This window comes from Lepidochelys kempii, chromosome 2 (genome assembly GCF_965140285.1).
Source record: "Lepidochelys kempii isolate rLepKem1 chromosome 2, rLepKem1.hap1, whole genome shotgun sequence".
In the NCBI taxonomy this organism is placed as follows: Eukaryota; Metazoa; Chordata; order Testudines; family Cheloniidae; genus Lepidochelys; species Lepidochelys kempii.
The window spans coordinates 251,197,909-251,314,164 of NC_136381.1; the positions used below are offsets into that span (position 1 = coordinate 251,197,909).

Genomic DNA, 116,256 nt, shown 5'->3' on the forward strand with positions numbered 1-116,256 from the left:
ACTCCTCTCAAAGCGACCCTTTCTATACTCCGTTATGTGGCCCCTTTAGTATTCAGTGGAACAATGTCTGACACTGGAAACAGTCTGTCAATATGTAGGGCAACGGATGTCTTGATATTTCCCCCAATCGACAACGTTTCACGTTAAAAGTGATTGCTAATGACGTGAAGAGAAAGAAACCATGCAGTTTTTATTGCCTCCGTGGAATCTAGTACCCCACTCTGAACGTTACCATTCGGGTACCCCTGGTCCACTCCCGTCCTCGTGTTGTTCTCTTCTGAGCTCGTACATCTTCCCGAGACAGAGAAACCGTTCGCTTGCTATGCCATCCGCGCCTCGCATGGACACTGGGTAGGGAATATGTCAGTGAAAGCCCAACTGTCATTTATTCGGATTTGAACCCTTCCACCAACTAGACCAGGCTGACAGTTAACAGTTTACAAACCCCGTGCAGAAGTGAACCGGCAAAGGCAGCCACCGCGAGGTTGTGCAGTCCTTAGTGAAGGAAAGCTCTAGTAGAAGTCAAGGGTAGATTGGCCTGAGTCAGGGCTGCAAGGGGCGTTGGAAGAGTCTGTTCTGCCGAGCTCGTGTGCTGGTGATAGTTGGCGGATTTCCGTGCCTTGTGTCAGGTTTGTGTCCCTGGGTGTGCATGGGGCACACCCAGATTCTAGGGGGGGGGGGTCCGGAACATTTGGGGCATGGCTCGGCTCTGGCAATCCTGCCCCTTCTTGGGATGAAGAATTTGCCCCTCAGACGTTCAGGGTCCGGCCCGATCCCGTGGTAGTGATTAGGCTGGCCCGGCAGAACCACCCGGACTAGGTGAGACCTGTCGTAAAGAGGGAGCGATAAGGTTCCTTAAAATGACAGTTGACAAGCCTGCCTCTGCAGCCCACTGAGCCACAAGACTCCTGCATGCAGAGGCTTGAACGAGGCGTCCCCCGTGCTTCGGGCAAAGCCTTACCAGGGCTTTCCCAATTCCCTGTCCTTAATGCCCTAGCTCCTAGCTGAGTGGCAAAAGAGGCTTCATGGGAGGGGGGAAGGGGCCCTGGGTGCTGTTTGGCAAACGGTGGCTTTTAGCTATTCGCCCACCCCCATTTGTCTCAGATTTAGGCAACAATCTCTGTTTATGTTTCTAAGCAACCGCTACAAGCCTCCCTATGTCAGGCACAGATGGGCCAAAGTAACAGCCATGGAGGACCCAGCTCAGATAGCCCACCAGGCAGGGGACTGATCCCAGCTCTGTCAGGAGGAGGAAGGGCAACTGGGGGGTTCAGGCTGCTGGTGGTGCGTTTGCTGCAGGGGAGGCCCGGATCCCAAGCCCTTTGAAGCTAAGGGAGAGACCCCCACTGGCTTCAATGGGCTTTGCTTCAAAAATAAAGCACCAGAAAGTAGCAGGTCGGAAGCAGGCAGTAAAGACGCAGAGCAAAACTCCCAAACAAACTGCTCCGTCTTGGAAAAAGGGAAATGGACTCTCAGGGATGCCCGGCCTCTGAGTTTGGGAACGGAGAGGAGATTCTGGTGTTTAGCTTGGAAACATTCCCCTCCCCGCCCCCCAACACGTGTATCCTCCACACTAATGCAAATACAACAACCTGATAAATCTGAGGGGCGAGATGCAGCTTTTATGCAAGAGAGGAGGCCCATTACAGGATCGGGACCTCCTGTCCCCTCCCGGTAATTCCTCCCCTGCCCCATCCCTCCCCTTGGAGGGCTATCTGGCCTGTGGGCTTCCCTTAAATGTATTTACCCTGCCTGGGCATCACAGTGGCCTTTAATACTTGACTGATCCCCATATGGGCAGTAATAGTTGGTGATTTGTAGTAGTTTGCATGTGTCTCTGGCTTCATCCAATCCATGTTATTTCCATATTCAAAATGCTCTGAAGCGCACATACACAAGCAACATAACCCCCAAATAAAATATGGCCCGTAAGAAAGGGAGTACATTATACAAATGAACCAGTATGTTTTACAGACCAATAATTTACATGCCTGTGTCAAAGATACCCATAATCCAATCCTTCACATGCAGCCCGGCCTGGGAGGCATGAGAAGAATTCTGATGCCGTTGGACTCCTGAGCATTAAGGTGTTATTCACAAACCTTGCAATCCAGACACCGAGCCAACACGCTTCCGATACCCAGCTAGCCATTTCACACAGGGCATTGCCAGGTAATAGGTACATGGACCACAACAGGCTGGATTTTCTCGTTTAAGAGGTCTTTGGCTCACACAGGATCACATGAATGCAGGAATGATTTAAAGGGTTTTAATTTTCTGAGCTCCCTGGTACAGTGTGTGCGAGGAGGGCGTGCGGGGGGCAAGTGGAAATCACAAAACGGCAGAGTGAAACCTGCCTCAAAATACCACTCCCAGAAGCCACAACGCTCAGTTGCTTAAGTGGTGTGCAGCATAGTCCGCCATAGTTACTAGGGGGTGTGAAGGGAAGGGATAGCCCAATAGGGCCTTGCCTTGTACTGTACAGGTGTAACTGTAACTTGAGTTATCGACGTGCCATTTCTTAAATCGACTTGCAGGGTTTCCACCCACAGCTCCGCAGAAATAAACCCAGTGCATGGGGAATCTCCACGGACATCAACAAATCCTTGAACACAGGAGATCTACCCAAACTGGATCTCAGTGGCTGGCAATTTCCAATAGCTATGTACACCACCACTATTAATGGGATGGATACAATTAATTAGCTTGGCGGGGTGGGGGGAGTTTGGAATTGGGGTGGTTATACTGACATTTTCCGTCAGTCGCTGTTCCCAGTACTCTGCACACACACATTGATCTGCACGTCTGGTTACTAGATCGTGTTCAGACTGCATCACACCCAGGGAAAAGAGAGAGAGAAGTCAGCTCTATAACAATTGCTTATACAATTTTATTTTACTTTTAAAGTAGCTACTTCATTTGCCCAGTACCCTGCTCCCTGGGAAGTGCATGGGGATGGGAAAAACATCTCTCTCAGGACAAAAATCTGAATTTCCTGGTAAAGGACGTTGCCCTTGTTAGGAGTATTAAACCGAGGAGGAGCGAAAGCTAGAGACACTGGCAGGATCTGTTCGGTCATGTAGACCATCTCCCTGCCAGTGCAAAACTGTTCCCTGTGGACACTTGTTAGTGTTTTGATTTAAATAAGCGATGATGACACTTCCCTGGAGAGGTCATTCTGAAGCAGCCTGCGGGGGAGAGTTCGATGTATGATAATGTGAATACAACCTGATGTATTTTTAAAATGCTTCATACCTGCATGGGTTGACATTAAGTGGCTTTGGGGCTATCCTGGCCTTCCTACGATCTCTGGTATCAGGTGCTTTCGGATCTGAAAAAAAAAAAACCTAACAGGTGAAGCAAATATTTAATAAATACCTGTCCCTTGGAAACAGAGTAATTTCACAATCCCGAGCTGCAATTATATGGAAATTAAGTCCTGTGTAGGTACAAAGTCAGACATATTATCACCAGCTCTTGCAAAAGCTTTTGAAGGGAGAATGTGTTTACTTTGTGACTCTTTCTTGTAACGGCCTGACCTTCTGTTCACATTCCCATTTGCGTTCTGCCTCTTTTCTCTCCTAACCCCCTTCTAGAGCGTCAGGAAATTCTTACTTTGCAAAAGACTGGAAACCTGCCTCCCTCTTGCTTTTCCTTTTATATTTCGGTGTATTTGTGTAAGATAAGTAGGTCTAATAACACTATTGACAAAACCGAATTTTGGTGGCAGGCTTGACTTCCTGACTTACAGATGTTTATTCTTTCCAACTCGTTAAAAGTCTGTTGGCAGCGCATATACTGTAAATATTTGAAGTGTCCAGGAATGATAGAAAACTGGAGTTTAATACACTGCATACCACAGCTTGGACTTTCGATAGAGGCAACCATATGTGTAGGGCGTTAAGGTGAAGAACTGAGTCCCCATTGCTGGGTATTAGCCAAGCTGCAATAATTAACACTGTGGTTTTTTTGGTCTATGTGAAACAATATTTTTCATTCTGATTAAAAAAAACAGTGCTGACGTGTCCCACCCAGGCACAAAGAATTGGAGAGTTCCCCCTTCCCCCCTTTTGTATTTTTATTTTACATGGTCTTTTATTGTAAGGCAAGTTGCCAAATGAATAGTGTGGAAGGCAAAAGCTGTGGTCTGTGTAGGCATACGGGGTGTATAAAACATTGTTGCCTTCTCATTGGCACATTGTGTGACCGCTGATTTGTCACTTAATAATAGAAAATCACTATAAAATATCGTGCTTTTATTTAAGCGGCAGCTGGAGCCTTCTTCTCTGAAAGTACGTAGCAATTGCTCTTAATTTTGCAAATGTGATCGCCAAAGCGATGCCATTTAACAAGGCTTAGAAAAAGCCTTGCCTGTTATATTATCACTGGCTAGTCGTGTTGTAATTATATGTATTTAATTATGTATTAATACATATAAGTAATACATATGTATTAATGTATATATTATAATATACATTATACATATATGTATATGTATAATTATATGTAATTATACACATACACAGTGTTGTAAGCATACCGGGAATAGAGTAAGGCTCTTGGCGGAGCTGAATTTTTGTGGCATAACTGAAAATAAAAATGCACTGTTCACCGGTGGGCTGATGATACAGGTCAGACATCTGCGTGAAAAGCCTGGGGTCAGGAGCAAACGCAGGTTTATTATGTTTGTTGTTATTTAAAGAGTTGAAATAAATTTCATCCAGGTCCTGTTTTGTGGGCACCAAATTGATACATTAGGTTAGAAACTGAGTATAGATGTGGATCACATCTGGAAAGACCTATCAGATCAATCCATACTCAGCTAGAGATGGATATTATCCAACCTGTCATTCCAGATGTGTTCTGTAGACTATGGATACACCGTATGTAAGTGTCTGAGAACATATTTCATCTTATTTTTCCGTGCCCGGGCCTTTCATCACAACAAAAAGACTACAGGCCGCTTGGTGGGGGATAGATTCCTTAAACCACCCAAACGAACCGTGCGAACATCTCACTTAAATCTTACACATTTTACACTTTAATCTTACACCGATTAAGGTAACATCACGTTCACTGCAGAACGGGCTAGACAGACACAAGTGGAAAGAATCCTTCCAACTGTACATTGTGCCGCTGTCCAGATGCTCGCTCGCACACACAAACACACACACGCACAGACATATTTGCTGTGGCCCAAGACTCTTCGTACCAGGGTATGAATGTGGGACGACTAACGCATCGTTGCTGATGATGTTCAAGCAGAATATGTTTGCCTTGCGATTACTGCACATTCTTCCTGGCTGAATTTTATCTTCAGTCTTTCAAAACCTGGCACAACCGAGGCATTTATTTTTGGTTTTGTTTTTTTGTGGGTCGGGGGAGGTAAATACAGAAGCTTCTCAAGTCACTTTCCTTCCTCTGTGTTGGTCATCACACACCCACACCCACCCAGCCCTTTCCCTTCAACCTGCTCCAGAGGGCAAAGAAATGAAGTGGGCAGGCCCCATTCCCGACGCGTTGACAGGTGTGCTGCAGGGCCAATCGCGGCTGCCGAACCCTAGTGCCGGCCACCAATAGTATTTCCTCCAGCCTCGGGGCCAATGGGAGCCGGATCTGAGCCTTCAAGTGAGTAGAGTTTGGAGCTGAGGTGCTTACTATCTGCCGAGAGACATTTTGCTGTGCTTGGCCTGGGGGGCTGGTCCTCCGGTCTCGGCAGAGCCCCGGCGCTGGGAGTGGGAGTGGGAGGGGGGCGCAGACGCTCCACGGGGCGCTGCGGGGTCGGGCGGGGGCTGTTTGTTAGGCTTATTTTATAGGCGAAGGGAGGTGTGTGTTTTTAGAAACAATCAGATGGAAAAATCCAAAAATTTCCGGATCGATGCTCTCCTAGCAGTCGACCCTCCCAAAGCCGCCGCCGCCGCCTCCGCGCAGACCTCGCCGCTGGCCTTGGTCACCTCCCTCGCCAACACATCTGGCCACAGCAGCAGCAGCAGCAGTAACAGCAGCAGCTGCAGCCCCCCGTCCTCCTCCGAGCGCCACAGCGGCGGCTCCTCGGACTGCCTGCGGACCGAGAGCCCTTCGCCGCCGCGGATCCTCGCCGCGCATTGCGGGCTGGTGCCCAAGCCCGGCTTCCTGACCAGCACCAGCAGCGCCAGCAGCCATCACCACCACCACCACTCCGCCGGGGGCATGGCCTTGGGACTGCACCAGGGGGGAGCGGGCATCCCCACCCAGGCCGCCCTCTACGGGCACCCCATGTACAGCTATTCGGCAGCCGCTCTGGCCGGGCAGCACCCCGCTTTGTCTTACTCCTACTCCCAGGTGCAAGGGGCTCACCCTTCTCACCCTGCCGCAGACCCCATCAAACTCAGTGCCGGGACTTTTCAGCTGGATCAGTGGTTACGAGCATCCACAGCGGGCATGATCCTCCCGAAAATGCCGGACTTTAACTGTGAGTATCTCCTGGCCAAGCCCCGGTCTTGGGGGCGCTGGGTTTGTTACGATCTGTCATTTTCCTTTGCGCGTATCCTCGCCGCTTCCCCACCTGCCCCTCGGCATTGCCCGAGCCAGGCTGTAGCGGTCCAGGGGCCTACGGCAAGGGTACGCTGATTCTCCCAGTCTTTCCTCGTTGTTAATGTCCCACGCCATTCAGCTAGCGCCTGACAGGATTCGGTCAAGACTTCAGCCGGCGGCGTGTGTAATAATATATACGTTTTATCTGGTAATATTAGCACGGGGGCGGAAATCGCGATTAACAATGGGAAGCTGGAATGTGTTGCAGCTCATTGTGGCCAGCAGTTTAGCAGTAAGTAATAGACTGATCTTTCTTGGGAAGTGAAATGTAAAGGTGACAAATCATTCATTGCATTCTAAGTTCTAATTCACACTGTTCCGTGGGGGGAGTCGTGCTAAATAATGAATGAGAACCAAATACCGGTGTATATGAAAATCTATAAAAACTGACGGTAATTTTTTTGTTTGCTTATTTTTCTTCTGGATGGCAGAGCGATCCTGCTGATATTTGTTAATATTACGGTATAAAGAGTATGAGGTACAACTTTACAGGGCTCTGTCAATTTCACGGAGAATGATGCTTAGTCAGATCCTGTCATCCAGGCAAATTTCACAGATCACTTCCTCAGGAAAGAGTTGATGGTAATCAGAGCACACTCCTCCCTTGGATGGTTCCAGTGAACATTCTTTGCTATAATTAAATGTTTATTTGGTGTCATTGAAATAAGGCAGCTAAATAATTGCAATCACCTATATTTGAGCATTTTAAAAAACCGCTTTAAATAGCAGAAACACTGACCTGTCCTAACAGCAGTTGGGCCGCTAGGCCTCAATGGAGATGGGGACATTTCTTGCATCTTTGTATTAGGCAAAGATCATTTTCTTAGGTGTTAGCGCTCTGTGGGAATTACTGGCTTAACAATACGTTAGGTGTAGTTTTACTTAAATCATGCCAGAAAAGAATTAGGAGTTTGGGTTTTTTTTCATACACTCCACACACATACAGACAAAAAAGTCCATTGTTTTCTCTTAAATAGGTTTGTTTAGACTAGGACATTCAAGAAGAAAAATAATTAGAAAAGCTGTCCGAATTCTTGCCCTTTCAAACAAAACGCACTAGTGAATAAATAGCCAAGAGAAAAGATAATAGAGGCCTGGAAAATCACACAGTAGTGAGAAAATCTCATCTGTGTTACTGTTTGTATGCCGGCCACTGTCTTTTTTTATTCAGGTCATTTTAGCAGGTTTGCTCCAAATGAGGTAGTAAAGGCAGGCTCCTCCTCCCCTCTCTTTTACAGGCTTTTTAGTTTCTAAAGCAAACAACAACAACAACAAAGATGAGAGAATGTCCAAGAAATCACAAATCGTATGTTATAATCACATTCAAAATGATTGTGTTGCCTCTTAGAAGGAGCATATATATCATCTGCAGCTACGGAGACTGAATTGGTTGTTTAAGAAGGATTTCAGCTCGCATGCTTCCAAATTGATGTTCTCTTTTATGTGTCCATTAAATATGACGGCAATATTTTAGGAGAACAATCTCCCCATCAGTTCTCTTTACTTGTAACTCTCAACCGAGTAATTTTTGACGCAGTCCTGATCTTTGAATCCAGAAAACGTGCGGAGATTATAACATCGAATTTTATAGTTCGAAAACATTGTTAAAAATGGATATTTCCTATATATAGTTACCTCGCGCGAATAGGAACAGTATTTCACGTCATGTTTCATGTCACATTTGTCTCCCATTGTCTGCAAACATAATAGACTTGCCAGCTGAGATAATGAAATAAAATAAATACAAACAAATGGAACTGATTGGAGAGAAACCTTTTTCTCTAATCTGCCGGGGGGCGGGGGAGGGGGCATTGCTTTGGCCAAGCTTCCCACTGCACATTTTCCCAAAGTCACTTTGGAGTCTGTTTTAATTAAAGTTCTAATGTATGGTCAAGCTGGGAATTCGGGAGACTTGTTTAACTAAAGCAGGGGGCGTTAAAGTGAAATGAAGCAAATTGCTGGTCCCCTGAGAGACTGATATCATTTCACCGTGGTCCCGGGTTCCTTTTATTGTCTAGCACTTGTCAGGCTCTTGGGAAATCAAGAAGTCCCTCTTTGGCCATAAATTTCCCTGTGGTGAATCTATGTGAAATTATGTAAATAGAGACGTCCATCTCCTATTGCCATCAGGCGAGTCTTGAGGTGTCTAATTTAGGGAACGAGAATGTTTACTTTAAAGTGCCTTTAATGGTGCAATAGTAACAATGTGAGGACGGGAGGGTTTCCTTAAACCAGGTGAGCGGTCCGAGGGGCCGATCCAGCAGCTCTTTCCAAACAGCGGCCCAAGGACTGCACTATTATCAGATCACTCTACTCCACTGCAGAAAAATTCCCCAGGATGTTACTCCGAGGTGCCAGTACATTTGCCTTCGTTGTGAGGGCGGGCCCGACGGAGACTTGTCCCCGAGCACGGCCGGCTCGGGGCTGTGTGTGTGATAGATACCGGTCTGAAGCCAGGAGTGCGGAGATGCGGTACTAATTGGAAGTGGTCACCGTTTGGGTAGTTTTTCATTGTGGCATGTAGAAAGGTCACCACTGGGGTTAGCTAGCGGAAGAATGCATGCGGCGGGGAGCTTTTAATCACTTGTTCCTCTTCCCTTGTCTCCATCTTTTTAAATAGGAATTTCGCACTGATGTATTTTTTCTAACCCCTCGCCCCCAGGCTGCCTCCCCTCTTCTCTCCCTCGCAGGGGACCAGCAGTTCTCTTCCTTTCCCAGTCCTTTCCCATTGGATCTAACTTGCCCCCCATGGGGGCAGGTGGACGCAGCCAGGGACACTAGAAGGATCCTCTTTAATGCTGACGGGAGCTGGGCCCCGGCTGTCTCAGCTCCGGCCCGTGAGAGCCGGCTGCCTTGGGGGGGGGGGTGGCGGGGCTCAGGCTGCTCCCCTCCGGCTGCCCGCGTTGTGCTGATGCGCCGTTTTGTCTCCAGCCCAGGCGCAGTCCAACCTGCTGGGGAAGTGCCGGCGGCCCCGCACCGCCTTCACCAGCCAGCAGCTGCTGGAGCTGGAGCATCAGTTCAAACTGAACAAATACCTCTCCAGGCCCAAACGCTTCGAGGTGGCCACGTCCCTCATGCTCACGGAGACCCAGGTGGGTGGCGGCTGCAGCGGCCGCTCCGGGGAAGGGGCCCGGCGCTTAGAACCAGCGGCCCGGGGCTCTGCGGGCTCAGGAAAGCAGGCTCGCTCCGCGCAGTCCCAGCCCGGCCCGGGCCACCAGGGTGGGCTTCCCAGCTCCCTCCCGGCGGCCGCAAAGCCTGCCCCCTCCCGGGCTCCCCCCATGGCCGCAAAGCCTGCCCCCACGGCCCCTGGGCTCTGCCTGGCGACCCTCGGCGCGAGGAGGCTGCGGGCCGCTCGGCGTGTTTCCAGCCAGGGCCAGCTGCACCGGGGGTTCGCAGCCCCGTGTTACCCCGGAGCGGTGGGATCCCTTCTAACCAGGCCAGTGGGGGGTGGAGGCTGGCTGGGGGCAGCGGGGGCTGCAGGCAGGAGGGGTGGCCTCGGTACGGCAGAGGTGTTGGGCAGCAGGTCCGGGGGCAGAGACGTGTGTGTGTGTGTGCGGAGTGGGGGGGGGGGGGGTGCAGCGTGAGACTGTTGTGTGTGTGTGTGTGTGTGTGTGTGTGTGTGTCCCTGGGCCTGCGATCCCCCCTCAGCCCCTCTCTTGCTCCGCAGGTGAAAATCTGGTTCCAGAACCGGCGCATGAAGTGGAAGCGGAGTAAAAAGGCCAAGGAGCAGGCGGCGCAGGAGGCCGAGAAGCAGAAGAGCGGGCTGGGCGGGGAGGACAAGGCGGACGAGGAGCTGCTGCTGCCGGCCCCGGAGAAGAGCAGCGGCCGCCGCCTGCGGGAGCTCAGGGACAGCGACCCAGAGGAGGAGGAAGCCGGACACTGCTGCCCTTACAACTCCTCCGACTGCTCCGAGGGTGACGAGGAGGAGACACAGCCCCGCAGCAGGCACGCCTCCCCGCTGCAGCCGCCCCCCGGCCAGCCCCAGTGAGCCAGCAGGCGGGCTCCCCTTCTCCCTGCTGCTGCTATCCGGTCCCAGACCTTTTAGCCCTACACCAGCCTGCCCACCCCCACCCCAGCAACCCCAGACAGAACACTCTGCCCACCCCAGCCACCAGACTCCTCTGCTCACCATTACCCCAGCCACCTCCAGACAGACCCCTCTGCCCACCCCAACCACCTCCAGACAAAGCCCCCTGCTCACCATTACCCCAGCCACCTCCAGACAGAGCCCTCTGCCCACCCCTATCCCAGCCACCTCCAGACAAACCCTTCTGTCCACCCCTACCCCAACACCTCCAGACAGACCCCTCTGCCCGTCCCTACCCCAGCCACCTTCCAGACAGACCCCTCTGCTCACCCCCACCCCAGCCACCTCCAGACAGACCCCTCTACCTCAGACACCTCCTGACAGCCCCCTCTGCCCACCCCTGCCCCAGCCACCTCCAGACAAACACACACTTCTCTGCCCACCCCCGCCCCAAACACCTCACACACCTCTACCCACCCCATCCTACCCTTCCCCAGACTGCTCACCTTTCCTCTCGACTCCTCCTCCCCTCTTTTCTCCACCATCCCCTACTCCCCTCCTAGTGACACACATCTGCCCACTGCCCCATGCCACCATCAACAACACGTACTCCTCTGCCCCGACCCTACACATCTGCTTTTCCTCCATCTCTGCAGCCTTTGGTGTCAGTGAAATGAGTCCCAAATGCAGCCATCTTCCTGCACTGGAGGAGGAACAGCTAATCTTATACCAGTACCTTTTATTCCTACATGGGAAGTATTCGGTCTTCAGCTGCGCAGGAGCCCAGATCCATCATTGCTCTTTGGTGTCAGCATTTCAGCTGTCATGTAACAAACAAACAGAGAAACCAAGCAGGTAATATTAGAGGTGAGCAGCTTTTGGTAAGGTTTGGATTTTTTTTTTTGAGGTACATTGACAAAAGGATTCTTCTTCCTACACATGGTAGAGAAGATTTACAGTTCACCACAGTGTTAAGAGACATTTTAAAAACTTGAACCTTACCCATGGAAACCCTATTCTTTTGCTGAGTATTGAAAATGTTTTGTGCTTATTATATATCTGGAAACCTGTTTGCCATGAACGTTAAAACTGCTGGAAATCTCAAGACTGGACTGTCTTTATTTTTGTATATTGTATTTATAAAAAGGGGCACCTCTACTTATGCATGCTAAATTATTATTCAGCTTCTCCATCGGCCATGATGGTATGTAAAATAAACATTTTGTACTTGAGCCTTATGTACAATTTTTTTTTTGTAAAGGAATAGGACTGGCTCCCAGGGTCTGGAGTTTATAACGCGCCCGGAATCATATAATCTGTCACTTTATTGTACACGTTAATATGCATATTTCATGGAAAAAACTGGAACGAAAGGATGTCTCTGAATCCATACACTACCTGATAGGGGCTGGAGGAAGGACCCCAGATGTATAGTTAAATAAATCCACTAGACGTTGTACAATTTCCCATGAAAGAGGCTTTTGCCAGATTGTTTTCCGAACTAAATTTAATTCGATCTAAATACTCTAACATTCTACTAAATCAACAGTTCTCAGAACATCGAGTGGTTTCCTCATACTTACACCTAAAAATACACTTATGAGGACAACTTTTATTGAAAACATATCTATTTTCTTCCTCGTTTTTGCCTGTTGGGCCAGATTCAGATCTCGGTGTAAATCTGCGATAATTCCATTAAGGTCTGGACTGGATACTGGATTTACAGAAACCGTTCCAGTTTGTTTTTTTATTAAGCAGACAATAAGAGGAGAGGGATTCATGCAAGGGGACTGCTGCTGTGTTTTAAATAGAGTGGCTTTCTGATCTCTCCCTAGCTGCATTGTGAATCCAACTCTGTTTCTGATTGCTTGATGCTAAATACTCTTCCCTTTTGACTTTGATTCCTCCCTGCCATGCAATTCAGCCGACTTGGCCCGGCCCTACGGCCAGCTGGTAATGGCTCTCTCGGATCTGTGCAAATGTACAGCCGAGCAAACATTAGAAGAGAGTCAAACTGCGGAAACATTTCACAGGAGAGCTGCAGTGGCTGTGGATTAATAAACCTCTGCAATGTGGCTCATCAATCAGCAAGCTGCAGAAGCTGTGAGCATGTGCCCTACACATGGAGGAAGGAATCCTAAGGGCTGGGGACAGAGAGGACCGAGCAATCTTCTGCATATCCGGGGTAGCTTTTCACCCAAGCGTGCTTAGCAGGAGACATGCACCCTCCGGAGCAAATCTGCAGCGCAGGATCCTTGCTAGACTAAACTGGGGGATTTATGCACCTACTGCTCAACGCAGCTATTGCATATTTTAAAAACGGGCACACAGGCAGGGCTGACAAACGTGCTGAACGAAACCTGCTGTTTTCATGGTCGCTTTTAAAACTTATTCTCTCTGCGACATGCATCATTTATGTGAATGGACGAAAGAGGCGAAATCTTCATTCCTTCAATGGAACCACTATTTATACTGGATAGTTAACTTTATTATACACCCCTGCATTATAAGCACGGTTTATATTGAGGAAATAAGGATGTTCACATAGACTTTAAAATGATAAATATTGACTATCGTGTGAGATGGAGATCAACCTTCCTTCGATCAACAGCTGACTATGATTTTGCTATGAAGCCATTTTGCTTTATCTTACCCTTCCCTCCCTTCACTATTTTAAATGCACACATCTAACCCAAATCCGGGCCCATATCTTATTTGCTCCATCCCATACCCAGCACATATAAATCAGCGCCGAATGACTCTCCTTCCCGGTATATTGCCACGTACAGTACAACACCAAGGCGTGGGAACGATAGCGAAAAGACAGAGATGCGGCCCTGCAGCGAGCCGGATTGAAGTACCAATTCCATTGTGAACTGCCCCCAGTTAAAAGGAAGCAATTGGGTTATTAGTGTTCAAGTGGGAAAAATTAAAACCCAACCGTCTGAAAGCCCCGGCGCAGGAAATTAGAAAGCGGTGCTAATTTACAGGCATTGTCTTAATTCAAGGACTAACAATGGGGAAAGTTGTTGTTAGCCCCGGCAAGCAAAGTGGAAAGGAATAAAATGACCGGCCGAAACAGCCCTTTCAAGAGATTTCATTATGAAACTCATTCCCACTAAATTGTCTTTAACTATTGAATAATGAAAAAGGTAGAACGTTATTTGCTATTTAAGCTTCCCACTTAGAGCCCGCCTGTTAGAATAGTGCTGCGTTTGGGAGCCTCCCGGCAGATTTCTGGTGGAGTCAGCATAACTGTCCTCATTCACACTCCTTAATAGCGGCGGAATTTATCTCTCTCATAAATTTAATGATCAATTCGTTCTTGTCACCGCAGCTCTTCCCCAAATCAATTATAGCAAATTTAAATATAATCACTGGCTCATCCTAACTAACTCGGGGCCACATCTAACAATTCATTCCCACTAATGAATTACTGTGCGTCTCTTCCCTGTTTTTAGTCTGATACCATCCTCCACGGGCAGTTTAGAGACGCAAAAAGAATATTAGCACCTGAGCACGCGGGGTAGCGACCAGTGGATTACAGAAAGGTAACTAACTACCCTAGACTAGATTCTACATTTCCCATTAGGCCGAATCCTGCTCTCCGTCACCCTGCTTTACATCTGGAGTAACTCTGCCGAATTCAGTAGAGTAACTCCGAATTTTTACATTAGGGTAACGAAGAAGAGAATATGTCTAGGGAAGTTTTGTTTACCCAGGATCAGAGTAGAGTAAAAGTAGTTTTATGGATCCTGCTTGCTTTTCTCCCCATAGGACCCCGATTGTGGTCTCGTTTACACTGGTGTAACTCCACTGATTTTAATGTAGTTACTCCCGGTTTACACAGCTCAGAATCAAGCCCCGTGATTTCAGTAAGGTAAGGAGGACTGGCTCACCAGGTCTTTGTTCTTTCTTCCCCCCCACCTTTCCCCAGGAATGGAAAAGACAAAACAGGTCGTCTGAGCAGCATTCATCCTATCATCTGGTGCCAGCAAACCCTGCTCAGGCGCACAGCCCCTCCAGCCTGAGGTTGCAGACAGAACTGCTCAGCAAACATGACATCTTGGCGATCTTGCTATTTTTTGCTTCTTACCCAGAGACTCGCACCATCGTAGAGTTTTTAACTGTATCTGAATATGTAAATTCGGTCACAAAATTATTACTCTCAAGTATATCCCAGGTTGCACGGAAGAATAATAGCCTATAAAATATGGAGTGTCTCCACTCCCGTACACCTTTTTAAAAGTGATTTTTTTACAAACCCGTGTTAACCTTTCAAATGAAAACAATATGGCCCATATAAATTACTTCTATAAAGATTTGGCCATACAAGGCGTGTGAAATACAGTCTGATGCATGGATGAGGTTGTTACTAATGATAATAAGAAAAACAGTTTTAGGTCACCGAGCTCTTCAGGTGTTGCTACGTCGAAATATAATCTATAAAGCATATCGTTTATGTATTAGCTGGGCACTCTAGCACCCTCGCTGCATTGGAGGGATATTAAATAAGTATTACACTCTGCCATATACATAACTCAATAAAATAGAAATCTGTTCAATGCACAACCTCCTTACATACAAATATGGAAGTATTTTAATGGGTTCCAGAATATAGAATATGACTCCAGTTTGCACACGTATTTTATAGCATTCTCTATGCTCCAGGCAGTGGGATTTACAGAATTTATAGACACACTGGATTTAGGAATATATTTCTTAATTTTATATACTCACCATATCAATATTTGTGTGTGCGTATGTATATGTGTGTGTGTCTGATTTTTACACTCCAGGAAGTCTATGAGGGTAGTCAAGACATAAATTAGCAGTAGAATTTGTCTTTATGTTTATAGATAAAAACCCAAACAAATACAAACTTTTCCAAAACACACATAACAGAATAATTCCAAAGAACGAACAACCGATGAGTTGCGAGTTTAGCATATGAAAATTTCCATCCCCATGACATTAATTTATAGTTAAATACGTGATAATTAAACAGGAAAATAAAACTGATTGAGGCAGAAATTTACTGTTTGCCTAAGAGGTGTGTGTCCAAATGTGTTTCAAGAGTATAAAAAATAGCCTAGCACGCTACAGGCAGCTATTCATGGACTATGTATCAAAGTCCTACTGGTGTATTGTGTCTTTCTCAATAAAACTAATCTCTTTAGTCTCTAAGGTGCCACAAGTACTCCTTTTCTTTGTAAAGCTCCAGCGTCTCACAAGAATACCTTCAGTGTTCCAGACTACAAGGGCAAATATGTTTTTCAGATTCTGTTTTTATGGACGGATTAAAGTTTATTTTCCATAATAGGGCACCTAATAAAACCCATAAAGCTCTGTCAGACTTACAGCTGGTGGCCTCATTTAACACTTTCACTTCGTAAATCATTTTACAGCTTTCCAGGTGTTTCCAAAACTGGACGTGGGGGGGAGGGGGGAGTTAAACCTACGTAAAATACGTATCGAAGGGTTTCGGTGGGTGTGTGAATTTGCACTGTCATTGGGAAGGGGTTCAGTGAACGTGTTGCTCCCAACAGGAGAGAAATGGCTTTTATTAAAGATTTCCCCGGCCTGGCTTCAGGGTAACAATCCTTATCCCCATGTGCGGTGTGATGAAAGCCTCCGAGCGATTAACAGTGAATGCATTAACAAATGCGCCACGCTCCGCTATCCTGGCCTTAAACGGTCCCGCTGGACCGAGCAGCCGCACGACAGGAGCCACCGGTGCCTAGGGAAGCAGCGGCGGCCCCAAATCGGGAAAGCGATCGGCAGCCTGGCCCGATGCTCGTCCCCGCGAGCCCGGGGTGCCCGCCCGGCGCGGCGCGGGGCGCGGCCCGCTGCGCTGCACGCGTTCGGCGCTGCGGATTTGCGCGAGGCCCGGGCGGCGCCGGAGGCCTGGGCAGCGGACGCCCGTCCCCCGGCGGGGGCAGACGGGGGAGCGCCGGCTCCGAACGGCTCTCGCGGGCGGGGACCGTGCAGCGCTGCTTGCACCGGTAGGGGGGGCCCCGGCGCTTGCCCCGAGGCGCGGGGCGAGTTAGGGCTTGGGCGGCTGCAGCGGGCCGCGGCTGCTTTAGCCAGCTGGGCCGCGCTGCCTGCGGCGTCTTGTCGCCGCAGCTCCCCCCTTGGCGGGTCAACGCGGGCCCAGAGAAGGGTTCCCAACTCCCCGAGGCGAGAGGGCTGGGCCCTGGCGGCAGCCGGCCTGCGTGACCTCCAGGGGCAGGGCCTGGGGCGGCCCCCGTGGGAGGAAGCCAGGCCGTAGCGCTAACGGGGACACCCGCCGCTGCGCTTCCTTTGCCTCCCGGCCTGGCCCTCCCCTGGGTGTTATTTTGACATTGCAACTGGAGTCTAGCCCCAGGCCCGGGCGGGCTCCAGCCCTGAGTCGCTACAGAGTGCGGGGAAGTTTGGCTCCAGGGTCTCGGTTTGGGGGTGCAGGGCCAGCTGGGAACTTCGCGCTTCCCCAAAGCCTGCGGGTTTCCACCGGGCTTGTGATTCAGGCCCACCTCTGGCTAGAGCTACAATCCCGCCCTGCACGCAGGGCCGGTGAGGTAGAGACACAGGCGGCCTCTAGTCCTACCCCTCTCTGGGTTTAATTTCATTTTTCGATCAGTCACCATCTAAGACAGGATAGGCAACACGACTCTTAAAATTTTCATTGCTGTACTTGAATATGAACAAAGACCTTTCATGGACGTTTTATTTTAAACAACACCGTTTAGGCATGGATGTCATTAACCAACAATTTCATACAAATTAAGTGCTATAACAAAACAGTGAAAATAGAATCCATATGTTCTAGGTAACCTTGCTAAAAGTCTTCCAAGTGGGAAATCATATATATAATCTATGCCATCCTGCCATGAAACCTACATGAACAAAGTACTTTATCAGTTAAAGGAATATGGATTATTTCTGAAATTTCAATTTTTATACTCCACCAAGACTGTAACAGTTTATTATCTATTTCTTGTTTTCACCTAGTTCTCAAAAAGACACTTTAAATATATTTAATCTTTTTTCTCTTATAACCCTTTCCCTTTAAGCTTAAGGGATCACAACATAGGTTCCATTCCTGCGTTTGGATTTGTGCAGGCCCTTGCACCCGAGTGGATTCTATTGAAGGACCACTTCTGTTAATTCAGTTGCTGGACTGGGGCCTTACTATGTGGAGGGGTTATGGATTAGATCATAGGTTCTCAATTTAGGGGTTGGTGTGGCACTCAGTGGGTCACAGTCACCCTGCCTTTTCCATATTGCTGAAGGGGGAGGGGAAGTAGATCCCTTGTAGATGGGAATGGACTACCAGCGAGTCCTGGTATGTTAAAGGTTAAGAGACACTTGAACTGGGTGACCTAATAGGTCTTTCCCAACTCTGATTTCTATGATTGCATGATGAGCCAACTCTGTGAAGATAATGCTTGCAGTGTCATCACCCAGCATTCACAGTAGCTGTTATGAAATTCAAGATGTTAAATGTTTTATTAAAACTCAAAGGAAAACCAAAGTAAAAATGGAAACAAATCCATTTTTAATTCCCCAGTTGTGCATAGCTGTTGCTGCACATATGGTATCTCTTTGGACCACTTTTTGAATTCCAACAGTATTGTGTCACAGGCACAAGAACTAGTGCAAAGGGTAAAGTTTCAGCCTTCAGTCACAATATTGTCTCTCTTAGGGTGGCTGGATTGTTCAGATGCATGGCAAGGGGATATGGAACCCTTCACCTCTGGGTCATTGCCTTAGTTCCAGCCACAGTTGACAGTGCAGGAATGTAGCTATTTGTTAGTTATTCAAAGGCTTATGTGAAATGAGTATGGTGGTTTTAGTCGTTTGTTTATTTTTAAAGCAAGTAGCGATATAGCAGGTAAGTGCTATTTTATAACTGTTAATGAGTAATTACATAAGGTTGTCCACAGTCACTAACCTTTTGCCAGGAATAGTCAAAACAGGAATCAAATAGGTTAAACCATATGAGAGCATCTCAGAGTATGTCTTTCTCTGAAGTTCATATGAATCTGGATGGATTGGATCTGGAAGACTATCAAGAGGAGCGAGTTCCAGATGCAGGACCCTCTGATGAGAATGCTCAAGTGCTGCTTGTGGTGTGATTCAAAATAGGAGTTGCGGGGAAGACCCTCCAATCCAGTAGTTCTCAAACATTTTTTTTTCGCGGACCACTTGAAAATTGCTGAGGGTCTCGGTGGACCACTTAATGCTCTTTCCAAATGTTGTTTGTACCATTAGCTAACTATTGTAAAGTGCTTTGGATAAAAGCGCTATATAAAAAACAAAATAATAATTAACTTTTTTTGTTCTATAAATAAAAACACACAACTCACATTTTAATATCCGTAATCTTACCTCTCTAATGCGATAGATGTGATCTCTTCCCCCCCGCCACAGCAGCCCGCGAGCTGGAGCTGGGAAGGAGGACTGTCTCTCCTCGGTAGCTGCAGCTCTGGAGCTGGGGAAAGTCTCCTCTTTCTCTGACCGCCACAGCCCTGCGCATCCCAAATTCCCCCACCCCCTCTTCTCACCCCATTGCCCCCTCCCACCTACCCCTTATTCCCACTAATTAGGTGGGTGGCCCTTCATTCTCTTGTGTGTGGCCACCCAGGCACACACCTTAGAGGAAACTATCCGTGGGCCACCTCAATGGAGCTTGTGGACCACAGTTTGAGATCCTCTGCTCTAATCTAATCTTTCTACCCAGGTATGAAAACTGTAATGGGGCACAGGTGTCACTCTCAGGCAGGGCCTGATCCAAAGTCCATTGACTTCAGTGGGAATTGTGTCCGTGATGGGCCTGATATCACTACTCTCCCTCCTCTTCTGAAAGCGGAGAAAGCTCCCTTCTCTTCGTGGCTTGGCTGAGCAGCCTTTTCCCCATCATCCTCCTGTTCCTTGGTTGGTGTAGGGAGAGCTTCCCCTCCTGTTTCCATCTCCTTTAACCTCTGAAGCTCAGTGTTCCAAACCAATCAGGAATTTATAGATGATCACATAGATAAATATACCAATGGTGGAGCCCAGCATTCCACTTGTGTCATTTAAAAGGGTGGGGGAAGGTATTGTAAGTTGTCCGGGGGTATTGTCCTGCACAACACTATTTTGAAACAGCTGCCATTTGGTGCAATCTGGCCCATTTCAAAGGCAAAAGATATTGCTCTTCATAAGTGTGTGTATGAGTCCCAGGGATAACTCATCTCTGGCAGGGATGCCATAGCCCTTTTAAGCCAGGAGTGCCTATCAGTGCAGTCCAACCATCTCTTCAGTTTGGCGGCAGAATTTCAACCTGACATTCCAGGGACAAGAATCCCCTGTAGCACATGATTGCTTTTAATCCTGGTTCTTCTACACGGTTACTATGAGAGTTTGAGCAAGTCATTTAACCTCTCTCTGTCTTGGTTTGCACTTCACAGTGGAGATAATACTTGTTCACCTATGTCTAGTGCTTTGAGAGCCTCAGATGAAGGCAATATAAGTACAAAGTTTTGTTGTTAATACTATTTAGTAGATAGAGTTGAAATAGAACTGATAAATGTGTAGTGGTAACAATGTAGATACATATTTTGGCAATTGAAAAATGTGTATTTTCACCTGTATCTGTCTTTGAAGTCCATATTCAGACACTGCTTAATGTGGTGGAGGTTTGAAATGAAGGTCCATAACAGATCATTCACACACTGATGATTAGAGAGGAAGGAGGATTTTTGTGCTTAAGGTGCTGGACTAGGACGCAGGACCTGTGTTGAATTCCTGGCTTTCCCACGTATTTCCTGTGTGATCTTGGGGAAGTTACTTAAACTCTCTGTTCCCCCATCTATAAAATAGTGATAATAATACTCCCTTTGTCTGTTTTATCTGTTTAGCCTGTAAGTTCTTTAGGACAAGGACTGTCTCTTACTATTATTATCATTATTACAGTAGTGCTGAAGGCCCAGCCAAGAACAGGGCCCCATTGTGCCAGGTACTGTACAAACAGCATGGCAGACTGTTCCTGCTCCAAAGAGCTTACAATCTAAATAGTCAAGACAGACACACACAGTGGGAGAATGGGTAGAACACACAAGCAGAGTAAACCATGTGATGGCAGCAAATGGCATGTTAGTTCCATGATATTTTGGGAGGTGGGGAGATGAGGGGTTTACTTAGAAGAGGATCAGCTAAAGAAAGCTGGAAGTGGGGAGCACAGATTGTGGCAACGCCATTTCTATATTATAGACCAGCAGTTTATATCATCAGCTTTAGAAAACAAAGCTGGTTAGCAACTGAATAATTGAAAAAACACCTAAAAGTTATTTTCCCGATCTCCTAACTTTAGAATTGCTGAACTGACTTAAAATGCTGCAATTAACTTGTGGGCTAAGAATGTATAAATCAAGTTTTGGAATGGAGTGAATTTTTGCAGCAGAGTGATGGAAAATTGTCTTGGAAAAGCTGATGGACTCTAGCACAGGAATAATAGACCCCCATAGTGTGAAAAGGGTTCTATCTAATTATTATAGGTGAGCTGCAAAGCTAAATGTAAACCCAAGGAACCTGTGCTGCAACCGAGAACTGATGCAAAGAACATCCTTTACTAACAGGGCTGTGGGGGGAATGCAGCAAAGACGTAACAAATCTTTTCAATATTAAAATCCTTTTCTTTCTCCATGAATTTCTTTGTTTTGGTAAAGGTGTCCGAATCAGGGGTTCAAGTGTAGGGGAGTAGAGAGGACTGCAGCGGCTCCCCCTTCTCTGCTAAAAGCAGAGGGAAATCTCCGCTTCCCCTGCTTGGCTTGGGGTAAGCAGCCTTCCTTCAGAGCTCCCCATCCTCTTTGGCTAATGGAGGGAGACCTACCCTTCCTGTTTCAATTTAATTTCTTTAACCACTGCCCAGAATGCATCTTTCTGTGGCATCACCAATACTAGAAGTCACTTGCAATCCTCCAACCCCTTTGGTATAAACCGAGAAATGCCAGAGCATTCTGTGGAAGGAAGTGTTGATTTTGTTGTTTGGTTGTGAAAACATCAAATTCCCCACCCCCAAAACCAAGCTAAAGAGGCATCCAGCAATGAAATCTTGGACTTAGGTCCATTTTCAAAACTTACCTTTATTGTAACTACTGATTTGTCTGTTTTCTATCAAGTCTGAGTAGGGTTACCGTAAACAGGCCACCACGTGGAGCTGGCCCCAGCCACTTGCCCGAGTCCCCTGCAGGGCTGGACCCAGCTGCTTGCCTGAGGTGCCCCGCCCCCCAGACTGTCACTGGTCACTCAAACCCTACTGGGCCTCCGCTCGAGGCTGTCACTGGTCACTCGAACCCTGCCACGGGCCCCCCACTTGAGGCTGTCACTACTCATTGGTAGTTGAAACCCTGCTGGTCCCTCACTTGAGGTTGTCACTGGTCGCTTGAACCATGGCAGACCCCCATGCACTGGAACCCTTCCTCCCACCCCCCACCCCTTCAGCCCAGTCTCCCCTCTGCAGGGGGCTGGCATCTCTGCTTGCCCCCTGCATGTTGCTCCGCACTGCACCCCACTTTTTTGACAAAAGTGGGCATTTGTCCCATTTGCTCTTGCCAACTTGATCCATTGTGATCAGCTCCATCTTTGGTGGGGGGAATAAAGTGAATTTAGAAAGACTTAATATGAATGGATATAGATTTATAATGTGAAATGAGTAAATATAGGGAAAAATTCCTGTAAACCCTTTGGGGGGGTAATTTTCTCTTGTGTGTGTTTATTCATCACCTAGCATAGTAGGAACCCAGTCGTAATATAAATATTTAATTATAATAATAACAAAGTGTAAGTAGGAAAAGGCTAAATTTCTTCCAGGACTAACTTATGTACATGATATTGTGTATGAATAATGACAGAACCTCAGTTACGAACATCTTGGGAATGGAGGTTGTTCGTAACTCTGAACAAAACATTATGGTTGTTCTTTCAAAAGTTTACAACAGAACATTGACTTAATACAGCTTTGAAACTTTACTTTGCAGAAGAAAAATGCTGCTTTTAAGCATCTTAATTTAAACGAAACAAGCACAGAAACAGTTTCCTTCCCTTGTCAAATCTTTTTTTTAAATTTTCCCCTTATATTTTTAATAATTTACACTTAACACAGTACTGTCCTGTGTTTGCCTCAGCATGGCAAGTCTCCCCTCCAGTCTCCAGCCTCAGGAGCGAGCAGAAGGAGTTTATCTTCTCTGGTGGCTGCATTCCAGCTGAGCTCCAGGACCCCCCCCTTTATACTTCCTGTCCTGCCTCTTAACTTCTAATGGGAGGGGTGAGCATGGCCTGGCTCCACCCACCTGGGTTCAGGAAATGATTCTTCCCCCTCTGGCTAATGGGAGGCCACTCCACCACTGCAGTGCCCTAACCCCTAGACTGTAGAATCATTTTCTTCCTTGCTTTCTTTCTCTGGACCAATGACTCAAGTATTATCCAAAGTGGAACAGCTTCAACAGGAGACACTGAGGGAGACTCATGTTATGATATCCCATAGCTCAATGGTTAGAGCAGTCTCCTGAATGGTGGGAGACCCTTGTTTAAATCCTTTCTCACCCCCTCAGACAGAGGGGAATTGAATTTGGGTCTCCCACATCTCTGGGGAGTGCTAACGACTAGGCTAAAAGTTATAAGGTGGGCGGTGGCACCACCATCTTCCTCTCACCCTGCCAGATTTTGACTTGGATCCCAACTGGTGGTCTCTGAGCACCCTACCCAATTGGGTCCCATGGGTGAGATAGGCAGAGGAAAACCTACCTTCCCCCAATTTGTGGATTGCTCTGGGGCTCAGGGGGAGATGGGCACCTGGATGCCTAGAGTGAGGCAGTAGTGCACGTGATCTGAGGCAGAAACATGGAAGCCTGGAGAACTTTTATTACAAAAGCTGAGACACTAAAGGCTTGTCTACACTGTACCGCAGTTTGGACTCCAGGGGTGTAAATTACAGCATGCCCCAAAGTGTTGCGCTGTAACTCCCCCCTGTGGACACTGCAGGCACAAACTAAGAGGTTCCTAGTTCACATTAATGTAGTTCTCTTCAACAGGACAACACTAATGTGAACTAGGAACCTTTTTAGTTTGTGTATGCAATATCCACATGGGGGTGGGTTATAGTGCAGCACTTTAGGGTAGACTGGTCTTAACACCCCTACAGAATAAGCTGTGGAAAGCTGTGGAGTATTGCAGACATAGCCTAAGTGAGGTGAGACACCCCAGAGTTGGAGGGCTGCCAAGTGGGTTTTCGGAGTGGCTAACTCTAGGGTTTAAGCGCCTAAGTATCTTTGTGGATCTGGGCCCAAGGTATCACTCAGTGTAAATATGGGTTTGCAAATCAGGCCTTTGTGCTCTTAAAAAGAGCGCTTTAACTTGCAGACCTGGGGATAATTTTTGAAGGAAATATATAAGCAGGTAAATACACCATTTTTGTTGATGGCTCACAGGAGGTGAAATCCTGGCCCCACTGAAGGCAGTGGTACAACTCCAGTGTTGCTGTAGCTCCTTCTTTCTTGCTGGTTTCAAACCTCAGATAAAACAATTGAACCAAATACATAAATAGTGGCAGCTTTCAAGCCTTCTTGTCACGTTCAACTTACTGAGTGGCAAGGAGTTTGCAAGTTTTTCTGAGCAGGCCACCAGTCTGAATCTTTGGTGAACAGCTCCCAGGAGCTCCACTCAAAAGCTTTTATCATTGTAGGCAATGCTTGGAACTCATGATTGAGTAAAAAGCAATCTCCTGCTTCCTAACCTTTGCTGCCTGGCCCCTGCACTCAAACTACCCCAGACCGCATTTAAAACCAAAACCAAATGACCCAATCACACCTGCCTACTCCGCTTCATAAAAACAAACCATTCAACTTGGGTGAGAGAAACAAAACTAAAATAAAATAGGTGAACTGAACTACACACACAAAAATTAATCCAAAAATGCTGTAAAATTCTGAAGCAGGAGGAAATATGATCTTGTGATTAAAGCACAGGACTAGGATGTGGGAGATCTGTGCGCTCTTCCTTGCGCTGTGACTTTGGGTAAATGTCTTAACTTCTCTGGCTCCATTTACATTAGCCAAATGCACTGTTCCATCCAGCTAAGCCTTCCTACCACCATTGTCTCTGCAATGGTTCAATATGTTCATATCACAGCTCTGTATTGTTTTGTAGAATGGCTGTGTTGTATTTTCACACACAGCACTTTTTCCAATTCTTGATGCAGCAGAACAACAAAGTACCTAGGCCACAGTTCCCCGTACACCTCTGCCCTCCAGAACAGGTGCATTAAAATATGGCATAGCAATAGGTGAAGATAATCCAGCAGAAAAATGTTGGTTTTATTATGAGTTTATAACATCTATTTTTTTAAATCTATAAAAATATTAGTGATGGCGTATCCAGAGGTGGGTGAGGGATGCAGACAGTCATTTTCAGAACCTTTTGGTAATGACAGTTGTACATAACTTTTTGGGGAAAAATCAATCATTAAAATTTTCTCTCATTTCATATTTTGAAAATGTTTTTGGGTGCAAAATGGGATGAAATTTTCATTAAAATTGTCATGGACAATGCTGTGCTCCCCTCCCCCTTTTTGCAGGAAATTCAAATTAGCAATATCTACATTTGCCTTGTCCCAGTGGGCTGGGCCAGTGATTGGTTCCAGCTTGGCTAATGATCCACACATGCATCCTGAAAAGCTCCACTCTCACTTCAGAACGGCACAATGGTGAAAGAGGCAGGGAAACAGGAGGCTCCCTCCAACCTGCTGTCCCTCAGTAGAGTGCCCAGACTCTCATTATGATGGGCGCTGCTACAGCTGTAGGGGAAGGAGGCTGCTCAAGGCTGTTCTTAACTTTTTGTGTGTGTGTGTAATTTGATTAAATGTTTGACCTTTTTAATATTACTCATTTTCCTAAATGGACTGACAGCTTCCTTCACTGTGTATTTCACACATGGATGGATAGAATTCTCTTTGTAGACAAGGCCAGGTGGAACCTTGCCGTTGACAACAGGATCCAGGCCCTGGCTAAACTTCAGGGATCTCAATCTTTGTAGAAGCAGCAAAGCCTGAACTCAGGTTCTGGCATTTAGGTAAAAGAGGAAATAATTTTAAAATACCTGTTCATCAAAGGCATTTATTTGTGATTTTTAACACCTACCTTTTTGTTTCAGTCATGATTTAGGATCTCAGACAAGTTTTTAGTATTTACTATTTATTTACTTACTTAAGTTATACTGGTTGAAGCCCTTGAAACAGATTTAAATAAAGTTAGGAGTTTGACAATCCAAGGACAAAGGTCCTAATAAATATATTTAAAGTGCATAATAGGATTTGCTGTCAGCTACCCATTCTTAAACTCCTTGCCCTTGGGTGGTTGTTACATTTCTTTCTATAACTTAAATGAGCTTAAGGAAGCCAAGTAATACCAGACCCTGACTTGTGCATGAATCCATCAGTGGAAGGCTTCTGTAATTCACATATTTTTAAAGTAAGAATGCAGACTGCAACAGGTTTTAGGTACAGAACAGCTGTTTTATAGGGGCAGCTGTGATTTGTATGCCTCTAGGCCTTGAGGTAAACTAAACTTTATTGGAGGGAAAGAGAAAGTTCCTTCAGGAGATGAATCACAAAAAGTGACACATGGTAGAAGTCAGATACCTCCATCTACAATTTCCTGATAGGTCAATGCAAAAAAACCCAAAAAAACCCCAGAAAAATAGACCTAGATTAAACTAGACCCAGCCTTTGGAAAACCTACCATAAAGGTCAGATTATCTCATTAAAACAGAGGACTAGACTCCAGTCATCCCCAATATCAAAAGATCCCATATTGGTTTATATACACAAGGGATGTAGTCAGCCATTAAGCTATACTGCATTGCGTGCAATAAAATGTTAGAACAACAGTTGTCAGTTGTATATTTATTTAGCTTGAAAGCCCTGTCACAAAAGAAATGTATTTGGCCTACTTTTCCTCCCAGGCAGTAACCTTTAACATATGAAGTTCACTTGAAGAACAATACAAATCAAACCATGCCAGATGTGTTTTAAGTGGAGTATTGAGTTGCATACCTTTGCCAAAGACAGATACGACAGCCAGGCTTGTGATTTCAGAACAGAATTGATATCAGCTATCATCCCCCTTGCACATGACAATGGAAAAACAGAAAGTTGAAAAGCCTGCAGAAACTTGGGCCATTCAGGTATAGTGTTAAAACCTGCCAGAGGGATTTGCGGATGATTTATCAGTGCAACACTCCAGCCAAAGCGGGAAAACAGACTTTATTGCCCTGTTAATTTTGATACAAAAACCAGGAAAGGGTTTAAAACCGCATTGTCTACTAAAAAAAAGGGGGGGCCGGGCCGGGCCCTGCAATCGTGATAATAGATCTGTGTGGACTGTACTACCTAGGTTGAAGGACTGAAATATTCTGCAATATATCTACCAGTGAAACATCATGCTTATGGTTCGACTCAATCTAAAGCAAATCTCCCAGTATTTTCCATTAGTTTTTCAGCTGTAAGAGCCTGAATTACAATAGCTGTATGGTTTTCCAATATATTGTATTTTCCATTACTCTGAAAATCATATTATATTCATGGAATAATAAAAACCCTAGCCCCTCAGAAAGGATTTTTGCCATTTTATAAAAAAGCAATTTTGTTTCATTCAAATGAGCAGGAAACATGTTTCAGTTTTTACTCTAGAGATGAAAAAAGGCCAGCAGGTGTTAAATATTGTAATATTTAAAAATGAGCGAAGCTGTATTCTGTGATGCACAAAGTGGAAGGAAAGTCCTGAAGGACGTGTAACTTCCATAGCAAACTCCTGCTGGTGTCCAGTTTTGGAGAAGGCCACTTTCTTTCTGCAGTAACACCACAGACAACCCTGTTAGGAAGAAGAGGTGCCTTGGCACAGTAAGCTTTACTGGGAAGAAAAAGGTGTTCAATTTATTGTTGTCCAATGTTTTCCTTTTCAAAATTTCATTCCATACTTGGGACAGTACCACAACACAGAATTGGCAGCATGCAGCAGGTAAATGAATGTGTACATTCCTCGAAATGCAAATAAGACATCCCCAAAGTTACTCACCCCCAGCAGGTCATACCAGTCTTGCCTTGGGGACCATGCAAAACCATCGTTTAAACTGCACGCAACACACTGAATGCATCCGCTGAAGCTCACGAAAGCTTATGCTCAAATAAATTTTTTAGTCTCTAAGGTGCCACAAGTCCTCCTGTTCTTTTTGCAGACACAGACTAACACAGCTGCTACTCTGAAACAGAATTTAAGATATCAGATCTATATCCTAGAACTTTCAATCTCAGTTAATCTCTTTCACCAGTTCAGCGTCTTTGGTCAAATTCTCTGAAGGCAACTTTTGTTGCTCTCTGAGCATTGCAATGTGGAACAGCACCATATTTCAGCAACTTCCCCTGCAAATTCATATTCTCAAAAGATTCTTAGAATATGCCACATCAATATGTTTTTTGACAAAAGTCATAGGCAAAATTAATTCTTGCTGGAAACAGAAGCAGTAGCTATGTTGTATGTCAGAGGCAAACACAGCAGGAAAGGCAAGTCTCAGTTATAAAAAGAATAAAAACTGATTGTAACTTTAAACTGTAAGGTTAAAGCCAGCACCCTTAATTGCAGTAGTAACTGTGCCTCTGGCAACTGCAGCAAATTAATGTATTCAGAACCATAAAACGCTAGGCAGAATTTCCATTGGTAATAGAGGATATTCCCTTTTGACTACAAATGGAAGCAATTGGACAAGGAAGTAACAGCCTGTCACATTTTGATTATTTTGAAGGGGGACATTTTAATTTTCTTCAAGAACAAGGTTGTCCCTGCCTTTCTGGCAAACTCCAGCTGGAATAATGTGTGTTTACATGTCTTGATTCATTACATATTAAACCACAAATATGTTAAAATAGCATCCCGCAGTCTCACTTTCCTCTCAGCCCACCCCAAAAGCAAAGAAAGTAATAGGCAATTGCTGTGGCCTAAATTGAGTGCTTTTGTACTTAGCTCGGTTCCATTCATTTCACAGCAGCCTGAATCTCTATACAGTTACAGCAGGTTTATGTCAGTGTAACTCCAGCTGCAGGAATGCGGATTTGAGGCTTGGCACAGTTACTCCCCAGGGAACTATCTGCATCCCAGCATTTGACAGTGTGGCTGTGTTAAAGGGGTGCCCTCAGCTTTAAATCAAGTAAACAAGTAGGTTAAGGTACTTCAGTGGCTCAAAGTTTCCCTGACAATTTTGTGGCTTCAGTTACATCTTCCTGGTTTAACATTTTTTTCCTCTCTCATCTGTTATTGCGTGAAAGACCCACACTAACAAAAGAGGAAATGGACTGATTATACAGGAAATCTCTATACAAAGTACTGCCAATAGCCTAAAGTAAACTGAAGAAAGCAAAAACATTTCTCTCTTTCTCCGATGGTAGGTGTTACCTGTCACAATATTTTCAGTTAGAGCTGAGAATTTTAAGTTGATTGTGTCTTATTTTCTTTGTCCACTGCTCCATGCATCTTGCCCTTCCCAAACGAAGGCAATAACAACCTCACTTATGGCCCTAATGGCCATTCTGGGTGGCATCACTTTTGCTGGGCCTGAATGCTACTGTTCAGTTGAGCTGGGGAGAATTTCTTCCAAAATTTTATTTTTTTAATTTTATTTTTCAACAAGACTGACAAACAATGAAAAAAAGAAATTCACCATTTTCTTGTTTTCAACCATTTCTACTGTCCAATGAATTGAGACTTTATTGGGAACTGACTGCAATGAAACACATCTATTGCTGGGTTCTTAGCTAGAAACAAATTCTTTGGACAGAGGCAAATTTGAGGGAGCCTCACACACTGATATCAAAACACAGAAATCCAAGTGACTAAGCAGTAACTAAAATATTGTGTCATGGATCCCAAAGCACTTTATCAAGCACCAAAGAAACAACTAAGTTTGTATTTCCAGGAGAGCGGGAAAAAAGTGCATTTTTTATGAGTAGGCCCAGTCCTTCCAAAAAAAGGGCTATGGTATCTTTTAACATCCATAGAGTAGAGAGAGTGCACCTTCAAACACCATCACCCTCTATGTACCTGAAATGGTTTGTTGGTGTATTTAGACAGTAGGCTCCTTGGGGGCAGGGACTGTCTCCTTATAGCACCAGGCACTATTGGTATTCAGAATAATTAATCAACAATATAAATGTCATAATGCATTCTTTGTTTACACCTGTAGGAAGATGAGTTAGGTTACCCCGCTGGGATTTATTGCGTATGCATTGGTATGGCATCTGGGGGCATGAACCTATGGTTTCAAGGAGAGTATTTCAAACGTATGTTTAGATCACTAAGCCATTGATGTGGCCTAATGATATCAGAATAATCTTTGTTTTTTGGCAAAAACAATGAAGAAATTTACTACAGGTGGCAAAAACAATCATGAAACTATGGTTTTATCCAATATAAGCAAGACAAGGTGGGTCAGGTAATATTTTTATTGGACCAGCTTCTGCTGGTGAAAGAGACAAGCTTTCGAGCTACACAGAGCTCTTTTCAGTGTCACAGCTAACCACAAGATAGAACAGATTGTTTATCATAAATAATTAATACATATTGTGAGAGATCATTCCAGGTGAAGTCGCCAGTTAACACCTTTGCAGTGATAGGACAAAAAAGGGAGTTGGGGGTTACAGATTGTTGTAATAAACCATAAATCCAGTGTCTTAATATTAAGACCATGATTTTTTATGTCTAGCAAATTTATGAATTTAAGCTCCTATACTCATCTTTTCAAAGTGTTGTGCAGGTTTCCTTTGACAAGAAGGACTGAGAGGTCAGATAAAGAGTGATCGTTTTGTGAAAAGTGTTCAGCAAGTGGTAGGATGTTTTTGTCTTATTTTTCTGAGAATTCATTTGAGAGCATAGTAATTGTCTGGTTTCACCCACATACTTGTCATTGGAGCATTTGCTGCACTGGATAAGGTAAACTACATGTTGTGATAAGCATGTGTAGGACCCATGGATATTGAAAGGTGTATTGGGGGGGTGGTATTGATCATTGTAGCAGCTGAGATGTCTGTTGGTTTTGCATCTGTTATGGCAGGGTCTGATGACACTGAGTTGGTGAGTCCTGGTCTGTTCTACTTTGTATTTAGCTCTGAGTACCCTTCTCAGACCTGAAGAAGGGTTCTGTGTAGCTTGAAAGCTTTACTGGAACAACATAAGTTGGTCCATTAAAATATATTAGCTCACCATCTTGTCTCTCTAGTATCGTGGGACCAACATGGGTATAACATTGCAAACGAACAACATATAAATAACTGACTTCACCCAGTCCACGATGAGCTGTTATGCAAAGAAAATTATAGGGACCTTCAAACAGCTGGATGGATATTAGAGTAGGTATTAACTGAAGTATTCTCTTTTGGAAGATAGCCTGATACTGAACTGATGGCTTTCAAACTACCACTTGCTCTCTATTAATAGTAAAATCTGAATTTAAGAGTTTCATTACATCTCAAACAGTAAACAGCTGGCAAAATTTTAAAACTAGAAGGCAGCAAAACAAGCACAATAAAATTGCACTAGGCAATTAGGTTAAAGTATTAGCATAAATTATGCTGTGATATTTAAACCCAATATAACTGAGGAAGTTAGGCCTTCAGTCAGTCCACCAAGGTTTATAATGGAAACATCAAAAGATCTTTTTCTGATAGAGATGCAGGTGAACAAGGCACAGAGTTAATCAATATATCTCTTCCAACCCATATCTTCTATGATTCAATTTTATTTAAAATTGGGGAGTAGTTACAAGACTTACTCCCCAATGACTGCACCATCTAGTGACCTGTTTTACAACAGATAATATGATTATGTTATTAAAAAGTTTTCACATTAAACTCAGACCATAATATAGCACAGAAACAAAATTCGATTTTATTTATTCTGTAAAAAAGTGAACAGGTCTGAATATCAAACCCAATCTTACGCCATGATCTTACAGGAATTAGGAAGGCTAGAACCTTGGGGTTGCTGAACACTACCACTTGCTGACTGATTAAGTGGTATTAACTAAACTTTAAAGGAAACTCAGTTATCTTGCCTGATGATAACTGGCAACATGAGGTATACAAAGTGAAGGTGGATGGGGGACGACAATACTTTTTAAAGCAATGAACAACGTATAAAGATATATATACTTTTTTCCTTCTTCAGTATTCTATGTTTCTATTTTCCCCCAAAGTTGAAACCGTTTTTTAGGAGTGTACAATCCTACATCACCTCAAAACATGGGGTCCTTTGTAGCATTACAATCCTGCTCAGCATCTCAAGTCTTTGGTCTGTGAAAAACATTGTCAAGATTAGCTTTGTGCTTTCATGAAGTCCTTATTTTCCATGCAGTCCTTATTTTCCATGCAAGCTCATTTGAAAATAAAACTACAGTTTTAATCTGGATTCTCTGGCTTGCAAAGTCCTGCTTACTAGTTCAACTCTTTCTTTTAGTAAGCTGGCTTCTTCAGCACTTTTGTGTGCTTGTACATTCTTCAGGAAAAAGTGGGAAAGGAAAAGCTTCAAACCTTCACGCAACATTCCTAATTTTGGGTTGTCAGTTAACCTGAAAAAGACAGACACACAAATCAGAAATAATTCCAGTTTCCTACTTTCCTACAATGTTATAAAGTCTCTTTTGCTATGCTGTCAGGTTTTGAGAAGAACCAAACTGAACATTTATCAGGAAAATCCCAACTTTTTTTAAATTTAATATTAACAAGTACAGGCCTACACTGGTTTGGCAAACAGTTGAACATACTTCACATGCAATCTGTTTCTCAAAAGGTAGTTTGGAATTTTAAAGTATTTTTTAAGAGACTTGACTTAAAATATTAGTTAGGGCATAGTAAAAAATGTAAGCAACATGTGGCAAACCTCCCCCACATTTTAATGGATAGAATAGAATTTGAAAGACAGTACATGGCAATACAGACTTTCCACTTTATGTGTAGTTCTACCAATGTAAACATTGTCTTTTATTACTTTAGTATTTTTGGCAGATCTAATTCCACAGAATAAACACTATTATCTCTTCCATTATTAAATATTTATATAGCACCATTTCCATGGCTCTTTAAAAACAAACTAAAAAAGCAAAGTTGCTTCATGGAATAGCTTACAAACTAAGGCCCTGACTGCAGTACAAATATACAACATGTCAGGAGACCAGATTACCTGTGACCCTTATTGAGCATTGTTCCAATATGTAGAGTGGATGAGATCTTAAAAGCATTCCGACTGTAACCAAATTAATGTCATAGACACTTGTATACCCACAATGGACGGCTGCGTGTAAGTGAAAGAATCAGGTCTAAATTTTAGCTGCTTCAGCGTGATTAAGACATTTCCTCTGATTACCTCTAAAAGGTGTTCACTTAATAACCCTTGCACCTTTAATATGAAGAATAGAGATTTCTAGATAAGATCTGCAATGCTAGAGAGTGAACTTTCCCCCGATAAATTCCATTATTTCCTTTCTACAACAGGGAAATGTTGTAGCAAGAACAACTCTGCTGTGTGACTGAATTCTAGTTCCACACAAAGATTTTTGGGGTGGTTGGTAGGTCTGCTTTGTGCATCAACAGTTTTATTGTTCTTGCTTGATAGCGATAGTTGATGTACTGATTATTTCAAAATTTGTATTAATGTTGTGTGTAAAATTCCATAATATATTTATAATGCAGTAGCACCTACAGACCACAATTAAAACCAGGGCAGCATTGTGCCAGGTGCTGTATGAACGTATAAGAAGAGATGGACCTTTCACAAAAAAGCTTGTATTGTAAGAAGTGAGGTGTCAAGGGCTTTGTGTAAGCAATGGATAATTAAAATAAATAAAATAAGCAAATCCCTTTTGTGTGTCCAATCACTACTCACCAAATGTTCTCTGGGAAGATCAATGATCACTTACCTTCCAAAAATGCTGGTAAGTTCTTCCAAGTCTGTTTTTATTAATAGTATATATAACACTTGCCGCAAGAAGTGGACTTTGGGTTTATCTAGTTCACTGAATTCAACTACCTAGTTAACAGGACCAGGGATGATAAAAAATAAATTATAAATCAAAAAAATATGCCTTGCATAATTTGACAGTTGAGAGAGGAAAAGCTAAGACTAATCATGACCTCACATAGATATTGAAGAAGAGTGGCAACACAACAGAACCTTGTGGAATCTGGCATGAGAGTGCACTCGGATTGCATGGCAATTGTCCAACACTGCCTTCTAAAACATCGCAGGAAGGAATGAAGCCACTGAAAAACAACCTGGTCACCTCTACCTGATATACTAAGGCAACCAGATACCAAGGAGATAGGTATCTTCAAAGTATTTAAGGCAGAGTGGCCCCAAAGGTGAATCCAAGACACACTTAACGCACAGCAGTATTTTTAAATATATTTATTTATAGACATTACAACACTATCACTGCCATATCTGAGTGCCCCCAAAGGCTGCGGACAGATGCACTAAAAATCAGCATAGGCACCACACTTCTGTCCATATTAAGAATATTAATGCAGTGGCTATACCATACCCAGACTGAATGAATTAGGAGCTTAGGGCTCGTCTACACAAAAGTTGGACTTCTTTAACTATATTGGTACAGTTAAAGTGGTACAACTCCCTTAGTGTGGATGCTGTTTTTCCAGTAGAGCTTGTTCCTGTAAGGGAAGTGGAATAAGGGCTTGTCTACACTGGCACTTTACAGTGCTGCAACTTTCTTGCTCAGGGGTGTGAAAAAACACCCCCGAGCGCTGCAAGTTTCAGTGCTGTAACGTGCCAGTATGGACAGTGCACCAGCTCTGGGAGTTGTGCTCCCAGCGCTGGTAGCTATTTCCCTCATGGAGGTGTTTGTTTTTTTTTACTAGCACTGGGAGAGCTCTTTCCCAGCGCGATGCCATGACTACACACATTGCTAGTAAAGATGTGCCCTAAGTTACACCAGTTTAAGGCATCTTTATACCAGTAAAACTGCAACCATGCTGGGGGTTGCACTGAGATAGCTTTCAGAAAAACCATCACTCCCCTGCCCCCAGCTGACAGTCACACCACTACAAAAGCTGCATGTAGGGGAGGCTGATGAAATCAGTGGAACCTGGGTTCCACCCACAGCCCTCCTCAAAACAGGAAGGTTCAAGATAAGGAAGTAATTATCAAGGTCATGAGTATCAAGTGATGGTTTTTGGAGCAAGGTCTTAACCACTGTTTAAATGGTCTGGCATCCTGCCCCCCCCAAAGGAAAGCAACAACAATCCTTATCAGTAATAGCCCCAAACTTCACTGCTGGCTTTCAGCAGCAATAAGGAGCATGTGTCTGTCTGGTAGCAACTCCATCAGCACATCCAATACATGAAAGAGGCTGAAATGCCACCAGTAAAGATAGGAATGGGGGTGGGGGAAGATGTGTATTTCTTTAAATTCAGATTCTCTTTTAAAAAAGGAACAATAAATAATTTACTGTTGTCTGCAACAGCCCAAATTCTGTTTATCTTCTGGATAGCCATCTTAAGTACTTCTGTGACTCCCATTACCAGGGTACCTGAGCGCCTCACAATCTGTTTTAATTAACTTAACCTCACAACACCTCTGTGAGGCAGGGAAGTGCTACTATCCACATTGTACAGATGGAAACCGTAGGATAGAGAGATTAAGTGACTTGTCCAGGGTTGCACAGGAAATCCGTGGCAGGGCAGGGAATTTAACCTGGGTGTTGCAAGTCCCAGACTAGCACCCTAACCACTGGGCCACAGTTCTTTTAAAAATAAATAAATAAAAAGTAAATTAATCTAATCTGTTTGGCCATTAAAACCACTTGTATGAAACTAAATCAGATCCCTACGTTTGGGGCAGTTTTAGAAAACAGGCAAGTAAAGTTCACCTTAGCTAGGAAGTTTGGAATAATTTGTTTCAAAACTGAATAAGCAACTGTAATACAGATTAGATAACAAGGAACACACACACACATTTACCACAAAACTAACAAATGAGGTGGAAGCGCACAAGTACTTTAATAGAGACTATGCTGACCTTGAAGACTGATAGGGAGAGTGATTTTGTCTTTAGCAAGTGGGCCAACAGAGAAACCAGGTTGGAGAAAGTGGTGGTTGACAGGTTTCCCAAATCTCGGATTTTGTCCCATATACTGAACTGGAATGTCATCTAGGTGTCAAAACAAAAACAAAACACAAAATAAAAATTGAAGTTCAAGTCAAATAATCAATATGTTAGATCACAACAGGCTCTCAAAGCTACCTTGGCACCCTTTCCATTCAGCTATTAAGTACAAAACACATTATTAAACTTATTTAATAAGGTTGTTTGATCATTTGCAATGCATTGGAAGCCAAAATGAAGGAGACATTACTTACCTTGTACAGTAACTGGAGTACTTTGAGATGTGTATCCTTCTGGGTCCTCTGCTGGGGGTGTGTACTTGCCTTCCATTGGAGATTTTTAGCAGCAGTGCCCTTTCAGTTTGCACATGCACCCTATGTATTCTCATGCTTCATACCAAGGATATATAGGGCTGCATGGGCAAACTGCCCTCAATTTTTTCTGCTCCTCAAAGCCCCAGGAAGATCAGATGGAGGGTAGGTTGTGGAGCACTGACAGGGGCAAACATCTTTAAGAATTCCAGTTATTATACAAGGAAGTAACCTCTCATTCTTCGAGTAGTGTCCCTACGGGTGCTCTATGAGAGGTGACTCATTAGCAGTATCCCTAAAGAAGGTGGGGGCTTCAGAACTCAGTCTAAGGCTGTGTGTAGGACTGAAAAGCCAAAGGGAGCACCTGCCCAGGAAGGCTTCGTGCCTGGAGAAAGTGTGAATCAAAGCCCATGTATTAGCCTTGCTTTTTTCCATTAACAGACATCCTTTAGCATGGCTACAGACACAGTACGAACTCACGGAATGAGCAACAACCTTAGAGGGGTAAGGTCCATTAGCCACATAACAGGAGAGTATGCAACCAGAAACCCACTTAGAAAGCCTTTGGATAGTCCCTGGAACCCCTTTAGTTCTGTCCACCATAAAAACAACCAGTCTCAGGCCTAGTCCTGTCCTGATAATAAGCCAACACTCTCCTGATATCCAAGTTATGAAGGACAGCTTCCTGTTTTGACCGATTAGGCTTGGGGTAGAATACCAGAAGATAAATGATAGATTGATATGAAAAGCTGAAGTAAGCTTGGGTAAAAAAGGTGGATGTGGTTGAAGAGAAAAACTTTATCTTTGAAAAAGACTGTATAAGGACAGTCAGTCATTAAAGCTTCCAGTTCTGCAACCCTTCAGGCAGAGGTAATAGCCATTAGGAATGCGGTTTTCATGGAGAGGCTCATAAGTGAGCAAGTTAACAGTTAAAAGTGTTGCTTCTTCAAAGCTCTGAGAACTAAATTAAAAGTTCCAAATGGGAATAGGGTGTCTAACATTAGGGAAGAGGTTTTACAGACCCTTTATATATCTCAGTGTTACAAGGGCAGCAAATACCTAGAAACCTTTTACTGGAGAATGGAATGCTGTGATGGCAGCTTGGTGAACTTTAACCGAACTGTGCTTTCTTCAAAGTAAGTAAGTATTCTAACACCTCGGAGATAAGAGAGGCACTAGCAGACAAAACTATGGTGAGTATGCTAGTGGTAAAACCTTTTCCATTTCTAAAGGTAAGTCTTTCTGGTAGAATCTTTTCTACCATTCAGCAGAACCTCCTGAACTGCTGTGGAGCAAGATTCTTCTAGCACTGAGAACCATGGGGGGCTAGGCCTTGAGCCGCAATGTAGTCAGATTGGGCTAAGGACATTCCCTGAGTCCTGTGTGAGAAGACTGGGTGTCAGTGGAAGATCGATGGCCAGTCAAAAAGAAAGATTTGCCAGGTTGGTGCAATCAAGATGACCGTGGCTTTGTCCTGCTTGACTTTGTTTAGGATCTTGAGGATCAGCGAGTGCAAAGCAAATGTGTATAGGAGATTCTTCGCCCAGGAGATGAGAAAAGCATCCCACCAGAGAAGTGGCAACCCAAGCCTCCCCTTGAACAGAAATGTGTGCGTTTCCAATCATCTGTGGTGACGAAAAGATCTGCTTTTGGATATCCCCAGTTTAAGAATTGTTTGAGTACAGATTTGTCTAGTTCTCACTCATGATTTTGAGCGAAGCATCTGCTGAAGCTGTTAGCTATGGTGTTTTGGAGACTGGGTAGGTAGATTGCCCAGATCAGGATATTGTGGGCTATGCACAGTTCACGGCCTCTGCAGAGAGGGAAAGGGCTCTTGCTACCCTTTGCCAATTTATATAATACATACTGGCCCTATTTTCTGTCGTTAAGTGAAATGATTGTCCTTGAATCCTGGATAGGAAGTGCAGACAGGCATGTCTGACAGCTCTGCGTTCCAGAACATTGATGTGTAAGGTGGACTCTTGGGCAGACCATCTGCCCTGGAAATTATGGTCCTGAAGATGAGCTCCCCATCTGAGGAGGGACATGTCGGAAACTAAAATGTAAATGGGTTGGGGGTGGTTGAAGGGGACCTCTGGGAATATGCTTTGTCTGGATTCTTTCACCATTCGAGGGAAACTAGAATAATGACAGGGGATAAAGAGCAGTTTGTTTAGACTGTCCCTATTGGGTGTATAAACTGACCTGAAGCAGGCTTGGAAGCAATGCAGGTGCAGCTGAGCATGAAGCATGAGAAGGGTACCCTCTGTCATGTACTGTGTACTGTGATATGAAATAAGGGTGTACTGTGATATGAAAATACACATCCTGAAGGTTAAGGGTTGTAAAGTAGTAGATCTAGAGAAAGAACAGTGTCACTATCTTGAATTTCTGTACCTTGACAAAGGTATTCAGCATCCATAGATCTAGAACTGGTTTCCATTCACCCTTCTTTATGGGGAACCAAAACGTATTTGGAATAAAACCCTCTTGTGTTGAGTGGGAACTGGATCCACTGCTCCAAAACGGAAAAGGCACTGAACCTCTTACTTCAAAACAGATTCATCAGAGGGGTCCATGAAATGGAATGGGGGGATGGAGTAGAACTGAATGGAGTACATCAAAATTATAACCTCCAAAGCCCATCTGTTGGAGATAATCTGCATCCATGAGGTGTGAAAATGGGAGAGACGATCACCAAAAAGTAGAAAATTGAGTGAGGTAAGATGGTGCAGCAGCAGGTCTGGATCAGAGAAATGTTCATGGCTCTCAACTGAGGAGTCAAAAGGAACGTTTGGCCATCATAGGCTGCTGATCAAAGTTGCTGTAGCAGTTTAAATTTTCCCTTTTGAAATGTGGGTTTTTTTCTAGGTGGCTCTGGTGGTCTGTGGAAAATGGAGACTTGGGAAGGCATAATCTCTGCACCATCTGAAATTGACTAAACCTCTTTTTATTTGCAGGCATATATATGCCCAGCGAATGAAGGATCACTCTGGAGTCCTTTAAGCAGGCAGCAAATCATCCATAGCGTCACCGAATAACTTTAGACCATCGAAAGTGAGGTCCTCTACTGTGTTCTGGACTTCACAGGGAAATCCTGAGGACTGAAGCCATGATGCCCTGTGTCACAGATCCACAGGATCTGTGCTATGTCCCAGCTTTTAAACAGAGGAACTCCTTCACTGTGCCAGATGTCCAAGAGGTTCGATTCTTTCTAACAGGTAGCCCACCCAGCCTCAGTGAATCCAACAGTTAGCCTCTGGGATCCAGCACTCCTGCTTCACACTGTGAGCTCTGCCCAGCAAGTCCACCTGAGATAAATTCCTAGGTCTGAGACTTTTACATTCTTCAGGGACCTCTGCAACTTAGCAAGTATTTGCAGTGACACCAGGGAGCCTTTTCAAAACAGAGTGGGATTTATTAGTCAGTTGAACACAGACGATAAAGAAGAGCTTACATTAGCACAGATCAGTGGTTCTCAACCTGCAGGCTACACGCAGGCTGCAGCTCAGTTGTATGCTTAAAATAAAATAAATAAATAAATAAAAATGCACAGCTCTGGTCTGGCAGGGGGCGGGGCTGGCTGAGGGAGAGACAGCGTGTGACAGCCCTGCTGGAGTGCTTCTGCCAGCAAGGGGCTGGTGAGTACTACAGGGGGGCAGGATTAGGGGTTTGCACGGGTGCTACAGCACCCCCATGGTTTATGTGGGGCTCTGCTCCTGGCCCCATGCCTCGGGTCCTAGCTGCCCAACCCGGCGGGGTCTGGCTGCTCGTGCCCGGCTCAACTCCTGGCCCTGCTCTGCAGAGGGGTCTCTGGGTGGGGTGCTGTGGTTCTCAACCTGCAGCCCACATAACACATTGTGGGCCTCATAAATAGGTTGAGAACCACTGGCATAGAGAAACAAAGATTAATACATACTTCATTCTGGCCAAGCCAGTGTTCCACCCAGCCAAGCTGCCATAGAATCATTTTCTGCCTCTAGTTCTCCATTTCTCTCCATCAGTCCCAGGTGAGAGCTGCTGACTCACTACCATAAGCCAACTTTTATTTTAGTATCCCGACACCTTTCGGTCCATTGATCTTGAGCTGGGGCCTTTGCTCTGCTTCCCTGCTGAGAGGTGGGGGAAAATCTCCTTCCTCTTGATTATTGGTTGCTAGGTATGAATGTCCTGGCCCCCTGGGGTTCCCACTGTCTTTCAGAATTCTTCATTGATATGGATCAGTTTTAGCCAGTCCTTTTAACAACCCATAGATTCCACCCCAGACAGTTATAGAACACAGCACCTCATGTCTCTTGCTCTGCCCCAAGAGTAGATTTAACTGTTCTGCAACCACTGGGTAACAATGAAAAGTACAGAGGGAAACTGAGGCACACATCATCATAAAAATATTACAAAAGTGTCTCACTTTGTCACACCCTGTACATGACTACGGTTGTAGCAATGGAATGAGCTGCCCTATCAGCTGAATCCGGAGAAGTTTGCAGGGTTGTTCTAGCCAAGAGCTGCCCTTCTGCAATGATGGCTTGAAACGGTTCTTTGTGCTTTTGTGGTAGATGTTCAATAAAAGAGCCAAACTTCATATTAATGTGATTGTATTTTTTCGGACTCTCCTGACAGTTAGCAGTTGGGAACTGTAGGGTCACAGAGGAACAACTCTTGATCCCCAAAAGATCCAAGCGCTTGTGCTCCTTGTCAAGGGGCATAGGCTTTGAATGATGTTGACTATGATACTCATTTACTCTAGTCATGGACGCAGAATTTGGTGTGGGGTGGGAAAATAAAAAGCTCTGAGCCCCTAGTTGGGACATAATACTTTTTATCTGGTCTTTTTGCTGGGAGGGAGGGCAGTAGTAGGAGTCTGCCAAATGGACTTGCCAGACTCTAATAGTCCTTCATTTATAGGAAGGGCAACTCGTGCTGATGACGGTGTGTGCACAATGTCAAGCAATTGGTGCTGTGTCTCCTGCACTTCTTTTAATTGGATCTGAAGGGTGTCTGTCACCCTCTTCATCAGATCTTGAAACTTTGAAATCATCAATGTGAGACAGGGGGGATGATAGCTTCATCTGGAGAGGAAGAAGAAATATTAGACTGTGGCTTAGCTGCCTCATCAGCTCTCCTTTCCTGGTCCTTGAATGTATCCTCCTGCCTTAAAGATTGCTGTGGAGGAAAAGAAGGAGCTGAAGAATGTCATCAAGGGATGATTTACATGAGTACTGAGCATTTCAGAAAAAACTCTTGTTGGTAAGCAGCCAAGGATCCCAGTATGTCCACTGGAAGGATCACACAGGAATGGAGGGGGCATGCAGGGTTGATTATAACGGGTGGGATGTTTGGCAGGCTTTGATGGTAGAAGCCTGGAAATGTCCCTCAACAGTGCAGGTTCCAGTTAGTCAACACAGGCAGATGGTCAGCAGAGCACTGCATATAAACCTGGGAGTCTGAAGAACTCTCCCCTTCATAGCCTGGTGGAGGGGCAGATGGTGATTGAGTTTCAGGAGCTCAAGCTTAACAAAGAGAAGGTTAAGGGATGACTTGATTACAGTCTATAAGTGTCAACATGGGGAACAAATAAAATGGGCTCTTCAAATCAAAAAGAGAACGGTATAACATGATTCAACTGCTGGAAGCTGAAACTAGACAAATTCAGACTGGACATAAGGTGTAACTTTTTAACAGTGAGAGTAATTAATTATTGGAACAACTTACCAAAGGTTGTGATGGATTCTCCATCACTGACAATTTTTAAACCAAGATAGGATTTTTTTTCTAAAAGAAATGCTCTAGGAATTATTTTGGGAATATTCTCTGGCCTGTGTTATACAAGAGGTCAGACTAGATGATCAGAACGGTCTCTTCTGTCCTTGGAATCTATGAAGGAGTAACTGGCCATCTTTCAGAACATGTTGGTACTGGCAAAAGGTGGGATACCACAGATAATACTGGTTGTGGTATTGGGAGTCCCAAACGCAACAGAGGAGACTCAGGCTCCTTGGAAACAAGCAGATTCTTTGAGAACCTGAACTCTTGCAGTACTGAGTGAGCTTGTGTGAAGACCTGGTGAGACCCAGTCGTAGAAGTACTGAGGGTTGTACTTACTGTTCTGGTACTTGCTCTACTGATGATCTAGGTACCAGTGAGGCAGTGAAAGATGAAGAGTGCACTGTCTTCTTCGTAGAGTGCATAGTTTTGGTAGTCTCTTGCCCAAGTTTCAATGGTACCAAGGCTTCGGTATCATGGACAGTGGAAGCAAAGACTTAGGCATAGAGAATTCCTCAGTACAGAGACCTCTGCAGACACTTTCGCAGAATGGAGGGTCTCCGGCAGGGTAAACCTTTTTGAGTGATCTTTCTGAGGAGACCTGGCACTCATCTTGGAGGCAGGTTTTTCAGATTCACTTGCAGATCTGTCCCTAGAGGACCTGGGAGTGAGCAAGCCACAGAAGCTGATGGGGCACTGTGGTCATTCAGAGGCGTGTGTGTGTGTGTGGTTCCGAGCCCTGATCTGATGTAGGATGAACAGAGCACTCCATCATAAGGAGCTGGAGCTTTTTCTGTGTACTTCTTTGAGCAGCTCTTGAAGCTAGTGCAAATTTTTCACTTAGATGATACATGCGTATCCCTGAGGCAGCGGATCCAGTACAAATGGCTGTCACTCACTGGGGAGGGTTCCTGGCAAGTCAGGCAATGTTTTGAAGCCTGGGGATCTAGATATAGCCCTCCCCCCCCCCAAAAAAAAGAGAGGATTCCTAAGGAAGGACCTTGCTGAGGACGAGGGGTAGGCAAGCCCAAACCCAGCAAAAACAAAAAAGGAATATCCCCACTCAAAAAACCAGGAACAAAATAATGTAAAATAACTAAAGAATAATAAAATAAAGTAAGCAAAGGTCTAAAATTGACAAGAAAGGTAGAAGCTGCACTTAGGTAGGCACAACGAATTGCTCCATCTCAGGCTGAGGCAGCTGAAAAGGAATGGAGGGCGGTTCATCAGCACAGCCCTATATATCTTCAAGTATGGGGCATGAAGATCCATAGGGTGCATGTGTAAGTTGAATGGGCACTGCTACTGAAAAATCTTGGCTTGAAGGCACATGCACACCTCAAGTGCAAGTAGGGACACTACTCAAAGGAGCAGCAAACTTAGAAGCTGCTCTGTAGCTTGAAGATGATACAGGTAGTGTTTAGCAATCACAGAATTAAAATATATGTAAATCCAAAAGAAAAACATGCAAGTGGTCAAACCAGTTTACATAAAAGCCTACTGAAAATGAAGCACACTTAACATATGCATTTTATTATTTTTTTCATTGTTGTAAAAACACTACCAAACCTCTTATATATAACTCCTCCACACCACAAGCAACATGTTTTGGAAGACACCAAGATAGACATGCTAGCCGCAATAGATAATTTATCCTATTTACACAAATTCCATGGACAAATACCTGCTTAAGCCCTTACTTAAACGGGGCTCTGTGTGGTTACAGGGGTCTACTCTCAGTCCCTCAGGGTAGGGGTCTTCACTTGATTTATATATATTAGGGATTAGGCCCATTTTAGGTTTTAAGATTTTAAGGCTCATTTTTTCTGACTACCATGTCCACAAAGGCAATACAAACTGCAGCAGTTACATATTTTGTTAATCTAGTCACATTAAAGTATGTCTCTAACACTAAACTCTTGCAAAACTAGTATATTTTATTGGTTAAACAACATTTTGGAACTTTATACATATAAAACAGGATATTTTTGCTGAAAAAGCAAACATGCACAAGAATATTCACCAGTTTTATTTTCTTCCTATGTTCTTTGTCAAAATACCAAAAGGCCCTACTCTGTGTAACAGGTATTTATAGTGACAGTTTTGATTCATGGTTTTTTTTCCATTAAGAATAATAGCAGTCTTGTAACTGCAATAGAAAGAGAGAAACACTTTTGAATGGTTCAGTTTTTACAATCCTACCACTGAAATGCAGCAGGGGTTTATTCTGGGTGCAAGGGATTTTTTTTTTTCAGGATATTTACATCTTTCTTTTCCATCACGCAGTTTCCTTACTTTAGATCCTTCCCAAAGGCCCATTGCAACATACCTACCTATCCTCCTGTCAGGGGCGTAGACACAGGTGGGCCACAGCTCCCCTGATTAACACCCAGTCCCACCCAAATCTGATTTAAAAAAAAAAAAAAAGATGGAACCAGATTGCTAAGAGGTGCAGTCTTTTAGTAAAGCTGCTGCTGTCTCATATTGCTCCGTTCTCAACACAGGCTCAGATTTCACTCCCACCCCCGTTACTGGTCCCCATTGGCTCTCAGTTCCAAAACTAACAGCCAATCAGGTTCTGGCCAGCACTCACCCCCAGCGTGGAAGGCATACCTCTGGCAATGGGAAGGAAGTAACCAGAGCTGAGTGGTGTGAGATGGAGATGGATTGCGTTGATGGGGAATGGAGCAAAGCCCAGGACTGGGAGCAGAAGGCCATATGTCAGGTCGCAATGCCACTTCTTGGCCCTACCACCTCTTGGTCACTCACTCAGGGGATGGGCTCTGGATACAGGGGAGGGGCTCCCAAGTGCCTCTGGTTACTGCCTCTGCATTGGCAGAGATGCAACATGCCTTTCCCCTAGACATGGAGGGATGGGTAGCCATAGTCAAATCCGCAATATAATAATATACAATATAAATGAATTGCTGTGATGTCAGACCTTTGTTCACTGCCCACCACCACAAGCTGGGGCCCACCCAAATTTCCACTCCTAGCTAAACTACTACCTTCTGGCCAGAAGTGGCTCAATAAGCTTCCTTAAGTGATGAGCTAGTCACCAGATTTTAATTTATTTATTTATAATGGTTGCGTAGGCAGAGAGACTTTTTCTGTGGTATTATGTGATGGAATAAATCTGTACAACCACAGTGACAAACCTCTAATAACAGAAATCCCAAAAGAGTCTCAACTTAAACAGTACCACAATGAGGTAGGAACAGATCTTAGTTTACCTGAAATCTTCTATCGTATTCACAAAACTTGTTAGCCAAATATGCATAGAAGGGGTTATATGTCTTCTCCTGTAGGCAACAATCAACGAGAACATGAACAATCTCTCTCTCTTGCTGATCTTTAAGTCCAAGCCTGCAATATCAATAACAGTAAAAAATAATTAACTGAGTTTAAACAAAATCTAACTGCCTTAAAGTAAGAGCCACCGGCAATTTCTCTAAACTAAGACGACTATTCTATTGCAACTGAAATGGAATCCTTAAAGGTTTAAATTGAAATAAGTTGTCAGCAGTATAGGACAGCAGTTTTGTCATGGAGAATAACATTATGTATGCAGCATGACCGAGTGACCCAAACAATCCTGGGCAAGAGGAGAATGACAGACATTCTATCAGCTTCTGTGGAGCAAAATGAAGGTGACTTTCCATATTTGCACTTCCTGTCAGAAAGTGATAAGCAGTGGCACTGCAATCATGGATAGCTAATCTGTCCTCCCATCTTCAGGAGGAGTCGTATTACTGTGGCAAGAGCTGAGGCCTGGAGAACTGAGATGAACTGTATAGGGAAGAAGATAAGGAGTGAGCTAAAAGTCTTGGGATCCCCACTCAGATTGGCTAATATTCTTTACTATGATTTTGGGAGGAAATAGCTGCTTTTATATACATCCTTGCCAGGGTTAATGGGAACAGACAGGACCCGGAGCCCTTAAGTTCTAGGAAAAAGCTATGAATGAGAAAGAATACATCTTTAAAACCTTTTTTGGTTGATGATATGAACTTTTTTATCTCTTGGTCACCAAATCAAATCTACTCCAGATAGTGAATTGAAAATAGTGATTAGATGGTGGCTGGGTTATCTAAGTGAAATGAGTTTGGTGGGTTCAGTCCAGTTCCTAATAGAAAATGTCTACTATAAGAACACCAACAATAATTACAAAAACACAATCTGCACTTATTGGCACACTCATTGGCTGCCTCAGTAGAAAGACCAATGACTGAATTGCCTTCTCGCTCGTACAGCTGGCACAACTAAAAGAGGATTCAGACCCACTGGCAAATAACAGTACTTTGTGCTGCACCTGTTCTGCAAATAAATATGATTTAGTCCTGAGTGCTGTCAAACATTTGGCAGCACTAAAACCAATTTAAAAGAAAAATGCTTAGTGTTACAATATAAAGAGTGTCAGTCACAAAAATTATTTGTATCACTTTGAAATTGGACTTTCATCTGGCATTCATATGACTGAACTGTCCTGTCTGCCTAGTTTTAGAATATAAGCTCCGCTGGGTCTTCCACACAGTGCACAATACAGTGCAACCAAAGTTTAGTTAGTAAGGATCTAAGTAATCTTAGATGGTTGTGTACTTCAAGAGATCTGCCACTGTGGAGGACAGGATGAGAAATCAAAATGAACTTGACAAATTGGAGAACTGGTCTGAAATTAACAAGATTAAATTCAATAAAGACAAGTGCAAAGTACTTCACTAAGGAAGAAAATCAATTGCACAACTACAAAATGGGGAATAACTGGCTGGGCAGTAGTACTGCTGAAAAGGATCTAGGAGTAATAGCAATCGCAAAATGAATGAGAGTGAACAATATGATGCAGCTGCAAAAAAGGCTAATATCATTCTGGGGTCTATTAACACAACTGCAGTATGTAAGACATGAGAGGTAATTGTCCCACTTTTCTCAGTACTGAAGAGGCCTCAGCTGGAGTACCGTATCCAGTTTTGGGGCCACACTTTTAGAAACAATGGACAAATTGGAGAGCAACCGAAATGATAAGAACGTGACCTATAAGGAAAGGTTTAAAAAACTGGGCATTTTACGTCTTAAGAAAAGAAGACTGAGAGGGGACCTGACAACAGTATTCAAGTGTGTTAAAGGCTGTTATAAAGAAGACACTGACCAATAGGTCTCCATGTACACTTAGGACAATAAGTAGTGGGCTTAATCTGCAGCAAGGAAGATTTAGGTTAGATAGTAGGAAAAACTTTCTAATGATAAGGTAGTTAAGCATTGGAATGGGCTTCCAAGAAAGGCTGTGGAATCCCCATCACTGGAAGTTTTTAATAAGAGGTCAAACAAACGCCAGTCAGGGATGGTCTAGGTATGCTTGGATCTGCCTCAGTGCAGGGGGCTGAACTAGTTGACCTCTCAAAGTCCCTTTCACCCCTATATTTCTATGATTCCACCATAGAAACCTAGAGTCCCGGGAAGATACTGCTGAAGTAGCTCACAATTAGCAGCAGCAAAAGCTTGAGATTAACTCCCAAAAGGCATTAGCAAATAGTAAACAAAATTTGAAAAAATTTGAAAATATATTTCAAAATAAATTCACTTTTAAAACACAAGGATGGTCTTTTTTGATATTCAGAACTACGAGACTAAAGTTGTGATTAATGCAGTGCACAACAACATGATACTTTATCTAAGTGGTGTGCAGGCCAAGTTTAAAACAGCCTATATTCACTGCTGCTTCACCTAAATTCTGGCCAGAAAGTTTCTGAGTTATATTACAGTAAAAGCTGTGTTATCTGGCATGTTGGGGAAATCAGGGTTGCTGGTTAGGCAAAAAGTCTGGATAACTAAGAGGGCTCAAGACTGGGGTCTGGGTGTGGGAGGGGGTGTGGGGCACAGACTCTGGGAGGAAGTTTGGGTGAGGAAGGGGGCTCGGGGCAGGGGCACGGGAGAAGTTTTGGGGAGGCAGATCTGGGCAGTGCTCACCTCGTGCGGCTTCCCGCAAGCGGCAACATGTCCCTGCTGCTCCTAGGTGGAGGCGCGGTCAGGTGGGTCCACGCGTTGACCCCACACTGCCCCAAGCGCTGGCTCTACAGCTCCCACTGGCTGGGGACCGTGGCCAATTCGAGCTGTGGGGGTGGTGCCTGCAGGTGGAAGCAGTGCGCAGAGCCGCCTGGCCACGCCTCCACCTAGGAGCAGCAGGGACAGGTCGCTGGTTGTGGGGAGCTGCCAAGGTGAGCGCTGCCTGGATCCAGCACCCCAAAATGCCAGTTTCTAGAGTTTTTTGGTTTATAAAGTGCTAGAAAACACAGCTTTTACTGTATCTTGAGTATCACAATTCCTAAAATGTTTTAATTTTCTATGTGACAGCATCAGAAAGTCTACTATGTCAAAGAGAGCTAGAACTTTTCCATCCTGCACAAATCTATTGTACACCCATTGTAGTCTAGCTGATGGATCTGTCAGTGGCTCTATCAGCAAGCATGATAATAAGCACAGCTTTCTGTATGGATTTCTCAGACACTTCCCTAAAAGACTGACCGACAAGGAAATTTAGATTTCTATAATTCTGGAAAACATGTTTATGTTTATCATAATCCTTATTTTAGCATATTCTTCTATGCCACATTCTTTCTGATTACAAGGGCCTTCAGTTGGTATTAACACATACCTCTGCAAAAACAAAACAAAACAAAACAAAAAACACACACACACCAAACAGGCTAGTGTAATGTATTCTAGGTATTTTTCAAATAGTTTTTACATCATCCAAGTCTGTGTGTACATCACTTTGTACACACGTGTTTAAATAGCCAGTACTAAGTCAAGGACTGATTTCCAAATAAAACTGCCAGACCTCTGCTGTGGTAACAGCTAAGTTTTTGCAATAGAAAAGGCTGTACCGAAGTACCAAAAAGACTCCATCTCAGTCTAAAAATAAAGTTGTATTTTACAGAAACAGCGTAATGGAATTATAGTTGACTTTACCAAAAAGCCTATTTTGATTTGATTTGCAAATTAAGCTGTTGCTTGCCATTCTGGCAAAGGTTACTCCCTTTGATTTATATAACAGTCACAACAAAGCCCAGACCCAATCTCTCCCTTACCAGTCACCACAGACCTCTGATCAGAGCTGTAACAGACGACACATTCAAAATGAGGTTCAGTTTTAACTTCTCCCTGATTGCACTGCTTTCTTCCATGGCATCATTCCTATGGCTGACAACATCTTGGCCCATTATCCCCCATCTGATTAGCAGCTCAGTTCTGCTGCACTGCTTGGCCCCTTCTCCACTCCTTACTCCTGAGCCAGATCAGTTTTCTTTGCTCCATTCTCACTTAGTCCCTCTGGGCACCTTCCCATCTGGCGAGACTAGAAGTTCTATGCTGCTCTGCCTGACGTCACTTACCCTGTGCACAACTTCCCCTGCTCTCCCTGAGTGGCAACCAGGCAACCTGAAAAGTTTCCAACCCAGATAGCACTTCTATTTGTCCCTGGATTTCAACAGGATCCTGGTGTGTACTTACTTCAAAAGTTTTTCAAATGCATCCAAAAAGTCTTCACTACTCATCAAGACACAAAATATATTTCTCCTGATGTCCGTGTTCATTCGCTGCTTACGAGCAAGCTCCAGTATCTTTGAACTCAACTGAAAAGAAACACGTTTAAAGAAACATTTACTAACGATAACATTTACTTGCTATAGGAAACCTATTTCAGTGAAACTTTTCTGATATGGATTATATATACATACCTGGAATGAGTTGTGAAGCAACAGTCCAAAGACCTAGTGACCTTACCACTGGAGATGAACATAAGGAGTATCAGGACTTGGCCTCCATGCAGTGAGATCAGATAACTGACCAGCAAAACTGGACTGGAAGTGATGAAATGAGCAGTCCTTTTCTAAGTGGCCATGCCCTTCTCACCATGCACTTTTAAAAACAGTTCACCCATATGATTTCTAGGGGTACAGCTGGCCCTACCTATAAGGCTACAGACTGTGGAATCCATTTCCAATTTGGAGTCTGCCTTTTCCATTTCACATGACAGTGCACCACAAAGTCGTTTACAAATCCACAAGGTGGAAGAGAGAATTTCAGGGCCAGGGCAAGCGTAAGTCCAAATACTAACCGCAGTATCACAAGGATATTTGTTCATGTTTCTCAAAGACAAAATTGCCTTGGCACTTTCAATGATTAATAGCAATCTTCATATTTACCTTTCCAACAGGCAATTTGTGCTGAGTCTTGCTGCTAGTACCATCAATCATTGGTGCTCCGCTCCAAGATGACCCTACTATCCACCAACGGCCAACCCGGTCAGCATTGAGGAGAGATTCCAATGACACACGAAGTTGAGTCTCTCTTCCAGAGCCACTGTTGTGAACCTTTTATAACAATAAAATGTTTTCAGTTTCAAAGAGACTTATTTTCCCCTAACAAAGGGTTTAGATCACGGCATAATTTAACACATTTCCCGACTATGCTCTCAGATTTTCTCCCCACAACCTCTCTCTCCAAACAAGATCTGCCAAAATCAACACACTCTCATTTATTTTGATTTACAATACAAGAGCGTGCCTAAATCCAGGAGCTCGTGGCATTTAAAAAAGAAAAATGAATTCCAACCAAAAAGACAAAGCCAGTGGGTTATCTCCATCCACAAACTCAACAACTTTGTTCAAATTCTAATCTAGAGTTGTAAATTAAAAATAAACTGTAATGTCCGATTTTCTAATGGACATTTTTGTTCACATAAAATCACCAAAAGTTCTGTACAGTTAATACTTGATCAAGAAACGAGTGGAAGGGAAGAGATGTTACAAGTGCACTAGCAGAGCTGTGTAAAAGGTTCTATAGCACCTGCCTGCAACATGTCTGGCTCTAGCTTACTGTATTAAATTCCTGACATCTGTGTTCTGTATTTACACAAATTTCAGAAAAAAAAGCCCAACAGTGAACCAGAAGAGTGACTTAATGGTGTAAGCCTCATATCTAAGATACATGGACTCTCTAGAACCAAACTAAAATCCTGAGGAGAATAGCAGCTTCTCAATCTGCAGAGGTACATATTTTACTGTGTGGGGTTTTTCAGGTAAGATCTTAAAAATGAATGGCCTGATTCTCAAAGGCTGAGCATTCACAAATCCTGCTGAAGTCAATGGGAGTTGCAGGAACTCAACACCAGGGATGATATCTTGGTCTGCTCTACACAAACATCAAAAGATCCCACAAGACTGTCTGTAAGCACAGGGATCTGTCTCAGTGTCCTTGGATAAAAAAAGTGTCTCTCTCTAAATGTTTTGCACTGTGATGGGTGCTGACTAACATCCAGAGATGGCTGCATTTCAGTGGTGTTCTCTGTATACAGTCCGTAAAGTCATTTGAAATTCTTGGGGACAAAAGGCACTTTTCACAATGTATTGTTCAACCTGCGCTGTTACACAAATTCCAAAGTAATATTAGCAAGTCATCTGGTCTACAGTATTTTACTAGTAGCTTAAAAAAGGATCTTGCAATTACTTCCAAAAGTATGATTTAGGAGAAGTAACAGCGCCCACTAACATACTAAAATACAACATTTTTACCAGTGTTCTCTGCAGCTTGCGCAACTTCTCAACTGGCTCAGGGTCATAACCTGGGATTTTCCGCATGTCATTGTTTTTTAGTGCCAGCATCGTCTCTAGCATAAAGCGAATCTGTGGGTAAAAGAAACAACAGTATGGCAGACGTGCTGGAAAAAAATGTTATTTAACAAGTGGAAAATGTATCTTGAACGTATTACTGCGCATGCATAAGCATCTCACCTAGCAATACATTCTGGAATCTAGATTATGACCTCACAAATAAAGAATACTAGCTAAAAACCAATATTCATTTTAATTCCCACTACATGTATTTGTGCTAAGTTTAGATTCAAATCTAATTTTGCTAAACAATACTACAGCTGTTGAATTATTTTGGACTTTTAAGTGTACAAACTGTATTATTCCATGAAGTAGATGCATCATCATTTGCATAACACACAAAGCAGACAACTATTTCAGGGCATGCTGGTGTCTATGCTCTGAGAACAAACTTTTAAGTGCTCATTATTTTCTATATGTTAAGTAAGCTAATGCAACAATAATCTAATTGGATGCTAACACTATCTTAAGGTCTAATCAGACTATCGCATGAAACAATTTTAATAGATAAACTTAATACAAAAATTAAACAATTTGGCAAATTAACAGATTCAACCAAGTCCCAGATGAATTCTGTTCACGCTGGGAAGTTTGTGCCCAAACGTATTCAAAATGCATACATACTCTAGACTGGTCCTGAAATTTCTTCCCCACAGCATTTGCTTTGTTCTGGGACTCACTAATCAGATCCTTCAGGGCCAAAGCATCATCTTTTCTCAAGGAAAAGCCCACATTTTTCAGAAGGAGCAAAATCAGTTCAATGTCCTTTTCTGTAAAAGTGCTAACAAGTGTCTTGAGAATATCAAAGATCAGCAGCGAATGCACTACGTGAAAGTTATACAGATGGCCAATCAAGGCAAACAGGTTATCGCATTCTTTCCCTTCAGTGTCACTTTTGTAAAATTCATCAGATTTCCTCACCACAGCCTCCAAAAAGTGAGCACCAACCTGGCAACAGTTGTATGAAAAGAAAAAGAATATTAGAAACCAATTAAGCATTTTGCATATGTAGACCCTCCCCCCCCCCCCGCAATTTTATCTGCAAAAAGCATAAGCAATGGGAAACAAACAAAAATTAACTTATAGGAAAACTGTTGTTCCCAACATTGATTTTCTATATGAACTCTAAGCTATCAGTTCCATACATATTTTTTAAGAAACATATTATTTGCCTGGTATCCATTTCACTTTACTTGAAATTATGTATTTACATATATAATCCAGTTATCTTTTTATACCTTTATTTGGTAGTAAAAGTAGGCTTGATGAAATCAAGCTAATGACTTACTAGAAAAGATTTGTTTAGACAACGAAAACTGGAAACATTTCTCAATGCAACATAGATTGGCAGCTGGGAGCATGGCAGACTAATGCTACTCATTATCACTACGTTCAGGCTACGTTTTAGTCATGGGTATTTTTAGTAAAAGTCACAGACAGGTCACAGGCAGTAAACAAAAATTCACAGCCTCTGACCTGTCCATGACTTTTACCATATACCCCTGACTAAAACTTGGGGGTGGGGAAGAAGATAATTTGCCCGGAAACCCGCTGGTGCTGGGGGAGGGTGGCGGCATGTGGCCTCGGAAACCCGCTGGTGCAGGGGGGGCACAGGCAGCAGTGCATGGCGGAGGATCTCTGCTGGTGCTAGGGGGGTTGGTGGGGCCAGCAGGCTCCCTACCTGGCTCTGCGCCTCCTCCCCCGCAGCAGCAGCAGAGTTTGGGTGTGGGAAAGTGGTTGGGGCTGGGACGAGGTGAGGAGGGCTCTGGTTGGCGCTTACCTGTGGGGCTCCCTGGAAGCGGCGACATCCCCCTCGCTCAGCTGCTAGGCGGAAGCATGGACAGGCAGCTCTGCGTGGTGCCTCCTCCTGGAGGCACCGCCCCTAAAGCTCCCATTGGCCGTGTCCCAGCCAACCCCCTGCCCGCTCCCACACCCAAACTCTGTTGCTGCGGGGGTTGGGGTGAGGGGAGGAAAAGGGGGCGCAGTAGCCCGAGACTGCCCCAGCACAGACCGCTGCAGAAGTCATGGAAAGTTACGGAATACGTGACTTCCGTGACAAACTTGCAGCCTTACTCAGTCATTTTCATACTAGGAAACATCTTATGCGCCATACAAAAATAAACCATATATGGGTAAAGATTCACTTTTTAGATTAAAAACATTATTGGCCAGGAAAAGCCTGATAACAAGAAAAGCACTTTTTTCCAGCTCCTGGTTAAACTTAGCACTTAGTACTTAGCACGACTGCTTGTCTTCCTACTGGAGATAAGAGTCAGAGTCAACTTGCCAAACAGATACAATATGGGAAAAATTACCCAGAAAATGACAGACCTCTTTATATTTATCTACAGAAAACTGAGCCTACAAAAAAGTGTGCCAAAAATATACATTTAAATTGTGGACTGATCACCTGTCAAATATTCATTTTTTAAAATTGAGTTATACAATTAAAAAAATTGTTATAACGTTAATGTTGCAGCTAAAATCAGTCAGGAAATGTGTAAAAGTTACGGTTTCATCAGCAATGCTGACATGGTTGCATTACACTGCCAGAATGGTTTAAGGCGTACATTTTATGGCACACTGATATGTCAAGCTGCATGTTCAACAAGAATGAACAGGAGTATTATGTATATGCTGCATAGCATACAAACATTGCTACAAGACCTTAATTTTTGCATTTTCTGAATCAATTTTAACTGCAACCTTAATGTTACCTTATCACAGTTTTGTGCATTTAATATCCTGTATCTTTTTCAAAGAACAAACTTGAGTGCTTAATAATGCATTCAAGTAGTCCCAATTAGTTGTGATGTAGACTTCAGAAGCTAAGTCAATGGTCTACGTGAGAGTCTAGAAACTGGTTGACTACATTTAATAATTTTAAACTTATAAAAAGATGGGGGTTACTATTAAAACAGTGCCAAAATTTTCAAGTCAAATGTGGGTTAAGAACCACCCTTTAAAGGAACAAAAGGAGTAAAAATAAATTTACTATAATGCAAAGGTTGCACATAGAAAAGTTAACATGATTGTGCCCCTCTGATATTTAGTTTGTTTTTTAGAACAGCTAATACAGAAATATTTCCACCTCATCAAGGTCAACACATTACAGACGCAAGAACTACTTGAATATATCTTTTATATGAGTTCTTTCAATTATGTTTCTGCATTACAGAATCAGAATAAAGCTTTATGGGAACAGCATCCTGAAACAGCTCATTGTCTCTTGGCAAAAGTTTCAGTGAAATTATCTAAACTCCTGCAATAACTTCCCTTTGACATTACCTGTTCCAACATGTCCTTCATATTAGCAGACAAAGCTTAAGTTTATTTTGACCCGATATTGTCAAGCCTGAAAATACAACCAATCCTCAAAAAGTTGCTTGGTGTGTGTCAAATGCCCTGATCCTGCAAACACTTATAGCTGCAAGCCAACCCACTGACTTCAGTGGGACTACTCACATGCATGCGTAAGTGTATGTAGGATCGGGCTTTAGTGGGGTTCCTCAGATGCAGGTGGATTTTTTTACTCTAAAATGGTTTTAATGAATTCTGTAGTTGGATATATAGGACTCAAGAATGATGTTCTAAAGTAGCCATAGAACAGAACTGGATAATTGTAGTTAAAGATAGAAAAAATAGTAGCTTTAAGAAATTTTTCAACATACAGATAGATGCAGGTAGGAATATAAGGCACTAATGGTCTCAATGAGATATGTTACACTTTATAAAGGTGACCAATAATTTATAGAAGAAATTACTCATTCAGATGCAGTAACAAGCATAAGTGCTTGTCACTTGCGAGAGCCTACTAAACCATAACTGCAACCACAAGTCAGCCCATATTGCTATATAGTGAGGTGTAATTTCAGGGACACCATATACTTACGTTCTAACAATTTCAGAAACCACACATTCAGAAAAGAACCTGGATAAAGCACCATAGAAAGTACTGTGCAACGTGATTAGAAAATAAAACAAGCCCAGGCAAAAAGTTACCTCAATTCCCACAGTATGATGAAGAATGCTGACCAAAAGGACATGCTCCATCATCAATCTAACTGGCATTACGGCTGCAGTAACACAAGCATTCATAAGAACATCTGTTAGAGTTTCATTCATGTCCTTTCTACTGTTAGTCATGTATAGCTCTTCCAACTGTCCACTTATGGAGGCCAAATTTGGTTCACTCAACCTATTGGGAAATAAAATTCAGTGTTTGCTTTAGCTTTCCATTTCTTCTTTCTGAGTATATATCCCCACTTTTTTTTCAATTTAATATTGCTTTTAATCCAAAACAACAAATGTTTTATTTTTAATGTTTTAATCTTTTATTCAACTAGTAGCTCAAAAAGAAAAAAGGGACAAATATTTGAAACAGATTTTGGATCTTTCCTGTTCATCAGAATAATTCAGATACCCAAATATTTAGTTCACATCTTCTCAGGAGATACTGTATATAAAAATGAAGTAGTAGTATTTGCAAAAAGTTGATGATGCTAAGCGGTGATGAGCAAAAGACTGTCAGATGCACAAAAGACCATAACATACCATATCTAAAATCTAAAAGTACTCATCCTCATGTTTGTAATATATTCAGTGTAGTTATAATGAATTCTTATTCTGCATACCAATGGATCATAGCCTGCGTACCAGCCTGAGAACCACAGGCACAGACTAAAATTAATGTCAACTGAATGTTTTTATATAAAAGCCACAATTAAATATATGGTAATGCACAATTATTGCTATAAACCTATTCTTCAGTAGTATAAGATACACACTTCTCCTGAGATTCAAGGCTCAGCAATTTTAATAGTATTTTTTTTAATGCTCTTACTTCGTTCATGTGCAGATTGTACAAATTAAGGGCCTGATTCTACAATTTTTTTTTTTAAACCACACATAGTCCCACTGATGTCCATGGAATTATGTTTGGCCTACAACACCTAATAGTATTTGTGGAATTCAACTCAAAGTTTTAAATTCACTTATCAATCAATACATATCTTCTTTGATAGATTTTTCAACTTCTATAAATGTACTTCAAAATAATTGAGAATAAAAAAAGATACTGTCAAAGATGGCATGCACAAAATTTGACTTTTATTTTAAAAAATCAGTTTGCAAGAAAGAACTCATACCCACTCCCCTCTCTGGCTTCAGCAGTGGCTGCTGTAAACACAGCCTAATAATTAAACAACTTTAATGTGTTATATTACCTGTTAATTAGTCCTTTCACGGTTTTCTTCAGTCTTCCCAGTTCTTCCCTCTTTTTGTCATCCATTGTCTCATCAACTCTTCTCGCTGGAGGGGGAACATACATCATAGCTCTATGGCAAAGACTCTTATCAAAAGAGAAAAACATGAAAATAGGGCAGCGTGTTACAAAAAAAAAATCTTATTTAAAAATAAATTCATATTCATTTGAAAGTATCTTTTAATTAAATATAAGAAATGGGATTATTAAGTATACCATAGGTTTATTTCTAATCACTATGAAGCTTTTGTAATTGTAATGCAACACCCATAGTACAAAATTAGGCTAAAGGAGCTAACTTGAACAGCATCCAAAAAAGAAACATGCACCAGCTTATCACTTAGGATCAACTCAAATCAAGGTCCCAATTCTCCAAGAACTCAATGGAAATTATGCAAGCCTTCCAAAAAGCGTGCTTGGGCCCCAAATGTACCATCTGTGTTCACAAATGCACAATTCAATACTGTATCTGATACATCCTCCGTCAGCAATGGGATAAATGGTCTGATAGGTCTTTTCCATTGCTAGCTTCTGTAGGCCTACTGGTATGCTGAAACTATGATAGCAAAATCATAACAAGAACCTCCATATACATTTCAAGGTTTATCAATGCTCATGCTTCAGGGCACTGCCCTATCCCCATAGCATCAGGAAACGTCACCCTGTAATACATAGCATAAAATTGTCCTCAGTTCATCAGTCTACTGAACATAGCATGTCTTCGTCAGGACAATTTCCAATCCCTTACAAAACTCAGATCCGAAGTGAAACTTCATGAGAAGGGTGCAAAATTGTATTTGAAAAGCCTGAAGCTATTTGATGCAAAACCTGCCCCCAACGTACCTGCTCTTCTCTGGAGGTCTTGGCTTTGCAGGGTTTATGGTCGCCACAATCCTCTAGAGACATGGGCAACTTTCTGCTTCCTTTCCGCTCATCCTCCCAGTTTCCTTCCATATCGGCCTCCCCTGAGGTTTCTAAAGTGTCCTCCATCCTCCCCTCCTCTTCTTCCTCCTCCCCATCTAGCTCCCCCTCCTGATCATCATCTAGGGACTCCAGGTCTAGATCCTCCTTATCAACTTCATCCTTCCCCTCATCCAGATCTAGGGGCCCCTCATCAGCCGCCGCCTCCTCCTCCTCGCTGCTCTCCTCATACAGGCCGCAGAGGGTGGCCTCGGGCTCCAGGGCCCCCAGCACGTAGCCCAGCCCATCCCGGGCGAAGCTCTGCGGCAGGGAGGAGGCTCCCGCCTTCCTGCGCTTGCTGAGCCCCAGGCGCCGCTCCAGCCGCCGGATCTCCTTCTCCTCCTCCTCGTTGGCCGCCAGCAAGGCCCGTTTCCGCGCAGAGGCCGCCGCGGCGGCGCTGGCTCCCTTCTGGGGCAGCCGCTTCGCTGCCTCGCGGGGGCGCGGCCGGCGCTGGTGGCCCCGGGGCGACGAGGCCGGGGCCGCGCCGGGGAGGGGGCATTGCCCCACGCCCTGCGTCTGCCCGCCCCGGCCAGCCCCTGACTCGCCCGGCCCCTCACCGGCGGCCGGCTCCTGGTGGTGCAGGCGGCGGCGGCGGCTGCGCTTGAGCCTGCGCTTCTCCTTCCTCAGCTCGCGGCGGCTCCTCCTGCCCCGGCCCCCCGCGGGCTGGACCCCGGGCTGAGGAGGGGAGAGGCCCCCGGCCGCCTGTACGAACTCCCGCACCGCCAGCCGCAGCTTCTGCAGCCTGCCCGGCTGCCGGCTCCCGCCGCGGCCACCCCGGGCCCCTGCCGCCCGCGCCATGCTCCCCGCGGCCGGGCCCACCGTCAGGCTCCGCGCCGCCTGGGCGCCGCCATCTCGGCCAGGCAGCCGCCGCCCGCTTCCGGCGCGCTGGGCCGCGGCCTGGGGCAGCAGCGCCACCTGCTGGGGCGGCCCGGGAGGGGGCAGCGGGGCGGGCCTGTCGCGCGTGGCTCGTGGCCCTTGTCGCGGCGGGGGCAGGCCGCAGCAGCCTGGTAGCATTCTGTACCCCCCTTTTTAAATGGGTTGAATAGTAGTGAAAGGCACAGCTTGGACAGACCAGAAAAATGAAGGTCTCTAATAACGGAAGAGGTAGTGCAAACTTGAGGTTGGAGCCTAGAGGATTATGTGGGGGAGCTGGAGGGGTAGGGTATCCTGAATGAGGATTCACTCCCGCAGACCCTGCCTTCTGTTTTACCCAGCTGTTCCTTCCTGAGCCTCTGTCCCCGAGCCTTCTGGCTGCTTTCTCCAGGCTTACAGGGCTCCAGCAAAGAACTGACATTGGGGGAAGAGAGACAATTATCTTTGCATTTGGTTCCAACACACAGCAGCCCCAGTAGTTGGGTGGAATCGCTGCAGGGAAAACCCTGCTGCTTTTTGTTAGTTACCTTATTAAGTTAGAACTGATTCAGGCATGCAAGAAATCTTTTACAGAAATCTTGCATTTTCTGTTTTCAAGGTTATAAATAAAAAAAGTGGGAGAGGAATTTCAGGTTCCATCTAGACATTATCTAACCCCACATGTGGGGCCTGTTCTTCTAATTTGAGAGAGCCTGAGAATAAAAGAGGAGTTCACTATCCATGCCCTTGGTGCCACTGCTGAGACTGCCAACAAGAAGACCAATTGCCAGCTTTGTATTATTTTTATCCCTTGCAAGTATCCTGCAAGTGGACTCTTTGTACCCGGACTCCTGGCTCATCTCTATAAGGTCTTGTCCAGGCGAGTGCTGAATGAATATTTGTATCCAGTTCTGGCTGAAACTTTAATGTCTCATTAATTTCCAGAAGATGATTTTTGTCCCTTCTGTGCATTTTCCCGTTTTTAGTCATTACATCATACGTCCTACGTGACACTTGCTTCAGAACGCAGCGCTCTTGTTCCAAGATTGAAAGGCCTTTATGCATAATACATTTCTCCTTCAGTGGCACAAGATGTTCTGTTGATTTGTCAAGCATTTCCTTTGTTATATTTTAAACTATATTTTTATGCGCAAATTCATTCTTATTCTGCTCATGCATGCAAAACTCCTATGCGATTTGCATCCTATTAGTAGCTTTGCTGGCAATAATCTGTATTCCAGAAGCCTGGGATGCTAGACTAATATAGCTGATAAGGAATGAGTAAACATTTGATGCCTTTTCCAGCCATCTCTTTAAAATTTGTACCCTCCTTCTGTCTTGTCGTGCTTTGGCATTCAGGGGCTAGTAATGACTCAAAATTGTGATCATACAGTCTGTCCTTCTGTATAACAGAGACCATAGAACTTTCCCAGAATAATTCCTCGGGCATATCTTTTAGAAACAAATCTAACCTTGATTTAAAAATTGTCAGTGATGGAGAATTCTCCACGACCCTCGGTAAAGTGTTCCAATGAATAGTTACTCTCACAGATTATGCCATCTCTCAAAAGAGTCTCAGAGAAAGCAAAACTACTCAATATTTGAGTCCTTTCCTTACTTCATATTTCAATACAAAGTCTGGAAGGCATATTTTGACTGAATGATATGTTACATTCAGAAATTTGAATGAAAATGGGCATTTAGCTTTGGCAATGTATATATATATAAAAATAAAAAATGGAATTATGTTTGTAAAACTAAAATAGCCACCTTGTCAGAATTTAAAAAAAAGCAAAATTTCAAACAAATTCAAACATCAACAACAATTAAGTTTAACATTGCATAAAACAAAGTAGTATTTTTTTCATGAACTAATTCACTAGTTTTGCACAACTCTGACAGCATGCTTGAACTAATAAATTGATGCACATATTTCAAATACTTTGCTAAAATGCTGTGGATCATTGTTTTATGACTATTGTTGATGAACTTCTATTGCTAGTGAATATAGATTTCACAGTGCATTAGGGTATGGACAATATGGCAGTCCCTTGCAAATTGAACTACTAGTGATTAAAAATTCCCTTGTGCTTAGTAGTTTCACTACCCTTTCTAACTTTCTTGCCATGCATAAGCACCCATCATATTTTCTAACCATCATGCTCAGATTAGCAACCAGAGCAGCATTACAAATTGTGGGAGCATTTTTGGGGGTGGACTTCATATGGATAGTGACACAAGCAACAGACAGCAAGTAGCAGAGACATGATGACATGATTCATTGGAAAGGACTTCTAACAGATGTGTTGTTCTTGTGTATTTGTGCTTGCTATTGAGGTCTTCTTCATCAGTAAACTTTCTCTGAAACTTTTTGTGGATTTTGGTTTTTTAGATTGATCTCTAGAAAAGGAGAGTTTTCCTTTTACCTTGGCTTCTGCTACTCTCTCCTGACTACCATACCAGATGGCATGGTGATGGTGCCATGTAATTACCTAAGATAGGTAGATGTTGGCTCTTTTTTTAGTTTGTCATTGTGAACCTCTTAATATTTCTAACCATAGGAAAAGGCTCAAGCAGCGTTAGTGGAGGAAAAGGGCTGCTTCTTTCTAAATATGCATGAGTACCACTTTGTGTCAGAGTAACTACAGTATTTAAGTTGAAGGATTTGTGCCAGAATGAAATTATCTAAATAGCCAGAGCTTCTCATAGCAGCATATATTATCAATGGGATCCACATGCTGCCTAGCTTGCTACCTGCATTCTCAAGAGGTTGCATCTGTCCCTGTGTCATGCTCTCAGAGCATTCTGTGTAAGAGCCCCTTTCTTTTGGAATGCTCTCCCCAAATAAAGTGTCAAAACAGGCTCAATTTGTTGACCTATACGTGCTATGAACGCTGTCTGTTTCAGTGGGCAGTGATGGGAAAGTGTGATGGGGGTTTTAAACTGGGTCACATGACTGGAGATTAAATGATGTATGGTAGGGTAGAAGGAAAGAGAAGTGTGGCTGCTTTGAATGGTTCTGTTTTGTAACTTTTATTCCTGACAACAGTTAGGCTGTCGGTGTGTTGAGACCACTGCCTATCAGGCTGACTCCTTGCACTGCCCCTTCTGTGTGCATCCATCTGTAGTCTCTTGTCTTATACTTAGATTGTAAGATCCTTGGGGTGGGAACCGTCTTTTTATTCTGTTTGTACAGTGCCTAGCACAATGGGACTCTGGCCCACGACTGGGGCACCTAGGTGCTACAGTAATATAACATATTTTAAATGTATGTCAAGGTTGCCCGGAACTTTGGATTTCAGAGGCTGGATGCTCAGCACTTCCTGAAAAACAGGTCTCTCTAGTCAGATAAGTGAAAACTGAGGTACTCAAAACTGATGGTCACTCTGGAAAATCTCAGCCATGGCCTTATTCCCAGCCCTGCCACATGCTGCCTATGCAGCCTCGGAGAAGTGATCTAACTTTTCTGTGCTGCAGTTTCCTCCTGTGTAAAAAAGGGATAATGCACTTTACCTACCGCATGAGGTACATTATGAATCTAAATTCATTAATCTTTATAAAACTGTTTTATTTCATTGGAAGGAAGGAGCTATAGAAATGCACAGTATTATTATGAATAGTTAGAAGACAGACAAAAATCGTAAATATGTTGGAGGAAGGTAGGAACCCATTTCCCCAATCCACTACAATTTCTATTTTATTATGCCCCAAACTATAAATAGATCATCTAATATGTGACATGGGGCAACTGGAAAAGTATAATCAGAATGACTTTCCTTTATTAAGAGAAATTATGTAGGAATAGTAAGGTTGTACCTAAAAACTAGCTTTTAAATTAGCTGATTTTTAAATATCACAGTTCAAAAACACACAACAGTAAATCAGGATAGCCTCATTAATCAGAATCTCACATTATGGGACTTTGCATTTCCTTTATGAAATTTATATAATTAATGTGTACGTGCCAAGAACTATAATTCTTCCCTCTCTGGGAGACTTAACTCTAAGCTGAAAGTTGACCTACCCCTGGGAACACTTATCATATTATTTTGTCACTTATAGTGTGGTTTTCATAAGAGCTCAAGTGGTAAATATTTAACAAGGGACATTTCCTTTTCCCTCTGTCCTCTCTCCATATTTGTAAAACATATTTATTTTAACATAGGATATGTCATTCTCTGCCCCAATTTCACCCTCAGTGTCAGTCCTTATTTTCATTAAACTATAACTATGGCTGTAATTTTGACATGGCAGTTTTTAGTGGGGGAGGAAGCAAACTCAAGAATAAACAGAAATGAATACATTAATTAAATAAATGAAAACCAGTAACAGTCACTGTTATCTAATGAATATAACCCCTCTAATTGTTTTTAAAATGAAAATAAGAAAAACACATATAAGGGTAAGTATCATGCTACCAGCATAGGAGTGACTATGCAAATAAGAATGGAGCTGGCTGTTTATGCTTATGTTTAAGCCTATGTTTCTTATGCCCAGTGTGAACTACGTATTCCCAGAAAGCCTGAGCAGACTCAGACTGAGTGGAGTGTTCATGCCATTAATAAAAATGCTGTGCCCTTTCTCCAATCAACTTGACTCCAGAATCTTGATTAAACCGTACAGTACGTGGGTCTGATCCAAAGCCCACTGAAGTCAACAGGGATCTTTCCCTTGAGAAAATGGAAGAAAAAGACATAAAGAATATAAATAATTTAAAATGTTAAAATGGGGTCTAAGAAGTGAATAAATAATAAATAAAATAAGGAGTGCTCCTCTACATGTCAGCTGTACAAAGATCAAAGAGGTATTTTAACATTCCCATGCCCATAATTAATGCTGAGTTCTACATGTGAGTTATTCCAGCTTTCAGGTGGAATAACTTTCATCAGTCAGGTGTAATATTCCTGCGTACTTGAGAGGTCTGCATATGTATGGACATTTATGTCTGTATGCTTTACACACATTTGTTTGTATAGCAGAAGGTGGCCACAAGTGATAAAGGTTATCTGTCCAGGGGTGAACTATATAGATACAGAACTCATTTCCTTTCTTAGGCATCCACACAAATAGAACAAAACACAGAATTTGGTTCAGTGTTAGTTAAAGCTGCTGTGTTAATTCATCATGGTTTCCTCCCATTTCCACTGCAATATTGATAGAAGTTTGGTCTAGTAGCCTGAGCATAGGACCAGGAACACTTGAATCCTAATCCTGACTCTATTACTGGCTTGCTGTGTGCAAGTCACTTAACCTCCTTGGTTCAATTTCCTCCTGTGTAAAATAGTTATAATAGCATTTACCTACCTCATAGCAATATTGCAAGGATTGATTAGACAATCTTTGCAAAGCACCGTGAAGATGAAAAGTGCTGTGCAAGAATTATTATTATTAGAGAGGTCTGAGATGAAAGGTTCAGATACTGAACTTGATCGTAACTTCTTCAGAGTTGGTAGTGGTGAAGTGGTGTTAGACTCTAAGAGTTTAGTACAAGCACATCTCTATTATTGTCAATTCAGAGAAGGATGCAAAATTTTCCTACTCCAACCCTAATGTTGCATACCTGAGCTCAATTTCTCCCATCCTTCAGCAAGAATTTCAGCGAGAAAGTCACTCTCTTGAAGAGACAAATAACAACATAGTCGTCAGGTTTGATTTGCATATTTAAATATGTAAATAAACTTGCTTCTAATTTTTCTTTAGAAGTGTTGGCCTGAGTGCAAATGGAAATTATCCTAGTTCATGCTAAAAGTGAATTTTGATACAACATATCTGATTGGATGTCATGAGTATCTGACACCCTATATTTGTGTGGGATTCTGATGCCAGACAAAAAGACTGTGGCTAAATTTCAAAAGAATGTAAAACTAGGACTCAGCCTACTAGCTTCCAGACTTCAGGAAGAAATAGAAGTGATTAAGCAGAATGATTAGATTTCTTCAAAGCCAACATGAAACATTATTCTATGGACCAGTGTTTAAGATTGATGTGACCAGCACCCTTCGGATGCAGACTGGGAATGTAGCCATGGAACGATCCCAACCAACACTAATGAGGAAACTGAGAAATTCAAGGTCACTTCTAAACCTAAATGCCTCATACAGCACATTGCAATGCCTGCTTAGATGCTAGACTGACCATAGGTTAATATATTAATGAGGGCCATGATTGTTCTTCTTATATTAAGTAATGTCTGTGAACAATTATGGTATGAGAATAATCTTGCCCTTATTTCCGATGTTGGATCCTGAGATTGATAATATATTATTATTCTGAAAATAGAACTCAAACACATTACAAGGTTTTATTCTTCGGCAACCTGGGTGAATCAGTATTCATTTCAAAATTACTACATAGCACCTTGAAAAATAATTGGGGGATAAAAAATTGTAATACATCATCATCTTAATTACAGTAAAAATGTACACTGGTGTTTTGTCACTAACCTGCTTAAATCCTGGCATCTTTGTGCCATCTATTACTTCATTTTAATAGAAGCTATGAGCCCCAAATCCTGAAGTTCTTACTACATTTTTATGTAGTTAAAACTCCAGTTTTGCCAGAGTAAGGACTCAGTAATGATGGAGTAAAAACTTCAGCATTTGGCTCTATACTTGTATTAATATGGTAGACTAGGTATAACTCTCCAATACATATGTGTAGTTTCCAACAAGTATCTTTATATGGAGACAAAAATATAAAGATGATGCCTCAGTTAGTCTATATCCCAGATGTACATATAAACATAATTTTTCAGTTGTAATGACTTACTTTAGATAACCAATTCTCATGATTCATTCAACCACCAGTCTTAAATGTCTCACCTAGGCTGAGAGAAGTGGTTTCTTTTTGGAGGAGATGCGTAAATCTGTCCAAAAACTCTTTCTTATATATACAGATAGACAGATTTTTTTTTGTTTTGGGTCCATCTTTTTATGTGTTTATATAATGCCTGGCAATATGGGGCCCAAATCCATGACTGGGATTCTTAGGCATCATCACAATGCTAAGAACTGAATAAATAATAAATTATTACAATAATAAATAAAATAAGGACTGCTTCTTTACATATTAGCCATACAAAGCTCAAAGAGTCCCCATAGCCTGCAGTGTTATGTCTTGTATATATTGTGACAAAGCTCTGTCCTTGCCGCCGTGGGTCCCACATTTCCTGGCGGATTTCGCTAGCCTCAGAGGCTCACCATGACCCTGCATGTAACCCTTCTCTCTCTAGAGACAAGGGTCACTGTCTACTGAGCCATTTTCATCATAAGCCAGTGAGGGAGGTGAGGTGAAGTTATCCTTTCTTGCACAGTCTCTGTTGTCTCCCAGTCTCAGTGATTAATCAGGGGGTGAAGGTGTGGGGGAGGGAGCCCAGGCCCACCCTCTACTCCAAGCTCCAGCCCAGGGACCCTAATAGTATCAGCTATGGTAGCTGACCTCTTAGAAACATGACGTACAATTCCCTGGGCTACTTCCCCCACAGCAGCCCTCACTTCCTCAAGCTCCACTTCACCCTTACCTCAGGGCCTCCTTTCTTGTGCCTGATATGGTGTGTACTACTCAGCCTCTCCAACAGCGCAACTTCCTCCCACAGCTTCTGACATGCATCCCCACCTGACTAACTGGGAGGCTTTTAACTAGTTTCAGCCAGCCCCTGATTGGCTTCAGGTGTCCCAATCAACCTAGCCTTCTCCCTGCCTTCTGGAAAGTTCTTAAATGGCCCCAGGTGTCTTAATTGACCTGGAGCAGCTGCCATTTCACTTATCCTGGTACCAGGGATTTGTTTAGCCTGGAGCTAATATATTTCCCACTACTTTTCTATAGCCATCTGGCCTTGCCCCATCACAATATATATCAAGCTATAACACAGTAGGCAGTGGGGACAGCCTAATAATAATTAAACTTCAGCTCTCTTCTTTATAAAGCCCCAATCTTGATCCCACTGAAGTAAACTGAAGTTTTGCCACAGAGTTCAATGGTAGCAGAACTGAGCCTAAATATGAAGAAAAAGAGCAATAATACATTCATATGAAAAAAAAAATATTTTTAAAATATAAAAATGTGTGCCAAATATGCACAATATCTGTCCCACTGAACTGTAAGTATATTTTAGTCCATAAAATAGGGACGGAGAAATTTCTTTGAAATTGTGGATTATATTTGCTCCTGATGCATGAACACAACTTTCATCAGGATTGTGTGCACACAGATTGAAAGAAGAGTGCATCTTCTAGAGTGTTACACTATTCTATTTTAAATTGCATACACCAGACACTGGGAAAATATATGTTTTGCTGCTTTTGAGTTTACACAGCTTAAATCCTTCTAGGCAAGTGGTACCAAATCAGTGCTTCTGTTACAAAAATAGTAGAATGAATTAGCACTCAAGTTTTCTGAAACTATCTTGAAAGAGATTGTTATACTGCCATTATTCAAAAATAACTTGGATGTTGAGGGTTTAATTGCATGGTGTTTTCCATAGGATTACTTTACAACATCCAAATTACATTGTAATAAAAATAATCTCAGTTTTTCCAGATATTTTTCAAAATATTTCTTGATTAATTATTCAGTAAACGAGGTGGGTATCTTGAAGGAGAATTCTGATGCCTCCTTCATAGTTGTGGGATAGGTGAATGTTTAAGGAGCTCCAAAGGGCGAGAGAAGGGATATAGAGCTCTGTAGGCGGGGAGGCCTGACAGAGATACTCTGAACAAACAGAAGGCAGGGATTACAAAGGTCTCCAGATAGGGAGGCCTGTGAGGATGAGTCTACACGGCAAGCAGAAAACTGCAGCAGCAAGTCTCAGAGGCCAGGTTATAGACTCCTGGGTCTCCCAAGAGCTCTAAAAATAGCCATGTAGACATTCAGGCTTGGACTCTGAAGCCCAGGGAGGGGGTGGGCTTCAGAGCCTGAGCTCCTGCCCAAGCCACAGCATCTGCACAACTGGTTTTAGTGCTGTATGGCAAGCACCATGAGCCTGAGTCTGTAGACCTGGGCTCGGAGACTTGCTGTGGCTGGTTTCTGCTTGCTCTGTAAATGTATCCAAGAGACCCTGACTAAGCCTGAGTCCTTACACAAGAAGGAGCTGTTGCTGCAACTCAGAGAGGTTTTTGTTTAGGGGCTTCTAAATGTAGCCTGGGCTCTGAGGTAAGAGCCTGCAAACTGTTGTTTAAGTACTTTTCCAGAAGGCACCATTAAAGAGATGCTGATGCAGAGTGTTTGGGTTCTCTCTATAGGCTGTTAAAGTGAACATATTGCTACCTCACTGAGAGGGTAACAAAGGCAGGGTGCTGCAGAGCCACCCCTGGCCTTGATGGGGCACTCAGGAGGCGGCTGCTCTGCTACAGTGACCTGCTTAAAAGAGTTAATTTGTTACTAGTTGCTCCCACAAGCAGTTAAATAGAGTATCATGATTCAAAATGTGATCAGCCAACAGGAGTTTGTTCAGCTGAGGAATGTAAGGGTTCTCTCTTCCAGCTTGTTCCTGCCACTTCAGTTAAACTTAGCATAATTAATCTTTCTCTTAATAATTATTACCTTTTTAATTCACTTTTGGACTCTTCATTAATTATTACTACAAATACACAACAATAGAAATATATGTTGGTTTAGTCCTGACTCCAATGTCAAATACAAATACTGTATACACAAAATATTAGCACACGATATTTGTTAGATTGATGTCAGCAGCATTCCTGCTTTTGCAAGCACTAATTTTTGTTCTGTAATTTGAATAAGGAACTGTCTGTATTGCTAATCAGTTGGATTAAAGAAGTTCTGCCAGCTGTGCTAATGGAGAAGATATACTATATACTAGATTTTCTTTGAATTTATTGAATTTATTATTTATTTAATTTGATTTTATTGAGTATATTTTATACAGATCTTTTTGTGCTCAAGGTATTCCAAAATGTTTTACAATGAGTTAGAATCTATCTTGGATCTGGTTTTAGATTTTGATAAGAAGCTAAGAAGTACATCCTTGCCTTTGGCAAATTTACCAGGAATGTTGACAAAGGCTGACCTTTTATAATGGGCCACAATACAAAATTTGTTGCATTAATACACAAGTAGGAGGATATGACTGTGTCAACAAACCTTGTCAGCTTTAAAAAATATTTTGTATCAAGCCTTTCAGTTTAAATGGGCGATTACTCACAGAATGGAATGATCTAGAAACAAGAGACCATCTGTCTGTCACTATGTCCTTCAAGGTACCAATAGTGAAAAAGGAAGCCACTGTACGTTTATTAATAAACATATTGTGGAGAGGAGGCCTAATGGGAACACAAACAAAGGATTACTGTATTATTTTTTCATGTAGGAGCAGAGACAATTCACTGTGGCCAATATGAATGGAGTTCTTTAATATCAATATGGCTTAAATGTATATATATTAAGAATAATTCCTAATATGACCTAATATGGTTTTAAGGGCCTAAAATTAAGTAGAATAAGTATTAGAACAATAACATACCTATGGGAAGATGGAAGCATTTTAAAGAAGTGGGTGAAGCCACAACCTTATCATCCATCGAAAGAATATGCCCTCTAATCATAATGGTGGTGTCCAGTTTTAGGTTTTCCAAATAGTCTCAGGAGCCAGAAATTCCTTTTTCTATTTTTCTTTGCAGTGTTGTTGTAGCTGTGTTGGTCACAGGATATGAGAGACAAGGTGGGTGAGGTGATATCTTTTAAAGGACCAACTTCCGTTGGTGAAAGAGAGAAGCTTCTGAGCTCCAGAGAGCTCTTCTTCAGGTCAGGTCTTTACTGTCTTTGGTAGGTTTGCAGGCTGTCCCTCTTCCTAGCACAATACACTGTACCTCAGTAAGGAAGTTAAGGCCTCAAGGAAGGGTCAATCTTCAGTGAGCAGTGGCATGGCTTCTTGGTAAGACAGAACAACCATCAAGTGTGCAAAATTGCACCTGCAAAAATTGAGGCCAGTGTTTAAAAATCTGACTATAATCATTGTCCCCTGTTACAATAGAAATGCTCTCTTTTTATAATGTTTTCATTTTCCAGATAAACTACTTGGCATAACTGAAGGTGTTCTGTGGAGTTTCCCATTCAAATACTGATCCAGTCAGGCATTGTTTATCTTATGACATTTGGTGGGATCACAAAATAAGGTTATCATGGACTACATGGTCACAATAGTCCCTTCTGGCCTTATAATCAATGAATAAGCATATATATTATACATGAGGGGTAAAGAGAAACCTATTGTGGCAATTAACAAATATATTAAAAGTGTAGTTTATATATGAATATTCCAAGGAGAACAGGAGTAACCAAAAATCCATAGAATTTATTTGGAGTGACCTTGAGCAACATTGAATACTCAAGATTAGGCACTGTCCATGAGCAAACCTATTCATTTCTGTTAATGAGACAGAAAAGAAAGATAAAGATTTAAAAAATGCTGGGCATCATGTTTTATTAGTCACCTAATATAATTATTGACAGGGATCAAGGATATTAAGGTCCAAAAAAGGACTACTTATTATCTTAACACTCTTGAGAGGTATTAAACACATTTGAATTTAATTAGAAAGGAACATCCATGATTTAAGAATAAATCTTGCCTCTATTAATTGTAATAATTAAGATGATTTATTTCCTTAAATATTTCTAGCATTTTGGATAAAAGTCCTTCATAAAAAGTGCACTACTTATTGTCAAAGGCAAAATTACACAATGTGATTATGTAAACCCAGCTGAAAAAAAGTTTTAGGTTATTGCTAGATGGATTTGTGAAATGCCTTCCCTGAGATATTTAACAGTGTTATTGCCTCAGTCACAATGATTCAGATACTAAATTTAAAGGGAGAAAAATAAATTAGTTAATAATAACTAAAAGGGTTTTCTACTGTTTGGCAGTGCAATATGTATATTTTTATGTTCTCAAATTTTTCTTTTTACTGTCAGATTAACTCCTCAAAGATGTGAAACTGATGAGAAAAATCTTGGAGCAGTTCAGGATGATCACATATGATTCAACAAATTATCTCCCTCTATTTCTTCACTGGACAATAAGGTTAGTAATGCTAGGGAAGTCAGGCTTTGGTAATATGGGCTGGATGTTTGCGCTCTCATCATTCATGGTCCAGCTAATGCAGTGAACAAGCATACAGCTCCCGAATCAGCAGTGGAGTGGCAGAGTTGAACACTTTTTGCAAGAAGTGGGGTCTTCTAATACTTGCGTGGAAGATGCTGGATGGCTTACAAGTTAGGGGAAAAGAATATCCAGTTAAGACAAAAACAGTCAAGATCACTGTTTCAGAGAAAGCACAAACATGATGACAGGTGAGGCTATGTATCTTTTACAGCACATTACACCTAAATTATGTAGCGGGGACCCTGGGTATTTTACAAATGTACAGTTTTAGATGCTTTAATGAGGGGACTGGGGGCCAGGTATATGGGAGCTAGGAGAGAGGCATGTCCACCAGGGATGACTGTGCAGCACAGAGACACATTCCAATATGAGAGACGGCTGTACAAATGGACAATGTGCACAAGAGTAGGAGGGCTAATCTCTTTCGTTGGAGACTCACTGGAGCAGCCAGGAGGGCATTAAACAATGTAAAGGGAGCGTGCTAAGAAAGCAAATGTGGTTCAAACTCAACATATTGAAAACAAATTGAACCAATGTGACAGATTGTGAAGAAAATTTTTGACGCTAGGAGTCTGGATAAGAAGCAAGAAGAACTGGAAAATCTTATTACGAATAAATTTGAATAAATTACTGAAACCTGGTGGGATGATTCACATGATTGGAATGTTAAAATCACTGCCTATAACCTGTTCTGGAAGTATATGGTGAATAAAAGAGATGGGGGCGGCACTCTACATTATATACCTCATTACCTGTTTTAAAGTTACTAATAGCTCAGAAGTGCAGGATCTTGAATGTATATGGATCGGTGTACTAACTAGCAAAGCCAAGGAGGGGGTACTTACAGACCACTGAATCAAACCAGAGGACAGGGTGGTTTACCTGTCAGTAATGTGTGAAAGGAAAACCATGGAGGCCTTCAACATGGGAGACATGCTGGTGGTCTCATGCAGCTAGTCCTACAACATCACTGAAGTTTATAAAAATTACAAATATTAATTTGCTAACAAAATATATTGTACCCAAGAAAAGGCAACTCTCTTTTGGGCCTCATTAGGATGAATAAAGATAAATTGATTGCTGGACTAGAAGTTAGTGGTTGCTTAACAACCAGTGATCATGACCTCATTATATTCAATATAAGCAAAAATGGCACTCCCAACCAATAGTATATATACTTGGTGCTTCAAAAGGGCTAATTTCCCACACTTGAAAACAGATGTCGAAAAAATTGGAGAGGGTGCAGAAAAGAGCTACAAAATGATATGGGGGTTGGAGAAAATGTCTTACCATGAGAGACTTAAAGAGCCCAATCTGTTTAGCTTAGTCAAAAAAGAGAGGGAGAAAGAAAGAGGTGACTTGATTATAATGTGTAAGTGCCATTACGGGGAGAAATTCTGGGCACCAAAGGGCTCTTGAACATAGTGGAGAAAGGCATAACATGGAAGAACCAATGGCTGTACATTGAAGCCAGATAAATTAAAATTAGACACACATTTTTAATAGTGAGGGTGATTAACCACTGGAACAAACTACCGAGGGAAGTGACATATTCTCCACTTTAAATCAAAACTGGATGTCTTTCTGGAAGATATGCTTTAGCCAAACAAGTTATGTTTTAGACAAGTGCAAGTTATTGGGCTCAATATAGGGGTAACTGGGTGAAATGTAATGGCCGTTGGTATACAGGAAGTCAGACTAGAAGATCCAATTGTCCTTCCTGGCCTTAAACTCTGTGAAGTCTGCATTGGCAGAACTAAATGAGCTCTGCAGGTAAAGCATCTACTTTACCTTAATGGCACATAAGCCATTGATAGAGATCAACAAGCAGGAATTTGTGTACATTACAACATTTTATTGTGTTCAAATGAGACTGAGGAGTCAAGTTAGCTGACATGATGCTGACCACAACTGACTAGTTAGTGAGTGTAGACTGGGGCAAATAGTGTCAGCTAATCATGATTAAGCCTTCAAAGTATAGTAGGCACTGGGCCTGCAGATTCCTAAGGAATTAAACCTTTATTAGCTGACATGATGCTGAACATGATTTGCCCTGTTCTATTTTGACAAAAAGGCTTAACATTTTGCTAATACAAAACTTTAAACACTAGGTAAATGTACACCTTGTTCCTGTAGTGCATTCTCCTCTGGCTCCTGGCCTCTACTTGCTAGCTTTCACGCCCCCAGTTAAGAGTTGCCTGGTCACCCACCCCCTCAAGACCTGTGGCTGATGCATATGTAAGATAGATGAACTCTGAACTGTATAGGGTAGTTTTCTGCTCTTTAAACACTATGGGTATATTCTGTGTTCTGCCTCTTGAGAGGTTGCAGCACAGAAGGCACAGCCTGGTGTGCAGGGTGGCGCAAGGGTGTCTTTACGTCATGTTTGTGCCCTCTGGTTTTGGACTGTAGCTGCTCTAACTTACAGCTGCCTCACCTGGGCTGCTTATGGGCTGTTCAGCGGCCCAGATTTCCTGTAGCGCTCAGCACTATGGGTATATACACCAGGGCTATTGAGGGTAGAGTACAGTGCTTGTCAGCTCTATGCTGATTCTGTGCAAGGGGAATTCTTCTCTGGCCTCTTGCAGCTTCTGTATGACCTCTGTGCACTGCCACAATAGTGTATAGGGGCCAGAGCGGTGAGCAGAACTGGCCTCTTGCAATTTTGCAGATATAAACTTATACCTTCTTGTGCAAGCCTCCCTCATTGCTGCAGACCTCAGTAGCTTCTCCCTGGCTCCCACTCTTCCAATTCAGGACTGCCTGGTTCCCCACTTACCTAAGATCTATGAATGATGTGAAGCTAAGGTAGGTGCTGGTCCTGTGATGCTCACTAAACTCCATCAGGGCTGGCACCTTCTCCTGGATGCCTCTCTAGACTCCAGTGGCTCCTAGCTACATGGAATCCATTCCCATTCTGACAAAGAAGATAAAAAACAGAAGGGAGCATATTTGGTATTATATTGGTTATATCATTGATTTGTGTGGCAACTTTAAAAAGAGAATTATGTGGCAAGTTGCATGCCCACATAATGGTATAGCACAGGTGAGAGAATATGTACACTGCTTCTTTAAAATCATAGCAGAAAGCCAAGGAGGAATGAGATGGGGAAGGTTCAAGGCAAAAACTCTCTAGTGAAGAGGAGAGACAGTAAATTTAGGGATCAAAGTTTTCTTTTTCAAATAAAGCTGTTTGTTTGGTTTTAGAGGAAAATGACTCTTTCTGTGAATCTTCACCATTGTTACATGATAAATGAATGTGATGATACGCTACCAGGCCTTTGAGACATTAATTCAAGGGTGTTTATGAGAACAGGATGACTGTAGAAGCATAGCAGTCAGTTGTCCTGTGGTGGCTGGCAACCCTGCCGGATAGCTTCAAGTGTCTGTTGCTGCATTATGATCTCCCTTGGTCTGTGGGGTTGCCTCTGAGGGAAAAAGTGAAGCCATGTATTTAGAGTCTTCACACTCTAATGAAGAACAAAGGAAACATATGCTGCCTTACCTTTTCCAGAAAGGTATACAGTTTATGGTTTAATTTAGCATTTTGCTGCACAGTTGTAGCTAGCAGATTACCACAACAGAGCGACCCAGGCTGAAAACATTTGGGATTACGTGATTCACACATGTCAAAAAACTGAAAGGATGATGGGCACTGATATGAATGAAATGCCATTTACAAATATTCTTGTTGAATCTAGACCGGAGATTGATTGATCTGTCTTTCTCAAGTTAAAATGCAATTACTGTAATGGCTTCAGCCCACTAAATGAGACTTTGAAATGATCACCCTATAAATAATGTTAATATGTGTAATAGTGTTGAATAACTGGATTATGATTTGATATAAATTTAAATGTTGCCATTTGTTTTTCATCTCCCACAATTAGGGTTTAATTCTGTAAGATGCTGGGAATCACCTGTGAGCTGCTGAATAGCCTAATTCCCATTAACATCAGTGGGAGCATTTAGCAGCTCACAGGACTGGGCTCTTAGGCCCCACTCTTGTGAACATTTAAGCATGTGCTGGATTTAAGCAGGTCAAAAGTCACATTAACCATGTGAGTAGTCCCACATTTGTTGTTCAGCACCCACAGTTTGGTGTAGTAAAGGATAGAAAGGAAGACATGATCCACAAACAGACACTAGTCACATCTAGAATTTTAAGAATGTTTCCTTCTCTGAGAGGTTTGCAGTTAAGAGGCAGATCTGACTGAAATCAGTGGGAGCACTTTCCAACTTGAGTAGTGTCAGCATTTTTTAGTAGTATCAACTGTAAGCATGTGCAGCCCCAATTACACCAGTTAAGGATTTGTCTCAGAGTTTTCTTGGGCTCTAATCCTTGCATGTATGTAATTCAATCTTACATGGAAGTTTAGGATGCTGGACATGTTTGAAGGGGCATCTTGGTGCTGAAAAGTTGTTTTAACACTTATTCTTTCCCAAATAAAATGGAAATGAACAAAATTTTAAAATTCTGTTCCATTTTAACAACTGTGCAAGCAGCACAGACTTCTGCCCATGAGCAGGTTGCTGCCCATAAAAATAGTATGGCAGCCACCACCATGGCTGGGTGTCTTTCCCAATCTCCCACTTCCCATGCATGTGCATGACCACCTGTGACACAGAGGCTCCTTGGTAATTCACTAGTGTATGTCAGCTACTCATGTCAAGTCTGCACCTAACACACTGTTGTAATAATCTGCATCTCAAAGATGTCATGTAAGGTATCATATACAAATTGGTAATGTGATGGTCCCAAAAATCGTTGTGTGGTTTATGTATGGGGTGTGTACAAAGAGTTATAAATATGTGCTCGAATTATGTTCTTAAAATGTGTTTGACAAGCAGTGCATAAGCCCAGTCTGCCCCAGTTAAAGGAATGTGTGTTTGCTTGTCTGACCAGTCTGCTCGTCAGGCAGAGACAATGAAAGTACATTTTCATAAAAGGTAAGCAAAGTCATCAATCTAGAGCAGTGGTGGGCAACCTGTGGCCTTGGGGCTGCACGTAGCCCATCAGGGTAATCCGCTGGCAGGCCGCCAGATAGTTTGTCTACATTGACTGTCCACAGGCACAGCTGCCTGCAGCTCCCAGTGGCTGCAGTTTGCCATTCCCGGCTAATGGGAGCTGCGGGAATTGGCACGGGCCACAGTGATGTTCTGGCAGCCGCTTCCCACAGCTCCCATTGGCTGGGAAGGTGAACCGTGGCCACTGGGAGCTGTGGGCAACCATGCCTGCGGACAGTCAATGTAAACAAACTCTCTCGCAGCCCACCAGTGGATTACCCTGATGGGCTGCGTGCAGGCTGTAGGTTGCCCACCACTGATCTGGGGGGGGTATGATGGGGTGTTCACTCCAACAGTGGCACTGATGGGGTTAAGGTGGCAAGAGTGGCTGTTTAGCCATAGGCTGCACCTCCTGGGGAGCTACGGGACAATGAGAATGAAGCTCAGCTGGGGAGAAACAGCTGGAGCTTCTATGAAACCTGGGAATTGAGGATAAAAAGGGGCTGCAGGGAGGTGAGCCTGTAGTCACACTCCCTGATACCAGGGGGAGAGTAGGAGCCTGACAAGGCAGTGTAGGAAACAGCCAAGGAAAGGAGCAATAAAGTCTGACAGAGTATAGACCTGAACTGCTGATTTGAGGGTCTCTGGATTGGATCCTGGAGAAGAGGGCAGGCCTGGGCTCCCCTACCAGCCACTGTGGGAGTGGCACAGTCAGTGCAGTGCATATGGAGAGTGCCTGAGACTGTGTGGAAAGCGACTCTGATGATACCCCGACAGGGGAGGACAATTGTGAGATGGCTGGAGGGCTAAGCTACAAAGGAGAGGTGCTACAGCTCCTGACTAGCAAGAGAGGGGCTGTAGAATGAGTGACTGAGGCAATGGGCTGAGCAACCTCAGGACAGGGTTCAGACGAGGAGAGCTAATTCCCCAGAGAAGCATGAGGAGGCACCATGGAGTGATGAGTAGCACACCCTGTTCCAGGGAGACAGCCTCTCAGCTATCACAATGTGGAGAGGAGATTGCAAAAATTAATACGACATCAGCTCCCTGGTGGACACAGCAAGCTGAGCCTCCAGGAAGGCTTCCTGCCTCTTGAAGCAAGGTCCATGAATCTTGAGAAGATATAAGGAGAGAGAAAAAGCCATTTTGGCATCATTCACCTAAAGAGACAAAGGGACTGAGCACTCTGAGCTCTGTGAAGCATCCTGGACAGAGACTGGTCATCCATGCTGGAAAAGAGACTTAGTGAGAAACACTTCTTTGAGCAAGAGAATCTAATTTGTTAAATGAGGTTTTAATCTTAGAAGTGTATTTTTAATTTTGTTTACATGTAACCATATCTGTCTTTATTCCTTATATTTGGTATCTTGTAATCCTATGTCCTTTTGTGAAATAGACTTGTTTTACTTTTGCTATAAATTGCAATTCAGTGCTGTGACTGAAATACCAGTGTTTGTCAAACCCCAGTGAAATTAACGAGTTGCTGTTTACTGACTCTTTAAAGGAACCATAAACTCTGAGTGTTCCAGGAGAAGACTGGACACTTCAGGGCTGACAATTTTGGGGAAGTTCAGGACTGGAAGGATGTTGGGGTCACTCTGCGAAATAACTGGGCAGTGGAAGCTAAAGTGTGACCTGGATGCTTGTAGACTGGCTGTTGGTATCCAGGTTGTGACCCACAGAAGCATAGCATTTAAGGTACCCAGAATTGCAGGGCAGGCAGTGATGCAACCCCTTAATGGTTTGGGTTGAACCCCAAAGTGTCACACCAGCAGAAACCCATGTACCTCCATATAAAAAAATGCATGACTCCTACCTAATACTAGTTGCACTAGATATTGGAGTGCCTGCTATGTGGGCTTGAAAACTAACTGGGAATTTAATTTTAATTGTTGATTTTTTAAAACAAAAATGGACCCAGGAGAGGGCAAGGGGAGAGTTTCTGTCTCTTGAGGCCTGCAGAGATTTAGACTTGGGAGATGGTCTCCTGTATTCTTGGAGTTTGAAGAGAGTTTAGTGTTTGGAGGCCTGGCACAGGCACAAATGAAAGGAGATGGAAACACAGGCTGGCCTCACTAGGAGCACCCTGAAGCCTCATGGGTGGCTATCAGGTATCAATCCATGCAGCAAGAATTGAAGGTACAGAAAGAGAAAATTTGGTCTTACCCATGTGTAGCAGGGTGGTTACCCACTCCTGCCCTGTGCAGCTTAAAAGCTAGCCTTGGGAGAGAGCCAGGGCTGAGGCCAAGAAAAGTTAGGCTAATTGGGGAAATGGGCTGGGCCATGCCCCAATCAGGCTGCAGTTGGGCCTATAAAGGGGCTGCTAGGCTGAAGCTTAGCCAGTCTCTCTCTGCATTCAGAGAAGGAAGGACCTGGTTGCAGGGACTTGAGGGAATACCTAGACTGGAGCAGAGCTGAGGGGGGAAAGGCCAGGGGAGCTCCAGCCTAGAAACCCCCAGGCTGTGAGGCCTAGGTTAGGGGCTGTTAGGTACTGGGATTACCAGGGGGCAGCCCATGGGTAGACAGAGGCAGCAGGTCCAAACCCCCTCGCCTGTGATGAGTGGCTGATACACTGCAGTCTGCCCTGGGGAGCAGGGCTAAGCGATGACTGGCAGTAGCCAAGACTGAGGTGAGGTGGGGGTAGTGGGTGGGGGTTCCCTGGGGAGGGGAGACCCTCAGGGAGTGTTGGGGTTTACTGCCAGAGGGTAGCACCCCAGTGGGAGGAGGCACTGGGTCCAGGGAGGGACTGGGGCCGGCGGTAAGGCAGATCACCAGTCGGCAGAGGGTGCTCCAGAGGCTGACGAGCTAATGCCCAAGGACAACCAGCAGGAGGCACCGCTGGATGAGTCCGGCTCTATTACACCATGACATTTCTTTCTATGACCTTCCAGCTCAGACAGTTTCATGGTGGGTCATTCCCTGTCCTCATGACAACTGGAGGCAAACCAGATCTTTGCTGTGAGTATGCATTTAGGACCACCCTGAAGGAAGTTCTCTCCAAGATGATAGCTTCCAAGCTGAATAACACTAACTAAATACAAGATTAAAAGTTTTATTCAACTCAAACCATTTACAGCAGAGCCTTGACATCAAATTCAAGGTCAAGCTGCCTGACATGGAGAGTCCTAGAATGAAAAGTCACAGGTAAGACAGAATTTTCCTTCAGTCCCTTTCATGTCAAAGAATTTCCACAGTGGGATATACAAAGCAGTAAACCATTTCTAGGGAGGCAGGACAATTCAATTTACCTATGTAGAACTGAAAAGGCACTTACGGGTTGTGGAGCACCCTATTCTATAACAATCTTTTGCCATGCACTGTCTCAGCAGGTGTGAGGCTGTCGACACTTTTGTGTTAGAAAGTGTGGATGGAAGAGCCTGTAGTAGTTTTACAGATGGGTGTGATGGCTCCACCCACAAAATCGCTGCTCTTTCCATAGAGTGCATAGTAAGGAGAGGCGTTGTACTGGAGGCTTTAAATGTCTCTGCTATATGCACCTGTATGTATTTTTGTATAGGCTGTGTTCATATCTGTCTTATGCATTTCAACTTTCTTAGGATGTTTGGATTCAACCAGAAGGGCAATAATACCACTTCCTATTCTATTAGGAAGATTGTGATGACTTTGGACATGCCTTATATGCAGTTGACCCACCAATCAGCTTTGAGCTCTTTAGAATGTGGACTGATAGAAAACCTGTGCCTTTAGAGTTGGATCTGTTTGAAAATCTGTGTTCTACCTGACTGACCCCTCCCTTCAGATATTGAAGTAATCTTTCTTTCACTGCAGTCTGCCTGCCTGCCTGCCATTGGTTGAACATTCTAAGGCCACCATTTTCGTTTTCACAGCTCTGATTCCTTGCGGCCGCCATTTCTTTTCTTTCACTGTGACCGCTTAAAACTATCCTTATTAATTATTTAAATTCTTATAATTACCCAAAAAATTACATATTTATATACACCGTATCATTGTGTTTCAGTGTTACTACTCCAATTTTGCTAATTTACATAAGCCCAAATCTTTATTTTTTCCCTGCTTCAGCTAATGGTGACAGATCAGCACCATTGATGCTGGACAGTGCCTAGTGTTAAACAGCATTTTCAGCACACAGAGAGCAGCTGAAAAATCCCCTGTATCACCCTTGGACAAGGAGGTGGTGAGAAGAAGATAAGACACTTTCAGTGAGAAAAGGAAGGGACCTACCTATTGTGAAACTGAAAGGTGGTTTTGTTGGATCATATTAAAGAAGTTCTGTATTAAAATCACAAATGAGTTTGTTTCCCCATAGTTTAAATTCCAGGGTATTACTAATTAAGAGGTCTCTTGGTTTTTGGTACTGTTTCTCTCCCTCTGTGTGTGAAACTTGCAAGCTGCTAATTGTGTTAGTACATTCTAAGACAGTCTGTTCTCAAAGCAATTCTTTGTAACAACAACTACTCACACAGAGAGAGACTCAAAGCAACACTCTGTAACAACAGAAACAGCACCCAGAGACTCCCCGCCCTTTTGTTGTATTCATCTCACTTTAACAATTGTGATTAAAATAGAGACAGAGGATGTATGTGGATGGATGCTTGGTATGGATAATAACTGAATGATCAGGGAGGTGCCAGCCTAAGAATCCAGTGTCCATCGGCTGAAGAAGACGTCAAGTGGAAATAACCAGAGGACCCCCGGAGGGCAGACTGGAATCCACCCAACAGTCTCAAGGATGGGAGAACCAAAGAACAAGATAACATCTGGCAGCACGGAGCCATCAGGAATGTGCCACCTGCTGATTGATTCAGCAACAGCATGATGAAGCAATTCCCATAGACTGGCATTTGAAGAAATTCCTATAAAAATGGACTCTAGAAAGTGAGAACTTTGGGGTCTGATTCTGAAAACCAACTTCCACGAGCGTCAGATGAGCATCTGACAAGGCCCTGCTCCCTCCTTATGTCCAGGACACCTGGCCAGTGGCTTGGTATGAGCAACTCTAAGGCTGGTAACTATGATAACAACCTTGCAGAACCTGTGTGTGTGTGTGTGTATGAATGTGTGAATAAATATGAGATTGAATGGAATGTTATAGCTATAACTAACTGCTTACTATGATTCTTTCTGTATTCACAATAAATGTGGTATTTTGCCTTTTCCCCCTTAAGATCCTGCTGGTTTTTATTTTATTGGTATAACAGTTTTATTAGGACATGTAGCCCACAGATCAAGATCCTGACAAGAATCTGCATATTCGCACAGGATTGAGTAGAGTGGTGGTCTTCAGGAATGTGTTGTATGACAGCAATGAGAGATTCTCATGGGTTTTCCTATAGTACAATATGCATGCAGGCACTGACTTGTTTTTCTGAAAAAAGTGTTGGCCTTGAGCCCCGTGGTTAAGCCATCTTGTAAAAACACTAGCATGTCCTTTGCTTCAGCTGACTTTGCCCTGATATGTGTCCCTTGTAACATCAACATAGACATAATTTGAGAATTTCCTCTGAGATGTTGGAAAGTGTTTATCACCTTCTTAGAATGAGAGACTGTAGTTCCTTTTTCTGAGCTTCCCACTTGATGGATTAGGCAGGACTGGATATTGGTTCAGGATAAATTCATATTGCACTATAGTGTGTGTGTGTGTGTGTGTGCTGGGAGTTTCAGAGGAGGTCCAAGTAACATCTAAGTCAAGTCTAAGATGCAAGACCTGAGGCTTAATAAGAAGGTGATTATAATCATTGTGGCCTATTCCTTCACAATCTTCTTTGCCATCTTTACTCTCAGTGGCTGAGGAAGAGAAGGCCTCTTTTATGGCCCCTTCTGAGAGAAGGGAACCACAGCCTCTAATTTTGAGTGTCTTTCTCATAGTACCACTTTTTTGATTCTTCAGTGGGACTTGGATACAAACAGATTCTTCAACAGGCTTCCACCCTGACTTGTGATGCACTGAAAGACTAATTGATAAAGACTGCATTCCCTTGGTTCTAACTGTGTCTTCTGATGCTTTGAAGGGTCTTCTTGACAGTATGGTTTATTTTAATTTACTTTGGGAGAAAGGATAAAGTTGTCCCAGGAAAAATGAGTGAATTTTATTTAACAACCTTCTCTGATTATCTCAAACACTTATTTTCTGAAGTGGTTCACTCTCAGATGAGGGCCCACTTTGAAGCACCCCTTGCAAGGCTGGGGTGGGGATTTGCCCAGACTTGAGGAAACTCAAAATACAAGAGAAGTCTTTTGACTCTCAGGAAACACAGCAGTGGCCTTCTCCTAATATGTAATCTGTGTGCTGGAACCCAGGGGAGCATCATCCACAAAGGGAACACCTGCTGAGATAAGGTAGTTGGAAGATTCCTTTCACTAGAAGGAGGGAGGGTCTTATTCTTTTGACTAAAGTCTCAGTGACTGCTTTGTCTCTATACTCCCCAAATTGCTTACCAACAAAATACTTGGAAGGATATCGTGTTAGCCTGCAATTCCAGGTTCTTCAAGTGGATTCACAGTTGCCCCTGGGACATATACTTGGAGGCTTAAAATATACAGCAGATTAGTCAAATGAAGCACTAGTTCTGAAAAAAAAAACTGCTAGGGAAATTCCATTTAAAGTAGATTTTTTTTGTATTTTTTTTATATGTTTTTGAAAACCTGCTCACAATGGCCACCCAACTGAGCACAGACCTCCACAACAGGAGACTGCAGCCAATATTCTCCAGACTAGCTGATTTTCTAGTCATAGGTCCGGCACTTAAGGTCCTCCAGCTGAATGTTGAAGGGTTGTCTGTCACCAAGTGGGAACTTATTGGTGTTCTGGCAAAGGAAGTTCTAACTGATGTTATTTGTCATCAAGAAACTCACATCACGCTGAGTGAAGCACATCAGTTTAAGATAATTGGTTTTGATCTGTTAAGTCACAATCTTCATGCAAAACATGACCGAGCCACATACAACTGTAAAGATATAACGGATGCTGTCCATGTTGAATCTTCACCCTGTTGCCGCATGATTGAAGTTGGTGGATTTCAAATTGCAAATATATATAAGCCACCGGGTGAAACATGGGGTCCACAAGTTCTCCCAAGATTTAAGTATCTGGCAGTATATGTTGGTGACTTTAATAGTCATCATAGCGAGTAGGATTATGCAACTGCAGACCTAAACAGTGAACAACTGTTGGAGTGGGCAACAAATAATTATCTCGCACTGGCAAATGATGTGACCTAGTAGTCCCTATTCCAACATGCTGAATGGAAGGTACTACGCTGCTTAGGGTCATGGACCAAACACACACAGCCAGTGGTGTGTACTGTACTCAATGATTTTCCACATAGCCAACATCATCCTTGGTTGATTCAGATGGGACTGCCAATTATAAGAAGTGTACCAAAGCCTAGATGGAACTTCTGGAAGGCAAATTGGGGCTCCCCTTACAGAGTACTTAGAATGTAGCATTGAAACCACCCCATCATCTTCGTGAAAGATGCAAACTGTTTCTGTTGTGCCATTATTAAAGCTGCAAGTGCAACAATTCCACACAGCTTCTGACCAGCATGCATTCCATGTTTGAATGAGGATTGTGCAGACTTGCTGAGGCAGTATGAGCAATCAAGTGATCCAGAGATTGTGGACCATCTTATAGATTCATTGCATGCCACCGGGCTAGATGGGAGGAAGCGATAGTGAGGCGTGACTTTATGTGGTTAAGCTGGAAGAGCTGGAGCTTAGTTCATCGACTAGGTATGGCTCAATAACCATGTGCACAAAGCAGGCTGGCAGTTACTCCAAATCAGATTGCCAGTCATCTGTTGAAGGTTGCCAAAGCTCCTGTTGACAGAGTTGTCAAAAAACAGGTACATGATGAATGGCGGAGTTTCCTAAACAGTAAACCAGCCGATAGTAAAGATGGAGCTATTCACTAGTGTGGAGTTGGATAAAGTGCTGAATGATTTAAAAATGTGTACAGCTCCTGGATATGATAGAATTGCACCTGAATTTATTAAACATCTGGGCCTGCCTGCTCAGGAATGGCTTGTTCAGTTTTTCAAGAGTTCTGCTGGAATCCAAACTGCCTAGAATCTGGCATCAAGCAAAGGTCATTACCTTGCTGAAACCTGAGAAATATCCACATTTTCCTTTGGGCTACAGGCCAATTTCACTTCTAAGTGTCTTCTTTAAGGTGCTTGAGAATCTGATTTTGCAAAGAATTTCACCATCTGTGGAAGACATGCTGGCACCAGAGCAAGTTGGTTTTTGTCATCGTTGTAGTACATGTGATCAAGTACAGGCACTTACAACTTTCTTCGAAAATGGATTCCAACATAAGCTGAAGACTGGTTCAGTTTTTCTTGACCTGACCGTGGTATACGATATGGTTTGGGACATGGACGTTTTGGTGAAATTGTCTAGAACTGTGCCAGGTTGGTTTGTGCAATGGCTCTGTTCTTGAGAAATCGCCATTTCCATGTGCAAATTGGTGATAGAACAAGTGCTTGGAGGCACCAGAAGAAAGTACTGATCCTGCAGGAGGCCAATCTCCAATGTTATTCAACTTATATTCGAATGACCTACCATATACCAGGTCTCGGAAATTTGTTTATGCAGATGGCATATGCCTCGGCACTCAGTCACACTCCTTTGATGTACTTGAGAGTGTTTTGAATGCAGATATGGCTGCTGTGGCCAATTATTGTCATCTGTGGTGCCTGATACCAAGTGGCAATAAGACTGTGAGTGTCTTCTACTTACATCATGCACAAGCGGACAGAGAGCTGAATATAGTTCTCAATGGTCAGTGAATAAAGCATGGTTCATACCCGGTCTACCTATGTGTCACGTTGGATAGAATGCTCACATATCATGACCATCTTACAAAGACCGCAACTAAGGTCAAAACACGCAACAGCCTGTTCGGAAAACTGGATGAAACAACAAGGGTGCCAATGCCCAAACATTACGCACTTCAGCCTTGGCACTCTGTTATTCAGCAGCGGAGTACTGCGCTTCAGTATGGGCTCACTCATGTCAGAGAAGGATGATTGACATACAACTTAATTCCAGCAAGCATATTATTTCAGCACACTTAAATCTACTCCTCTACCATGGTTACTGGTTCTCTGCAATATTGCTCCACCCAGTGTTCGCAGAGAGGAAAGCGTAGCAAAGCTCATGACAAAACTGCGTGATATGCCACATCTACCATTAATTAGAGGCTTGTTTAACCCACCACATGGTCATCTGCCTTCACGACACCCATTGTGGATACATTTTCCTGGTGAGGGATTTACACTAGAGGACACATGGCGAGCTTCATGGTCTGCAAAGAAAGTAACAAATAATTATCTTGTCTCAGACCCCACTCAGCATCAACCCAGGTTTGATTTACTGTTAAGGCAATGGAGACTTCTCAACTTGTTTCGTACCAGACATGGAATTTGTGCTGCAGCAGAATTTCAGTGGCATTTTGGAGAGGTCCACTATGTCAATGTGGGCAGCCACAATCCATGACTCACATTGTTGAGGATGGCAAAATAACTCAACTTCCTGGAGGCCTTTGTGCCTTGAACATCACTGATAAGAACCCTGTGGCTTGGCTTGACCAGATTGCATATGCCAAATAAATAAATACTCTCAGGACCGAGGCTGCTGTGTCCAAGTGTAGTCTGAGTGATGATCTTATTCTCCTGTCTATGGGTCTGAAAGGAATTACTCCCTCAGCTTGTATGACTATGCCCTTTACTGAGGAAGTTGCAGCAGGCTCAGCCTTAGCCAGAATAATGAAGACCTTTTTAGTTCTTAGGTACAAGTAGGTCTCGATGGGAAATTCCCACTCCACCTTAATCACATTGTTAAAACAGGTGAAGAAGAATCACAGAGCACTTCTACTTTGCAAGGTTTCTTGGTGTATTTCATTTTCTAAAAACACAAGCACCTATTAATTTAGGATCCCTCTACCACATATTCATGCTTAATTCTGGGAAGCTTAATTGAAAGTCTGTGGTATCTTAGTCAAAGCTCCAGCTTTAAAGATTTATCCTTCTCTTTAGAGGACTTAGAGAGGAGATTCTCATAAGAGGTTTTAAGACTTTGTACTGCCCCTTTTAGAATTGATTTGTGAGCAAGATTCTTCACCAGACCCTGGGCCAAATCCCTGAGGGAAAGGGCTCTGGGGGAGGGGAGAGGGAGGAAGGCGGAGATTGAAAAGACAGTTTACATGTCTCCCTAAGGAAAAGAGTGATCTCTTGTGGGACCCCTGGAGGCAGGAAGAGGAGAGGAGGTAGGCCCAATTCCCAGGGAAGGGGATATCAATCACTTCACAGCAAACTCCCTTCTGCTGTGTTCAGACTGATTTCTGGTGCAGCATGAGCCAGAGCCACTGGAGACACCAATGAGTCATCTATCAGAAAGGTCACATGAGCTGGCACTTTTCATTGGCAGCTGAGGTTTTCCAGGTAAAACAGTTTGTGAGAAGTGGGGATGCTTTGTGGCCTTCTTGCCTACAGGCTGTCTAGGAGCAAGATAGTCTTCCTCTTGGTTTCTCTGAGGGGACTTTGCCTGTGGGAGAGGCAAGGGGCCTTTAAAAATGTATCCATGGTTACATATGACTCATTCTGGCCTGATCTCAGTGAGGGAACTTCGATGCAGCCTGTTCAACTGTCTCAGCACGTATACTGCTTACACACCAGCAGGAGCCAGGTTTTGATGCAGCCTGCTCAACTGTCTCGGCATAGCCCTTGCCCATGTGCTGGTTGTGGCCAGTTGTCTGTGTCTGCCATGTCTAAGGGAGGGAGAAGAAAGGAGAGGTGTTGTCCTCCAAATCTGCCTCAGAAAGCCAACAGATTTTTTTAATAGTTTAAATCTGAGGAGAAAAACCTCTAAGCCAGTGAAGAGACTGAGAGACATTTACTTAAAAATCTTTTAAAATACTGTGAAAGTTCTGCTCCAAAGGGAGATTTGGAGTTTACCGTGTGTGCTGCTTGGAGGCAGAGAATTCTGGAGAGGTCTTCTAGAGGGCTGATCCTAAACCCAGGCTCACATGGAAAATTTCATCTGCTTCTAGTTGTCATGGAGACAAGAAATGCCCCACAGTGAATCATAGAATAAGACTGACATGGAGGGGACTGAGAACTTAAACTTATTTCTATTTGCATGTAAACAAAAGTTAAAGAAAATTTAGAGACAGGTTAAAGAACGGGACTGATGAAACTTGGAATAAAGCCTGTATGCAGATTAAATCTTCCATGAATACCAAACTGCTATAATTAGCATATTTGATATTAAAGAAATTAGAGTAATACAAAATGAAGACTTCCCACAACTAACTCTGTAATATTCATACTACCCCACTCAAACCATATCTAGAAATGTTCTAAACTTGTAAATTATTGGACACATGTTTTTAAACATATCTCCAGTATAATTCACATTAACATCACTTCCTAAAACCACTCTCTAAGGCAAATTAGAGAGGATGTCATATTTAATTTATATAAAAATAGATTTCTGCAGATAGCATTATTGATGGTAAAGAGAAGAATCATAGTATGCACTGGATCTGAGGAACATTCCTGAAAAACATTACACTGTTTCAAAAAGCATGCTATAAATTTCAACGTCTTCAGATTAAATCATTTTATACAATATATTCAGTGATGGCAAATAGAAAGGAGACATCTTAACCTCCTGGAAGAGGAGATGGGGATTGAGATTCTGTTACATCTAAATTACATTTCATTTTCACAACAGATATAATGGCATTCATACTGCTTCTTTTTCTTTTGTCTTCTCAGCTTTTTTTAAAAGAAGTTGTTCAGTGAGTCTAAGGATTACGTTTGAAGTTTTAGAATCCTTTACAGCTTCAAATTCATATTTTAGGTAGGTCAACTCAGACCTTCCCTGTTTCAAGGTAGATTAAACTGAGTTCCATGCAGTTTATTGCATTTTGAATATGGTCCTGAAAGTTGAGATTCTATCTGTTTTCTAAGAACAGGGTCTTTGCCCTCAAGATCGTGGATATAATTTCCACTGCCAGTTCTTTTGTGCAGTATGCTGGCTACTGCAATACACACTAGATGGGAGTACATTCAGGCTGAGGCTGACCTTCAGGGCTCTAAGGAAATCTCCTAGGATGCCTCACGACTCAGGGGCCTTCCAAGACCTACCCAAACAGCATCAGACTGAGCACAGATCACATTGATCTGCTCCTGGCTGGCAGGTGATCCAGAGCCCAAGAAAATTATCTGAAATGGTTCCTTAAGGTATCAGGCCTTTCTGTGCCTCCTGCTGGAGGGATCAGTGACCTGACACACCCCTTCTCAGGTCAAGCTACCAAAGAGACTTAGTCCTCCACAGCCTAAAAGGGCCAGGAGGAGAAGCTGACCAATCAGGAGCCAGCAGGTCAGTTAAGAAGGCTTGCCTGCTCCTCACTGCCACAGAGCTGGTGAGACTGGGTTAGAGGAGGAGCAGCCTTTCATGGCTAGTTTAGAACCCCAGTGACTTGCTTTCAAGTGGTGTAGCTAAGTGCTTGCCTTTGAGGTTTTGTTCATTTCCTGGAACAGGTTTTGAGTTCTTTATTTAACTGTTTAGAGACTGACAGGAAGCACATGTTCACTCAACACACAGTCAACCTGTGAAACTTGTTGTCATGGGATGTTGTGAAGGTCAAAGTATAACTGGGTTAAAAAAAGAATTAGATAAATTCATGGAGGATAAATTCATAAATAGTCCACCAATGGCTATTAGCGAAGATGCTCTAGGTCCCTGAACTTCTGACTGCTAGAAGATTAGGGGATGGATCACTTGATTGCCCTGTTCTGTTCACTCCCTCTGAAGCATCTGGCATTGGCCACTGTTGGAAGACAGGATACTGGGCTAGATGGACCATTGGTCTGACCCAGTATAGCCATTCTTATGTACACTAAGAGACCTCACAAAAGCCACTGCACCGAGAGCAATCCATTGGACAACTGAATGTAACAAGGCCTTTACCAAGATAAAAACCTTCTATGGCAACAACCTGTACTACAGTATCCAGGCTTCTTACTCCCTTTCTGAGTGCAAACTGATGCTTCCACAGTTGGTTTGGAAGCAGTCTTCTCAGAATTTTCAGGGAATGGAATAGCCTATAGTACACATAAGCCAGAAGTTGCAGCTATGAGATACTAGTTACTCTGCCATCGAAAAAGAATGTCTGGCCATCAAATGGGCTGTAGCGGCATCACCTTATTATCTTTTAGTGGCTTCTTTCAACCTAATAATGGGACCGTGCACCCTTTAAATGGTTGTAGGCAAGGATACTAATCTTTGCATTACTCAGTTGTAATTGGCACTGTAACCATGTGCCTTTTGTGCGTGACACTGACCAGGTTTGCAGCACCAGATTGCAGACTTCTTTTCCAGTGGGTTATTGCAGAAGTGGAAGATCAGGCTCTCAGGCCCATTCTAGGGGAGGAAATATGTGATTGGGGGGGTCTATTAAGCATTCTCTGCCCTCTGCTAGAGGTATTGGTGCTGTGGCATGCCCCTCCTCCAGCTGGACTACCCACAATATTTAGTCCTCCAGAGACCTAAAAGGACCAAGAGGAGACACTGAACAACTGAGATCAGCAGGCCGGGTATGACCGAATATACCCCTGTATCCACACCATACATACTACAGTAATAACCTTTGTAGAAGGTATTCCTTGTGAGGTATCATTTGAAAACTCATAATTTGCTGGTCAGTATTGCCCTGATAAAAGATGTATAGCAACAATGTATGTGAAGTTATAATATTCCCCTGCATTATATTATTAACTAGGGCTATAAATTAATCACGGTTAATTCACATGATTAACAAAAATTTAATCGTGATTAATCTCAGTTTGCACTGTTAAACAATAGAATACCAATTGAAATTTATTAAATATTTTTGGATGTTTTTCTACATTTTCAAATATATTGATTTCAATTACAACACAGAATACAAAGTGTACACTGCTCACTTTATATTATTTTTATTACAAATATTTCACTGTAAAAATGCTAAACAGAAGAAACAGTATTTTTCACTTCACCTCATACAAGTACTGTAATGCAATCTCTTTATTGTGAAAGTGCAATTTACAAATGTAGATTTTTTTTTTTTGTTACATAATTGCACTCAAACAAAACAATGGAAAACTTCAGAGCTTACAAGTCCACTCAATCCTACTTCTCATTCAGCCATTCGCTAAAACAAACAAGTTTGTTTACATTTATGGGAAATAATGCTGCCCACTTCTTATTTACAGTGTCACCAGGAAGTGAGAACAGGCGTTCGCATGGGAATTTTGTAGCCGGCATTGCAAGGTATTTATCTGCCAGATATGCTAAACATTCGTATGCCCCTTTATACCCACCATTCCAGAGGACATGCTTCCATGCTGATGATGCTTGTTAAAAAATAGTGCATTAATTAAATTTGTGACTGAACTCCTTGGGGGAGAATTGTATTTCTCCAGTTCTATTTCACCCGTATTCTGCCATATATTTCATGTTATAATAATCTCGGATGATGACTAATCCCATGTTCATTTTAAGAACACTTTTGCTGTGGATTTGACAAAATGCAAAGAAGGTACCAATGTGAGATTTCTAAAGATAGCTACAGCGCTGGACCCAAGGTTTAAGAATCTGAAGTGCCTTCCAAAATCTGAGAGGGATAAGTTGTGGAGCATGCTTTCAGAAGTCTTAAAAGAGCAACACTCCAATGCGGAAACCGAACGACCAAAAAAGAAAATCAACCTTCTACTGGTGGCATTTGACTCAGATGATGAAAATGAACATGCATCGGTCTGCACTGCTTTGAATTGTTATAGAGCAGAACCCATCATCAGCATGGACGCATATCCTCTGTAGTGGTGGTTGAAACATCAAGAGACATATGAATCTTTAGTGCATCCGGCATTTAAATATCTTGCGACACTGGCTACAACAGTGCCATGAGAACATCTCTCCTCACTGTGATACAGCATGGCCAAAGGGCAGCAGGAGAGTGGTTTGTGTGTGGTTTTTTTTTTTTTTTTTGAAGCAAAAAAGAATTTTATTTGTGTAACACTTACAAGGAATAACTAAAAAGGATAAAGCAAAACTACGCAACAAAACAAAAGCAAACACAAGGTATAACACAGCAGCCTTCAGGAGGGAGAAGTGTTCAGGCTAGCCTGGGCCCAGAGCGGGGGGGCTTCCTCGACACTCATGGTCTTCCACCCCCTCGAGTTACCTAGTGCCACGCCCAGTGTCACCGATTATTCCTCTCCTGAGAGTGCCCGATAAGATGGGCACGGCTGCGGGGTGGGCGGTTTGGGGGTGGGCGGGACGTACACCATGTGTGATAGGACCCTTCCTAGGTGACAGTGATGATGGTATCCACAGTGGCAAAGGCTGAGGCTGGGGTCTCTCGCTCCTCTCCTCAATCAAAGGGTCAGACGGAGGGAACCGGACGGGGTCACCGAGCAGAGAACCTCGGACAGTGCCCACCGCTCCTCGAAGGCGTCAAGGGAGTCGGTGGACGCCGCCCAGAGGAACTCCACCCGGATACGTGAATGTACTGAGGATCGGAAAATGGCCCTACAATCGCAGGACGCTTCATTAGCTGAAGGGTTAATGTCTAGCTATTCCACCTGGAAGCAGGCGGGGCACACCCTGTCTGTCTCCTAGGAGCAATGCACACATTGCTCTATCCAAGGACAAGGGCTAGATATGAACCCTGAGAACTTGATTGTTTGGACAGCAACTGTGGGAGGTTTTTTTAGCCTGGGCTCAAGGCCTGAGAACCAGGATTGTAGTAGATAGAGGATGGTAACTAAGCATATGAATCAACGTCATACATTCCTTTGTGTAGCAGTGTGTAATGCTTAGGGGGAAAAATATAATAAAAGGAGAAGGTGGAAGGCAGGGGGGGCAGAACAGCCCATCTCCGCTGACCAGCCTGCTTGCTTGCAAAAAGCTGTGTTCTGTCTCATCACTGAACCGCAACAATTAGCCAACCTCCCCTCTCTGGTTTTATAAATGGCTGTTTTAGCTAGGGCTAGGAGGAGGTTAACCAGGAGATCTCGCGATTTTGTGGGGCCATGGATGGGGAGTGTGTAGATAAAAAGGTGAGGGGAAAAGTGTAGTCAAAAGCGTAATAAAATATTCGTGAGGAGCCGGAAAAGGGGCTGCAGCCTGGCACACTCTAAATATACGTGCGCCAGGGTTTCCCTCACATTGCAAAAAGGGCAAGTATCCAGGATGGGGGTGAACCGTGTCAAAAACACGCCCGTGCTCACAGCTCCATGAAGGAGCCGCCAACTAACGTTCCCAACGGGCCTCGGGACCAAGGTGGAATATAGGCTGGCCCACCGGGGTTGCTCACCCTCCAAAGGTGGCAGGAGGTCCCGCCACTTTGTATCGGGAAGGGTGTGAAGCGTGAGTGTGTATAGATATTTCCGTGGCGCAATTTGAAAGCTGACTGGCTGCAGTTCATGCAGCCAGCTCGCAGTGAAAGGGTGAGGGGTTTGTTGGGATCTACGGGGTAGGGGCCCAATTGAAAGGTCCAGCAGGGCTGGGGTAGAGGGTGGGCGGGGTGCGCCCCCGCGCAGAGCTCGGTTGAGATAAGCCCGAGCAGCGGGCATCAAGGCGGCCTTCACCTCCTGAAGTACGCGCTGGGAGATATGAGGTCTGGAGAGCCCCATGCGCCGTGTGAGTGTCAAGGGATCCAGCCAGTCTCCCTGGTTGTAGTCCAGGAGGTCTCCGACTCTCGTGACTTCCGCCAGGACCAAACTCTGGCGCACCGAGCGGGACTCCGCCGCTTGCACACAGAGCTGGGGGTTGTGTTGCAGGGGCTCCGCGAGGAGATCTGCTCCCACGCTGGCAGCCACGGACCTGGTCATTTGAAAACAGTTTGCAGGTCTGGAGGAGGTCCTGGTAGAAGACCGGCAGCCTGGAGAGGTCTCGCGGAAAACCTCACGGACAAAGATAAAAGAGCTGCTGGTTGTATCGGAGCCCTTGGAAGCGGCGCAGGAAGGCGTGCGCCAATATGCTCCACGTCGAACTACCTGCACTATAAAGGAGCCTCTGCAGGGCCTGGAGGCGGAAGACACGGACCTGAGTGTGCAGACACTTCAGGCCCTGCCCTCCTTCCTTCAGGGGTAGATGAAGAACCCCAACAGGGGCCCAGTGCATTCCTGACCAAAAGAACTCTAGAATCGATGTCCGGGACCAGTGTGTTAAGCCGGTACCAGAGCGTGGACAGGACTAGTTGGTTAAGCACCAGTGCTCTCCCTCGGAGGGAGAGACATCGGAGTAGCCTCGTCCATTTTTTGAGCCGCTCTATCACCCCGCCTTCTAAATTTTCCAGTTCTCCAGCGGAGAAGGGTGCGTGGCAGAAAGGTAAACACCGAAGTAGAGCAGTGGGCCCGCGCTCCACCGGATGGTCTGAAGCACGGGTGGGAGGGAGCTCACCTGTCGCCAGTCCCGCACCGCCAAGCCAGAGCTCTTGACCCAGTTGACTTGGGTGGAGGAGGCTGCCGAATAGATGGCCTGCAAGCCTCCACCCGCACCAAGTCCCCCGGGTCCTGGACCACGAGGAGCATGTCATCGGCATACGCTGACAGAACCAGCTGCAGCTCCGGCTCCCGCAGCACCAACCCCATCAACCTCCTGCGGAGGAGAAAGAGGAAGGGCTCGATCGCCAGAGCATACAGCTGGCCCAAGAGGGGGCACCCCTGCTGTACTCCTCGCCCGAAGTGACTGGTTCAGTCAGGGTCCAGTTGAGCCTAACCAGACACTCCGCGGAAGCGTACAGCACCTGGAGGAAACTCACAAACTGAGGTCCGAATTCAAATGCCTGCAGAGTGCCCGGGAGGTACCCATGGTCCACTCTATCGAATGCCTTCTCTTGATCAAGAGACAGGAGGGCGAACGACAGACCCTCTCTACGCCTGAGTTCCAAAAGATCTCGGACTAGAAATAGGTTGTCAAAAATGCTGTGACCCGGGACAGTATAGGTCTGGTCTGAGTGGATCACGTCCGCCATCACGGACCCTAGCTGTAGCGAGATTGCTTTCGCTACGATTTTGTAGTCCATGCTAGGGAGCGAGACGGGACGCCAGTTTTGTAAATTGCGGAGGTCCCCCTTCTTCGGCAACAAGGCAAGCACTGCTCACCTGCACGAAAGGGGGAGGACCCTGCCCTGCAAAGACTCAGCCCAGACAGTGGCTAGGTCTGGGCCAAGGATGTCCCAGAAATGCGCGGTAGAACTCCACGGTCAGCCCGTCCATGCCCGGAGATTTATTGGTGGGCATGTGACGGAGGGCTTCTGAGAACTCAGCCCGGGTGAGAGGCAGCTCTAGTCGGTCTCGGTCGCCCACGCTGACCGTGGGAAATTCCTCCCAGAGCACCCTGCAAGCTCCAGGATCAGTCGGCTCTGGGGAGAAAAGGCTTGTGTAGAAGTCACGGGCCCTCCCACACATCTCCACCGGATCCGTGAGGGGGGGGGGCGTCTTCTGCTAGAAGGCAGGTGACGTGTTTCTTGGCCCCCCTCGTTTTCTCCAGGGCGTAGAAGAAACAGGAGCCGCGATCCATCTCCCGAAGGAGGCGGATGCGGGATCGAACAAAGGCACCTCAGGCCCGATGGTCCTCGAGGGCCCGGAGCGCCTCCCGCTTCTCCCGGCACACTCCACAGAGGAATGGGTCCTCGGGGCTGGCAGCCAGACCCCTCTCCATCTCTAAGACCTCCCATTCCAACTGCTCTATTGCTGCATTCCTCCATCGGCTGGTGCCCTGGGTGTAGTCACGGCAGAAGTGCTTGGCGTGTACCTTCCCTAGATCCCACCATCGCCGCACCAAGGGAAAGGCACGCCGCTGCTCTTGCCAGGCCAGCCAAAACTCCTGGAAGGACGTCACGAAGCTCTCATCCTCCAACAGGCTGTTGTTAAAGTGCCAATAGGCCAGCCCCGGCCTCTCTGCACAGAGGGAGGCTGTTATGGTGGCTAGATGATGGTCGGAGAATGGGGCCGGCCGAATGTTGGAGGAGTGGGCCTGTGAAAGATGGAAATGGGATAAAAAAATACGGTCCAAACGAGAGTGGTATGACTGATGGGCCTCCACCCGGACAAAGGTGAATGTGGAAGTGTCATCTGGGTGGTGGTTACGCCAGACATCTACTAGGGAGTGACGTTCGACTATTTCTCGGAGAATGTTCATAGCTGCTTGCCTCCCGAAGCCCAAAGCCTCGCCTCTGCTGAGCCTGGCTGCTAAGAGGTGGTGCCTCCTGAACAGATTTGAGGGTTAAGGGGGTGGGGAGGGGGCTCCCAGTGATGCTAGGCGCAGGCTCTGTGGTGGATTTGGCAGCCATGGCTTCAGGTGGTCGACCACCTTCTGCAGGGTGCTCGCCCGGGAAGGCGGTTAGGGGAAGGGAGCATGGGGAAAGGGGGACTGGGGTAAGGTTGCCCAGATCGAGGCCAGCTGGCAGTAGGTCATTCTCTCCCTGGGTGACCGGGGTCAAACCTAGAGCCTCGATCTCCTCATACATGGAGGAAAGTTCGTCTTCTGCCACCCCGGGGGACTCCCTTCTGGCGCCCGCTACGATGGTCACTTCGGGGTTCGCGGGGGGTTCGGGTGATATTCGGGCAGAAGGGGCTTCCTCAGGGGTCTCGGAGGGGAGGGTCTCCCGTGGTCTTCCAGTGCTATTTTGTCTTCCCCTCCTGACCCTGGCGGATGGATCTCACTTGTGGGCATAGCAGAAGGCTCAGTGTCAGTGCCTCCCTTCCTGGTCTTCCGGGGGGCCTCCGCATCGGATGGGTGCAGCGGAGCTCGAGCCTTCCGCTTGCCTCGCTTTCCCTGGACTAGGGTCCAGCCCTCCATAGCATCGTCTGGGGGCTGGTTAGCAGGGGTCGTGTCGGGGGGCAGAGGCGATGGTTCACGGGCTTGGGGGGGGTAACGGTGAGGCAACATGGGGGGGCGGTTCTCCTTGGGGCAGGCCCTCTCCTATGCCCGGTAATATCTTTGCTGCACCCTCCTCCATAGACTCTGCTGGATTGTTAACAGCAAGGGCAGGGCTCCCTCGCTCGTCTGGGCGTTGTAGGGGAGATGTCTCTTGGGTCTGGGCAGGAGCAGCGGTGGATCGAGCAGGAGGAGAGGTGGTTTCAGATCTTGGGCGGCCAGGGGCGTCAGCAACGACGGAGCCAATGTCCTGCCGGGTCTCGGGGGTCTCGGGTGCCCCTCCCCGCCGGGCCAAGGGGCAGTCTCTTCGGACATGCCCCGCTGATCGGCAGAGATAGCACGGGGCCTCTCCTGTGGAATAGTAGACCTGATAGCGGGCTCCCTGGTAGGGGACTAGGAAGGACCCCTCGAGCGCCTCTCCATCACGCGCCGCCGGCAGAACGAAAGGACGTGACAGAGGGTGGGGTCCTTGCAGCCCAACAGGAGAGGGCTGATGACGGAAACGGGTTTCTCCAGGGTGGGGAGAGCGGGTAACAGGGTGGCATTGGGTAGAAAAGGAGGGACGGAGGTCAGGACTAGGCAGACGCCCAGGTCTTCTAGTGGCTCCAGGGGGACAAATACCCCCCCTCCACTGCCAGGCCCTTCTCCACCACCTCCTGGGCAGCAGCCTCCGATGCTAAGAAAAAGACGACCTTCCCATACATTTTGGAGGCCGCCACAATGGCCGTGGGTCCTACCACCCTCACCAATGCCTGCATGTATGTCTCCACGTGGGGCAAGGCAGGCACCAGGAGGCAACAGATGCCATGCTTCCTGGTCATGGTGGGAAAGGGGCCTCGGCCGCTATTCATGGTAGCGGAGGTGGTGGGTGGGCGAGATGATGAGGTGGCAGGCGGGGGGGGGGCTGCCACCACCTGGGCATACGCCCTGGGGGTCGGGGGAGGGACGCTCGCAGAGCTGGTGGCGGGAACAGCGGGGAGGGACGCCATGGTCGATGATGAGGCCACAGCGGTGGGGGCAGCCTCTGCCATGGAGGACTTGGTGGTTGTGGCGGGGCCCTTCCCCTTCTTTGCACCCTGGCCTTTCCGGCTAACTGGGGGGAGCTTTCCTAGAATCTGGGGTGGTGGTGGGCATAGCAGCAGTAATAGTCGCCCCGTAATAGGTAATAGCGGTGGCGGTGGCAGGTGTTTTGGCAGCAGTGGTGGGGAGGGGGACTTGGGGGTTGGGCAGGGGGGTAGGTGGGGGAGGGGCAACTGAGGTTGTTAGAGGGGCCTCACCCCTCTCATTCCCCGCCATCGTGAGCAGGGAGAGACGGGGAGACACTAGAAGGAGGAGGAGGGAGGAGGAAGCAGAATAACCACTTCTCCCTGTTGGGCTGCAGGCGGGGGCCGGGGCCAAATGGGTCGGACTGGACAGGGGTAGGAAACAGGAGTTGGGGTCAGGTAGTAGGGGCAAACTGTGGGGTGGGCAGTCCGGGGGGGGGAACGCGGACCCACACGCGTTTATCCAAAGAGTCTTGTTTGGTCAGCTGTTGTGTCTGGTCCGGATGATGGAATTCAAAGCAAGCAGTTGAGGCTAGAGGCAGACGGCAGGTTGCCAGCAGGGACGGACGGCGGGGGGCCCGTGACGGCTGTAGTAGTGTTGGGGGGGGCACTGATGGATCGGGGGGCAGCTCTGTGCCACACCCCCTGTGCCCCTACAAACGCAATTAAGACACAGTCAAACTCCCCCTACACGAGAGTACAGTTCAAAAGTTACTCAATCTTATGGCCCCCTCCACAATGATTTGTAGTTTCCCTGGGTGATGTCTCTGTCAGCTGTCTTCTCTCCCGGTCTTTGTGGAGCATTCCAAAAATGCCAAGCAAAGATAAGAAGACGATTAATTGTGGGTCCACAAACAAACAGCAAAATGGTTGGGTCTGGAGGCATCCACTCCCCTCCTCCGGCGAGCGGGTCAGCCGTCCTCCCCCCTCCTCCGGGGGTTGCAGTTGAAGCAATAGCAGCGTCCGAGGGCAGGCGTGGTGGGGCTGGCAGGCAACCTGGCAGCCGACGAGCACTTGAACGGCAGCAAAAAAAAACAGCAAAAAAAAAAACAACAAAACGAAGAAAAAGCGTCTGGCCCAGTCGGGGGGTGGGGGAACTGAAGCAGGGGCAAAAAGCAAGGAAAGCCCAGGCCAGAGGGCAGCAGGAGAGTGTAAGAAGGGAGCCTTCTTCCCTGGAGAAGGAAGAAAGTTTGCTATAAATTAATTAAAACACCTAAAGCCAATTAAAGCACCTGAAGCCAGTCACATGATAAAACCTCCCTGCTTCAATCAGACAAGAGGAGGAGGAGTTGAAGCAGAGTGGATTGGTGTTGGAGCAGAGAGAAGTTTAGAGGAAAGCAGAGGAGAGTTTGGAGAAGTGCTGCGGTGGGCTAAGAAGACCAAGACTCTAGGTAAAGGGACACCTGGTTTGTGCAGAGGGAGGGCAGGAAGCCCCACAAGTTGAAGGGCAGGAGAGGGAAGTAGCCCAGGGGAAGGAACCGCTAGTTCTAGTGGTTTATCGCTATCCCTAGGGCCCCTGGGCTGGGACCTGGAGTAGAGGGTGGGCCCAGGTCCTTCCCTCTCCACTCCCCTCTCCTAGGACACTAGTGGGGCAGTTAATACCCCAGTTCAGGGGCAAGAAATGGTGCCTTGAACCCTCCCGCCCCCAAGAAGAGAAAGCGCGAGACCCATCATAGTTGTGCTGGCAATTTGCCACATGTGGTTTTAGAATTGGGATCTATGTGCTGGGGACTTAAACCAGGATTAGCCAAAACCCTCCCATCCCTAAGATGGATGACGTGGTCAATGCCCTAATACAAGCCACCACAGCCCAGCAGGAGGCTACCCGGGTCCAATCAACCGCTCAACAGGAGGCGACTCGGATACAGCAGGAGACTAATCGTCTATTTATAAGTCAGGCTGCCGCAAGAGCTGGTGAACCAGATGAAGGCCCTTAAGAGCTGAACCACAACTGCGATGGGACCTGGACCATACGGGCCAGCCACTGCCTACAGAAAATGACACGGGAGGATGATGTGGAGGCATACCTCCTGGCTTTTGAAAGAGCAATGACCTCACATGGGTATACAAGATCAATAAAAATGAATGGTATTGAGACCATAGCATTAATAGATTTCAGGAGTGCTGTCACTCTGGTCTCGGGGAAGTTGGTGGGGCAAGACCAACTAACCCAGGCCAAAAACACAGGGGTAACGTGAGTTCATGGCACAGTAAATTTCTACCCCACAATCCCCGTACGGATTGAGATCCAGGGGAATACTACCAGGGTGACTGCAGGGGTGGTTCCCAGGCTCCCCTACCATGTCTTAATTGGTAGAGACTTCCCCGGGTTTGAGAGCTTACTCCCCCCAGTAGAGCCAGGGGAGGGTAGCAACCCCCAGGTTGAGACGGAGGCATCTACAGATAGCTTCACCCCAATGTTGGCTGAATTTGCCCTAGAGTTATTCTCATCCCCCAGAAAACCATGAATGTCTAGGTGGGAAAGGAGGGTGGATAAAAGATTGGGGACCAGGATTTTAGCAGAGAACCTCCCTTGTTGGTAGGTGAACCCATTCAGGAGGCCAGGAAATAATTCAGGCCAGTTTGGACTCTGAGGCGGTTCCTAGCCCAAGTAGGGGCAACCCAGGGGGCGGAGTAGGAATTAGGTCAGATTGGTACCGCATGTGAGAATTTCGGGCAGGACCAAATCAATGACCTACTATATGCAAATGTAAGGGAGGAGGTAGTGGAAGTAAATGGCGTACCCATGCAAGGAAAGACCAAAGGCTCAAGGCCATGTTATGTGTTCAAACATGATCTGTTGTACAGGATAGTGCAAATACGAGGGGAAGAAGTAGAGCAACTCTTAGTCCCACAGAAACACACAAGGGCAGTACTAGAGTTAGCTCACAGTCATCTATTTGGGGGACATCTAGGAGTAGACAAGATACTGGATAGAGTCCTAAGAAGGTTTTATTGGCCAGGAGTACGTGCAGAGGTCCAGCGCTATTGTGCCTCCTGTCCTGAATGCCAGTTGCATAGCCACCGACCTCACTTGCGGGCCCCATTAGTACCTTTGCCTATTATTGAAGTCCCTTTCGAGAGGATAGCCATGGACATAGTGGGCCCACTGCAAAGATCGGCATGGGGCCACCGAAACGTACTAGTCATCCTTGACTACGCCACGAGGTATCCAGAAGCCATTCCTTTAAGAAACCCCATGTCCAAGGCAATAACAAAAAAACTACTCCAGGTTTTTGCCAGAGTGGGCATCCCTAAGGAGATCTTGACAGACCAAGGAACCGCTTTCATGTCAAAATTAATAAAAGACTTAAGTACCCTACTCTGCATCCAGGCCATACGGACCTCAGTCTACCATCCACAAACAGATGGACTGGTTGAGCGGTTTAACCATAGCCTTAAAAGTATGATCCAGAAGGTGGTAGCTCAGGACGGAAAAAACTGGGATACCCTTCTACCGTATCTCATGTTTGCTATACGGGAAGTCCCCCAGGCGTCCACTGGTTTCTCTCCCTTTGAACTACTATATGGATGCCACCCACGTGGAATATTAGATATTGCCAAGGAAGATTGGAAAGAACAACCCAACCCAGGAAAGAATGTAATTGAGCACGTGACACAGATGAGAGAGCGAATAACTCGAGTAACGCTTATAGTACAAGAACATTTGGAAAAAAGCACAAGAGGCCCAGCGGACATATTACAACTGTCAGGAGAAAGTACAGAGATTTCAGCCAGGGGAATGGGTGATGGAGCTAGTGCCGACAGCAGAAAGCAAACTCCTAGCCAGGTGGCATGGACCATATGAGATAGTGGAAGCCATTGTGGAGGTGGACTATAAGGTCAGACAACCAGACCGCTGAAGGCCAGACTAAATCTACAACATCAACTTACTGAAGCCCTGGCATGACCGAGAGACGTGCCTGGTCATTTGGGGAGCTCCACCCCAGACAGACGACCCACAGGGGCAGGTGAAGATATCTCATGAGTTAACTCCAGAACAACGAACAGAGGTCATTGATATGATCCAACGGAGCCAGGACGTGTTCTGTACACAGCCGGGCCGTACAACACTGGTCCAACATCATATTGTCACCAGGCCTGGAGTAAGGGTGACGATAAGACCATACCGGATACTGGAAGCTAAAAGGGAAGAAATTAGGACAGAAGTGAAGAAGATGCTGGAACTCGGGGTTATTGAAGAATCCCACAGCCAGTGGTCCAGCCCTATTGTCCTAGTCCCCAAGCCTGATGGCACCCTGAGGTTTTGCAACGACTTCCAGAAGTTGAATGAAGTATCTCAATTCGATGCCTATCCAATACCATGCATTTATGAGCTACTTGATCAGTTAGGCAAGGCCAGATACCTAAGCACCCTGGACCTGACCAAAGGATATTGGCAAATTCCCCTGGCTGAGAATGCCAAGGAAGAGACTGCCTTCTCTACACCCGATGGCCTGTTCCAATACATTGGCCTCCCTTTCGGACTCCATGGGGCCCCTGCAACATTCCAACAACTTATGGACAAATTGCTGCGACCCCATGCCAAGTATGCCGCTGCCTATCTAGACGACATAGTCATCCATAGTCCCGACTGGGAAATGCACCTAGAAAAAGTAGAAGTGGTGCTAGATGCCCTGCAGGAGGCCAGCCTCACTGCCAACCCTCTCAAGCGCATGATAGGACTAGCTGAGGCCAGAGACCTCGGGTATGTAGTAGGGAGAGGTTAGGTGAAACCCCAATGGAATAAAGTGGAGGCAATACAAGGTTGGCCTTGACCAGTCCGCAAAAAGCAGGTCAGAGCATTTCTAGGGATAGTAGGATACTATCGGCGATTCAGCCCTCATTTCGCCACAAGAGCAGGGCCATTGACGGATTTGATAAAGGCTCGGGGCCCCGAGATAGTAAAGTGGACTAATGCAGCAGAAGGAGCATTTGCAGATTTAAGGACAGCCCTTTGCTGCCATCCAGTTCTCATACCCCAGACTTCGAGAAGGAATTCATCTTACAAACAGATGCCTCAGAGGTAGGGCTAGGAGCTGTCCTTTCACAGATGGTAGGGGAAGAGGAACACCCGATCTTGTACCTCAGCCGGAAACTCCTCCCCAGGGAACAAAAGTATGCCGTCGTTGAAAAGGAATGTCTGGCAGTAAAATGGGCTATGGAGACTCTCTGCTACTACCTACTGGGGCGGCGGTTTACCCTTGTAACAGACCATGCCCCACTCCAGTGGATGCACAGAAACAAGGAGAAGTACGCAAGGGTGATTAGGTGGTTCCTATCCCTGCAGCCCTTCCATTTCCAGGTACAGCATAGGGCCGGAAGCCAACACAGCAACGCTGATGGCCTATCATGACAGCACTGCCTCTCATCCCAAGTAGCCCAACCTCATGGTGTTGAGCAAGGGGGTGGGTGATACAGTATGGCCAGAGGGCAGCAGAAGAGTGTTAGAAGGGAGCCTTATTCTCTGTAGAGGGAAGAAAGTTTGCTATAAATTAATTAAAGCACCTGAAGCCAATTAAAGCACCTGAAGCCAGTTACATGATAAAAACACCCTGCTTCAATCAGACAAGAGGAGGAGTTGAAGCAGAGTGGATTGGTGTTGGAGCAGAAAGAAGTCTGGAGGAACTGAAGCAGAGTTGGTGTTGGAGCAGAGATTGGTGTTGGAGCTGAGAGCAGTATGGAGGGAAGCAGAAGAGGGTTTGGAGAATTGCTGCGGTGGGCTAAGAAGACCAAGACCCTAGATAAAGGGACACCTGGTTTGTGCAGAGGGAGGGCAGGAAGCCCCACAAGTTGAAGGGCAGGAGAGGGAAGTAGCCCAGGGGAAGGAACCACTAGTTCTAGTGGTTTACCGCTATCCCTAGGGCCCCTGGGCTGGGACCCGGAGTGGAGGGAGGGCCCAGGTCCCTCCCTCTCTACTTCCCTCTCCTAGGACACTAGTGGGGCAGTTAATACCCGAGTTCAGGGGCAAGAAACGGTGCCCTGAACCGCCCCCCCCCCAGAAGAAAAAGCGTGAGACCCATCATAGTAGTGCCAGCAATTTGCCACATCACTTTCAGGTGATATTGTGAACAAGAAGCGGGCAGCATTATATCCTACAAATGTAAACACACTTGATTGGCTGAGTGAGAAATAGGACTGAATGGACTTGTAGGCTATAAAGTTTTACATTGTTTTATTTTTCAATGCAGTTATTTTTGTACATAATGCTACATTTGTAAGTTCGACTTTCATGATAAAAAGATTGCACTATGGTACTTCTATTAGGTGAATTGAAAAATACTATTTTTTGGGGTTATTTACAGTGCAAATACTTGTAATAAAAATAAATATAAATTGAGCACTGTACACTTTGTATTCTGTGTTATAATTGAAATCAATATATTTGAAAATGTAGAAAGCATCAAAAATATTTAAATAAATGGTATTCTATTATTGTTTAACAACGTGATTAATCGTGATTAATTTTTTTAATCGCTTTACAGCCCTATTATTAACAAATGTTCCAATCCCCACAGCCCTGCCCAGGCTGAACTCAGCAAACAGCTCTATCCTAAACAAAGAAATGTGTGTTTGCCTTAATTTCCATTTAAATGGTCATCAAGCAAGAAGGGGAAAAAAAAGGAAGATCAAACAGGTGAAAAAACCCAGTAGGAAACATCCTTCCATATAGACTCTTTGTCTCTTTTTCTCTGCTGGAAATGTTTTTCAAGAGGAGGACTGAAACTATAAAAAAGGAGGGGCAAAAACCCAAGGCACCCCTCTCTCTCCCTTGTTGACCATCACATTCTCTGTACCTGTCGAGACAAAGGAAACAGCTGTTGGACTCTGGGGGAAAGGTCCAGACCTGAAGAGTTTGGTGAGTAATCTTGCTGGAAGCATGTAGTGAGAAACTTTGTTTGAATCCAATACAGTTTGTTAAGTTAGGCATTAGAATGCACATATCTTTATTTTTCTTATAACCATTTCCGATTTTTATGCCTCATTACTTGCACTCACTTAAAATCTATCTCTTTGTAATTAATAAACTTATTTTATTATTTTATCTAATCCAGTGTGTTTAAGTGTCTGGGTAACTGCATTTAAGGTAATAAGCTAGATATTATTCCCTTAGAGGAGTAGTGGACTTAATATATTTGGACTGTCCAGGAGAAGGCTGGGTAGTACAAGACATACATTTCTGACCAAAAGTCCAGGACTGGGGGTGTATTGGGGTCACCCGGCAGCATAACCAAGGCTGGTGAGAGCCAGAATGTGAGTCAGGCTACAGTTACACAACCATATGTGGAAGTGACCTGCATGCTGGTGACTATCTGTGAGCAGTCCAGGTTGGAGGCTACAACAGCAAAGCATTGCAAGACACCCTAGATCACAGGACAGGGGCAACACTACCCTAACACTGGTCTGGACTGTACCCCAGGTATGTCACACTGGTTAAGAAGGATTGTCTGCTTCTTCTCAGGGGCACAGCTGAGTGAGACTGGAACAAGAGGAGCAACTCCTCAGGGCTAGCCTAGAATCCCAGGGCCTTGCTTTCAAGTGCTGCAACTATGCACCTGCCTTTGAGGTTTTGTTTCATTAAAGGTACAGCCGGACAAATTCTGAGTTTGTTATTTTTATTTAACTGTTTAGAGACTGACACCAATTTATACACTATGGCAGGGAGCACCTGAAGTACCACACTTGGCCCCAGGGGGGCATTAGGGCACTGTGAAAGTGGGACAGAACCACTAGAGAACACTGCAGGAGCTGAAGATTCAGATGCAGATGGGGGTCTGGTCATGGTTATTATTATTTGTAGTAAATATTTATATGTTAGTGCTCAAAGGTGCCATTTGGGATTGACACCCCAGTTGTTGGATGCTATACAAACGTTGAAAAGAGATAATCCCTATCTTGAAGTGCCTTACAATGTATAATCCTCTCTTGTTTTTGATTGGATTGAGTGTGCTATGTTGTTATGCTATAAGAGGCATGATGTTAGACAGCCACAATCCATACTAATCGTGCTAAATCCAAATGCAAGAGGCTGCAAATGTCAGAAGAGCAGTGCATGTAGCAAGCCTAGCACTGAGGCAACTGGGTCCACAGCAGCACTTCTAACCCCTTGTCCAAAGGGAAAAAAGATCATCCTCATCCCTTGGCCTCTAGAGATGGCACATATGACACAAGCCAACACTTTCCAGAATACTCTTGGAGGCCCTCTTCTGATGTTTTTCTGAAGTTCTTTATCTCTCCAATCTGAACTTGTCTAGATTTCATCAGCATTCACTATATAGAAGATGCAAACCACCAAGTGTTCTCAGATGCCACTCTGATACAAGAGCTGCTCTGTACTGTGTAAGAAAATCAACAGCACCAAGAACAGCACCCAGCCAGGCAAACTGAAAGTGTGCAAAGAGGGGCAGAAAATATCATAAAAATCACCTCTCCCAAGTAACATAACAAAAGTGGTGACAGTGTCATAATGCTTAAACATGCATCAAAAATAGCTAGTTAGAGATTTAAGGCCTTTGATAAATAATAAATAGTAATAATTTAAATTTTTCTAATATAAAATTTTTGCGACCGCCATTTTGGAAAATCTGCTCTAAACTAAGAACTCGGGCTGAATTGACCAATAGCAGATAGGTAACTGGGGTAAAATACATTTCAGCAGGGTGAGGCTGAGTTCATTTCAAAATACCTAAAGCAAGGGGTCAGCTAGGTGAGGAGGAGGCTCTCAACTAGGTCCAGCTCAAACGACAGGTGAAGCTGATTGGCTGAGCAGGAATTGCCCCATTGGGGAGGATCTATGCTAATAGCTGGAATTAAGAAAGCAGCCAATCAGAGAAGGCCAAAAAGCATACATAAGGCAGAGAGCTGACAAGCTTTGGTGTGGGCATGTGAGTGGAAAAGAAGGAGTGAGAGAAGAAGGAGCAGAACATCAGAACAGACACTGGACAGAGCAGCAGATAGAGAACAGACAACAGCAGTGGAGAGCAGAGGGCAAGTGGAGAAAGAGCAGAAGCAGGGCCGTCCCTACCCATATGCAAAGTACGCAGCTGTGTAGGGCACCAGGAAATTTGGGGTACCACATTTCCTGGTGCCTTGCGCAACTGCGTGCTGCTCCAGCCCCTGCTTCACCTCTTCCCCATGGCCCGCGCCCCTTCTCCAACCCAGCCCCGCCTCTTCCCACCCCTGCTCCACCCCTGCCCTGCCCCACTCCAGCCCCGCCCCTACTCCCCTGAGGACTGCAGCAGGAGGTGCGCCTTGCACTCACGGGGCAGTGGTAAGTGGAGTGATCTGGCTCCAGCCCACTCCACTCCCCTGGCTCCCAGCTGTGCGACAGGTGAGTCCTGGGGGGTGGTTTCCCCACCGCCTCCCCAAGCCTGGGAGTCAGGGGAGCAGAGAAGAGAGGAGCAGGCTGGGGCCAGGTCACTCCACTTCCTGCCGCCCGGTGAGTGCAGTTTTTTTTGTTTTGTTTTGTTTTTAGAAGCATGGGGGAATCTTTCTCTCTTGAGGGATCTAAGGCTTTAGAGGGTGGAAGTGGGATAAAAATATAAGAAACCATGTGGGAATGGGTGGGAGTGGAAATGGAAGTGGATATTGCGGGGCTGGATGGGAGAAGGATTAAAAAAAGTAGTCCAGCACAGGGCTCTAATTAGAAGTCATCTCCCCAACACATCACTGGTAACTCTCTGAAATCAAGCCTGCGCATGTGTTCCCTCCTTTGGCAGCTGCAGATGCTCTCACTACCCTACATTCCCTAGAAGGAAGAGGAGAGGAGGGGAACTAGTGAGAGCAGGTACCACTGTTAAGGAAGGAGTGGCTGGGAGGGCAAAATTTCAAAGAGCAATAAACACTGGGGTGAGGATGCAGCTTCTGAAAGTGAGGCAAGAGACGCTTTAGGAGAAAGTAATAGGCCCACCCCCCCGGACAACTCTTTAGAAGCAGCCACTCAGGAGCCTGTAGCTCCAATGGGCTCCTTCAGCTCTACCTCATTTTCTGGTCCCTCCCCACCTTCCTCAGCAATCAGACTTCAGGAAGAAGAGAGGGTAGGACTACTTCTGGCCCAATAATCGAAGTGCCGAGCTTGCAGTTCTACCTGTCAGTTCCTAGATTTGTTTTGATGACTCTTGATAGACACCGTATGAAATCAGTGAGAGTTTTGCATTAACTTCAGGGGGCCAGGATTCCACTGCAGAATACTGGAAATGCATTAGATGATCTAATTCATCTTTTGCACCTCTCACTCTCTATGAACAACCTAGCACTGGCCTCTAACAAGCAAATGCTATCGGGGCTGGGACATGAATATATCTAAATTATTTATTCAAAAGCAGTTTTTTAAAAAACCTTCCATGGATATAAATGTCTAATCTATCAATATCTACAAGAGTTGATGGGGTGTAAAATGATACCAACATTTTTAAAGTCTCTTAAAAGTAATGATGTTACAAATCTGGCTGTGAATCAGTGTTGCTGGGTGAAATAATCAGAGAGCAATTTTGTTATCTATAATTTATAATGCCTTTTGGATTAATACTTTGTCTTGTAAATTGTAGATCTATGTTACTATCTTCTAAATGGAGAAACACAGAAAACTGAACTCATTAGGTTACATGGATGTTTGTGAGACTCTGATTATTGTATGGGGAATACAAAACTATGCAGGAAACAACTGGAAAGGATGATGCATAATCCCTCTTTGCCTAGGTAAAAAATAGATAGTGCAAGTGTGATGGGTTGGATCACATAAACCTCCTTGGGGCTGCCAACTGATGTGCCAAGACTACTTCTGCCCCTGCTTTCCCTGCCCACTTGGGACTCCAGAACCCTGCCTGGATGTGCCAGACACACTTGCCGGCCACAAACACAGACCCAGGTCTGAACCACGTCCCCTAACAGCTGTAGGCTTAATTGAAAGCATCTTAAGAAGTGTTCCTGTTTTTAACACTCAGATGCCCAACTCCCAATGGGGTCCAAACCACAAATAAATCTATTTTACCCTGTATAAAGCTTATACAGGGTAAATTCATTAATTGTTCGCCCTCTATAACACTGATAGAGAGATATGCATAGCTGTTTGCCCCCCACCCCCGAGGTATTAATACATACTCTGGGTTAATTAATACGTAAAATGTGATTTTATTAAATGCAGAAAGTAGGATTTAAGTGGTTCCAAATAATAGCAGACCGAATAAAGTGACAGGTTTCAGAGTAGCAGCCATGTTAGTCTGTATCCGCAAAAAGAAAAGGAGTACTTGTGGCACCTTAGAGACTAACAAATTTATTTGAGCATAAGCTTTTGTGAGCTATAGCTCACTGCATCCAAACAAAACAAAACAAAACATGCAAGTCTATGCCTAATACAGTAAGAAAACTGAATACAGATAAAATCTCACCCTCAGAGGTGTTCTAGTAAGTTTCCTTTTACAGACGAGTCTCCTTCTAGTCTGGGTCCAGCAATCACTCACACCCCCTGTAGTTACTGCCCTTTGTTCCAGTTTCTTTCAGGTATCCTTTGGGGTGGAAAGGCTATCTCTTGAGCCAGCTGAAGACAAAATGGAGGGGTCTCCCACAGGCTTAAATAGACTTTCCATTGTGGGTGGAGACCCCCTCCTCTCTTCTATGCAAAGTCCAGCTCCAAGATGAAGTTTTGGAGTCACCTGGGCAAGTCACATGCCCATGCATGACTCAGTTTTTACAGGCAGCAGCCATTGCCCACATGCTATCTTGAATGTCTCCAGGAAAACTTCTTATGTGGATTGGAGCCTTCAAGATCCATTGTTCGTTAAGTGTTTCTTGATTGAGCACTTAATTTGCACATTCCTTTCTCAAGAAGCTGACCAAATGCTTTACTAAGGCTACTTAAAAACCAAGCAAGTACACAGCCAATATTCATAACTTCAAATACAAAAATGACACATGCATACAAATAGGATGAATAGATTCAGTAGATCGTAACCTTTACAGAGATATGTTACATGGCATATGTAGCATAAAACATATTCCAGTTATGTCATATATACATTCATAAGCATATTTCCATAAAGCCTTAGGGGGTGCACCGTCACAGCAAGGTCTGAATTTTAAGATGAAAACAACACTCTGCTTTGTGCACAGTCCTATTTCCAGGGTTAAAATTAAAATGAGAAAAGCTTTCAAAGAGAAAATTGTCACATTATTAGACTATATCTTAATGATGGGGGAAATAACGTGCATGTGGTCAGCATGGTCATTACAAGGTAAGAATCTGATCCTGCATCCTAATTTATGCTTGAATACAAAAGGAGTGCAAGCATAAGCAAAATATATTTTTTTCAATTATAGCAAATGTTTGTAGAAATTTGTGATACCTGCCCGGATTTAGTTAAAATTCATTAATTTTATTAAGTTTTCTTATACTCACTGATGATACTGCTGCCCTTTCACGTGCCTGAACTGTTATCTTATGCATCATGACTGATTGGTATTAGTCTCTCTGGTATGTACACATTTTTGTATGTGTTGTGTAATGTGCCATGGACCATTACAATGCTATGTAATTTCCCCAAACAAAAACTTCCTAAATTTAGATTTAAGGTTACTCAAGTGCAAATCTACCAACACAATAATTAAAAACTGAGACAAATTACTAGTTAAAACAACCTTCATTCACTTTCCTTAACACCTCAACATCATTCTACCCAAATGAACTCTCAGTCTCCTCATCTCCACAAGAAAGTCCTTGCCTGACATATACCCAATGCACTCACTCAGGTACTCAAAATTCTGTTCAAACACAGAATGTTAACTCTGACCACAGCAAAGATTAAGGTATTTTTCTGAATAGTTAGTGCAAAACTAAATTTAAAAAAGAGGCGAGAGTTAGTGGTGCAGATTCACTGGACTGGCAAGTCTGTGTTTGGCACAAACCCAAGATGGTAGGGACAAAGGACCCATCTTTGTGGCCCCCAAAATCTGGGGCTTGGGGGAACCAGTGTGGTCCCTGCTACAAGACAGAACAGCTCGAAGGTTCCTCTAACTTTCACCAGCTATCCATATCCTCAAGAGGCCCTAGAGATGCCCCTTTTTCACTAGCTACATCCCCTTGTGCCAGAGGGTGGTTTGGTGGAGTATGAGCTGCTACCATGGTCCTGAACTACATGAGGATTCTCCTAGGGAGATGGGAATCTTCCAGGGGTCATTTAAGCAGGCGTTATGGCTGCTTTGCAGCACTGGAGTAGTGCAAAGCAGCCAGAGGGCACTGGAAGATTGAGCCCAAGGTGTGGCATTTGTGTGTAATTTAGAGGGCAAACGCTCAGCTCCTGCTCACTATTAGTACTGGACAGTGATACGTGTATATATTTTTCTTGCAGCAGCAACATTGCCAAGGACACATTAGAAGTTGTGTAGGCCTGCAGTTTGTCCACTCGCCTGTGACAGACTTTGGGTGACAGAAAATCTTTTGAGTAGCAAATCTCATTTCAGAATGAATCAATTTATTAAACACCATTTCCTCAACACGTCTGTGAATTTGTGAGAGTTACCAATTGTCAAAGAGCAGTCAAGAGAAAATGGGGACCTTGTAATGCTGTGGTACAGGGCTCAGCCCAATGTGGGGGAGAGACGTTAAATAGACATAGTAAAGTTACTGTGAGAAACACTTGGGATCAAACTAGTATGCCACTATTAGTTCACTCTCCCTTTACTTTTTCCTTCTTGATTTTTATTTGTTACAGACTGATCACTATTCTCCCTTAGCACCCTTCCCTTATCACTAAGCTTTAATGCTACCTACTGTCTCCTAAGCATCATATCTGGAAACTCTCACTTGTTTGGAAGGAGAATCTCAGGCTTCATCTTACATGGGATATCCTAAAAAAAAACTGAAAAAGGAGCCCTTGTTTGTTCCACTGAGGCACTCTTGCTAACAGGAGGGGCAGTTGCAAGGAATTGCAAGTGCCCCCCATTTCCACTGATGGGCCCCATAGATCATGGCTTCTCCCTTGGAACCACATCATTTTATAAATAAAATCCTTTAGACAGGCAAATCTAGATGACCAAAATCCTGGTCTGGACAAGAAAAATTCAGTTTCTTTCTCCCTGCTGGGCATGCTGCCAGCATGTACAGAAAAATCCTGGGTGTATTTGTAACTAGGAACTGCTGATTTGGAGTTCCCTACTCTGTTGTATCTGTAACTCCAAGTTTCCCTACCACATTACATAAGTTTCGTGATGGTCTTTAGTAAAACAGAGATACAAAATGTGCTCCCAACAACCTACTCCATTAATCAGGCAGAAGCAGCATTTGCAGCAACTGAAGCTTCTGAGTTGTCTTCCAGGGTAGGCCCAAATAGAATGTGTTGCATTATCAAACCTGGTTGGGACAAAGATGTAATGGAATGTTAAACTATGTTATACTGTTCAGCCAGAGGTGGCACTGTTTCTAAAATACCTTATTTAAGCTAACCTGAGCCATACCTGGCAGAGCATTAAAGGATCTTATGATAAACAGATGTGGTGTGTATAAACCTGCATTGTAGCCAGTCCATATCTGGTAAAGAAGTATATAACATGATGTCAGAAGTAAACTAATAACAGAAACAGCAGGAAAACAGCAATAAAGAGTGCAAACAGAAGGAAAACAGCAACAGCTGTTTCAGGATCTCAACATGCCACTCTTCAACCTCCCAGAGAACTTCAGTTTTGACTTACTTTCACAATGCACAGACTAGAAACAGTGTTTTGCAAGATTTTGAATTGCAAACAAACTCCATAAAGAAATGGTGATATACAGGTATCTTCTTTAATTTATGCCATAGGAAAGCAAACCGAGCATATATTTAAATACTTTGATTTTACTGAAGAGAATCACAAAGATGACTATGAAAGGGTTCTGGCTATGTCTGATACATATTTTATATTTCAGGCCTGGTCTACACTATGAGTTTGTGTCAGATTTAGCAGTGTTAAATCGAATTAACCCTGCACCCATCCACACAACGAAGCCATTTTTTTCGACATAAAGGGCTCTTAAAACCAATTTCTGTACTCCTCCCCCACAAGGGGATTAGCGCTGAAATCAACATCGCCGTTTTGAATTAGGGTTAGTGTGGACGCAATTCGAAGGTATTGGCCTCTGGGAGCTATCCCACAGTGCACCATTGTGACTGCTCTGGACAGCACTCTGAACTCAGATGCACTGTCCAGGTGTACAGGAAAAGCCCCAGGAACTTTTGAATCTCATTTCCTGTTTGGCCAGGCGAGCTCATCAGCACAGGTGACCATGTAGTCCCAGAATCGTAAAAGAGCTCCAGCATGGACCGAATGGGAGGTCCTGGATCTGATCGCTGTGTGGGGAGAGGAATCCATGCTATCAGAACTCTGTTCCAAAAGACGAAATGCCAAAACAGTGCAAAAAATCTCTGAGGCCATGAGGGACAGAGGCTACAACAGGGACACAACACAGTGCCGCGTGAAACTTAAGGAGCTCACACAAGCGTACCAGGGAACTAAAGAATCAAACGAATGCTCCGGGACAGGGCCCCAGACATGCTGCTTCTATGCTGAGCTGCATGCAATTCTAGGGGGAGCCGCCATCACTACCCCATCCCTGTCCGTGGACTCCAATGATGGGGTACTCTCTGCCATGCCTGAGGATTTTGGGGAAGGGGAAGATGAGGAGGAGGAGGACAAGTTTGAGGAAAGCACACAGCACACCATTCTCCCCGACAGCCAGGATCTTTTTATCACTGACTGAAATACCCTCCCAACCCAACCAAGTCGGAGAAGGGACCTCTGGTGAGTATACCTTTTAAAATATAATACATGTTATAAAAGCAAGCGTTTTTAATGATTAAGTAGCCCTGAGGACTTGGGATGCATTTGTGGCCAGTACAGCTACTGGAAAAGTCTGTTAACGTGTCTGGGGATGGAGCGGAAATCCTCCAGGAACATCTCCATGAAGCTCTCCTGGAGGTACTCTAAAAGCCTTTGCAGAAGGTTTCTGGGGAGAGCAGCCTTATTCCGTCGTCTATGGTAGGACACTTTACACCACACCATGCTAGTAGCAAGTAATCTGGTATCACTGCACGACAAAGCCTGGTAGCATATGGTCCCAGTGTTTGCTGGCATTCAAGCAACATGCGTTCTTTATCTCTCTGTGTTATCCTCAGGAGAGTGATATCGTTCATGGTAACCTGGTTGAAAATAGGGGAATTTAATTAAGGGGACATTCAGAGGTGGCTGTTCCTACTGGGCTGTTTGCCTGTGGCTGAAAAGAAATCCTCCCTGCAGTTAGCCGCGCGGTGGGGGTGTGTGTGGCCACTGGCGCTGAGCTGTTTGCGTTTGGCTAGCAGGGATCTTCCCTGATACCAGCCACGCGGTGGGCTGAGGGGTAAAGCAATCATCCCAGAGAATTGGACGGGGGAGTGGGGGCTAGTTTGGTTTCTGCTGCTGCACGTTAATAGGAAAACTGCAGCACTAAATGGCCAACTCAAAGTGCTTTGCTTGGTATGGTAGAGGAGGGTGCTGCTGTTATGAAGGTTGCAGAAGCCGAAAGACTATGGCTTTCCATGGCTGCCTGCAAGCCGAATTCTGTTGCCCAGCACTGCATGTGTCATCTGTACCATCAAAGCTGCCAGCACTCAATATAAGATGCAAAATGCGACCTCATACCAAAACCACATGTGCTATGTAATGTGAATAGTGTTGTTCACCTTGAAAGAGTACAGCCATTGTTCTATAAAATGTATCTTTTAAAATACTTAACTCCCTTTTTTTTCCTCCAGCAGCTGCAAATGTTTCAAGCCTCCCTCCTCCATCCCAAAGGCTATCTCAGGTAAGGCGGCGAAAAAAACGTACGCGCAATGAAATGTTCTCTGAGCTCATGCAGTCATCTGGCACTGACAGAGCTCAGCAGAATGTGTGGAGGAACACAATAGCAGAGTACAGGAAAGTGGCCAATGAATGTGAGGAGAGGTGGCGGCAGGAAGATCAGAGGAGGCATGATGCAACGCTGGGGCTACTGCGGGATCAAACGGACGTGCTCCGGCATCTGGTGGAGGTTCATGAACGACAGCAGGATCACAGACTGCCGCTGCAGCCCCTGTTTAACCGCCCTCCCTCCTCCCCAAGTTCCATAGCCTCCTTACCCAGATGCCCAAGAACGCCAGGGGCGGGGGAGGTTCTGGGCACCCAACCACTCCACCCCAGTAGATAGCCCAAGCAGCAGAAGGCTGTCATTCAGCAAGTTTTGAAGTGACCTTTTCCTCCCCTCCTCCCACACCCCACCCAGACTACCTTGTGAGTTATCTCCCTATTTTTATAACCAATTAATAAAGAATACATGTTTTTTAAACGTTAGTGACTTTATTTCCTTTGCAAGCAAGCTGTGATCAAAGGGGGGAGGGCGGGTGGCTTACAGGAAAGTTAGAGGCAACCAAGGGGGTGGGTTTTCATCAAGGAGAAACAAACAGAAGTGTCACACAGTATCCTGGCCAGTGATGAAAATCGTTTTCAAAGCTTCTCTGATGCGCAGCTCTTCCTGCTGTGCTCCTCTAACTGCCCTGGTGTCTGGATGCGCGTATTCAGTGGCCATGTGATTTGTCTCAACCTCCCACCCTGCCATAAACATCTCCCACTTATTCTCACAGAGATTGTGAAGCACACAGCAAGCAGCAATAACAATGGGAATATTGGTTTTGCTGAGGTCTGAGCGAGTCAGTAAACTGCGCCAGCGACCCTTTAAACATCCAAAAGCACACTCTACCACCATTCTGCACTTGCTCAGCCTATAGTTGAACAGCTCCTTACTACTGTACAGGGTGCCTGTGTACAGCTTCATGAGTCAGGGCATTAAGGGGTAGGCTGGGTCCCCAAGGATAACTCTAGGTATTTCAACATCCCTAACAGTTATTTTCTGGTCTGGGAAGTAAATCCCTTCCTGCAGGCATTTAAACAGACCAGAGTTCCTGAAGATGTGAGTGTCATGAACCTTTCCTGGTCACCCCACGTTGATGAAACTTCCTTTGTGATCCACCAGTGCTTGCGGCACCACTGAAAAGTACCCCTTGAGGTTTAAGTACTGGCTGCCCTGGTGGTTCGGTCCCAAGATAGGGATATGTGTTCTGTCTATAGCCCTACCACAGTTAGGAAATCCCATTGTAGCAAAGCCATCTAGTATGACCTGCACGTTTCCCAGAGTCACTACCTTTGATAGCAGCAGCTCAATGATTGCGTTGGCTACTTGCATCACAGCAACCCCCACAGTAGATTTGCCCACTCCAAATTGATTACCGACTGACCGGTAGCTGTCTGGCATTGCAAGCTTCCACAGGGCTCTTGCCACTCACTTCTCAACTGTGAGGGCTGCTCTCATCTTGGTATTCTTGCGCTTCAGGGCAGGGGAAAGCAAGTCACAAAGTTCCATGAAAGCGCCCTTATGCATGCGAAAGTTTTGGAGCCACTGGGAATCATCCCAAACCTGCAACACTGTGCGGTCCCACCACTCTGTGCTTGTTTCCCGGGCCCAGAATCGGTGTTCCACGGCATGAGCCTTCCCCAGTAACACCATGATCTCCAAATTGCCAGGGAACGCGGTTTTAGAGAAATCTGTGTTCATGTCCTCATCACTGTGCTGCCGTTGCTTCCTCGCCTGGTTTTTCAGGTGCTGGTTCTGCATAAACTGCATGATAATGCGCGAGGTGTTTACAATGGTCATAACTGCTGCGATGAGCTGAACAGGCTCCATGCTTGCAGTGCTATGGCATCTGCGTGGGCAATCCAGGGAAAAGGGCGCGAAATGATTTTCTGCTGTTGCTTTCCCAGAGGGAGGGAGGGTTGACTGATGACATTTACCCATAACCACCCGTGACAAATTTTTGGCCCTATCAGGCATTGGGAGCTCAGCCCAGAATTCCAATGGGCAGCAGGGACTGCGGGAACTGTGGGATAGCTACCCACAGTGCACTGCTCAGAATGTCTACGCTTGCCATGGTACTGTGGATGCACACTGCCGAATTAATGTGCTTAGTGCGGACGCATGCACTCGACTTTATACAATCTGTTCCCAAAAATCAACTTCTGTAAAATCGGAGTACTTTCGTAGTGTAGACATGGCCTCAGAGAAATGTGGTTTATGAAAGAGCATGTTTTTACCAGAGAATTCAAGAACCTGGGGAAAATGTTGAATGTTTTATAAAAGCTCTGAATACATTGGCTGAAAACTGATTTGGGGAATGCAGATATCAGAGACAGGCTGTTTATTGGGTTAACAGGTAAAAACAGCAGCTTCAATTAAAAAGAGATTTAACCCTACCCACAGCTATTGAAATAGCAAAGTAGTCTGAGCTGGTGAAACTGCAAAATGAAGACCAACTTGCCAAACCTGATAAACAAGACACTAGCTTAAAAGCTGTTAACAGATGAAGCATGAGTACTAAAAGTCATCATACAAGAGTTCCTGAGGCAAGTCCATGCATGGCAAGTCACCTGACGCAGCTCTGACTAATTTTGGGGGTAATCTGAACAGTATGGGCCAGTTCACCACAGAAACAATTTACAAAGACAAAAGCTATGTATGTGCATGTGATCAAAGATCAACAACCTT

The 116,256-nt window shown here is 44.4% G+C and overlaps 2 protein-coding genes and 1 long non-coding RNA gene across 4 annotated transcripts; 2 read left to right on the forward strand and 1 right to left on the reverse strand.

Annotated features, from left to right (window-relative positions):
* The first annotated feature begins 5,850 nt into the window (after nt 1-5,850).
* On the forward strand, nt 5,851-10,561 carry MNX1 (motor neuron and pancreas homeobox 1). Its single transcript, XM_073329586.1, has 3 exons — nt 5,851-6,451; nt 9,505-9,665; nt 10,241-10,561. The coding sequence occupies exons 1-3, from the start codon at nt 5,851-5,853 to the stop codon at nt 10,559-10,561; spliced, it is 1,083 nt and encodes a 360-aa protein (XP_073185687.1).
* A 5,960-nt stretch (nt 10,562-16,521) lies between these two features.
* LOC140907785 (uncharacterized) lies at nt 16,522-40,655 on the forward strand. Its single transcript, XR_012157622.2, has 3 exons — nt 16,522-16,605; nt 37,579-37,695; nt 39,047-40,655. It is a non-coding gene; the product is annotated as an uncharacterized LOC140907785 (long non-coding RNA).
* Nucleotides 30,091-58,613, reverse strand: NOM1 (nucleolar protein with MIF4G domain 1). 2 transcript variants are annotated; one of them, XM_073334555.2, is made up of 11 exons: nt 57,624-58,596; nt 56,743-56,867; nt 55,520-55,715; nt 52,142-52,465; nt 51,419-51,529; nt 50,051-50,218; nt 49,356-49,477; nt 45,083-45,215; nt 35,689-35,820; nt 33,572-33,681; nt 30,091-32,224 (listed from the first exon to the last, which is right to left on the reverse strand). In XM_073334555.2, the coding sequence occupies exons 1-11, from the start codon at nt 58,536-58,538 to the stop codon at nt 32,047-32,049; spliced, it is 2,514 nt and encodes an 837-aa protein (XP_073190656.1). In that variant the 5' UTR covers nt 58,539-58,596; the 3' UTR covers nt 30,091-32,046. The 2 variants fall into 2 exon arrangements, with proteins under 2 accessions (XP_073190656.1, XP_073190657.1); XM_073334556.2 differs by lacking the exon at nt 33,572-33,681 and having other exon boundaries at nt 32,131-32,224; nt 57,624-58,613.
* Between the last annotated feature and the right edge of the window lie 57,643 nt (nt 58,614-116,256).

What these genes read in the sequence shown, in the direction of transcription:
- MNX1 (XM_073329586.1), top strand. Translation starts at nt 5,851, where the DNA reads ATGGAAAAATCCAAAAATTTCCGGATCGATGCTCTCCTAGCAGTCGAC. An exon ending in GAAAATGCCGGACTTTAACT is followed by an intron (nt 6,452 to 9,504) that starts GTGAGTATCTCC and finishes TTTTGTCTCCAG; the next exon opens with CCCAGGCGCAGTCCAACCTG. An exon ending in TCATGCTCACGGAGACCCAG is followed by an intron (nt 9,666 to 10,240) that starts GTGGGTGGCGGC and finishes CTTGCTCCGCAG; the next exon opens with GTGAAAATCTGGTTCCAGAA.
- NOM1 (XM_073334555.2), bottom strand. Translation starts at nt 58,538, where the DNA reads ATGGCGCGGGCGGCAGGGGCCCGGGGTGGCCGCGGCGGGAGCCGGCAG. An exon ending in AATTTCAGGACCAGTCTAGA is followed by an intron (nt 51,530 to 52,141) that starts GTATGTATGCAT and finishes TTTTACCCACAG; the next exon opens with ATTCGCTTTATGCTAGAGAC. An exon ending in ACAAATTGCCTGTTGGAAAG is followed by an intron (nt 49,478 to 50,050) that starts GTAAATATGAAG and finishes GTTTCTTTTCAG; the next exon opens with TTGAGTTCAAAGATACTGGA.